Source organism: Diadema antillarum, unplaced genomic scaffold (assembly GCF_040938485.1).
Source record: "Diadema antillarum isolate AM-2024a unplaced genomic scaffold, OU_Dant_1.0 seq00001393_RagTag, whole genome shotgun sequence".
Classification (NCBI taxonomy): Eukaryota; Metazoa; Echinodermata; class Echinoidea; order Diadematoida; family Diadematidae; genus Diadema; species Diadema antillarum.
Window position 1 is genome coordinate 1,162 of NW_027272148.1, and position 144,179 is coordinate 145,340.

A 144,179-nucleotide genomic window follows, 5' to 3' on the forward strand; every position below is an offset into this window, starting at 1 on the left:
GCGAATAGATTATCGGGAGAAAAATAAAGAACCGTTGTAGCGTGTGCACCAGAAAATATCACAGCTAAAATAATTCATTAAATCGTCGCAATCCAACTGACCCAAGAGCAGGTTACGCAGCAAGTTTGTGTGCCGATGTTTAGAAAAAGTCACAAACGCATTTGATACAATCTGATTTTGTTTTGATTCTGTTCACAAACAAACATTCTATTTTTTCCTATCTTTTTTGTGCAATAAATAATGCAAGTTATGAAAAATATATTAATCTGTAAAATGTACATGGGTGGGGGGGGGGGTACGTCCATAAAAACCAAGAAAATAAGTTTGCAAGTCATTTAATGTTTTTTTAGGTTGTTGTTGTTGTTGACCGGTAAATTTTCTGTTCCGACCGGCAAAAAATGGTAAAACGGGGCATTTACCGGTCCGACAGAGACAGGTTGGACCGGCAGAAAAAATGGGTTAGTGTGCAGCCCTGCATTACACCATGGGGTTTTTCTGTGAGGCAGCAGAGTGTACTTCTGATGATGCTAAAAGGAAAAAACTGGACACATATCCGTGCTCCGAGCAGTAGAGGTGCACCACATGCACAGGCCGCGAATATTTTTTCCGTACATGGAAACGCTATGGGCCTACTCTCTGCGCGTGTACCTGCTCTCCACAGACTGCATTTTCTTCGAACCATGCTCGCCATGCAGCGGCGCCGGCTGCCCTGGCTGACAATCATGATGCACGATGAATAATGTCCCATAGCATTTCCATGTACAGAAAAAATGTTCGCCGGTAGCACATCGAGCTAGCTCGCACGCATGATACTGGAAGTTACTGTCCCAAGAATTAAAGGTAAAAAAATTAGAGCACCACACGCGTTCAGATTCTGAGAGGTATTTATGCGATAGGGAGAATTGATCTTCATTCGCTGCCCCCACCTAACCCCCCAAAATTAAAGAATATTTTAAAACCTTCTTCTCTAGAACCAGAAGTGGTAGAGCACAGTTAATTCTGTAAGTTGGTACATTGATGACTGCAGTTTCAAGTTTGTGTATGGCAGAGCAAGGGGTGCCCCTCTTGGTGCCTGGGAAGTGGGGGGGGGGGGGGGGAGGTCCAAATGGGGCCTAAAATGTTTATTTTCATCTTCTTCTTGAAAATCCCATGATGGATTTTCACCAAACTTGACAGGTAGCATTCGTAGGGGTAGAGGATCTTGGTTTATTCAAGTGGGCACCATGCTCCCCCAGGGGGCCCCAGGGGGTCCAACCCCCTTAAAGAATCTTTAAGAATCTTATTTTTTAGAACCAGAAATGATAGAGCTAAAATTAATACCATGAGTATAAAGTATACTGATGACCATACAGTTGTAGATTCAAATTTGTTTACGTCAGATCCAGGGTTGCCTCCCTTAAAATGGACCTTAATTGCACTTAATAGTAATTTTTATCTTTTTCTTGAGAATGCATGGTCAAATTTCACCAAGCTTGGCACTTATTATCACTTGGGTGATTAACATACACTGTGTTTGTACAACACAGACAAAACCCCCAAAATTAAAGTTCAGTCTGTTCAAATCTTTAATAAAATTTATTGTAAACTAAAAGCTTTGGTAGTGCTACAATGTATGTGTACTGTGTGGAAGGTGGACTTGTGATACTCAGGTGAGCGCGAGACCCCCAGGTCTCTTGTTTTGGGTTTTTTTTTTTTTTGTGGTGTGGTGTGGTGTGACACAGTATATCGTCAGTACACTGTGGTGTACAATATGTGTACATGGAAGGATGCTGTACAGTAAGTGTGAAGTCCTTTTAATACTTGTTTGCCCAGTGCAACCAAACAGCGCTCTCAGGCAACTATGGCTGCGTTCATGCGAAACTAGAATTGCGTTTCTAAACACGTTTAGTCGCTAAATGTGTTTAGTTGCGTTGCGTTCATGCGATTTTTCCATTTAAACGCGTTTCAAAACGCCGATCTGAAACGCGAAAAAAAGGGCGTTTTGAATCATGATTCTGCCAGAATCACGATCGCAGAAGCCGCATGAACGCAACCGTGATTTCAATCATGATTCTATGACGTCATTGTGCGCTGTGCGCATGCGTGTCTCATGGGGTATCCCACAGCTTCTCGTGTTCTGTTCGCGCTTGTGTACGTCTTCTGAATCGTGTGTTTCGGTACCATACTTGCATTTGTTGGTTTACGTCAACGCCATACACCGATTCTATGCTAGTATCTAGCTGTTTAATATAATAATACATGTGATTACTCTCCGATTGAGTTGATAATAGTAATGGTTGCAGCGCTGTGTCTACCAAGGGAAACAATTGGAGAGACGAAGAATTAAGATTTTTCAATCTGTGGGCAGAGCCTGAATGCCACAGCTTATTGGAAAGTATTCACCGAAATATAAACGTAAAGGCCTATGATAAACTGACTGATCAGTTGGCATAAGGTGATCTGGCTCGAGTTGCAGAGACAGGGTCAAACTGCGCAGTATGCTGCGCAATGGCAAAGAATGAGCAGAGCCAGAATCAGCGTTGCGAAAGCCCGCATGAATGCTCTTCCGCTGAGACCGTGATTTGAAACGCCATTTTGAATCATGGTTCATGTTTGTGATTCTGGCTACGAAATTCGCATGAACGCGGCCTATAATGAATGGATACCTGCCTGCTAAAAGTATGGAGGCCCTTGCTTTTGAATGACCATTTGGACAAGTGGGAATTATTTTTTTTTCTTGTAATGCCCTGAATGATATATTCCTTATATATGATGTCAGGCCAAATTGATTGTAGCCATCCATGGCTTTTGTGTACATGTCAATATCACTTACCCATTCAGCTGTGTTTAATTGCAAGGAATCAGAGCGTTAGTTGTAACATAATGCCAGGACTATAAATCACATGCTGGGGTAATTGTCATCAGCAGTATGGTTTCCAAATGAAACACAATACCTAAAAGTAGAACAGAAGCAAATTCATCAAACTTCTGCCCACCCCCTTCCTTAAAAAAAAAGAAGTAACAAAACATGTATAAGAACTATAACATCAAAGTAGGGGGAAAGAAAAAAACATTTACTGCAACAAATAAAGATCTACTGCTCTACATGTACATACAGCACAGAATATAAATACGTACTGGCATGTTTTGCAATAGTCTACCCAGTGAGAATTCTCTGTGTACAACATTTGTGTTGTATATTTAAATGTAGAACCAGAAAGTTTTGCTTGCATGAAACTTTCGTGAATTTCACAAGGAGCCAAGATTCGTGAAAGTAAAATGCAAGCAAAAGTTTCTTGTCTACACAATGCATTGAGCACCAGTGGCGATTAGAGAAATTTTCGCGCTGCCAAAAATGCCACTGGTTCCAATTTGCAAATGTTTCATGCAGAGAATGTTTCTGGATTTTAGGTGTAGTTCACAACAATACTCTGGTCACTCACTGCTTCAGAATTTGTGTCATGAGGTTTTGATTGATTTCTTTGTTGGACTGAAATGTCATCTAAATGTTTTCAGCTTGTGATAATTTTTGAATCATACTCATTTGTTGATGGTGCCTCTATAGTCATGTAACCCTAGTCACAAAAAACAGTGTGTGGACACCATGTGACAAATATCATGAGTTTCTTTCATGTTAGGTCTATGCATGTACTCAGCTAATTGCAGAAACCCTTCTTTTTTAATAGCAAAGTTAGAAAAATCACTTTCTAATGGGGGAATTTTCCTGGCTGTATTTGAGGCAGCTTGTGGCAATTTGCCCAGCAAGTTTCACCAAAATGTCAGTTATTTTGATGTCATAATTTTTCACTGTCAGCGTGAATTGCCCCCTATGTTTTTTTTTTTTTTTTTTTTTGGTTGTTTAAACCACAGCATACAAAAAAAAAAAGTCAACTCGAACATGGAAGTGAAATTTCTTGGTGTACAAAGATCTAAAGGCTGGCACATCTGCATACATTTTAGAAAGCAAGAGGAGTGATGTACACACAAAGATACATCATGGGCTCAGTATAATGCATTTTAAAGAATATCATCTGTTGCTTTGTACACGGCTGTTGCTTGACTGAGGGGGCTTTCTATAGGCATGGCTGGTTTATTGGGACAGAGGGTAGGGCGAAGGAAGTCTAGTGCTCCTCGCGACTGTCCCAGTGGGACGGGTAGTAAGGTTCAAGTGTGGATCAGGGGATTTCCGTTGGAGTCTATTTCAGAGTTTTGCCCCCTTGCAAATGCAACCTTAGGGCAGGGCTTGGCTGCTCCCAGCTGAGGGTCTGGGAGGGATTCAAACCTTTATGTCAGTGAGTGCAGTTGGCTCTGTAAGTGTAAATGCTGTATAGCTCTTGTAGCGTAAATCCTACTTTTTTGGTCTTTTGTTTGTCAAATTATAGACACAGACATTTTTGCAGTGATTTACACAGAACACTGCTGCATTGTACATGTATGTATTCCTGAAGTTCTTAATCCAATCACTATTTTCCTCAGGATATACAGTTTAACATGTACAGCTTTAAACAAATTCTTTGCATAATGTACCGGTAATAATAAAGAATTTATCGTGAACTCCCACAAAGTGTAAAACTCAACAAGATACACGTACACTTTGTAGTTCTTTGATACTGGAAATGATTATGGTCTGTTTCAGATTACTGTGATGGGATACATACACGTACACTGTAGGTGCTGTTCGTTACACATTGCATTCCTCTGTGCTGTTGCAGTGACCATTCATATTGCCCAAAGATTTTCCTGTTACATTTATAGTTGATAAGATAATGGCTTTATGGAATACTATGTACCGGTATTTAATAATGCAAAAATGGATGTGTATACAGTAGTTCAACGCTGTTATAGTCCTTGTTTGTGCAATAATAAATGGTAAGACATTCAGTGCTTCAACATACAATGTAACGTATCCTGTAGCTTGCATTGAGGTAGTAAAATGACAATGCATGTGCTGCTGTTGTGTACATTTCTTGGGAATGAAGAATGCAAATACAATGATATTATACATCTTACATACAGCTGTAGTTTTCATGATCCTGCTTGCATTGGGTACATGTACATTATGTACACTCTACGTTCAAATACAATGCAGGGCTGCTGTGTGGAGGTAGTGTACACATACTGTATACAGTACAGGACCATCATACGTTGTAAATGGAGTCGTGCGGTTGGCACTGTTTGGCACCCGATCAAGGTGACTTTATATGTCAATCTACAGTACATTTTCATGATGAGAAGCAACTGGCAGAAAAGATCTCCACGCTCCCATCATAGCGTGTTTGTGATCCCTCACCGCTGCCCGCACCCCCTTTTGGGCTGAAGGGCTCGGGGAGTGTGGTTTGGCTCCGATACAAGTACAATGTAGCGTGCATTAAGCGATCTTCTTGAGCATTTGGGAAAACAACAACACGTGGTACACAAGTCACCCCACAGCTTTGTTGCCACTGACAGGAAATGTGGAAAGTGGCTGCCAAAAATGGCAACTCTGAGAGGAGTGCAGCCACCCCCCCCCCCTCATATATTGAGCCCAAGTAAAATAATGGGTATTGCAAGCATAAAACTTTGATTGGGGAGGGTCTTTCACAGCCCTGCTGTAATAACAGAATACCTGGTAACTGGGTACATACATTGTATGATAGGCTTTATGGAGTTCTTCATTTTGGGCAAGGTGTAGTTCAAATTTTGTGTGTCTTTTTTAATAAAACAGTATTATCCGTGGAAGTTCTTAACCTGGGCTGGTTTTGCTACAACATGCATTCCCATAGACCCATGCCCAAGTATACTCGGGACTCATCCTCAACTGGTTAATCATGGGTGATACCAGTAATTACAAGTATGTTGAAGTGAGAGAGGAATTCTACTTTATATTTCAAGTTGAAGCATTATGAATGAAATGCAGTCAAATCACACAAACAGATCTCTGACTGGTTCATGACAATCAGACTTAAAATTCTATTAATCACATGCTTTGAAACAGCTTTTCTCAAAATCTATTTGTGCTGATCAGATTATTTTGGGCCTTCCGGAATATTTGGTGCTGTGCTTGCACATTATGTACATGCATTCTATTTAATGTAGAAAACGGATACAAGCTACAACTGTAGGCCTATATCTACCAAGGATTATCATATAGGCCTATAATACAAATGTAGTAATACTTTAATATCAAATACAATAATCGACTAACATTTACTGGTGGAGTAAATCTATAATGACGGAATAAATCAGCAAAATGTTCTGGATAGATAAATGATTCAAAATACATTATCTGTGAGAATTGTTCAGTGTGAATCCAATGTTATTAATTGTTCCTATACATTGTAGGCCTGTATTAACACCGGCAGTGGAAGTATACGAGAGAAGATATATTCCTGATTCTCCCTGCTACTGTGTGTACATGTTTGTTGAGCATATTTTGGCCTATCCACCACAAATACGTTTCAGCTAGATGAAGGGTATTAAATGTAATGAGCAATAATGCGATCAGCCCTCCCAGCTCTCCTAACTGTATGACGAAGATGATGCTCACATGCACAATGCTCTAGTGCGGAGTGATGAGAGTGGTGAGGTTCAGTCGTAGTCGTCGTGGGGGCCATAATGTGATCTGATTTCGGCAGCCCCGGCTGGGATTATCGTGCTATTTCGGTTCCGCGTGACTCATCTGGATACACTGCACTTGTGTGTGTGTGAAAGCATTGCTCTGCATATGGATGCAGGAGGGGATACAGAAGGAGAAATGTGCAGTTTTGAGAAGTGGTACACGTGGCCATCCATATTTTCCTTCCCTCTCTCACCTCCCCCATCCCCCCCCAACTCTTTCTTTCTTTTTCCAGTTTGTGATCAGCGAGAAATAACTGTCTGCGTCATGTTGGGTCTGGCTGTCATAAATATCACTTTGGATGTCTCTGGAGAGTTTAAAGGGAATCTGTAGTGTCTGTCCCTGACATCACGCAGTGTTGGGATTTCAGTTTGTTCTTGGAGTTTAAAGGGAATCTGTCGAGAGTCTGTCCCTGACATCGCCAAGTGTTGGGATCTCAGTTTGTTCTTGTAGCATTTACCGTCATTGGATTTGGCGATTGCAAGATTTAGCTTAATACCCAACAACAGATTTTCCTTTAAATGTTAGATTTTTAATTGTTTCTGTGGAAACAGATTTGTATTGCACTCTGCATTTCTGAAAGTACAACAAAAAAAGTACAAGATGACAAGCAGTAGCTGAGTTTGACTTTCAGACACAGTCCTAAGGATTGTGTGCATTATCATTTAGAATTACATGTACTTCGTATTTTGTGATTTATATTTTATTCCCCCAATGTCATTTTAATCAGTTCTGAAATACTTTCCTTGAATGAATCAATAAATGATATTAACTGATGTATTGAATGGATATCTATCATTCGAAATTTCCACAGTCTTATACACCTTTGAATCTTGAAAGTTGCAATGGATCCATTTGATTTCCTCAAAAGTTCAGCTGTCGACTTCACCAGGACACACTGCGTAGGTCGATTAAAGATAATATGTTATGGTCCCAGATATGCTACCTATTTGTTTATGTGTAAAACACTGAAGCTTTATAGAATAGGGTGCGGTATGTAGGCCACAGGAAGTGTGGTTTTAAGGCCCAGGATCTCTTTACATGCGATTTATTCTTTTCCTTCAAAGCCTCATAGTCCCATTTCAAAGCATCAATATTAATATTCGTCAGGAGGCAATGATGGTAAAATGATCGCACGCTGGTCTGTGATCAGCTGTGCTATCAGCTTTGATTCGGCTGTGAAAATACAGTCTGTCAACTTTTGTTTTCTTTGTCATTGTTTTTTCTTTAAACAAACCACATCACACAGTATAAGTTATGTACGTGTCAGTATGAACCCAACTCTAACAGACTCTTTAGTAGGCAATACTCATTTGCGTAATAAAAATGCTTTTTCTATACTTCCTCAGTTGACATTACTCAAAATTTTGCTGAGCAATCTTCATGCATTCTGTTTAAGTTACAAGTTAAGGGTACATCCAATAGAAGAGATGGCTGTTATGTTCATGTCTGCATTCTTTTGGTGCATGTCTTTCTTACATGGGTTGTCAGGCAAGAAGATGAGTCTATACTACTAGTGTACTGCATGTGATGCTGTGTGTAAAAGATGTGTAGGACCTATTGGCAGTGAAGCATAATAGTGTGTCACTCTCCACCACAGAAAAGAAGAGGAAACATAAAAAACAACAGCATGAAAGCCAAACCATGAAACAAAAACACACTTAATCATATTTTGAATTGTCATTCATTACTCAGTGTGAAATTCCTGTTATACAATTGTTTGCCTGAATTTTTTCCCCAATGTGCAGTGAATGAGACCCAGCCATATCATATAAATAGCCGCAAAAATGTGGCATGTGGTTGTCTAGTGCACATTGGGTAGAAGAGGTCACATGAAAGTCGCCTCATGGCTGGCTGGTTCCGGAAATGAACAGTTGATTTGTTTCATTGTCATGATCAACATACCCATTCAACATTGGTAGTGCACGGAAGCATTTAATTAAAACAAACAAACAAACGTACAATACAGTCTGAATTTTCTAGACTACTCTAGGCAGTGTTAGTTGACAGGAAACGAACTAGAGGATATCCTCCACAGGAAAACCACTGAAATTTCTCCCCCCCCCCCAAAAAAAAAAAGAAAGAAAGAAAGAAAAGAAAATTGTTCCCTAGCTGAAGCATCTCTAAAATGACCAGCTACGAAATCCCAGTATGTATGTATTGTCGACGAGCAATGTGTAAAGTTTCTACATTTTGTATTGGTAGAGTGCTATTGTACCATGTAAAACCCTCTTTCAATCCTTCATCAATCAGCTTTGAGAAATGGAGTAAAATCCAACAGGATGGTCAGGTTTAATTAGAATTTGACCTAAAATGAGAAATGTGTTATACAATATAGTAATGTTTCAATGCAACATCAAACAGTGATATTGTTAAAAAAAAGGGGGAAAAAGAAATTGAAAAGAAAAAAAGCAGTATTAGATAGATGAGGCGATGATGTCATGGCCTCGCAAGTGTCATTGACCGTGCATTCAAATTTTTCTTTTTGTTGGATGTGAAAAAACAACAAAGAAAATGCAAAATTTACCAAAATGGTGGCCCTTACCCTTGCATTGGTGCGCTGTTGTGATGCATGTTTTGAATGATGGGATAGAAAATTCTCAATCTCATTTCCTCCAGTGGTCACATACTCAGTGCTGTGCAAATTATCGTGCTATTTCTCCACCTATTGCAGTAGTTCGGAAACAATCACAAGATTTCTTGGAATTCGGATTGCGATGCTGATCATGCTATTATAGTGAGATTTTTATGTCCACACTGACAAAAATCTTAAGCTATAATAAAGGATCGTGATGTAAATCCTGAGATTTGTATCATGTCAATTCGCATCGGTGTGAACCCCCCTCGTATTAAACTTTTCCAATCACTCCTCGTGTGCATTCAGCCGAGGACTCTGTCTGTATGTTTACATTGCAGGCCCCTGACGAGTACTTTCGTAGTTCTGATATTTTTGTGACCGATTTGAGATTTGATGTCCGTACTCTCTGTATATTTTTGTCTTGCAGATTTGTCAAAGAACAAGCTCGCCGAGCTGCCTTGCGAAATCTGTGCGTACACCGCCCTCCAGAGGGTGAACTGTTACAATAATGTCATCCGCGTGGTTCCTCCCGAGATCATCAACCTCACCGCTCTGTCGTACCTAAACCTAAGGTGAGTGGACAGCCGCTGCATTCGTCTCCTGGTGCAGGTGGCAGGCGTGGCCATGATGAATGAGTGATTGAATGAATCAGTATTGTCTTTGTTTTTCAGATGCAACAAGACAAACAGCCTTCCATGTCAAGGACCGTATTGTGGCAAAGTTTACATATTATAGCATGATGGAAAGCACTGTGATAGAAATTGATTTAAAAACCATCTCCTTTCATTAAATCATCAATACTATTAAAAGATTTACAAGAGTTGCCTTTTCAGATTGTTTTGTACAATGTTACATATATATTCTTTAGATGACTTTGTATGTTTGGATTGCTGAAGCCCAAATCAGCATTGTACATGATAGTTTGAGATACATGTAGCTAATTAAAGAAAAATCCCAGCATGAAGCCAACATATTTTTTGATGAGTGTTTTTTTATGTGAGTAGTTTTTCCAGTCATGTGAGCCATGTTATTGATTATGCAGGAATGTGCAGTCCCCGCTACTTAATTACACCGCAGAATAGTTTTAGAATACATGTAGGACCTTAGTCCCTATTAAGCAAACAGTCCTGATTTTAATGAAGTCAGAAATCAAGTTGTCCATATTCTACACTTAGTTGCTAAAGCCTTAACATCTCTCCCTTGTTCATACACACAATAAATATCCCTGACAAGATCAGACTGCACAATGCGATGTGCCAGGATATGTATTCATTGAACAAAAAAAAATTCCTAAAATGTTTTGTTCCATTTATTGCATTCTCTCCCTTCAGTACTAAAAGACAAATTTTGTGCAGAGTCTCTATTTTCTACCAGATGAAAAGTGTATCTTGTGTAAGATTGATGTCTCTTAAAGCCTAAGTGGTAGACGGAAAATGCTTTGAAAAATTTTGCCATATTGTTCCATTTTATCAGAATCCCAAGTAAACAGTGCGGTGATGGTGTTGATCAGAACAAGGCCCTGCTTATCGAAAAGTTGCAATTGATTGATACTACTAGTTTGTTGATTGTGCTGGTGGCAATTCATATGTGTCAGCTCTGTAGAAAATGAGTCATTTTTGTTTCACGCTTAACAAGTGATTATTTGTATAAACCTGATTTGCTTGTCCAAGTACAAAGTTTAAAGATGTGACTGAACACATGGAGGAGATAGTGACTTTGTTCCCATTGGCTGGATGCAATAATGAACCCCATCTCCAAATACATCTTTGTATGATTCCTGGGGGATTGATCATTGACGTTATGAAAGAATGCAACCTTGAGGCCTATATGAAGTGTTTAAATGCAAGAACCGATCTATCTATTCTAATTAAAGGGTGTGTACAGTTCTGGTCGAGGTGAAGATTTAGCTTTTAACGTTTTGTGAGGTATTCAGAAACCACTCTATGAGATGTTAAAGAGCATGCAGTTCTAAGGGGTATCAAAAGTTTATTCGATGAAAATCGGATTTGAAATGGCTGAGATATCCAAAAACAAGATAAAACAAAGAGATACTAATAAAGTTGGGGCATGTCGCCTTTTATTATTAGCACTGTTTTGGATATCTCAGCCATTTGAAAACCAATTTTCATGAAATAAACATTGAATCCTTCTTAAAATTACATGCTCTTTCATATTTCATAAGAGGCTTTTCATTATCTCACTTAGGAATGTTCAAAACATGAATCCCTACCTCAACCAGTACTGTACAGTCCCTTTAACATGAGATATTCGAGACTGAAGCTGCTGAAAAAACAAGGAAAGTAATTATTAAAGACATGGTGAAGATTTTGATGACATCTTCAAATATATTTCATGTTGAGTGACGAGTGCAGTATCATCAAAAAGATACGTTTGTTTTCTATTTGATTATGACTTTACTAAAAAATATTGAAAATGATGTTTATTGTCTTTTTGCATTTGTACTTTGCAATATGGAACCAAAAATACAGATTTAGAATTATGCTGATAAACAGTGGTTGAAAGTATGAGCAAAAGTTGAAAGTTGTGAGGTATTGATCCGATTACGCTGCATTCTGTATGCATGGACTTGTGCTTCGCTCACATTACGCTCACTCTGACTCCAAACTGATATCTTATCGTGCAATTACGCCGCAAATGAAAGAAGTAAAGGAAATATTTCAAAGGAAATGTTTTCAGCACTGAGAACAAACCTAGAACTGGAAAAGGTATTGATGTCACTTTTTCAATGCGCAAGTCATCGGGTGGCATACCATACCGTTCCCCAAGCTGTAAGCCCGTCTTTATCCAGTCTGATGCCAGCTGCAAAAGAAATCCCAAAGGGAGATCCGTTGCGAGGAATTTGTGGTAGCAGTATCAGCCTGTTCAAACTTTGCTTGCAATTGAAACTAAAAACATGTTTTGGCGAAAGAGAAGCCGGGCGGAAGAAAATAGCGGAAGGCTAGGAGGACCCGACCTTATTTGGCTCAGTCGGCATGGCGACGGACTATTCAATAAATGGCATTCTTGTGACTTGCGGGGCCAGATATCATGTTTAGGAGAAGCTCAGAAGGATGACTTCATTCCAAGGAAGTTGAGAGAGAGACAGAGCGAGTTTCTTTCATACATTCAAGCATACTCGCTATGTGTGCATTGCTATTAAATCTGAAATGACTGCTTGTGACTTTTGCTAGTCTACCAAGGAGTGTCTGCAGACCCGCTCCACACATCCACTGATGCACTTCAGTTTAATTCGACAACTAATACACAGCTTGTTGAAAATAGACCAGTGTTCTCTTTGTGTCTGTATGTGACTGTAAAGGCCTGTAATATGAAGATTGCATTGTATGTGCAGCAAAGCGCACGAAAGCCACAAATTTAATGTCGAAAATATGTTAGAGAGTCAGCCTAGAGTCATGGAAGTCTGGCTTTTCTGTGAGGAGAGAGAACATTGTGAAAATAAAAATATGGGTAGAAACACACCTGGAACCAAAGACTATACGTTATCAAATTTCTGAAAGACATTTTGGTGTGATATTTTCTTTCCTTAGTGCTGATCAATACCCTCTTTTTATTTTTAATTTCAAAAACCAAGAAAAGAGAGAGAGAGAAAAAGAAAAAGAAACCCAAACTGCTATTAATAAAAGCTTCTTGCGATCTGTGTAGCAAGGGTCAAAGCTGAATTTTCCCATTATTCCTGCACCTGCCAATGAGTATTCTTGGCAGCTGACATTTCCAGTGGAATGAAATCCATAAATTATCATTCTACTTCACAGAGGGTTTCGAATCAGGAAAGATATGAAGATTTAAGAGAAATGTGTTCTCGAAAGTGTGCGCCCCTTGCCCAAATGACTGTCTGCGGTTAAGTAAGAGACATATTTTGTAAATTTGTATGTGTTGTGGCTTGATGAAAATGTGGTATTGTACAGCTGTACATATAATGTTTCGATAGCCTATTTTTGAATTGTGGTAGTGACATCTTTAATAATAAGTGTAGAATTCACTGGATAGGTATTTCATTCACGCTATTAAGGAGGAAATTGCAAAGTACAATGTACTGTAAAAGTGGAAATTTTCGCGGTGTTGAAATTTTCGTGCATTTCGTGCAACCAGAAACTAGCGCGAATATAAAAGCACGCAAATATTTCTGCTGGCCATATGTTCCCATACTTATTGTCTTGATTCCGTGGAATTAAAAACACGCGAAACTCTTCTTGCCGGGCCAAGCACGAAAAATTAGTCACACGAAAATATCCACTTTTACAGTATGTGTATTGCTAGTACAAAATGTACATTGGCAGTCTTGCACCATGTAAAGTATACATACAGTGTATGATGACCTTAATCTTGTGCATCGTATGTTTTTAATGCCCTCCTTGCGAGCATTCAGAACATGCAATATGATGCGATGTATGATATTTATGATGTGTAGAAATGCAGCTAGTTTCACTGCTCTATAAATGGTAATAATGCAAAGTACGAGGCTAATAGTACTGACATAAAATCTAATTGTGCTTTGAAGATCGAGTGTTTTAGGACTACATGGTACTTTCAGTCTTCCTTTTGAAACATGCAGGATGTATGAGACATGAGTGACTATGAGAAGTATACATGCTTTAGTCAGCAGTGCAGAAATCTACAGTACGCGCAATAGAAAACGCCCGACGAAAGTGCGTCCAAATTTCGTCCCAACGCTTTTTTCGTTGCTGATTTCGTCGGGGACGTTTTCAACGCTTTTTGCGTCCAGACTTCATGGACGGATTTTGGACGAATTCAACGAATTCAACGAAATCCCCGAACGCTTTTCCGAAGCTGTGGACGCATTCAACGCTTTCAGCGCTTTCAACGCTTTCAACCCTTTACACGCGATCACACACACACAGAAAAGTTAGCTCTAATCGCGAATTGCTAGCTCTTCTTTCGTCGAAGTTCTCTAGGTTTCCCGTCCATTTCTCTCATTTTCTCTCTTTTGCTTTCGTATCATTGTATCCCTTTCTTTTCAGAGTACAATCATACTTTAGAGAGTATTTTTTCTCATTTTTATTAAGTGATTACCGTGTTTGCCACAATTTGGGGTGAGTTTTTGTTCGAGTGTTTGTTGAGTTTTTCGATTGAACGATGTGTCGATTATCTTCGTGTGTGCGAGAATATCGTACCCACTCGTTTGTTTCCGTGTAAGTATTTTTACCGTAAAGTGTCTTCATCGTTCGTCTTCACGCATCGGGTTTTCACCCTAGTTTTCCTCATCGTAGTTTTCCACATCCATTTTTTTTTTCCGGTGCAAGATACTCTGTGTATTTTCTGCTACGGTAAAATGCCATCGTCGATATTTTTGTGTATTCATCGTAGTTTTCCACCTCCATTTCATTTTTGTGTGCAAGATGTGTAGCTAGGTCTGCGATGTCTGAATCGTTTACAGATGTGTTTTGTGAGAGTATTAACCACGATGATTTTGAGGATTTTGAGGGTTTCGCGGTGGATGAGATCGACTGGAATGATAGTGATAATGATAATGAATCTACACTATCTAGTGGTGTTGATATAAGAGCTCTTATGATGATGCAATTTATTTCGTGTGACCGACCATCATGACGTTGGCGATGACGAGTACGAAACGAGTAGCCTATACATGTACAATGTAGGCCTGTAATGATCTAAGACGAGAGTGACACTGACGACATGGCCTGGCCCTGGGGGCTGTTTTAGTGTTGCCTGCTGAGTAGGTGTTCCATTCTATCCTTTCAGTTATCTTTCTATCACTTTCTTCTTTTGACCCTGGATGGAAAAAAAAAACCCCTATCTTGCCATGTAAAGACAGAACACATACCATCATGAAATATCATGACATTACTAAAGTAATAAAAGAAATAAGTAAGCGATGAAAATTCTTGTTTGTAAAATCATAAATCAAAGGTGATTTCATATGAACCAGCTCTTTGAAACGTATTTAATTTGCCTATTGATACTTGCTTTGCAAGTATACATTTTCTCTCCCATGGACTTTGTGTCCCCCCCCCTTTTTTATGTGCTTTAATGATTATTCTAATTTGTTTTGTCAATATCATCATTATTGCTGTATTAATATTACCATACTTTGATATGGTTAATTGCATTTGTTGATTGACTCTAACTTTCATTTTGTTGCCTCCTCTTGGTACTTGTACAGATCCTTTCTAGGGCTTGCTGTTTGCTCACCCCCCCCCCCCTTTGCTGTTGCTATTTCACTCTTTACCTTTCTTTGTCTCTCTGTTGTTCCTTATCTTGTTTGATGTTGCCTCCATATTCATCCTTTTCCTTCAATGGTTGCCCCCTGGCCCTCACGACCATTACTAACCTTCCCCTGCCTTTTGTCTGTCCATCCTCCTGCTCTAATATAATCCCCCTCCCTTTACCTGTTGGGCTCCTTGCCCATGACATCCTACCCTCTCCTTTTGTTTTCTTTGTTCCTTGTCCCTTGCCTGTTCCTGACTGTTCTTGTTGTGTGAAGTCGCTTTACATGTGTGTGGTTGCTTTTTCTGCCTATTTGCCATTTTGCTTCTGACGAAGATTCTGCTATGATCGAAAACTTAGGTCCCTTTTGACTCGATCCTAAAAACATTCATGTACACTCCCAAAACTTGCTGGGCTAGTAATGAAAACTTCCATTATCTAGCAGGGGAGAGGGAATGCTTTCATTTTCTCAAGAGAGCTTTTGTGTGAGAGAATGCAAAACTTGATTGAGTGTTGCCAAGTTGTTTTCAAACTTCTTCATTTTATTTGATCTTAAGCATAATCACTTTCGTAAGTACATGTACAGTATTACGATTTCTTCTCCCCTGACTGTAATCGGAAAGTTTGCCATAAGGACGATCGCTAATGTGTTTGGATGTGCCGATATGCGAAACACGTGGTTCAAAAGAATGCACCATGTGCTACTTACAGTTGTACTGCCTTAAAGGTTACTGCAAGTTGAATGAATCGAATGCGCCATAGGCTTAGTTACGGTAAACAGTTTACGTTCGATGCGAATAATTATTACGTCTTTCAGGATCGAGGAATAATACACACAAAACATGCAAACAAACAAATCCACGAACGAGTGTTGATAACCAAAATTCATATGAAAAGTAATAGGCAGTTTTGATGAGCGTGAAATTTTATTGTCATGATTTTGCCGTTTAATCGGGTGGTGGCTGCATCACATAGGACATCTCAGTGAATTTGTCTAGGCATATGAGACTTTTCATATAAATCTGTGATTGCATTTTTGAGTGATTAATCAATTCCTTTTTACAGTTCGGGAACCAGAACATCAGAACATCTTTGCAATGATTCCTTTAACTCAACTCACCCGCGAGTTCTTCGATCGATATACTACACCAAATACGCGCATTCTTTCGTCTGGCACCTGGGGTGTGGCACGCACCTGGTTTTGTGGAAATTTCCACAAAGGGAGAGGGTGGGGTTTTTCCAATCCCAAGAGACCGCATTATACACAAGAAGACAATCTCGTCGCTTCTATCATTTTCCGTCACTCGTGTTTTCCCCTTATTCTTTGCTAATAATGAACATTTCGATTGAACTTAACGATGGTTGTTCACACGTGGTTCCTTTTGTTGTGAGGTGTAGGTATTTTCTTTTTTTATCATTCTTGGGAGGGGAAAGAAGAGTAAAAGAGGGAAAACTTATCTAAATAAACGAAGGGCACGTACGCTCAGCATCCACAGCAAGCCGTCTTTTACATCAGCATCGTTGATTATCATCACTTGCACTATCATCAGGCATCACTCGGATAATTTTGTCCTTTTTTTTATAAACATTTAGAAACACGATCACCATCACTCGAGATAAACACGTAACAGTGGCAGATCCAGAGGGGGCGCATGAGGCGCACGCCCCCTTTATTTATCGTGGAAAAAAAAGAATAGAAGTGAAACCCGGAAGTGGCACCAGAAATATTAGTTGCGCCCCTCCCCCCTCCTGTACAGAATTCCTGGATCCGCCCATGCCTGTACGAAAATAAATGTCAACAGACAAAGTATCAACAACCTCCCTGACAACCACATAAACATTACCACAGAGCACACCGAAGCGGCTGGCATCAAACACCCTTCGAAATACTGCAGCAAAGCGCGAAATCGCCGTTACGAAAATGCATGTATATATACACAGTGCAGGCAATTGAAAGATTACCTTTAAATATTTCAGAATATGAAAGGAACAAATAAAGTGATATGAAACGAAAGAAATCGTACACCAAATGAAAGGTATAACGACCTCCAATAGGCCCTTAGCCGCAGCATATCAATAAACATGACGTATAAGCACACGGAATATGCGTGTTTCGGATTCCTCCCTTCTATATTTCTTTCCTGAACTATTCCCAATGCCCGAATAAAATAATGACTAGTTTGTTACACTGATTTCTTCTTCTGAGGTAAGGAAATTCGTTCGTCCGAAAACAAAAGGATTGACACTCCGAAGGTTTGCTAATCGGGCAATGTCCCCCCCCCAAAAAAAAAACAAAAAAACAACAACAACAACAACAAAAAACAGCCCACAAAATGCTCGTTAATCAAAACATTGGTTAATAATGTTAAAGACGATAATAATAATAATAATAAAAATAATGATAATAATAATAATAATAATAATAATAATAATAATAATAATAATAATGATAATAATAATATAACAATAGACAGAAATAAAACAATATATGGCCCCCTATAGCAGTTACCCGCAGCATGATTACATTTTCGAATCAACAAACATGGATAGGCACAAGGAATATGCGTGTTTCGGATTCGAAATAACGCCGTAACCATCGGAATAGCGCACCCGTTTTCTTTTTTTCGGAATAATGAACACCACGGAAATGAATAAATGATTTCAAACTAAGAATCCATCGTAATTCTTGCCTTAAAGATTTTCCTCCCTTCTATATTTTATTCCTGAACTATTCCCAATGCCCGAATAAAATAATGACTAGTTTGTTACTCTGAAACATGGTGTTGTGAGTTAAGGAAGTTCGTTCATCCGAAAACGAAAGGATTGACACTCCGAAGGTTTGCTATACCCATCGAACAATGGGGGAAACAAAATAATAGTAATACATTTTATTTTCACACTAGGTACGAACATCTACAAGGTCTAGGGAATTTGCGTGTTACGGAACATTTTATCACTTTCGCATCAGCGAACTTTACGTGCATTCGGTACTACAAAAATGCCTCCCCCCCAAAAAAAAAAAAAAATGTATATATAATTACACCAACGCTTGAGCATAACAACAAACAAGCAATCAAACAAACAAATAAACAACTTAAGATTTAATCTCATAGCTGCTTTGAATATTTCACGTTCCGTCTGCATGACTGTATATATACTTCTTTTCAGAATTATCTCTCGCTTCCCGCTTCACAACTAGGAAATAAACGATGTCAAACTACAGGTATATAAGAATTAAACTTATTGTCTTACTCTGAATATAAAATTCATTATTTCAAAAGTTCGTTTATCCTTGAATACAACAGGCTCGATACTACAGTACTCCGAAGGTTTGCTAATCCGACAATAACGCACCTATCCAATCACAAACATTCGTGCATTTTCGAATTATGAATCATAATTTGACTATCACATTTACGAACATCTATTTTTCGTGTAGGGAAGTCGCGTGTATCTGAATGTTTCATTTTCGTCCTAATGAACCTTATGGGTGCATGGGTACAACGAACATGAACCTCAAACCCCCCCCCCCAAAAAAAAAAATAAAATAAAAAAAGAAAGAAAGAAAGAGCCAAGTCAAACTAAGAATCAGTCTGAATTAGTCGCTTTGAATTATCTCTCTGTCCAATAAAGAAATAAACGATATCAAACTAATTGTCTTGTTTTGAATATTATTAGGTGATCCGAGTATCCTTCGGATCACCTTCTGTATCTGTACGGATTCTTTCTTCTTCTTTCTTTCTTTATTTCTCCGCAAAAGTTGTGCAGAGGTTAGCTCAGAAAGTCCGCTGCCTATCAATTTCAAAATTATACCATGTATGCATCATGTCCCAAAGACGACAAATCTAATGTATCATTGTGATCAGTGGACCGTGACGTCACTATGACGTCATTATATGAAAACACATTCTCAATCATATCTCATTAATGGAATGAAATTTTTCAATGAAATTTACGTCACATATATTTCAAATTATGCGCATTCTACTCATGTTCTCAAAATTCATATTTTCTCTTAAAACGTGCGCGTACGCGCGCGTTGAAATATTTGTATGCTCCAATCGAGCTCAAAATTTTTTTGCACACGTTTCAGACCATTTGGAGCATTTTTTGAAAAATTGAAAAAATCGGACGGACGCGTACGCGCGCGCGCATATACGCACGCACAGCTCATGTGCAATTGAAATTTCCAGTTTTTTCACTTTGATCGGATGTCTGAAATGTTAAGGAATATTTATGCCAAGTTTCAAGTCAATCCGACTCAATATGACGTCATACGGGCCCGTCAAAGTTGAAATTCCGCGCGCGCGTCAATGGCGATATACAGTGCAACTATGCCAAAAAACTGCCAATTTTAAATCCGATTTTACTCGTCAGGATGGACGGTGACCCCCCATTTTCTGTACATATTTTGAAAGCTGATGAGTTGTACATGTCATTTCATGGGGTGGCAATGCTGACAAAATGATTAAAAGATATCAAATTTCTTAATAAAGTAAAAAAAGTAAATTTTCAAAATGACGTCATCAAATTTTAAGTTCATTCGAGCATATCTCACTAGTCCTTTGTCAATTTTCACCCAGATTTCAGTATGATGTAGCTTATTTCATGTTCTTTCAAACATAAAATTACAATATTTTGATTGGATAACGGTATCACCTCGTAAAAATGGATTGAAAGTAATCTTGTCAAATTTGACCAGTTTACGTGTTATCTCTATGGGAGTGCAGTTTTTCTGGAAATGAAAATTGACATGACTATCTTTATCGAGCACTAGCTCACTTAAGCTTCGGTAAATTTCTCCCAGATTTTAATATGTTGTAGCTGAGACTTTACGCTACCGTAAGTGTGCCCTTTGTTTTTTCATACGATGTCAGAATCACGTCAAAAAATTGGGTTGAAATTCAGGCTTATCTTCGATGTATTGAGATATTTCTTTCTTTCTGCAACTTTCTTTGCAATAACTCAAGAAAAACGGCCTCTATCACTTCTATATTTTGCACATGTTTAGTTCATGTCACGTGAATTATTTCATAAAAAAACAATTACTTGATCGGACACCATCTTGGGTATGTAAATTAGGGTCAAAGGTCATAAGTGTTTCACCCTGTATCTTAGTGAATACATGTCCTATCTTTCCCATATTTTGCATACGCAAAGACCATGTTACAAGAATCATTTCACAAAATAACCACTTTTTACTCAGATGCCATCTTGTCTGTACAAATTGAGGTCAAAGGTCATATGTACTTCTTTTTGTATCTTCGTTATGACGTGTTATCTCTATGGGAGGGAATTTTCTTTAATGTGAAAATTGACATGATTGTCTTTATCGAGCACTAGCTCACTTACCCTTCGGTGAATTTCTCCCAGATTTTAATATGTTGTAGCTGAGACTTTGCGCTATCGTTTAGTTTCCTTTGTTTTTTCATACGATGTCGGGATGACGATAAAAAATTGGTTGAAATTAAAGCTTATCTTCTATGTATTGAGATATTTCTTTCTTTCTGCAACTTTCTTTGCAATAACTCAAGAAAAACACGCCCTATCACCCCCATATTTTGCACATGTTTAGTTCATGTCTCGTACATTATTTCATAAAATAACAACTACTAGATCGGACATCTTGGGAATGTAAATTAGGGTCAAAGGTCATAAATGTTTCATCTTGTATCTTAGTGAATACCTGTCCTATCTTTCCCATATTTTTCACACGTATAGACGATGTCGCGAGAATCATTTCACAAAATAACCACTATTTCATCAGATGCAATCTTGGGAGTGCAAAGGTGGGTCAAAGGTCATATGTATTCATTGCTGTATCTTCGTTATTCAGTGTATACAGAATTTGGTACCAAAGATGGCAGATATGACTCCCTTTTCTAAATGAGAATGCAAACATCACACGGCCAATGTCTCTAAACAGAGATGGAACTTGTATGGTCATGCCTATTGCGATCAGGACTCGAATCATTGATAAAAAAAATCGGATCACCTTAATTTGTCAGTGATGACAAATTACAATCTCTAGTTTTTTTTTTTGCTTTTCTGGGGCCCGTTGCATAAAACTTACCATTGAATTTCAATAGTAACTACCGTCAGCATCAATGATTATAAAATTTACCGCTGATTTAAGACTTACCGCATAGAAAGGAGCGGTAAGTCCAGCGGTAAGGGTTTTATGCAACAGGGCCCTGATTCAATAAAAAAACGGGCAATGTAACGCGCAATTGCTGAAGAAAGAAAATATATTTAATGACCAAATAACGGCAAACAAATCCTTCTAATTTCTTTTTTCCTCTTTTTGGGGGTTAATTTTCTTTCTATACTCAAATGGATTTTACGTACACGCAATTTTAGTGAAACCATTTTCTTTTTGGTCGGCATTCTACGATAAGGTTCCTGTGGGTTCCTGTGGGTTCACCCTCGCCAAAATTGCGTGATTTCTCTTAAATACTATGAACCCGAATGATCTCTGATTGGTAATTTAGTCTATTTCATGATCAACAGTTGTTTATTTTCTGCTTGTAAAAAAAAACAACAACACGTGAACAATTAGTAGGCCTTATACTGGGTCTTGTCATGTATCGTACATCTCTGTTTCGTTCAGCCGAGCGAGCCATGCCATGGCAATTGCGACGCACATACGGCGCACTCGCCTTTCCCACACGTGCACATTCCCTGGTTACATGCAGCCCGCATACCAACATGTGATGTATCAGGTGACTTACAAATGCAGTGAATAATCTGCTAACGGTGCCGTACTTACAGCTAGGGTAAGGGAAACTAAAACTTTTACAAATTGCTTCAATGAAAACGGCATCGATGTATGTATACATGTTACCATTCTTAATAGTATTATGTGAATCAGGTGAATTCCACGCCTGTCTACTGTTCTCATTCCCGACCGCTGTGCTACTACTAGTACTTGTTGAGTCTAATCTTGCAGTGATTCTTGCCGGCTAGCGGCTGTGGATGTGGCCACTACACACACACGTGTGTACTGTATTCCATGTGCGCCTTGGATCACGGACGCTTTTAACGAAATTTGGACGAAACTGCCGAGCTCCGAACACGCATTTTCCGAACGAGCAACGCATTTGCCGAACGAAATTGAGCGGGCGGTCGTGCGTGAAATGCGTCCACAAAGCGTCAGAATCGTTGCTACTGGATCGATAACGAAATTTCGTCCAAATTTCGTCCAAATTTCGTTGCTACTCGATCGATAACGAACTTTCGTTGGAAAACGAAATTGACGGAGGCGTTTCTTATTGCGCGTACTGTATTTACAGGGCAATTATAACTCGTCATCTCAGGAAATGAACACAGAAAATTTGTATGACGTAGATCCTAGCTGTTTGGGGAGTGTTGACAGCATTGATTTGTGTGATCAATGCACTTTTTAAGAAAACATGTCTGGATTTATACTGTAAAACCAGACATTTTCATGTGCATAAAACTTATGCAAATTTTGGAAGGAACCAATATGTGAAAGTAATATGTGCACACATGAAAGTTTTTGTCTGCACAATGCATTAAACACCAGTCACCAATTCGTGAAAGTTTTATGCCACAAATGTTTCTATGGTTAAAAATACATGTACCTACAAGTAAGGTCATGTCATATGTTCAAGGTGTGTTCCATGTACAGTGTACATGTACATTTGTACATGTACGCAGCCAGGCGTATCAATTTCTTGATACAGCATGCAGTATTCGTACAGTAATGCGTGGGATCGTATAATTTTTCTATTGAGTTGGCATGGTTTGGAGGAAGTAGTGTTCACAAGCACAATAAAAGAGTCAATATCAACTCGTTGCCATGGTGTGATGATATGAATGTTGATGGAGAATTTGTGCCACATGCCTGTACACTATACTCCCTCTGTGGAAGTCTACCAGCCATTTTGTGATACGTTGAATTGGCTTTAGTAGTCGATATGAAGATGACAACAGGTTAGACCATTGCCAAATTACTGCTTCAGTGTGGCTAATGCAAGGCTTTTTTCTGCATTACCTGTACATGTAGTTCCTGTCATATAAGTAATACATAAAAAAAAAGCGAGGGAGTGAGCAGGAATTTGTCGCAGCTAGATTAATCTTGGCACTCCTCTTGACGACCTGAGAAATGTTAATGACTCTTGTGTAGGATCAGTGGACTTGGGTGATGGGGGGGGGGGGGAGGAAGCCAGTCATTTAATTGAATGCTTGCGCAATGGGCTTCAGCAGTGACAAATGCCAATTAGCTCCTTGCCTAGGTTTAAATAGTGCATTCTGAAGAGAATTCGCAGTTGAGTTTTGTGTGGGTTGTGCATGCGTGGTCGCTGTGAGAAGCTGTTGGGACAGAATGGGACAGAAAATGCGCCACATTCCAAATCTGATCATGGGGTCGTGACGTCAGGAATGACATGCACATCCTGCTGAGGCAGCCGTTGAATGTTGATGGAAAGAAGAGGAAATGCCAGTGTCTGGCAGCGTATAGCTGAATCATGTCTGTATCAAGCCTGTCCTTTATAGCAATGTTCAGTTCATCATCGTGTACATTATACAATATATTCAGCTCTGAAGTCAGAATGTTGAACGGGTTAAAGGCACAGTTTAACAGTGGTGGCTCACTTTCAAAAGTACATCAATGGTTAAACTCTGCTGATTTACATACACATACAATGTAGGCCTACATGTATGTCACTTTATGATAATGCTCGAAACGGATAAAACAAAAAATCAACAATTGAGCACACAAGTAGCCCTAAAGTGTCTTTCTTTTGAGTGAAAGACATGTTTACAGGATGATGCTTTCAGTCTTCGCAAATTATTGAACAGAGAAATCTAGATAATATAAAGTAGGTATGAAACTTCAAAGTTATGTTATACCTTGCAGTAATCCTTTTTATAATCTTGTTCACTATTTGAACCTTGGTTTTGGCGAGTCACAACTACATACATGTATGGATCGATCATAAAATCTGGTTTGTTGTATCAAAGCACTTTCTGCCTTGCTACCACCAAACCTGATGATTCCATTGGCAATATTTAATTGGCCTCTTCACTTTTGACTATTGGAGCAGGTGTCTTGAAAGACTTGTGTGCCGTTCCCTTTGTTTCCCTTTGTTGAGGAAGATCCTCAGGAGGCCCATTCACACAGCCTCTATTATTTGCATTGTGATTTGAATCACGATGCAAACCCAGTTTTTTCTTAAATGTGTGTCGACATAATTGATCTTGACTCTTAATGAGATTTAAATCACAATCCGCTCACCACTTAAGTGTGACATTTCCGAAATAGTCACACTTGCAGAGAAAAGTTGTGATTGTTTGTGGTGCGAAATGTGTGTAAACACTCTGTAAGTCGTATTAGTTTTTTACATTCCACAATTCAAGGTGCGCACTGGACAGTCAGGTCAGAGTCTGGTCAAAATCAGGTCAAACTCCAGAACTCATGCATGCACCATTTGGCCTCGCTCAAACTGGTGTGATTTGGGTCGCAATTTTTCCTTCCTTCGTTGACTGGTGCAATTTGGATTGCAATGTTTTTTGCCTGTGTACAATGTACATGTACATGTACAAATGTAGGTACAGCTGTACATGTATGAACAAGAGCGCAAAAAACGTAAGGCGTGATTTGAATCGTAGTTCCAAATGCGCTTTTCCAGGTTGTGTGTGAATGTGCCTCCTGCAGTGTCATTGAAGTTGCAAGCAGGTCTAGGCCAGCGGTGATGACCGATGACCACAAGGCAATGGAGGGGAAGGGGAAGAGGAAAGAAAACAAACCAGTGTTGTTGACTCCTGGAGTCAGAAATGGATGGTATAGAAGGACATTGTACGCATTGCAGGTCAAGTGGCATACTGTGGCTCCAACAAGACTCATCTGAAAATAAAATGTTTCAGACCAAAACCGTCTGTAGGAATTTAGATGGTTGGTGGTCACTGAAGATTTCCTGGTTCCTGGTGTGAGCCGATATGACACCACTGCACTACATTGTACGTGTAGTCCGTGCCACTACAAATAGCATAGCTCGACAATGACATTTTTCTCTGGTGACCTGTTCAGGCCACTTAAATCTTTGAATGTGAAATTTTGGTGGCCCAACAAAGAAATGTAGTGGCCCGAAGTAAAAGAGAAATATGAAATATGAAATGTCATTTTTGAATTTTACCAGCCCGATCAGGCCACTAAAAGACTTTAGAAAAAAGAAGAATTAGATGGCCTTGGGCCACACTGGTAATGTCCATACCTGGCTTGTCTTCTTGATTTTTGCCTCTTTGCCTCCAACGTGTAATGCATTGTTGACAAACATTCAGAATGTTTTTGCTACTTGTCAATGTTGTCCACAACAACAGCAGCAACAATCACATCGTCTTTGAGACCCATGAACTTGTGGAAGTTACTGATATTCTAGGCTGAGAATGACACATTCCAAGAGCTGTGTCTATAATCCAACTTCCTTCTGGTTTTGCACTTAAAGGTGATGCAGGTACCTTGGTTCGATTGACTGTCTTCCTTTCATTTCGCATATTCTGGTGTCTTCAACTAGTGAGGGTTTTTGGCCTTGTCATGGAAAAGTTTCACAGTTCTGATAGTTGAAGTTGTGTTTATTTTATTTCATATCTAGTGAGATGAACTTGTACAGAGTTGATGTCTGAATGGGTTAAAACAAAGTGGAAGAAAAAGCACATATTAGACTAATCTGTCATCCCTACTATCACCTTTGACCAACTGTTTGGTAGACAGTTTGTCACGCTTGAATCTTGCTTTGTAAGTTCCTGTTCCTTATTTTGCCATAATGAGCTAATTTCCCCTTTAAAAACTCCCATGTAGATTTGCATGCAAAGTTCTGCTCTGCCACAAGGTGGACGTGTCCCTTTAAGGCCCTCGGCCCAGACATGTTATGACTGATAAAAACATGCATGTAGGGCATGGATATGACACTCTTGGGTCCTCTGGTAGAGAACAGGCAGATTCCCACTGAGTGATTCACACGTCATGTACGTCTGCATTGGATGCTGTCCTCACCACTTGTGGATCACGCACAGGAGAAGAATCCTTGTAATGCATGCCTGAGATCTGCACAAGCTGATTGTGTGGAGTTCGGAAGCGCCGTTCTGTGTGATTTTACTGTTTGGTAGTGTACCATGTAGAATGGCAACGTGTTCAAGTTGCCTTTGATGAAGAGAGTAGAATCAAATGAATAGTATGGAAGAAGTTTGAGCGAAATTAGAGATGAAATTCGAAAGTGGAGAAAATTAAAAGTTTCTTGTGCATTCTGCAAATAATGGTATTCGTCACAACCACATATTGAACTTATTAATAGCCATGGGGATGAGATGTCATCAAATTATGCAAGTCTTTCGTTGATCTCTGCTAAAAACTATCATAGAAATGTCATATTTTAGGGCAATAAATTGAGAACTGGTGCAACCATTTTCCCTCCAAAAGCCATTACTGCCACACTGTTTACCACACAACTGAGATTTAATGTGAGCCAATATTTGTTTCTTTTGTATGTTATGTCAAAACAAGGAAATTTAGTAAAGATTTATGGGAATGTGGGGGTGGAAGACTTGTATGGCCATGACATCATCAACTCAACTAATTTTCATGATATTTAGGTCCTATGTGGTTGCTACTAATGTCACTAATTCCTGAAAATATGTGCAACATTAAGACTCATCTCGTTTTAGGTCCAATTTTGATGAAACCCCACCATTCTGTTACTCTGAGATTAAATGATTTGTTAGAGTTAAATTATACACTGAACTGACCATGCAGTCAGTCATAAGTCTCCCAGTCCCGTCGGCAGCATGCCTTAAATACAATGTCAGTAGGATTTTAGGATGTTGGCGCTGCGTGGGTTAAAGTGAGCATGGTAATCATGTGCACACAGACGGCGTGAGATGGATTGAGAGCGGCGGGGCTGACACGAGTCGGATCCCCTCGGAGCCCTGGCTGGAAGTGTGTCGTGCATCACGTGTAGCCCGATCAATGTGTGTGCGATGCTGTGGAGCATACATGTAGCTTGACTGTGCATGAGGTGCCTACACTGTCTGTACTGGTATGGCTTGGCATGCTGATCTGCCTGCAGTAAAAAAGAACAACATTCCTATAAAAGATTCCTGTAGTTGTATGCATTATAGTATCAACAATATGACCTTTGTACTTTCTGTCACAAAGATTGTAGTAAAGATGTTCTTAAATATGATATTTGATATGATGTAGGTCCTGACATATCCACATGTACATTGTAAAATATCAGAATATCATATACAGATGTATGTCACGTCATATCGTATTGAAATATAAACTGGATTTGTTGTCGGTACCATATCACACTGTGTCGGATCTTGCTAATATAGCACTGCATCTTGAAAGGAAAGCCTGAAGGATGAAAGGACCATTAATTACATACTTTGGCAGCAGGACCTTTGCATTGTGCCTATTTGAGCTTGCATTGAAAGCATTTATCTTGTCATTTCATACCAGTATCGCATCATCAACTGACATTAAAGTCAAGTGCAATTACTTTCGTGCCAAATTATTGTGCAAGCTGACTTCCTGAACAACATTCTTTCCATTTGAATGCCCATTGGGCAAGCAGTTCGTGTCTTATAGCTACCAGCAGTTGCCCAACATTGCATTGTAATTCCAAACAGCGAGTTTTGGTTGCCCCAAGAAAAGCAGGCACATGGGTGCATAGCACCTCACGTGGTATCCTCCAGATGAGCTCATTCTCAATGCAGACATGTAAGAGTCTGCATGAAAGTAAAGGTGCAATTTCAAGTTATTTTGATGATATGGTATGATATGAGTATTTATCATCTGTTCAATCATGAAAACAGAAATTTGTTTTTCACTACTTCACGATGAAAAATACATTATACAAATACATTTCCCTTTTTAGGTTCAATTTTGATCAAACCTCTTCCAAACATTTCGTTCATCTGAGTTTATCTCATTCATGTAAGCCAACTTTTCTGGTGTGGAAATAATGCACTTTGAGTCATACAATTTTTGTACATGACCTTTTACTTGATATCACAAGTTGAGTTTGTTTTGTGTCATCCTGGTGAGGAGGAGAGGCATTTCATTGAGTGTACACTATAATTGCCATTTACAAGTTATCTGTCACTACCAGTTGTAACAAGTCTGAATTTATACAACATCAGGGCATTGAGATAATGGGACTGTGGGGGTTAATTCTGTACTCTGCAATACCAGTGAGCAGGTGCATTGGTACCCCCCTCTGAGGTATCCGCATAATCACATCCTCATGTCCAATAACTTTTGATGCATAATGCTGTATGAGTATTTCTAATGCAGTGTGTGTGTGTGTGTGTTGGGGGGGGGGGTAATGTTTTATCTTGTGTATTTTTGTGTGTGCTTTGTCTTTTGACTCTTTATACCCCCGCCAAATGAAGTTTGAAGGGGGTATATAGGAATCAGCGGACGGTCGGTCGGGCGGTCGGTCGGGCGGTCGGTCCGTTGCAAATCTTGCGTCGCGAACTACTTCCTCAGTTTTCAACTGATTCCCATAAAACTTGGCACAGATGTGTGCCTTGGGTTGTAAATGTGCAAGACGTATTTTTTGACAGTACCCAAAAGTATGTTGCCATGGTAACGGCATATTATGGGCAAAAATGGGTACAAATCTTGCGTCGCGAACTCCTCCCACAGTTTTTGATCAATTTTTATGAAATTAGGTACAGATGTTCATCTGAATATGTTAATGTGCAAGACACATATTTCCGCAGTGGCAAAAAGTGCGTTGCCATGGTAACGGCATGTTATTGGTAAAATATAGGGCAAAATGCTTCATGGCAAAACTGCTTCATCAGTGTTCTTCCAATTCTCATGGAATTCATATTGAATGTTTGTCTTAGGATATAGGTCAGCATGACACATTTCTTGACAGTGACAAAGAGTATGTTGCCATGGTAACAGCTGACATATTATGAGCCAAAATGATGGAAAATTTTGTGTTGCAAACTACTTCCTCAGTTTTTGCCCAATTTTCATGAAATTTGGTACAGATGTGTGCCTTTGGTTGTAGATGTGCAAGACGCATTTTTCGACAGTACCCGAAAGTACGTTGCCATGGTAACGGCATATTAATGGCAGAAGATCAAGGAAAGATCTTGCGGATTTAACTACTTCCTCAGTTTTTTGACCAAAGCTTATGAAATGTTGTTTGGCGGGGGTATAACCAGTCGCTGTAGCGACATTTCTAGTTTTCAATATGTCAAGGCTCTCTATAGCTTGACTTGCTGAGTTTTTTATCTTTTATCAGCATTCAGGGATACATCCAAACCTGACCTTCTTGTAGTTGTAGGTTAGCAGGTTAGTTCTGTGTAGATTTCCCCCACCCCTCCTGAGTGTGTCACCAGACAAAATACACATAGTACTAGTAATTCAAATGAATGCAGGTAGTATCACGGGCATTTTTAATCATTGGTAATTATGGCAAGAAAAAAACAAGTGGTTTAAATGCCAGTTGTCAAACAAACAAATTGTAGTGTCCCCCCCTTTAAGTGAACAAACATATCATACCATACTTGAAAATATTTGGCAGAATAATCTCTCTTTTTTCAAAGATTAGGACACATTTTTTTTTTTTTATGATAATGTCTATTCTTTAAATGCATTTTTAGCTCACCTGAGCCAAAGGCTCAAGTGAGCTATTGCGATCGCCCTTCGTCCGGCGTCCGTCGTGCGTCGTGCATCGTGCGTCGTGCGTCGTGCGTCGTCCGTCGTCCATCGTGCGTCGTCCGTCGTCCGTCGTGCGTCGTGCGTAAACTTTTTACATTTTCATCTTCTTCTTGAAAACCCCACGACCGATTTTCATCAAACTTGGCAGGTAGCATCCCTAGGGGGTTAGGAACTCAATTTGTTAAAATGGGCACCATGCCCCACCCAGGGGGCCCCCAGGGGGGCCCAAACCCCCCAAAATTAAGGAATCTGTAAAAATCTTCTTCTCTAGAACCAGAAGTGATAGAGCTAAGTTAATACTATGAGTTAGTACATTGATGACTGTAGTTTCAAGTTTGTTCATGGCAAAATTAGGGGTGCCCCCCTTGGGACCCAGGGGAGGGGGTGGGGAGGGGTTCTAATGGGGCCTAAATTGTACATTTTCATCTTCTTCTTGAGAACCCCATTACCCATTTTCACCAAACTTGGCAGGTAGCATCCCTAGGGGGTTAGGAACTCAATTTGTTAAAATGGGCACCATGCCCCACCCAGGGGGCCCCCAGGGGGCCCAAATGCCCCAAACTTAAGGAATCTGTAAAAATCTTCTTCTCCAGAACCAGAAGTGATAGAGCTAAGTTAATACTATGAGTTTGTACATTGATAACTGTAGTTTCAAGTTTGTTCATGGCAGAATCAGGGGTGCCCCCCTTGGGACCCAGGGGAGGGGGGTGAGGAGGGGTCCTAATGGGGCCTAAATTGTACATTTTTATCTTCTTCTTGAGAACCCCATGACCCATTTTCACCAAACTTGGCAGGTAGCATCCCTAGGGAGTTAGGATTTCAATTTCTTAAAATGGGCACCATCCCCCACCCAGGGGGCCCCCAGGGGGGCCCCAAACCCCCAAAATGAAGGAATCTTTAAAAATCTTCTCTAGAATCAGAAGTTATAGAGGTAAGATAATACTATGAGTGAGTACATTAATGACTGTATTTTCAAGTTTGTTCATAGGAGATCAAGGGGTGCCCCTCTTGGGGGCAGGGGGGGGGGGGTTGGTTGGGAAGGTCCAAATGGGGACCTGAATTGTACATTTTCATCTTCTTCCTGAAAACCTCATGATGTATTTTCATCAAACTTGGCAGGTAGCATCCCTAGGGGGTCAGGATCTCAATTTATAAAAATGGGCACCATGCCCCACCCAGAGGGCCCCAGGGGGCCCCAATCCCCCCCCCCCAAATTAAGGAATCTTAAAAAATTTGGGCCCTTATTGTACAGTTTCATCTTCTACTTGAGAATGCCTGGTCAAATTTTGGTAGAGCTGTGAATAATTTAGATTAGTGACTGCGTGAAAGGTGAACTTGCGATACTCAGGTGAGCGCTAGACCCGCGGGTCTCTTGTTTACTGCTCATCATGGTCATGTTAACTTGGAAATGCTTTACAGTTCATCCTGCTTGTACATTGTATGGATATGATGCACCCATTTAATACACTATGCAGGGAGTTATGTTTGATGAGTATTTCATTTGCCCATTAAACTTATCGCTGACACGATGCATGCATTAAGTATATATTCTAGGGCTTTTTCTCACTCCATTGTGTAGAAGTGAGCGTGTATGGCTCAAATTCTCATTATGCCCGTGTTGACTTCGCCGGGGCCCGACTCGGTGAACCGTGCGGGCACATTTTGACCGACGAATGTCTCATTTCTGACTCAGCATGTGGCACGAATGTACACACTCCATTACTTATTAATCAGAAGGGAGCTTGCACACAATGCACCGTGACAAATGCAGCAAAGAAAGAGGGTAAAGAGAGAAAGATAGAGAGAAAGAGAGAGAGGGAGAGAGACAAGGGACCGTGCATTATGCAGAATATTTGTATGGGTAAGAAGACATAATGTGCCATCTCTCCTGTCCGTATGCTAGTGTACATAATGCAATGTATACAATTGTCTGTAAAGGTATTATTTGTCATTTGCGGATGGAACAAAAAGCCAGCTTTAGTGCTTCAAAATAGTTACAAAATATGAGTTAATAGAGATATTAAACATTGTATATGATATATCATGAAATACATATTATGTACTGTACAATATTGTATATATATATATATGTAATAGAAATAACCAATTATAAAGATTTGAATCATTATAATCAATGTTATGTATTGTAGATTTACACAATGTGAATAAAAGTAATGATAAAATTGCTTCAAGAATAAACCAACTACAGTTGGGTTTATTGAGAAAGATAGTGATATCCCTTGTGTTTTAGACTTCATTGTAAAATGTTTATATGGTAGGATGTTTTGTGATACATGTGATCTACACATATGCATCAAACATGATTAAAACTCAAACTTTAAAAAAAAAAATCACTGCTCCCATTGGTAAACAATACCTTTAATGGGAATTTTCCTGTTATATGAATAGATTGAAAGAGAGATCGAGAAATAGCAATCCACACTATGGTCTTGGCAATGCATATTGACGAGATAGATGGCTACATTTGTATGTGATAATAAAGATTAGGTGTGAGACATAAAGCTGATAGAGAAAACTGAAATATATCTCAATCATATCGTATCTATATTATAGGTACATAAGTGGGAGAGGGGGGAAAGAGAGGGTATGTAAACAGATTGATCAGTTGGCTGGAGAAGAATTTTAAAAAATATATGTAATAAACCAAAGTGCTCAGTGATATGGTTTCTGTGAATATGAAGAACTGATGAAAGTCAGTAAGAATTTGGACTTCAGGGCTCAAACTTAGATTTTTTCTTTGGTGGCCCTTTCGGGGCCCTAAAATCTTCGAATATGAAATTTTAGTGGCCTGAAAAAACAGACGGATTGGCCCCAAATAAAAGAAAACATAACTTAACATTTTGAATCGTAGTAGTCTGATCAGGCCACCAAAATATTAACCTTTTGTGGAAATTTGGTGGCCAGACATAAATTCTTAGTGGCCCCGGACCACTGAGCCACCACTGTTGTCGAGCCCTGGACTTGCACAATTGTACATTGCACCTGAAGGGATTCAAGGTGATCAATTTTTATATTGACAATAAACTGTGGTTAATGGCTGGTGAGTGGTAAGGGTAGGATTTTTACCTATGAACGCACAAGCAGAGGTTACACAGAGGCGAGACAGTCGAACAAAGAGATGAATAAGGCATGCAGCGAATGTTTGCGTTCTATGGATCCATCAGCAACCCTCTTTATAAACCCATCCACCTGCAAAATTTGAACTTCGTTTACACTGGGCCGATTATCCTTCAAGTACTTCATCCTTAACGCCAGCTTTTAATATACACGTCTACAGATAGAATTAGAAAAATGGCTTCGTGATTTATTTGTCATAAATGCTCATCCCTCACCCCACCACTATCTCCCCCCCCCCCCAAAGAGTAACCTGACCCGGATTAGGGTGCTTTGATTTGGAACCTTCCCTGTTCCTTCCAAGTGATGTGTTCTCCAGATGACATTCTGGGCGCCCGCCCAGGACTTTGGGGCAAGGGACTCCCTTTCCCTCATATGGGCCCAACTCTTTGGAATGCTAGAACAAAAGGACAAATATGGGTGGAATGTTGATGGTTAAATGCTTATGGGATGTAAATATGTTTTTTTACCTTTTAAAGGGGGTCAATTGTATGTCAGTCCAGGCTGTGCGAGACGAAGCTGTGCATTCAACCTAAAATTGGAAAGAAATTTGATAGATTGCCAGTATAGTACCCTTTTTATGCCTCCGCCACGAAGTGGTGCCGGAGGCATTATGTTTTCGGGTTGTCCGTCCGTCCGTACGTACGTCCGTCCGCTTTCGTTTACGCGATAACTTGGGTAATATTTACTGGAATTTTACCAAACTTGGTCCAAGTATAAAGTATGATGGGGCAATTATTTGATTAGATTTTGGGTGAAATTGGCTAAAGGTCAAAGGTCAAAGGTCAAGGTCAAATCATGAAATTGTATCCGTTTACGCGATAACTCAAGACTGGATTGAGCAAATTTCACCAAACTTTGTTGGAGGATGATGTATGATGGGACAATTACTTGATTAGTTTTTCAGTGAAACCGGACGGAGGTCAAAGGTCAAAGATCAAGGTCAAATCCTAAAATTTATCTGTTTACGTGATAACTCAAAACTGGATGAAGCAGCTTACACCAAACTTGGTCCAAGGATGATGTATGATGGGACAATTAGTTGAGTAGATTTTAGTGACATTGGCAAGAGGTCAAAGGTCAAAAGGTCAAGGTCAAATGCTACAAATGTTGCAATTTCCCCCATATCTATGCAATGCCCAAAAGGTATTTTATTGAAACTTGGTGTGGACATGTACTACTGCGTAAAGATTCTCCAGAGAGAGTTTCATGTCATAAGGTCAAAAGGTCAAAGGTGAGGTGAAAATGTTGCAATATCACTTTTCTCGCAAGTGGTTCGATGTATCTTTGTGGAACTTGGTACATACGCATGTACTGACTGGCAGGGATTATCTAGGGAATTTAGGGGTCATGGATCAATAGTCAGGGGTCAAAGGTCAAGGTCAACTCCTCAAAATTTTACTATTTCCCTCATATACTAGTATATGCAATGCTTGCATTATTAGTTTCAAAACTTAATACATGCATTACCTAATGGAGATTCTCCGGGAAATTTCCAGCCAGAAGGTCAAAGGTCAGAGGTTAAGGGTCAAAGGCCAGGTTTCAATGCCCCCCCCCAAAAAAAAAAAAAAAAAAAAATCTATTTTGTACCATCATTACACTCTTTCTTCATACCTTGGAAATTACTCCATGCATAAACTTATAAAAAGGTCCGTCAGAATTCAAGTAAAAATTCTCAATTCCCCAAATATGTGTACCTGCACTCTAAGAAAATTATAGCAAACCCAGTTCAAGACATTCTGACAGACCTGTCATTTCAATATTTTGCCAGTTATGTGAAACTGTCATGGATCACACATTGTGAAGACATTGTACTATACGCCTATTGGGAGAATCATGCATTATGGCGGAGGCATCAGTTGCCATAGCGACATTTCTAGTTTATATGTGCAGTGCAACGGAAAATGTTCAATCAAATCAATGCTGCAAGCACAAGATATCTGTGGCGATATTTGTGAGTGTGTGTCTGTGAATAGGATCACATGATCTTGTGAGTGGATCTCATGGTTCTGCGCTAGTTTGTGGAATCAGAGACTGTCTCCTGGCTGTGTTGATGGTCACCAAAATAGAATATTATTTGTCTCCCACATACTTGTACATTGTGTGCTAACAGTCGACAGCATACATGTACACTGTACATGTAGGTGTCCACCACATACAATGTGTGCCAACAGTCGACAGATTTCCATGCAAAATTGCCTCGGCATTCAACTCTCCTTGAACTTGTATAAAAAATTGCTATTTTAGTAAAATTTCATTTGAATGAATGAATGAATGAATGAATGAATGAATGAATGGGTGAATGAATGATCACTGGGTTACTGATCTTGTAATCAGATGCAAGGTTTCTTGATGTTTGAATATTTGGAAAATCGGCCTTCATGTATTGCTGAGTCTGTGAATCATTTGCAGAATTCAAAATCAAAGTCTACTTTGAGTGAAAACACTAATAATTCTTGAGAGACTGAGATTTGTTTGTCCAAGTTGAGTGAATGCAAATCTATGTCCATGTCAGTGTCACAGAGATTAGGCCTATATGAAAAAAACAGGACTTTTGTTATGAATTGACACTATGAGAGCAGCCCCAGTTTCCAATGAGCCATGTTATATACCAATAAGCCATGTTATATACCAACGAGCCATGTTTTATGATGGCCGGCAAAGGGCCTATTTCTGGTGGTCAAAGCCTCCACATTGGTCATACATTTATCGGTCACTTCTTGACTGGTCAGCGTAGTGAGGAAGTGACCTTAAATGACCCCAAACATGTGCAGCCTGCTACAGCACAAGGCATCTGCACCCCTCATGATTGAGTGTAGAAGCTGCTGGTATCTGGTGTGTAGTGAGTGACATGTACTGTCATTGTTGGGTTGGTGCAGCTTGACTGTATGAAAAAGACACTGTTATGATATACAGTGTAATTGTGACTCAGTTTCAGAATGTGTCAAACATGGCTAACTGACCTTGTATGACAATGTTTTATACTGGCATAAAAAGAAACAAAAAAAAAATAATCCAGCATGCAAGAGCTTTGTAAGATTATGCTGTCACTATCAAAAGATCTCTGAACAAATGATACAATCTTATCACCAAGCAAATACAATTACTGTAATGTGTGTGTGTGTGTGTTTTGAGAACAGCTGTCTGTAGGAAATATTGAATATGGTATTAAATCTCATCATTCACAGACTTTTCACTTTATCGAAGCATTCCATTATTTTTGTGGTAATTTTAAACATGTAATCACTGCTTCATATTTACACAATATCAGAGAATATGGTAGCATGAAGACCATGCAAATGAGATTTCTCAAACTGAAAGCACTGCTTAACAGTCCCTTTTGATGTAAAAAAGTGATTTGATACTGACATCCAGTAAGATGAGGTTTGCCAGTTAGCCTTCAGCAAGTTACTCTTGTCTTTTACTAAAAGTGAATTTTCAAATGCCATAATTGTTTAAGACAATTTGTTTCTTCTTGTTTGTTTTCATGTCTGAAGCTGAAACATGCATGTACAGCATTCTGCCATAAATTTCCTTGTAATTTTTCTGCTCAAATGTATTTTAAGCCTTTTTATGGGGTTTATCTCTAATCAAACTCAATTATCACATTTATGCATTTACTACTTTATTTCCAGCAGTCATTTTCTGTAGTCATATCAATCTAAATTGTGCTTGGAATTCTGATACAGTATTCATCAAATCTAGTGTCAGGTGACCTACTGATTTTCTCTTCATACAGTGTAGATCAGAAAAGCCAGCATTCTGCTGCATTCATCTTTACTGCTCATAAAATTTTGTTTGTCTTCTTTCCATTAAAAAAAAAAGTAAAATGCTGGTATTTCTCTGCTGGTATTGCACAGCATTCTCTTAAAAAAAAAAAAAATGTTTTTTTTTTCAGTTTGAAATTACATCGATTGACTCAAAGTTAGGTTAATACTTTCTGCTCTTTGCTTTCAGTTGTTGTTTTTTTCTATTTGTGGTACATTATACAGGCAAGAGTGACTCCATATGTAGCAGAAACATTGTGTGTCTGATTTCCAGTGTGATTCCTAGTGACATATAGGGAATTGCATCGTGGCAGTTTCCAGTCACATTTCAACCATTTGCCCATGATTCTTGTCTGTGTTTGTTTAAAAATGTAAAGGTGACTTGTACGATGTGCACTTTATGCGATACATTCTGTGTCGATAAATCACAATTTATGGCGATCATGTGAACGAGCCAAGCTTTGAAATGTTCAGTTTTCTGAAAATTTCTATCATGTGATGTGCTGCACAGGCAGGCTCTATTTTTTTTTTTTTTCAGTATTATCTCTTGCCTGTGGGAGTCTATTTTTGTGGTCTGGTTTGAAACGGATTTCACCAGATACAAATCCAAATATGATGCTGCTATGCATGTGAAGTGTAAGTGATGGTGGCACCCGTTCAGGCATCCATGGGGAAGATGGATGCACTCCATCACCGTAGCAACCAAGCTTTCTTGCAGGTCTACCTATTCCCTGATTCCCTGCAGTACCCATACAACAACAATATCAGCTAAAAAACAATAGCACACAAAATGTTAAGAGTTGAGTACCTGGATACCAGAATTGCCAGCGAGTGCCATGGTATGTTTTTATGACATTTTGTGAGTTTTTCCTTCGTCGCATGCAAGAAAATACATTTTGAAAACATTTTTTTTTCTGTACTTTAATATAACATACTACAATGTAACTACACCTGTGTGCAGTTAGCCCATTTGTGTGTGTGTGTTTTTTTTTATGACAAGGAGATGATTGATTGTATGCATTCACAATATTAGCTTTACCATGCATCAGTATGTTTTTTTTAAGTTGGCAACCCTGCAGATGCAAATATTCCCTGCAGTGCTATGTAACTTCCATATGTGCATGATAAAATGTTTTAAAAAAATTCAATCAGTTTTAATCTGTGAGGAGTCAGATGATATTGACTTTCTTAATTGGAGAGGTATAAGTTTGATATTCAACCATTTTGGTGCTGCAGTTGCAAATGCCTGATCTCCTCTCATGATATCTTTGTATCATTTCATTTTTATAGGGTTTTTCAGTACTTTGCTAGATTATCTTGGGGAGCATGACAGTTTGGGATATGCTTTGGGGAATTTGGTATAAGAGTAGTTCAGTAATGTATGCATGTAACTTCGGTCTCTCCTTGGCTGTGCCTTGTGTGTGATAAATGTATAAAGAAAGTAAGTGAAATTAAATGATTTGATTTATTTTTTGATAATTTATTCATTCATGTTTTTCTTTCCTCTTTTCCATGTGTTCTCTTTTCACAGTCGAAACCAGCTAAGTGTCTTACCTATGCAAATATGTGACCTGTTCCTCGAAGTCCTCATTCTCAGTAACAACAAACTTGTATCATTACCTCCGGAAATTGGGAAACTTAGAACGTTAATGTTATTGGTGAGTATGCTCTAGACTGATGGATTATATGTACAATGTAGTGCAATATCTGTAAACAAACTGTAAGTCCACGCTAGGTCATTTAAAGTCCCAGCCTACATTTTCAAGCTTAAACTGAGCATTGTTGATGTTGGTTTTGATGTTATTTTTTAACCCTATTTTTTAAACCCTATTTTTCTAACCCTATATCTGCTCTCATGACATGAAGTGATGTCCTTTCTTTAATATAGTTTTGAATATTGAATGAAATTTTGTCTCATTTTCTTATTGTCTCAAAAAGTATATTCTGTTTTCATTAACCTGTTAGCAGTAAAACTTCTCACTGATGTGAATTATTCATTTTTTAAAAGTTTCAGTGTATTTATGAAGTATTTTCTAGTTTTGCTTGTGCCTAACCTTCAGGACCTGGTCCTGCAGATGGTTTTAAAAGAAGTATCGCAAAGAGGATGGTTTGTTGTAAATGTTCATGTACTCTGTACTTTGGAGAACCATGGAAAGTGATGCCTAAATTATGTCAAATATTTGTGTACGCTAAGAACTCCACCATATAGGTGTAAGATAACTTTCGAGGCAAACTGTGATTAGTTGTGCTGGAATGTGGTAAGGCCGAATGAATCTTCTAGGAATGCATCGATATGATGATGTCAAGCCCAGGGGGTGGCGGGGTGACTTTAATCCAGGTGGCTAAATTACACAGTGACTTCATCATCGTAACGAGTCCGTTCAAGTTGCCTTGCCGAGAGAGAAAGAGAGACAGAGAGAGAGAGATAGAGAGAGCCCTCATCTTTGAGCCAGGTTTTTAATCTATGCCGCATCCTTCTTCATTTAACCCACAGGATGCCAGTTGCAATGAATTGGATAACTTGCCAATGGAGATAGGAGATATGGAGGCACTGAAGGAATTAAACATCAGAAGAAATCACCTTGTCACATTACCAGAAGGTATTAAAGTCTTCTCTCATGATTATGTAAAACCAGAAATTTTTGTGTGCATGTGAAAACTTCACGCATTTCGCCAGGAACCAAGATTCGTGAAAGTTTAAAGATGCACGAGAAAGTTTTCGTCTACACAAAGCATTGAATGCCAGTTGCCAGTTCGCATAAGTTTCATGATGCGAAAAAGGCTGTCAGCTCCAATTCCTAAAAGTTTTCATGGCGCGATTGTTTCTTGTGTACTTGTTGTTATTATTTTGACTTTAACAGTAATTTTCCAAGTGACCTTGACACGAGGTAGTGTGGTTCAATCTTCATAAGTCCAAACGTGATGTCATACAAATTATACTCAAAATCCACTCCTCCACCCTTCTTCTTTTTTTTTTTTTTTTTAACATGGTGATGTCAGTGCTTGCCATCAATTGTTGAGCACCATGGCCTCTCCTCAAGGCTCTTTAAGTATATAGCAGAGGAAGAGTAATAGCTTGGGAGACATAGACCAGCTGCACCTGGACATTACCTGTATGTTAGACTAGTCTTCATTCAGACTGTGCCTAATTGAGACAGAATGCAAGCACAGACAGATAGACACACAGATAGACACACAGATAGACAGACAGACAGACAATCTGGGGAAAAAAAAACTAATACAAAAAAAAATCCCCTAAACCTCTCAAACCACAACACCATCAATAACAACTAAACACACAAAGCAAACTAGCAATCCAACTTTACTTACTTTGGATTACTTTGGAACAACTTGTTCAACTGGAATGACAAAGTCATTTCAAACCCACAGCAAAAACAGCAAGAAGTCCCCAGTGAAATATTATAAGTTAGCGATAGGCCTACATATTAAATGGCAACATACCAACACTTCATACATGGATTGCATTCTTATGATTTTTTTTTCCCTTCCTAACTACATGTACCTTGACTTCAACAAGAAATGGCTGATTTTGTTCAAAGCCTAAACTTTTTACTTTATTGACATAGTATTTTTGTTCATTCTTGCAGCTCTGCATCTCCGTATCATGTCATTTTCTCACTGGCGTAATTTATTGGCTGATATCGTTTGAAAGATCAGAAGTTTGGATCTGTATCAATTTCATGTATTGCTTGAATTGCTTGTTCAATTTGAAGAATCAGGGAAACCTGTCTTTTATCAACTTCATCTCCAACTTGATTTGCTCATGCAATTTGAAAGATGAGTATTATTGGACTTTATCAAAATCCACCTACATGTACTGTCTTGATATGAAAAGTGTATCTTGTGAATGACAGCCTGGTTTCAGCTTTGCTATCTATAACCCTCTTTAAAAGTGAAACCTATTTTGACTTTGTGTGTCATGGAACATGAGCGTGCACGATGCTCGCCAGAATATGTGATTGCAGAAAGGTCGGCGACTGATGTACAAGGTCTCTTGCCTCCTCGGATTGAATCATGTTGGTGAAATGTTGATAAATGGCAGCTCAGCCAGAGCTATTAAACTTGAGCTCTGTCATCTTCAAGACATTTCACTTGTTATTCATCCGCACAATCCCACTTTCTATCGATGGCGTGTGCCCGCAGAGAAAAGCGCAAGCCTTTTGCTTTAAATCCATAACTCTGAACATGCTAGGGCCTACTGTTTAAGCTGCCTGGATGCATTTAGTACCAATCTTGCTCTTATACCAGGGTGTCTTTGAATGAAGGGCCTGTTTAAATGAATTAAACTCTTTTTTTTTTCATGTTGATGAAATGTACCTCAGTAATTAGACAGTGATGGAAACTGTGACTTTCTATGACACATTTTTGTCATGAGTTCACTAAATCTTAAAGGAAGATTCATAAATTTGCCACTTAGTATAAAGATGGTGCTTAGGCTTAGTTTTTGCTATAGAAAAATATTCAAATTTTTGTCAAAAGTCACTCAGTGTCTTGTCTTTAAGAGGTGTGCAACTTCTTCAAAAGCTGCAAGTGATAAGACTGGGGTATGTTTTTATTCCTGTGCAGTTTTAGTTCTCGTATGTGAAACTAATTCAAAGATACATGTAACACAAGCATATAGGTACATACTTTTGTAGCCAGTTGCCGAAAGCATGGAGAAATGTAGGCTAGGCATTACATATATAATGCAGAAGAATGGCTACATGTACTCTTCCTGGTTGGCTAGCTGTTCAATTTGTATGACTTTGTATCTCAAAAAAAAAAAGAAGAAATGTTAAAAATTGTCTGATTCTGGCATTTCTTTATCTCACTAAATCACCTTGTCTTCTCCCTAAATTTGATGTAAATTTTTACAGCAGTGCATGCTCAGTGTGTAGTTTAAATGATATTCCTTACATTGGAAAACTTTGACTTATTTAATAGGGCCTACACTTTTGACAGGCCAGTTTTGTTTCAATATGCCACTAGTATTTTTTTTTCTTTTAACTTCTGAATATAATAGTGGTATGAGTATGCAAAGTACACTGTATGACAAGGAAGTTTAGTGGTATATGTACTGTGTAACCTTGTCATATGATACTGCACACTTTTTTTCAATGACATTGAGAGTAATAAAATGTTTGAGTATTGACTAGTCTCTATTACAGACTGCTTCTGTAAATGTGGGATATTTTATGGTATAAATTATGTACTCAATGGAGCTATTACAAATGTGATCATTTGCAAATATTGCTGGAAATATTAGATTTTATACCAAAACTACAACAATATGTCCACGAATCATGAGAAAGTTGTATTGACAAAACACAAAAAATATCTTAAAAATTGAATCATTCAAATATAATAAAAACAATGCAGAGATATACAATGTAATCTTAATTCTCTAGACTGTGATCTTTCTACAAGACTTGCAAGATATTTTCATTGATTAACATGTCTGCAAGCTGAACAGGAAATGCACATTGATTGGTATGCTTTTTCAAAATTTTGTGTGATGTAGAGATATGAAGAAAATACTATAATGTCAGCTTTGAAGTCAGAATAGAAGTTGACCCAATTCAGGGTGTGTGGTAAGTTGAGAAAATATTCAGTATCTGATGCAGTAGACCCTAGTAATGCTGGTCTACCCATGCCCATAAGGAATTTCTCTGAGGTATACAGATGGACTTGACATGTCCCAAATTTTGAACTGATGCTTGATCCTTGAACCCCTTTCTGTCCCCATAGGGTGATTTTTCCATCAAGGTTTCTCTCAGGACTGCCAGGGGATGGAAGACATTAACTTTTATGTTCTAAGCCTCGACTTTTATCACCCTGTGTTGATATGAAGAGAAGCCAGTAGTCTGCTTCAAGGCGTTATCATTTTTTTTTTTTCAATTTCTAAACATAGATGTGAGTGTACTTGCTAGTCTTCTTCCAAGATCTCTTCATTTATTTGTTTGTTTTTGCAATATTAGGAAATGCAGAAAGAAAAAGGCAAACCTCTGAAAATTCCTTAGATGAAGAGATGTATGAATGTGATTTATATCTCTCTGTGCATCTGTGGTTATTAACCCGTTGAAGACGGTTTGATTTTGCTACAACACACATTTCCCATGGACACCTGCCCGAGTATACTCAGGACTCATCCTCAACGGGTTAAAGTACAACCAATGAAGCAAAACACTGGAGTAGTAGGGTCCTACTAGCATAACAATCTTTGATAGGTATACGTAGGCCTAGGGCCTATATGTTTATTTGGGGAAAAGAAGTTCATGTTTTGTTGTGTCTATCCTTTATCTCACATGAGAATTTATGAGTGATTTCATTGATATTCTACCCACAAAAAGTGCATTCTTTATATCTCGGGCCAAGAGAATAAAGTTGATGTACTGCAGTGTTAACCTGCCCTGTCCTGTATGAAAGAGGGTTTTATCGGGCTCATGATTTCATGAGCAAGTTGTATGGGTAAGAAGGGGATGGAGGTAAGGAGTAGCATCGGGGGTAAGGAATAGCATATTGGATAAGGAGTAGATAGGGATTAAGGAGTGGGTAGGGGGTGGGTGAGATGGGAGATGATCCAAGCAAACTTTTCACCCTCCACAAGAGGATTTCCCCCATCTTACCTTTTTTTTTCTTTGCTCAAAGTGGATTTGGAAATTTACGTAGTTCTCAGAAATGACATCATAGCAGATTTCCAAGGATTTTATTTACCCTTGGCACTACTCCCTCAGCTCTATGCTCAGAAATTAACGGTAGATACTTTATGAAATTAATATACGCCGTATGAAATGACCTCCATCAATGGCATTCAAGCAAGGCTGATACCTGCTGATCTACAGGGGTGAGTGTGCAGATTTCAAGCTGTGCTGCTTATGTATATAGTGAACCATATGAAATTCTATTCCTGTGAATATTGCATTGTGTGTATTATTAGTATCTAGTATAGGTAAAGGTAATTATGACAATAATGATAGTGGTGCTGATGATATTGATAATGATGGTGATAAGCATGTAAGGTTCACATACCATCATCAGTGGTAAGATTTATATGGCTCTGTGCACTCTAAACCACTGATGATAAAACAAGTAGTTTGGTACTTGCTAGCACACAAATATAACTAAACACGCGAGTACATGTCTAGGTAACCATTTAAAGAATCAAAAGGTAATATTACTCAATTGTAATGATCTTCAAATTCATGAAATTCTTCCGTCGAGATGTTTTCATTGAAACTGATTGACAAATTGCCCTACATCGACGTAAGTAAGCACTGAATTGATTAGTGTTTTAGTAGTAGCCATGATAAAAAATCATGGGCGTACATATACTCGAGCAGGATTCGAACCTACGTAGGTTCGAATCCTGCTCAGTAGTAATGATCTTGTTCTACAGTTTGTATGTTTCATGCACTAAAAGGCATTGCAGCACCATAGCATTATAGCTGTTTGATGGCTTGACAGAAACTTCAAGCAGCTTACTCAGCTGAGCTCAAAAGAGGATTCTGTCATTGTTCGATTAGGCCTAAATGGTACTCAACATGATGCGAGAAAATTCCTCTTCATGACGTGATGAAGATTCACTCCCACATTCCACAACAAGACATTCCAGAAAGATGTTTGGGGATTTCACAGTCTTAACAACTGTGTGTAAAATGTTGTACGGACTCGTGCACATGTAACAGTGCATCGGTAGTTACTTTCACACGGTGCAAAGTTTTAAACGATGATTAGCTTGTAGTTTTAAACTATGATGGGCGTCCACACAATGCCTAATCTTAAAGACTGAATTTTCAAGCGAGAGTCCCACTCGATGTTTAATCCAGGGTGGGCTCCAATACACCTCTCTGATTGAACCGCAGAACCGGAAGAAATACATACAGTGTAGGGGGCCTACACGCAGTGCTAGTGATAACAGGGAGGTGGGTCACCTCCCTGGTGATAATGTGCAATGATACAGTTATTAGTGTACATGTACTGGAAGTTGACCTGGAAGCAGAGGGGGAATATGGTTCACGGAGAGGTCATGCCAACTTTCGAGTTCTTTGATTATTGTGTCCACATGATGCGAAACAAGGAGTGGAGTATCCCCTACCCCCCCCCCCCCCCCATGCCTCGTGGATAGAGCATAAACCCTATAAAAGATGTCTTATGGTTCTAATCTTCGACTACTAAATCTTAAGATAACTAACTTTTGAGTGAGTCCATACTGGGCCATAAAACTTTGAGCTTATCATCAAAAATTGAAACTCCGAGCTAATCTTTCAGTTTAAGAACGTTGTGTGAACACAACTATAGTATACTTTAAAAAATTGGACAGGCTGCGATATCTCCCAGGGAGTTTGACCAGGGATATTTTACAGCCAACAAAAGCCGAGTTGTGTGAACACAACTATAGTGTACATAAGAAACTTGGACAGGCTGCGATTTCTCCCAGGGAATTTGACCAGGGATATTTTACAGCCAACAAAAGCCGATTTTGTTTCCTGTTAGCCGGTCCAAGGGGATCGTCCGACTTCCCTGTCCAGCTGTTATCGTTGGCTTGGCATCCAGAAAGGACTGGCTTGTTCTATGCTCACTCAGGGGTCAAAAGTCGCAGGCTATAAAAACTGGGGAAAGGTCCAGAGGTTTATAAATAGGGGATTTGATTCCACATTCCGTCATCACCACTGACAACTTTTCTGTTCAAAAGTTTGTAATATTTCCAAAGAAAAAGAATTCCAGTTTAAGTTTGTATTTTAAACTCAAAGTAATGAATTAAAGCTAAGCAACGAGAAGAGGTTAAGTTTTGTTTGAGTTGGCAAGCAATGACAAAGTATGTTATAAGAGGAGGAAAGGATAGTATTATTGTAATACCATAGCCAGAATCTAAAATCCAGATCTGTAACTGACTCAATTAACTGTTGGATGAAAGGGCTTGAAACTTACTAATCACAAGAGGAGAGGACTTTTGTGGGTTTTTTTTTTGCCTAATTTTATTGAACTTTTGCTGTTTTCCAAGTATTTTAAGCCATTTTGAATATGGAGTGGTAAGCTTGTCCTGCAACGAAAATGAAAGATACTTGTACCTTTACATGTATGAGTGAGTGAAGAGAACGATGCCCATCAATTGCATTTACCAGCTTATTTTGTGTGTTTGTGTGTGTTGTGCTTGTAATTGTTCATGTATGTTTGTATAAGTGTCCACATGTTCATGATGTTGTGTTTGTTTTAATGCATGTGATGAAAACTTTGACAGGGCTTGTACAAAGTAGGCCCCATAGTATTTCAGAATCTCGCAGGATGTGGGTTGATTGTGCAATAGATGCAGACAACTCAGCTGAACATACTGTATATGCCATGTATTTAGCGAGTCTAAATTTTCCGTGAATTGGAACTTCTCGACGATTTTGCGAGTGGTTAAATTCGCGATCATGGAGTCTGCACAGAATGGAGAATACGCATTCGTCACATTCATAGCTTGATCAGAGTCAATATTTTCGCATGTCTTTAATTTCGAGAATAACACCTGACTCGCGAAATTTGCAAAAATAAAAACTTCGCAAAATATTCGCCGTATACAGTATTCTAGCTGAATTAGAGGGTGGTCATCATTTCTTTTTTATTTGAGGAATTCATATGAATTAGTTGTATATCCACTATGAATCCATTTTGTGGAGGAGGAAGTGATATATTCACATTTAGCATGATTTTGCTTTCCTGTGAGGAAGAATTGCTAATTTAAATCTAAACGTTCAATGTACAAGATACTACTGAGTGTGTAGGCCTGCATGTACAACGTCAGATGTATGTCATGCAATTTACCTCAAGATTTTTATTTCACGGTTTGGTCCATTTGATGTTTGTACTTCATGACAAGTACGCTAGTAATATTCACAATAGATGGGTTGTGTATCTCCTAATGGCTGTTTTTCTAACCACTTACGTTGATTAAATTTGATTCACATCATATGTAGGCCTACATGAGCTGGGTAGCAAAACTGGTACATATGTACTGTACTGTAGGCTGCATGGCATTTGTATACCTGTGTGCATAAATTTTCATTTTCAAAATAAGTTCTTGCATTTATACATGTATCTGAATGGTGTTTTACAATTTTGTGTTGAAATGCAAGCTTGTGCTTTTTGGCTGTGAAAGTCATGGCATTCGTTAGAGAACGGTAAATTTCTCGTGGAAAGTGTCTGTCTCATCTGGCGTTTTGAACAGTGCCAGTTTACATGGGTAGGGCCTGCATGTAAGTTTGTACATCAAATGCCAGAAGAATTTACATACAGTGAATGTACCAATAGTACCAATGACAGAGGTCACAATTGCAAGCACCTCCTTTTCTGTGATCAGTTGAAGTCATTTTCAAAACTGCTGTAAAACCAGAAATGTATTTAATTTTGTGAAACTTTGCCTGATCCAAGAATCACGAAATCGAAATGCATGCAAAAGTTCTTGTCTACACTATAATGCATTCATTGGATGCCAGCAACAATTCACGAAAAATTTCATGCCACAGAAAAGGCCTTCAGCTCCAATTCATGAAATGTTCATGTGATAAATATTTCTTGCTTTACAGCACTGTACCACCATTTAATTTGCTTAGTGTTAAATAATACCAGCACCTCTCATCAATAAAGATGAGGCATTTTAAAGCTCTAGTTTGTTTAGATGTTGTGGAAGGTAAAACACTTTACAGAAACTGATGAGAAGGAGAGAGTAATAATAGCACCTGTTTGCTGTGAAGGACACAACCTTCATTCACAAATCATTTGAGGAGGTCACTAAAGGAATATTGTCTTAGGTTTTGGCAGGTGGCCGTTTGCAGGTTGCAAAGAAATAGTTTGCCAACAATAAAAACAGACTGCTATACACACATACAATTGTTCACTTATCTTAGATGTTTCGGGAGGCTTGGGGTACTGTAAAACACGATATATTCGCGGCATGAAAATTTCGCGAATTGAGAGCCGACGGTCTTTCTTGCAGCATGAAATTTTCGCGACTTACCACTGACATCCAGTGCACATTGTGTAGGCAAGAACTTTCGTGTGCATTTTGATTTCGCGAATGTTGCCGCTCCTGAAATGCGCAAAATTAAAATGCTCGCGAACATTCCTCGTTTTACAGTATTCCGCACTCCCTTTTCTAGTATGGACTAGGGCGAAATTGGAAAGAACTTCTTTTTCCCCTCATAATACTTTGTATTAATGTAATATATGCACATATTTGGAAAGAAAATAGCTGGAATTTGTTTGGTTACCAAACTTTGTGTCTGGCAGTCAAATTGAGGTAGAAGGTACAAAAGTTTTCAAAAGAGGAAGGGTTCCATTGCCTTTGGATAACACCTTTACATTGGTCTAGTAGATACATGTATGCTTGCTATTACATGTAGGCCTATGTACATACACATTTAGATGTCAACATTATATAGATGATGACTGGCGGGGGAGGGAACATACCGAATGTTCCACCGGAAGGGTTTGAAATGCTATTGAGGGACTTATAGCCTCCTCAAATAGCATTTCAAACCCTGAGGATGGAACGTTTGGTACATGTTCCCGACAACAAAAGTCATCATCTGTTTATGATATGGGTTAGTCAAATACGTCAATGTCAACCACCAAAGATCGTAGAGATTCACTGTACGTATAGCGTAGCATAGCCCGACCAGACGCTGTTAATACGCAGTGTGCTACACACCGCGTATATATCATAGCGTGTACTAGTACAGTTACAGTGTACGATCTTTGCAACCACCAGCATGCATGCAGCACAACGTACTCGCTCGCTCACTCGCGCAGAGCCAAATTCACTGTGCGCGCGTGGGTGGCCGGTCTTAGGCCTTCTGTCATTTGTTACGTGAAAATGTTCTCCCATGGGAGAACATTACCAACAATGTTCGCCCATGGGCGAACATAACGAATGTACCTCCATCACGTGACTCTGTTTAGCCAATCACTAACCGGTATTTGACTAACCCATTTAATATTACTAGTTAATGCCCTTTGAACTATAGCCTCACTAATGTCATAAAAGTCCTGCCCTTAGCTTAGGATAGTGGTAGATGAGTCTGTACAAAGTGAAGTTCTTGCAACCAACAAAAATTGGGAAAATTATGATGCAATTACAAGTGAAAGACTTGAAAAACCCCGAAAAACAAACACAGCTGATGATAACAGTTGGCCTACTATTGTAATACATGACAGAGATAATGACGCACTCATGATACACAAGCATACATGAGCAATAGGGCCTATACGTAAATACTAACGGAGGAAAAGCCCCCCTCAAAAAACAAATCCAGATAGATATGTGGTAAATCAGCTTACTAATAGTCTTTTATCCAAGCATTCTCTTTCCATAGAAATAATCACATGATGTCATCTATTATGGGACAAGTTTTTCTGTGTTTGTGTGTGCATTTTAGCAATCAGTTTTAAAAACATGTAGATGATTGTACAATTTGTGGGAGAAGGTCAGAAGGGAAAGCTGGGAATGGACACACTCTGAGACTGAATCCAAGACTACTCTGGCTGCTGTGACTACTGCTGCATTATTCAGGACATCTTAGCTGGGATAATCTTGATTAGTTCAGAGCTGTAATCTGCCATCTTGATTCCAGGTGATAGAATAGAGGAATCTAGGTCTGTCATGATAGTCTAGTTCCACTGACTTGAAAAACATTTTGTCCGTTTTTCATTTCTTTTACCATTTCACACAAAGAGTTAACCCCATGGCAGAGATCACAACATGGATCTCTATGAGAGCACACCTGTTTGCAGTATAATCCGTGGTCACATTTGATCCCTTCAGGCCCCCAGGAAAACCCAGTGCTACAAGGCTATCAGATACATCCTGCTAATCCTTCGTAGGGACAGCTTCAGAATTGCTAGGTCCTGTTAGGCCAACTAAAGTGTTTCCAGCAGGTCTGGTTGCATCCGTTGACGAGATGCCAAATGTTTACCAAAGTGTCTTCCACCAAACATCATTTTTGTAAAAGTTCTGTTTTTGACTTTTGGCACACGACAACTGTAAAAATGTTGATATTTTTACTATGTGGATAGTTGGCGTTGAGGAAAAGTTCCTGAAATGTTCTCTCACTTTACAAACATTCATCAAATTCGCTTCATGTTCCAGTTACCCACTGGTGATAATATGAAGTATTAGTACTAATAGTCTATGCATTTCACTCTAGGTGGACCATCATTTGCCACATTTTCTAAACTTTATAATTTCACTGCTGTATATATTCAGTATAACCTGCTGCTTTGTTGTCTAAAGGGTAAAGAATTTGCCAGTTTGTTTAAATATTCTTAAGTTCCTCCCTCCCTCCAAGAAAAAAATACTGATCTGATGATAAAACCGTAGGTACTGTTTTGTTGTCTGGGGCAAAGAATTTGCCAATCTCTATCTTTATTTTGTTGTGTTTCGTTTAGGTTTTTTTTTTCATTCTGAAGAGTACTGGTTTGATATTTGCGCATATTATGAGCAAATTGTTAGAGCTTTAGTATAAAGGTCACCTCTTGATGAGGCTGAACGTAGTTGGGTCAAAGTCGTGCGTGCATTAATTTCTGATGGATGATGCCTGCACACGTATGATTGATTAGGATGGAATTCAAGCGCACAAAGCCATTACTCCTGGTCTACTCAACATTTCAGTGCACCTCAACTATTTTTTGCGACTCAATTGGCCCCCTTCATTAATAAGCATTAGCCTCACTCCAAGACTTGGGCAATTTTGGGTTGTCAAATTTGGTATTCAATCATCTATGGGATGATTCCTTTGGTATTGGTACTATTTTTAAATACCTGTACAAAGCCTTATCTATAGCCTAAAGCTCCCACCGCATTATCTGTGCACTTATGACAGAGAATTGGGCAGACAGAGTTGAACTGTGTGCCAGACAGCTCACAGGGCAATGTGCTTTATATTGCTTCCTCCATAGTTCTTGAAAATGAAATATATGTATAGCTGTAGGTCCTACTTTAAAGCATTGAAACACACTCACATATACTGTATGAGCTGTTATTTTTAGGAGGGTTTAATTTTCGTGAATTTGCGAATCACTGGTGGACCGCAAATGTAACAACAGGAAAAAATGTTGGCATGCGCTAGGGTAATAGTGCACTTACGATAGCCTCGGTGTCAATTCGTCAATTCGTGAAAACAACATCTCACGAAAATGTCCTTGATCTCCTCTTACGCAAAAAATATCTGTATGTGAAAATAACAGCTTTCACAGTACACAAACACAATTTCTTTATGGGTTTTTTGTGGTTTTTTTTTTCTTCTTTGAATTGAAGGAATGAGGTTTTGTTTCAAATGCCAAAAAGAGAGTTACTTTGTGTCACATGAATGATCAGAGTTGACAAAAGCTCCTGTTATAGATAAAATTCAAAAAACATCCAGGACCTCAAGCTAGCCATGATATCAACAAACTATTATTGTGTCTCAGCAGTTACCATAGCAACCCATACAACAGTGATTTTAGCCTTTCATTGGCAGCTGTCGTTTTCTTGGCTTCAGCGAGTGTTTAGTTCCCGTCATGGGAAAACTTTATGACACAGGGCATTGATCCAAAAATTACAGAATCATATTTTTTTAGAGACCAAGGCTACATACAGGGCATTCAGACGCAAAAAATTTATACTAGAACGGTATAGCTATACCAAAACGGTATAGCTATACGATGAATTTATACGTCTGAACGCTAACTAACGAAACAACGTATAACGAAACGTCATATAGCGAAACGACGGTCAGAGCATCGTTTCGAACAAAAACTCGATAACGAATCAGCATTCCGTGTGCGTCTGAACGTATGGTGACCATAGAACGGTATAACTGGGCGGGGCTTAATGTGAGCGCGCACGAAAGACGACCCCACAGCTGTCACTCATTACTATAACAGCACGCGCAGTGGGAAACTGCACATCTATACAACGTTTCCCAGAACGGTTGAAATTAGTGTCTTAACGGTCTGTCGGCTATACGATCTTTATACGTCATTTCATTATCGAGTTTTGGTGTAAAATGGCATGCGTCTGAATAGGGGGATACTGTGGTATGTAGTGGATCCTATCTCTGGGGACAATTACAGTTTGTGTGCTCTTTCTGTAGCTTTGACACTCGTTCCAATTTGTGACTCCAATTGTAGAGTTTACATGCTTTTGGTTATGTAGGTCTTTGGGGATAGTATTGATGTTACTATGTATCAACTACTCCTCCTCCTCCTACTCCTCATACTGCCCCTTGTTCAGACACAAGCCAGTTTATACCAAATCTCGATTAAAGAAATGACGTACAAAGAATCATCGTATAGCCGACAGACCGTCCAGACGCTAATCTCGACAGTTTTGGAAAACTTCGTATAGATGTGCAGTTTCCCACTGCGCATGCTCTTACGGTCATGAGTGACAGCTATGGGGTCACCTTTTGTGCGCGCTTCCATTAAGCCCCGTCCAGTTATATTGTTCTATGGTCTCCATACGTTCAGACGCACAATAGACACGATGGAATGCTGATTCGTTATCAAGTTCTAGTTCGAAACGACGTTCTGACTGTCGTTTCATTATACATGTATGTCGTTTCATTATACATCGTTTCGTTATACTTCATTTCGTTAGTCAGCGTTTAGACGTATAAATTCATTGTATAGATATACCATTTTGGTTTTTTACGTGTGAACACCCTGCTGCTATACTACCCTGCGTCATTTGATTATAAATGTAGTGTAAAGAGTAAGTGTAACAGTATGTGAGATTGCAGTGTCATATTTAATAGCAAAACTGCCATATTGTGTATTGTCTAAACTGCCATATTGTGTATTGTCTACACAACACTGCAGAAATGTATCAAAGTTTGAATACTTTCTACTTTTTTTCATATTTGCCTCATTTTGCTCAAACTGTCCACTAATATATGAAGCATTTTTGTTTTCCTGGAAAATGTATATTTATATGTCCATCTGTAAGTTGTGATTTCCTTTTTTAAAGGAATTCCTCATATTGATTTGGAAGTCGTTTCATGGCCAGTACATGAAAATACAATTTCCTGCTTACAGTATATATGTAAAGCTGTGCAATTCGAAAGTTGTTATTACGGAAACTGGACTAAATATGCAGGAAAAAAAACAGGAAGTTCCATATCATGGTATACTGATCACATGTCCTCTAGATTACACTCTAGTAATATGATAGTTTGTTTCACATTTTTTATGCCATCTTTAAAGCAATTTTATATTTTTTAGTACAGGATACAAGTGTGTATTTCAAGCAACATTGATTATGTTTATCTAATATACATGTACAGTATAATAAAAGATATACATCATTTTTCTCACATATTATTTTTGTTCAGCCACTTAGCAGGAGAGTATCATCAAAATGTTTTCCATCCCTGTATGATGCTACCATCTCAAGTATGTTTTACTAATTTAAATTCTCAAATTTATGGCTGCCTTTCTGATAGAACTATTAGAAGCTAAAATTCAGTGCTTCCAAACAGTGATTCAAATTCATGAATAGCTGCGTTCACACGCAGTTGCCAAACTTGAAGTTTATCTAGATCGAAAACTGTACTGTTGATGATTAGCTCCACTCGTGAATTCATGACGCGGGTTCACACGCGTACCTAAGCTTTAAGATACAACTTACGAGCGAATCGTGCTTGATATTATATTGGAAGTGCAGAGTCTTCGCTATGACCTTATGCCCATACAAAATGGCACAGCTGGAGGTCGGCTTGGAAGCCAAGGAGAAGTGAGGTTCATGCCAACTCATAAGCTTGTTGATTATTGTGTCCACCCGGAGCGAAACTACGAGTGAGTAAACCCGAAGATATCTTGTGGTTGTAATCATCGACTAAACTTCAAGATTGCTAACTTTTGAGTGCGTCCACATGGCGCTAAGCTACAAGCTAATCGTCGAAAGTTAAGTTTTTGACCTAAAATTAAAATTTAGGAACAGCGTGTGAACGTAACTAATGTGTGTGTTGGTACACCAGGGTCAATTGCATATGATACTGAGTTCATCCTTGGGGTCACACAAGTGTTAACAGATATTCCACTCTATGCATGTGATGAATAAAACACAAAACAATACAAGAGTAAAACAAAGACAGCAAAACAAAAATAAGTGAAGAGCGTAACAAATGATGGCTTTTTAGTATGTAAATTGGTTGAATTTCATTCGCTACTTGTAATCACAAGAATAAGCATTATGTTTTAAAAGCTGTTCAGAAATTATTTATCAGGATGTATTTGTGACATGCACTCTCTCAAGAAACCCGCCGATGAATACCTCAGAATGTTTCCCAGCATACATCATATACTGTAGTGTTAGTAAGAGTGTAGACAATATATGATTTATAGTTGACTCCATTAAAACAGCACAGTGCATTGTATGAACGTGAGTATGCTTTTGTTCTTACCAGAGGTACGTACTTTGAGTTGCAATTTTCACTTTACGATAGGGCAGTATTGTAGCCAGTGATTTAGTATCGTCAGACATGGAGAAGGTCTTGATTAGAAGTTTGCAAAAGTTTCCGTTTCATGATTGCCTGAACTTCTATGCTGTTGCTATGAGCTGTACCTATTTTGATGATTTCCTGAAACTATGATCTTGCTTGAAGCAGTACTTTCGTTGTATTCATTTTCGGCGAGGTGTTCCTCATGCATATATTCAGTTTCAGTCTGTGACGTTATTGCCCCATAATTGGCAATCAGTACCTGGTTTATATTTAGGTTGGAATCTATTTGTGGCATCGGTGGATGGGGAAATTATTTGATGGGTGCAGTGGAGAGTAGACTAACATTTACTTTAAGCCGACGTGCAAATGTTTCAATTTGAATCACAAACCCGTGCGATTTTCCGCTAGTAGGCGAGATAATTGGTTAATGTATTCACCCCATGGCATGCCAAGGCAACGTCCAACATCTTTTCTGGCACTGGCAGTTCTCCACGGTAGTTTGGTTTGGAACCAAGTTGGAAAGAACCTTTATTAATGTGTTTGTAGGCAGGAAATGTTTTTGAATATGTTTGAAATTGGCGGACTGCCCATGTAGTGGGCAGTTATGAGTAAACGCCAAAAATACTCTTTATACATTTATGTGAAGGAGCATCTCATTTCCGGCAGAAAGACTCATCATATACTTACGCCTTTAAAGTGAACTCTTGGTCCCAATCCCTATGTATGACTACATAGTCTTCTCCAGCGTTAACGGCACTGAAAATTTAGATATTCATAACGTTTTAATTGACTGTCCGATTTTTCTCAAACTTTGCTGATGTGTTTTTCTAATATTTGTTGCTTTCACTTGACCACATTTGTATTTGGGTTTAGGTTTCCTTTAACTTTAGGGAAAATTAACTCCAAACTATGTGTATGTGATGACCTGCTGTCTTGCTGAGTCTGTGCGAGGCGTTTTGGAATGAAATGAAACAGATCAAGTGTCATTGGAGAGGGGGAATTCCACAATTCCCAAAATCAATGTTTCGCAACTTTGATCGGCCCTTGTGGGGTATGAATCATGTGCTGTCTAACATACTGTCCTTATGGCAGTCACAGTCATGCAAATATGAGCCCTCTTGTGTAGAACTACTTGTTCAACCTTGACCCCAACTGACCTCATTGAGTTCATATTAGCAAAAAATGGAACATTTTCTGCAGTGGTTTTCTCTTTGGACTTAATGTAAAACACAAAGGTGGGAAAAAAAATCTCCCTCTTGCACCCAGTTTTTCTGGTAATGTTTCAGGTGGCTTTTAGCACAGTTGCCTAGCAACTTTATCTTTCTGACATCTAATCCTTCACTATCAATGTAAATGACCTTTTTGTGAAAACTATTGATAGGACCCAATGAGCGATGACATTTTATTATTGTCATTTTTTTTTTGGGGGGGGGAGGGAATCATGCAAAGTAGAATTAATTAGTTTCTATTTTTCATTTGGTCATGACTAGCAGCATACATGTAGGTACATAAAATTGTATTAGTACGTCCTGTAGAATTGAGTTAATGATCACAAATTTTTGAGCTTATAGAATATAGGCACAGTAGCCAATCAAAATAAAGGATGTTTTTCTTTTGCATGCCCTGCCCCCTTGTTAAGTCTGTTAATAACCATCTCATTACTGGCAGCATGTTTGTGTACAATGTGAATTTCATACTGAGATCATGGGGCGGAGAGGGTTTAATGTGTACATTTGTGTGCAGTCATTTTGATCCTCACGGGTTAATAACAGCTCCCTTGATGTCTTTCATTCACACATTTCTCTTCTTTCATCGTATAGTTATGTACATTGTACCTCAGGAGCACTTGTCATCCCTTCCTACTCCACATCACTCCTCAAAGTCCGGTGTAATCCAGGTCATCGATTACACCCATACCATCTTTGGCTCATCACCAATACTGACATGATCCTAGCATCAGAACATTTTCAACAAACTAATGCCATCACCGAATGTCAGTGACACCTCACCATGTTATACTCATACATACTATTATGCATCAGGAACAGGGTACATGATGTTGAAGGCACTTTGAATTGGATCGGATTGAATTGAATTTCCATATAAAACTCATGTAAAGCACTATACATGTATATAATCAGATCAAGGACATCAGTGATATCGAATGGTGGAGCCATTGAATACTTACCTTGTAAGAGGCTTTAGTATCGGACTTTATTGGATTATTAAAAGCACAATCAATGCCTAATTAGCCCAGGGACATTGTTACTTCACATTTCCTTTGCTTTCAATATGATTGATTCGCCCCAAATATAATCATTATGTACAACGTATGTGGAGTGCATATAAGTGTATGATTATATTCTTGACTATCAAAACAATGACAGCGCTTGTACCATATTACATGTGTACTGATATCAGAATAATGGTGTGACCAACTACAAATCTTCATACAGTGATGAGAAGGAACTGTTAGTCTGCACCAATACGAGCAATCACAAATCCTGTAGAAACAGTGTTTGCCATCATACAGCATACTCTGAATCATGCACTTGCTATTTGCCCATTCACACGCATGACTGCAAATTTGAAGTGCATGCTACACACTATGCAGGGTACATCACACTTTTTCTCAGTTGTTTTGCTTTGTTTTTCGTTTTTTTCTCTTTAAAGCTACCATCAATGCAGACCGAAATTTGTGAGCATATGGCACACCACTCTGTGGTTGCCTGGCAGTAGAGCACTGAGTGTGGAGATTGAAAACTAATCTGATTTTAGGCTGTCTTTTTGAGAGAGCGAGGCAAGAGCGTTTGGTTGTAAACCTCCACCCATTTCGATCAAAGTACAGATGTTGTCTTAAAGGAAGAATCCTAGTTTGGGGTTGAAGTATTAAAAGTACACAACTGTACCTGGCAAATATTTTGGTATTCTTGTTTATGTATGTGTATGTTTGTATTGATGACGATGAATGTTTCCCTTTGGTGTTTTTTGAACGATGCAAATATATTCTTATTATGTATTTTATTTATTACAGTCCCCACAGATGAACTCAGTTAAATTAATTGGTATTATTTATATTCATACTTGACAGTTAACCTTGTTTGCAAATAGGAATAATCATGGATTTATTTTTTCTTCAAAAATTCCTCATAAGCATTTTACATTGCATAATGTGCTTCGAGGGATTTATATTGGAGAAAAATAAAATTTGTCAGGTCATTTTGTTTTTAATGTGTATCTTGCCTTTCCTTTGTGTTTGTGTTTTAAACTGTTTTGCACACACACACATGGTGTTTCTAAAACTTGTGTGTACAGTTTCTTAGAGGCTAAAGTATTAATACGTAATATTTAGGCAAAGTATCTCATTTAGAGAGATTAAAGGCTTTTAATAGATATTTGAGTTCAAGGTGCACTGTCAGATAGTTCAAATAGATGGTTTGTGCACAGGTGATAACCTGGAAATAATGTGCTGCTACTTGATCTGTGCATTTCTGCAGTAAGATATATTTACATTGCAATCGGAAGAAGGTTACATGACACACAAAAGGATGAAAAGATAAAACACCCCATTGTCAAAACGAGTAGCCCTATGTCAACAATCTTTGTCTATAATGCCATAACCACAACATGAAGACACAATTGCTCTTTATCTCACAAAACCCACCAATGGATATGGATGAACGTATTCGCTTTAAGGCTTCGTATCATCCATTATACTTAATCCATCAGGGTCAAAGCGCAACACTGGTCGGCACTGATACATAAAAATGTGGTTGTAAACTTGTCTAGGGCCTGATGAATTCCATGACCACTCCTGCTTGTAGTACAGGTAGTGTGTGTGTCACTGTCCAAATCACTTTCACATGATATCAGGAGTGCTGATGACAACGCTATATCTTATACAGTAGGATTCCATAGCTTTCTACCCACCTTCGTTATTCCAACAGCGACAGTGATTATGACGGTGATACTTCTAGTAATACTTCTTCTATTACTACTTCTACTACTACTACTACAAATTGTACATCTACTACTATATACTACTACTACTACTACTACTACTACTACTACTACCACTACTACTGCCACTACTACTGCCACTACTACTACCACTACTACTACTGAGCACTATATGACTACTAATGATAATATTATGATAATAATACTGGTATGGTAATGTCGATGATGATGATGAAGATAATGGTTACCAGTGTAATAATAACAAGAATAATGATGATGATAAAATTGATGGATTTCTGTGCTTGTTTTTTTTTTCCACTGTCTTCTGAACTACACGAAGAAGCAGTCTACTAGTACTTCATACATGAACAATACATATTTGACGATGCTGAAATTTCGTCAGATTTATTGTTTTATAACTAATGAATACTGAAATATAAGAATATGTGTACCAATGTTCAAGCTGTGTTTTCACTGCTGTTTTGAAGTAATTATGCAGTACAGATTACAGCATGGATTGAGTACAGTGTGTATGTGTGTTGTCTCAGTTGCTTCCATTTAACGTTATGATATGGTGTGCGAGTGCATACAGTATATATGTCAGCAGTTAATGAAGGACCATACTACAAAGCAAATACACACACACACACACACACACACACACACACACACACACACACAATAAAGTGTACTGATCTTTGAAGTCAGACACATATGAAGTGTACGTTAGTGTAGTATAAGGTAAGATAATGGAGCTTTGTTTTGAATCTCAACCGAGTCACACCCTTGTGTCAAAATCTGTCTGTGCAAACCCAGCTTGTTTAGGGTGTACTCTGTCCTCATGCAGAGCTCCAGCTAGCCTCGTCATTAGGCTGGCTCATTTATTATTTTTTTCTTTCATATATAGTCATTAACCCACACAGAACCATCACCTCAAATTACCATAAATAGTGTGGACAACCACATAACCACTGGTAGTGAAGAGTTAAACTGGAAGCAATTTCTAATTCATGTCTGAATGCCAGGAAGGATGCTTCTGTTTCTAGCATCAAATTTCAGTCGGACTCGGTGAGATGAAAAATGATGGCGCACGTGCTCGAGCAGTTATTGAGTGTTATCGCAGCGACTTCCTAAGTTTGCTTTTACCTGTCATGTTGAAAAAATGAATTATATATTCCCTTAGCCTGGAAGAAAGGTAAGGCTGCAAGTGGAGTGGCGGAACGTAATATATGCACAGTTGGAATGCTGCTAGCTGCTGATAACGTGATTTGATAGGTGATAGATGATAAGGTTTATTGACATTGGGGCTCATTAAAGCCATGTCCTTGCAAGAGACTATTATAAACAACGTGTTGTCTCTATCGTGGCAACTGTGGAATTGTTGATTATTATTTGCTGCAGTGTGGGCAATTTGACGGCAACAACTTCCTCTTCCTGTCACAAGGTCGTGACCTCTAACTTTAACGATGTATCGAGCAGGAATTTGTTTATACTGTATGTCTTATGTTGAAAGAACCACCTAGTCTAATGCTTCCTTCTGTCTTAAATCATCATTTTGAATGATGTTTTTAACACATAGATTTTATTGGCATTGGCATTTCTTAACCCATTCAGTCTATTAGAAGCCACCCACTGTAAAACCAGAAATGTGTGCGTGCATTTTAATTTCACAAATTTCGCGAGAGCCAAGATTCGCAAAATTAAAGTGCACGCGAACGTTTTTGTCTACGCTATATGCATGGAATGCCAGTGACAATTCGTGAAAATTCCATGATGAAAAAAAGGTTGTCCGCTCCAATTTGCAAAAATGTCATGCTGCAAACATTTCTTGCTTTACAGTATCTATGGTTTGGTCTTTGTATTGTGACACAACTGTTCTACATTGTTAGTGTTTTAAAAGGTGTGGTAAAAATATTTTCTCATTTAAGCTTAATTGTTTTTTGTGGTTGTGGAATTTTCAAATGCTTTAAATGTGGTACATCTATTTTTGAATCTGAAATTGACAACATGTCTTACAAATTAAAGTTCTTATTTTCTGTTGTCTCAAAGTTTCAAAACTTCCGTAAAATATGTCTTTCTGATTCTGTAAAGATTTAAGGAAATGAATCAGTTCTAGAATTAATAGAAGTTGCCCAATGTAAGAGATGCTGATAATTCTGAGTTGCCAATTTGATAATGACAAGTCGATATTTTCTGTAGCATAATTCTCCTAGGATTTAATAGGCCAAGAGTGTCATCACAAAAGTACACTCTAGGTAGTTTTGGAATGCCTTGTAGATAATCCATCCAAACCTTCATTGATAAAGTCTGCATCTCCTTAAAAAAGAAAAAAAAAATAATAATAATCTCCTGAAGTTGAATGATCTAGGCCCATGATTCAGAGCCACCAAAATGAATTTCATTCACTTCATGAACTTTGCCAAAGGGCAGTCATAATTATCTTGTCAAATTTTGCTTGGCTTCCTTTTGTAAAATAAACCTGGGTTACCGCACATTTCTTTTGTCGACCCATAAATCACCAGCCAGGATACAGTAAGCATCTGATAATGAATTTCTCTTTCTACCATAGATATGAAAATTGTGCTTCAAACATGCACTGTTGTGTACTTTGGCATGGATGGTGCCTTTGTTGCATCGAGCAATATTTAATTTCTCAGACCCCCTTTTTGAAGATAACACCCAAGTTCATATTCTGGTATGTCTCTGTCCTACTGCTTCTTCTGTTATGCTTGTTTTGTTATTTCCTTTTGCAACTCTAAGCCAAATTCCAGTACTGTCCCTCAGTGCTTTTGAGGTGTGCACAACGGCATAAAAATGTAGATGTAAAAAATGGCACAGTTTTTCAAAGATAGCAACTTGTCTTGAATGTAAGGCACAGTAAGAGATATCAATCATATGCCGGGATGGATTGAAAAGAACAGAATGATTTTTATCATTTTCTGTGTCTGTTTCATTGGGATCACAGTGTAATAAACTTGATGCTCTATCAGGGTCTCTGGAACGTATTTTACCAAATCAATACATCTATTTCTTTTTATATGTTTGTATCTCTATTTTTGTGTGTGTGTGTCACTGGGAAAGTTGTTTGTCATTGATCTGTCTGACTTGTAATAACTGGAGAGAGATAATTCAGAAACTTTGAAAGATGTAGGTGAACGATGAAGTTTCATTATAGTAGTGGAGATAGGGGAAAGAAAGGGGAATTACGGAGGAAGCAATTTTTTTTTGAGGTGGATTATTGGGCTATGAGAACTCATAGCAAAATGTGTGAATACGTTCCCATTGAAATTATGAAAGGTTGACAATTTGGAACTTGTTCAAACAAAATTAAACCATTATGTCATAGAAGAAATATAATAGCATTGACCTAGATCTGTGTTGACGAGGTATTGATATGCCAGTGCTAAGTGCTACCAGCTGTAAAATTAGGCAATCATTTCATAAAAGAAAAATGGCATCAGCGTAAATATGTGTCAACAATCTTTGCGTGCCACGACTATAATTATGTTATTCATTGAAGTAGAAGCTGAACCATTGGTGGGGAGATATACCAGCTGCGCAACAGACGGTGCATAGTAATGTTACCTGGGGTATGACTTTGGGTGCACTTACATGTACCTAGAAAATTGAGGCATGATCACCATTCCAAGTGTGTGTGAGGCATGTTCCTGCAATGCATAAACACAATTGTATGTGCATTCGTGGTTAGAAATGTCAATTTGAAATTCTATACTAATAAAAGGGCGATTTGAAATGTGTTTGAGCCACAAACCCCTTTTTTGAGAAGTAAATAGATGCACAACCATTTCCAACCATGAATGTTTGTTGTGCACCTTTGTTGACTACTTCCTAGGTCAAAGGGCACAAAGCAGCTATGTAGTAATGACTCCTGAGTCGTGACTACTGTATACGCTATATATTTTGCGGGGATTTTATTTTCGCGAATTTCGCGAGTCGGGAGCTATTCGCGAAATTAACAACACGCGAAAATATTACCTTCCAAAATGAATCCCTTGCCTTGATGATACGAACATTTCAGTACTAGTATACCATGTCACGGCTTACCGAACAGACCATACTGGCTAAGCTTGTTTACACACGTCCACGTCTACATACGAATACTGTAGAGAGCCAATCCATTATCGCAAGGAAAAACTCGTCAGAAATCTAGCGCGATGGACTTAACCACTTCAAAAATGTTGAATTCTAACTTACTAGTTCACAGAGTTTGGCAAGTCTTTTTCATGCAGTGTATGATTAGTATCATTCTTATTTGCTAGTAAGTTGAAAATTCACACTTTCTTTGCCACTTCATATTTTCTCTGGTCCCCCAATCGCGAATTTAACCACTCGCGAAAATGTGTGACAGTGACAATTCGCAAAAATTTATGTACGCGAAAATTGTAGCGTATACAGTATATGATTCTTGATAGATAACGCGGCATCCCTGGAAACCTGTTTCAAACCAGGCTCATACATGTGTAAACATGCACCTTTCAAAACACATTTTGAAATATGAATCGTCTATCTTTGAAGTTAGATATGTGCAGCCTTGGACTTGATTGCTGCTGACTGAGCATGGGGGTGGGGTGGGGGGGGGGGGGGGTGGAGAGGGTTCTGGGCAGGAGGGGAGGGATGTTGGGTACTGTAAAGCCTGAGTTTTTGAGGAGCTAAGATTTTTGAAATTAGAATGCATGCAGAAGTTTTTGTGTACACTATAATGCATTGAATACCAGTGGCATTTCACAAATATTTCTTGCCGTGAAGAAGGCTGTCGGCTCCAATATGCGAAAATTTTATGCCGCCAATATCTCTGTTTTTGGGGTATTACTTGTTTGGAGAGAAGTGTTACAGGCATTTCCTCTCTCCAGAGAAGCTTCTTCCGGTATATCCTAGAACCCTAACAGTGTCGATATGCTTCTGTTAAAGGGATGGTGCAGTTTTGGTTGAGATGGGGCTCTAGGTTTCCAACATCTTTTGTTGGATGATTTTTGAGATAATGAGAAACCTCTTATGAAATGTTAGAGAGCATGTACTATTAAAGAGGAATCCAAAGTTAATATGATGAAAATTGGTTTTGAAATGGCTGATGAGATATCCAAAACAAAACACTCCTAATAAAATGTGGGATCCATTTTTTATTAGGATCACTTTGTGTTACTTTGTTTTTGGATAGGCTATGTCAGCTATTTCAAAAATGATTTTCATCAAATAAACTTTGAATTCCTCTCAGAATTGTATGCTCTTTAACATTTCATATACTGATTTCTAAGTATCTTGCAAAAGGTCAGAAGCTGAATACTCACCTCAACCAAAACTATACCATCCCTTTTAATAAAGGGAGAGTTTCTACTTCTTTTATTTTTTCCTTTTTCAAACAAGGTTCACACATGGGGAAAGAATACAAATTCAGTTGAACTGCCTGTTTGTGCATGAGCAATTAAGTATCCAAGAGCAAAACTTTCAATGTTCAAGTTTCTTATGGTGGGAACATAGTAGGGATTTCATCAAGCTCCCAAAAGAAGCAAGAAAGTGACATGCTAATTAGCTATTCCTGTAACCCTTGTACTGTGTGCTTGCACGAAAAGGTCTTGAAAGTCATGTGATTAAAAAACAAAATTGTTACCGTGAGGTGTAGATTGTAACATGATGTTAGGAAGAAAATTCTATTTTACAGTGTAAAAAGAGCCATAATCTATTCGAGCAAGTGATGTACAAATCATGGCTGTTACATGTAGGACATCTTCCATTGTCATCAGGACATTGCTAAAGAAATTTGACCCACTTGAATTTGTATATGGGCAAGGGTCCTCCCCTTCTATACAGGAAATGGCCCATTCATTTTCCTTGCCAAACAGTGAGTTTTAGTTGCCATTGGCAAGTGGTCAATTGGTTTGTAGTGCCCTGTTGTCAGGACGACACCTTGTGAATTTTCACATTAATTTTGTTTCATCATGACCCATATTTGAATTTGACATTACTTTTATACGCTGTGCAGGGAATGATTTTCCTGGTATCGCATCACAATTTGCTATGCATTTTGACACCACTGCTACACAAACTAACTTTTGTATAGCAGTTTTCTTACACAGAAGTGTACAGGATATCATTGGAGATATTTTTCACCAGCTGAAATTGCTAATCAAATTTGAAAATTGTTCCCTGCTGTGAGCCGTCTTCTTTTGTCCTTCTGCCCCTGACACTCTCAGCATTCATTTTCTCTTCTTCTTCCTACTTTCTTCCAGAAATATGCAAGTTAAAACTGGTGAAGCTGGACATCTCATGTAACAAGATCCAGAACATCCCGCCCTGCTACCGGACGATGGACTCGCTAGATGTCTTCGAGGTCGACCACAATCCACTGTCAAATCCTCCAGCTCAGGTGTGTAGAATGTTCTCGCCTCTTCTCATCCTCATCCTTTCTCCCGTGGGGAGGGAGAGGGGGTGAGGGGGGATGAAAGGGGAAGAGGGGGACATCCAACAGTCTTGGTTATCCCTTTGGGTCCGCTCAGGGAGGTGCTCACCTCCCTGGTCCGCTCAAACAGTGATGGACTCGGTAGTGATTGGTGGAGTTTGTTGTTTGTAGTTTTTTCAACCTTCTCTGTGTATGGATGTCTGTCTGTCTGTCTGTCTGTCTGTCTGTCTCTGTATTACACTCTATCTGTCTACAATGTATCTGTCTATTATTATATAGATGATGACTGGCGGGGGAGGGAACATACCGAATGTTCCACCCGAAGGGTTTGAAATGCTATTGAGGGAGGTTACTTCTTAGTCTCCCGAAATAGCATTTCAAACCCTGAGGGTGGAACGTTTGGTACATGTACATGTTCCCGACAACAAAAGTCATCATCTGTTATATTATATGGGTTAGTCAAATACGTCAAATACGTCAACGTCAACCACCAGCACAACACACTCGATCGCTCGTACGCGTATTGCAGAGCCAAATTCACTGTGCGCGCGCGGTCCTAGGCCTTCTGTCATTTGTTACGTGAAAATGTTTTCCCATGGGAGAACATTACAAGAATGTTCGCCCATGGGCGAACATAACGAATGTACTTCCATCACGTGACTGTGTCTAGCCAATCACTAACCGGTATTTGACTAACCCATTTAATATTAAATATTGTTGTCCCTTTGTTCTTTCATGGTAGAGCAAAATATCTTTACTGTCACATGTTAATGTTTATTTTCCCCCAGGTGAACAAAACAAAATGATGACTTCCATGTGATCATGTTTATTCACTCCCTGACTGAAATATGACTATTAAACTCATAATGGTATGACACAATGTTGACACACGAAAATTAGGCATGGTCTCCTTTCATTTTCTTATATCTTTTTGTCATATCCCGAAGTGTAACCTGTCCCATTGGAGTTGTGATAGCTGATGTAATTCCTCTATCTAGATTCTAATTTGCTATTAAGGTGACCGTCAGGAAGTGGTTAGCATGTACCTCTGATAAGAGCTCAAAAATAACTTTTTGTGTGTCATTCCAAGAAATGCAGGTCCAGTTTGGGATTTGGTCAAATACATTGAAAAAGAAAGATGAAACATAATTCAGCAAAGTTTTGATTCCATGCTACTCTTTCGGCAAAGTTTTGTATTCAGGGACAATGTCTAGAAAGTAGAATGCAACAAACAAAGGTTATGCTGCCAGTAAAAAATGAGGCAGTTGATATAAGAAGACCTTTCAGGGACAAAAATCTTTCATTAAAGTGTTTTTAAAGGAAGTCCATCCATCTGAGGTTGCATTGCATTTAAATTGCATATATCACAGCATGAATTGCACATCAGAATTTGTCATGGTCTTTTGACATTTCTGGCCTGAATGAAATATTTGGTAGTTACAGTTACATCAAGACTTGTTTAAAATTCTCTCTATACATTTGTCTACTGTATATGCCATAGATTTAGCTAGTTCAGTTTTTTTTTTTTTACTTTATGTACTTCTCATATATCTGTCTGTCTGTCTATTCTATACCGTCTATCTACCTGTATTGTATATTTCTATGCAAAAACATAGTACAGGTAGATTGCATAGAATGGACTGACATACACACAGACAGACAGACAGACTCAGGAAAAAATTGTGGATTTATCTGTGACTACTTTAAATGGATTTGCCCAGGTGTATTCATGTACATATTGGCTCACAAGAGACTTTAGTGTTGTATGTCTTTTTGTTGATAACCTCGGTGTCTGCAGGTGTGTACGAGAGGGAGAGTACATATATTCAAGTACCTAGCAACGGAGGCGGTGAAGGCAGACAAGAGGAGAGGGATGATAGAGCAACACATAGAGTGGAACTCAAGCAGGAATCCTTACAGCACAAAGTATGTATATTATATATATCTCTCTCTCTACTCTGTCTCTCTCACTTCATCTCTCTGTCTGTCTATGTCTCCTTTCTTGGACATCTATTCCTTTCCCGATCACACAAAGTATGTGTATGCCTCTCTCTTCTCCCTCTTATATCTCTATCAATTTGTCTATCTTTCTAATATTTATCTCTTCCAGATGACACAAAGTATGTATTGTAAATATATCTCTTCTCTGACTCTTCTTCCTTTCTCTCTTTATATGTCTCCCACTCCAATATCTGTCTCTTCACAGTGATGTAAATTATGTATATATATCTCTCTCTTCTGTCTCTCTTCTTCCTTCTGTCTTTATATCTATCTCTCTAATATCTGTCTTTTCCCAATGACTAGATATCTCTCTCTTCTGTCTCTCTCTCCCTCCATCTACTAGTATTAGTCTATCTCTCCTATATCTATCTCTTCCATGATAACGTGAAGTGTGTAGGCCTATATATATATCTCTCTCTTGTCTCTCTCTTTTTTCTCTCTCTCTATCCCTCTTCCTCTTCTGTCTTTAATATGTCTATCTCTCTAAGTATATCTATCTCTTCCCTAACAACTCAAAATATACACCATGTATGTCTCTCGTTGTGAAATATGTACACGTGTTCATCATTTTCCTTCTTGTTATCTTGTGTATTTCTTTTTCTGTTGATCTCACACTATTCTGTGCATACTGTGATCTCTATACTTTCATCTTCTTGTCCCCTTTCTTGCAGAGAGTGTAAAACTTTTCCTCAGTGATATTATCTATTTTGACTTCTATCCATTCCTTACCAGGTCTCCAATCTGCTTTATTCTGTTCATTGACACATTATGGTAGTCTTCCTGGACTGTCGTAATTGAGATAAAAGAAAAAGAAAAAGAAAAAGAAAAAGGAGGATGAGTAAGATTTGGAAAGAGTAATAGCAAACACGAGAAGACTCATAATACGAAAACAAGAACTTGGCATGTCTGAACCAAAACAGACAGACTTGTTTCCCCTGTAGGGAAGGATATCATAGAATCTTTGTTGATATCCTCAAAACCTGTTTACGTATAATATCACATTCATGCCCTGGGATCTAGTCACCATGTGTTTACCACAATGCCATCAAAAATAACCTGCTGGCCTCTGTGATCTTATTTTCAAAACACACCATATTTTGTGTCACAGCTGCCTCTGTGATGACTAGGAACAGGTTCTGCTGATACACACTCCACCTCTACACTTCCAGTCCCTTGCAAAGCTACTGTTACAAAAATTGTACCTAATGCATTGTTCCATTTGATCCAATCAGTGGTTGACACTGAAAATGCGACATACTGCCATCCAGTTCATCATTGTTTGGTATAAAATGAGTCAACAATAATCCTGTCAAGGTCTATAGGTAGCATGATGAATATATGTGACTTATATGAAACAAAACATATATTAAGAATAGCACTGAAAGCAAGAGGTTTGCTATGATGTTAATACAGAAGGAAGTTCACATCAAATACTAGTAAAAGTGTCAGTGTCTTTTTTGGCCTACCAAAGGTCTCTTAGTACTCTTTTATGATAATGATTTATATACCTGTCTCTATCAATTTCCTATCAGCCACCATTTTCCAGTCCACTCTTAGAAATAAAGCTTCAGTTACATAAACCTATAAAGTCCTAGGATAATGTTGCTACAGACATGATCTGCAGGCCCTCATTAAGTTGGCAACCCTGAATTTTTAATAGTAGGTATCCTGCAGCAGAGAAAGATAACGATGGAATTGGATGAGGTCATTAAATCTGCACAAAATAAGAAAGCAGGATTAAGAAGTTGCCAATTTAAGACAGAAGCTTTGATGTTTATCTTCTGATATGTGTTGCCAATTGAAGGATCACCTGCAAATTAGCAATTTTAGATGCTTTTTGATAATTCTACAACCATAGTAAATTATGGTGTATGATCCAAATGGGGCTCAAAAATGAAAGTTTTTTTTTTCTTCATATTCTACCTAATGATATGCTCACAATGAATTATGAAAATTATGATGCACAGATTCAGCACCAAACCACAAAAAATTATGTTGCTGGGTCGTGGTGGCTGAATTTGTGCAATATACGTATGTGTTTGTATGCATGCCTCGGGGCACACAGGACTGACTAATTGCAAGGCTTATGCCCTTAGCATGTTCTAATTAAGCCAAATCTGCTCCTGCTCATGAAGATAATCTTTCTGACCATGGGATTAGGCGAACTGATTGTGGCATCATACGATTATAATGCACAGGGGGTGGTTGTGATTTAATTCTCCGCCACAGAGTTAGCGTGTGATCCCATCACGTAGGGTTACTGAGAGGTCTGTAGCAAGCCATCTTTATAATGTATTCAAATTCATTCAGATAATATTCCCCCTAAGGATATGGTCAGAAGCGGTTCAATTCCTCTGTTCATCTGGAATGCATTTTAATAACTGGAATCCTAATTTGCATTCCTGTTATCTGTTGCTACATCAGGCAAGCCGTGGGCCAATCTTTCATGATGCAACAAGCAATCTTTGTCAATGCAATAAACAAAATATGTACACATGTTCAAAAACACTCTACTGATCATTGACTAGAGTACATGTAACTGTTGGTGGGGGGGGGGTGGGGGTGGGGAGAGAAGGGGGTGGGGGAGGCACAATGAGCAGACAATGTGATTTTACACATACAGGTATAATAGTGCCAGGCATATTAATGCATGCAAAGGTAAGGAACTATCATAAACATCCTCTTAAATTTTGCTTTGCTCGCAAATCTGCACAAGGGTCAGTGAAAACAAAACAAAGAGAACTGAAATTGGCCATAATATGAGATGTGAGGAACATATTCTTAGAATGTAGTACACTCAAGACACTGTTTAAACAAAGAAGCAGAGTTAACATAGAGATGATGAAGTATGTTTAAAGTGATGAGTCAGACATTGGAATGCCCCACTGTGTTATCTTGACTCCTCATCTTTGTGCAGCATCATTGATTATTAATGCATCAGACCCTTTTGTTTATCGAAGTGATTGCCTTTTGAAAAATACATACAATCATGCTATACCCCCATGACTACTGTATGCGTTTTGTTCTCATCGCTACATGAATAACTTTATTGATGGAATGACAGTGTATATATGTATATCTGTTGCCTTATTTCTCTTTTCTAATTTGTTCTGAAGTGTGATTTGATTGCCACAGGCTATGTATTACCTCTTTCTCCCTTTCAGGCATTTTGGTTGCGGGCGTGGCTTGAAGTTTGCTCACGATAGAAACCATACTTGATTATAAAGTTTTTGTAAACTTTGTCAGATACCTCCTTTGCCATGCCTTGTAGAATACACACTACCCTTTTCCTTTTTCTGCTTTTAAAAATTCCAACCTGGAAAGATTTATACCTGGATTTGCAATGCAGTTGAGATTGTTGTGGCTTGCTTTTTGTGTACTGCATATTTGTTGTTGTTTTTTTGTCATTCTATCAGCTTAGAATCAACCATTCTTTATTAGGAAGTAAACCAGTCTCTTAAATTTGAAACCCAGTAGTTTACCTTATATTGCTTTACTCTGAGAGTGTATATTTGAATACTCTGTAATGTTTTGTAGTTCAGGAGGCATCTTTGATTTTTTTTCAGTTGTTTCTGTACTTGTATGAGAAAATGCTATTTTTGACTCACAGAACTGGGAGAAAAAAGTGTTTTAACCCCTTTCCGGCTTTTCTTTTTTTGCTTTCGTCTCACCCCCGTGCAATCTCCTGCTCGGCCAGATATCGATGGTTTACTGCCAAGAACACATCAACTCTGTCCCTGCAAGAAAGCAGCAGTCTAAGCATGAATGCCACTCCCCCCTGCCCCTCCTCCCCGACCCCCGCCTCCGCCTCCCCGCGGATCCCCCTCACCTCCTCCGCCCCCTTCTCCGCTTCCACCTCCGACCTTAACCCTCTGTCCACAGATCTGGCATTCAAAGAGAGTGACTTTAGGTATACTTCTTCCCCTTCAATTGGCACTTGTGATTTTATTTATTTTTTTCTTCAATTTTTTCTTTTTGTTTTCTGGGTGTAGTTTATACATCACCAATCTTGTGTTGTTCCACCATCATGTAATCGTTGGCACTGGCTGCGCTTGCTGTGACTTTCACTTTTCATTTATGTTTCTTGGTTTCATACTTTTAATGTTTGAGTTTGCATGAGTTTCCAATATCATTATTGTTATCACTATTGTATTAACTTTTTGCCATTTTATCCACATGTTCTTTTTTCCCAATCCCCAAAGACTTAGCCGCCCCCTCTGTGAGCCTATCTCGTGTCATACATTTGAACACACGTTCACCCCATACAACTATCAAAGACTCATCGCTTAGGCATATACAGCATCAGCACATTAGGTCCATCACAGTTGCTACAAGTCACATGTGATTCATTCATCAAGATTTTCATCATACCTGTCTTACCTATCCCTCTCAAAATTTGTTATGGTTGCAAAATGGTTTAGAAGGGTCTTCTGCCCCCTTGGATTGGTAGCAAACAGTAATTCTTGGCCCTGTTGCATATAAGTACATATTTGTTATATGGTACCTTTAAAATTCATAATAACTCTTCAAACCATCGGTGATACCTTGGTTTTGATTGGCTATGGAATAGTGTTGCCGTGGTAATTACTATTGATTGCAGGTACCATCAATTGTAAAGTTGCAATAGTTTTCTGTAGTAGGGCCCAGATGTTGTAGTGCAATTATAAGTTTTCATTTTGTGTACCCATTGTATCATCACATAAGTGAGTCCTCATCCACCCCCCCCCCCCCCTTCAATTTAAACAAGAAAAAGGTTCTGGCCTATAAATTAGTAGAATAAAGATAATAATGCCATCCTTTTTACCCAGGGAAGCATCATCAATGTCATCACAGCTTTTCCTACAGTTCCTGCTGTTCTCATTACCCCGTCATTACCCTAGTCTTGGCTAGAGCAACAATATTTACAGCTTGGTTGAGGGGGGAAATAACGGGTGAAAAATATCTTGTCTGAGAGTATTCATATAGGGTTGTAGAATTTAACTCGAGTGGCTTACCTTGAGAATCATACTATTGTTATGATGATGGTGATGATGATGATGATGATGGTGATGGTAGTGGTGATAGTGATAATGATTACTATCATTATCATTATTGCCATTATTATTATCGTTATCATTCAATTTTATCAATATTTCATTTGAGATTATCTTTAAGCTCTTATGGTTACATTGATTTGGTTTCTCCCTAAATCTCTCTGATCTTTTCTAAATGATCTGCCAGAAATGCAATAGATAAGGGCTGTTGTGTTTTAATATGTGTGATAATAGTTATGCCTGCCTTGTGGTACACGTTGTAGTTGTATAATGACTGAGCTGTGTTTTGTTGTAGACTAAGCATGTAACCTCTTTGTGAATTTCTTTCTCTTGCTCACATTTGTTTGTTTGTTTGCCTTTAGTGACACCCTTAAGACTATATTTTATGCATTTTGCTGTATAACTGTAAAATATTCCCTTTTCTCAGTGTAAACAGCACTAATGAATGGATTCTCCTTTGCAGAAAGTTCTAGCAAGATGGAACATAAGTGATTGTTGAAGTAAAAATGGTCCCTCAACAAACTGCCCAACAGCTATTCTGAAAAGTTATCAGAACTACTTCCCTGTTGTATAAAGTCCACTATAACTCCAAGACAACTTAAACTTACGTGGTCTGAAACAAAGACTGCATATAGAGGGAAGCAGCAAACTAAAAAATGGTTATATGGGACTAAGTATAGGTGTAACTTTGTTTTTTGTCACAAATGATATTCCTGTTTGTAAGTCCACTTAAAGAAATTTTGAGTTAAAGGAATTTTCGTGATGTAATCTAAGAACGATCCTCATTTTATGCAATGTCTTCTTTCTGGCTTGTGCATGGCTTTTAGATAAACGCAGCGCTTGGCTATTCTTTCTTGTGTATTTCTGCAGTCTAGTGGTTACCCTACACTGATCTGAACGTGGGTTGTTACAAAATCCATTCTCAGTGCTGATTAATGTTGTTTTGGCAAACCATATCCGTTCATTAGTCATGTGATGTTTTTCTGATCATGGTCCAACTTTCTCGTAGTCGATGCAGAAATACACGACTAAAGTTGACTCCCTGACTATGACCCCCCCCCCTCCATCATTGTTTTTCAATTACGTCGTGGTAATGTTTTTGTTGGTAATTTATTTATTCCAGGGGCACATTGCAGCAGGCATCTGTACCTCTTTACTTCCAGATGATCTAACTAAAGTTTCACTTTCCATTATACCATCAAGTGCTCTGAATCAGGAACTTACACATATAATAGGAAATGAGACATCTTCTGCAATGCTTCAGCAAACATATTATGAATAATCATTTTGCCATCTAAGTTGGCATCATGTTGTTGTTGTTTTTTTCAGTGAACTAGCAACAACCCTGTAGCCCAAATTCCACATGAAGTTAATAAAGCTATATATTGTTATCTGACAACTTGATATTTTCAGTCCCAGAGACTCCAGAATACTGTAAAAGCAAGATATTTTTGCAGCATGAAATTTTTGCAAATTGGAGCCTATGGCCTTTTTTGTGGCATGGAATTTTTGCGAATTGCCACTGGCATTCAACACTGATAGTGTAGACGAGAACTTTGATGTGCATTTTAATTTTGCAAATCTTGGCTCTTGAGAAATTCGCAAAATTAAAATGCACAAAATTAAAATGCACAAAATTAAAATGCACACGAACGTTTCTGGTTTTACAGGAAACCATCTTTACTCATTCACTTCTTCTGGACTGAGAAATGCTTGTATACCTGCCTTAAACTCAATTGTACAAGCAATATATATATATATTTTTTTTTTTTCCTGAGATATTTTCATCTTTATACATGTATGAAAATTTTTCTTTTTTTTTTTTTTTTTCAAAACAGTCCGTTTTGCTCATTTCTTTTACTTTATTTCAAAGTAATTATGTTACATCTAGATACCTTGATTGAATTGTACTTGTTTTGGACAGAAAAGTACTTTTTGAAAGTTCCCTCAGTAGCACATTTTACCTCAGCATCCATATATCATGAATTTTATATTGCAATATTCTTGTTTGTCAAACAAACTCTCTTTCTGCTCTCTCTCTCTTCATCTATCCTTCCTTGTTTTTTCGTATTTTCATATTCTGATGTATTTAGGCATCTGTTGTCTGTTATCGTCAATCTCTCCCACTCTGTCGCTGTGTCTGTACCTGTCTGTCCGTCTGTTTGTCTGTTCGTCTGTCTCTGCGTTGGTAGCTGTCTGTCTTGTGTCTGTGATTGCTGTCTGTCTTTTGGTCTGTCTGTCTGTCTCTCTATGCCTCTCCCTTTGTGTTGCTCTACTTCTCTCTATTGAACGCTTTCTCCGGTTTTCTCTGATACATCTGTGTGCGCTGAGAATACAGATGGCCTTTAAACCAAGTCAGACTAGAGGGAAGTCCCATTTATGGAGTTGTGGTTTGGTTGCTATGGTTACTCCATTATCTGAATTACAAGTGTTCCATGCAAAGATGAATATAGCCTTTCAGATGCAATGTAATCCTGCCATAGTACTTGATTCAGTATTTGAGGAATGCGTGTAATTTTTAGACAACTTTTCACATTGATGGGAGGTTAATAATGATGGGGTTGTTTCACTTTCTAACTCTAAATTTGATCAGTGAGATTTCTATTGACACATTACTTCAACTCTGAAATCAATGTTACCAGATTTATACTTAAAATTATTAAACTTTGTGTAAATATGACAGAATTGACATTGCAAGCATAATTTTCAAATGTTTTTGCAAGATAGAGTCTATAATTTCACACAAAATGACTAGCTTGTAGTTTATCAGAAAGGACATTTTTTAACACCTTGATCGGAAAATACATGGTCACCTCATTCCAACCTCAAGTGTAAAAGGTATTATAAGCTCATGTAGCCTTGAGGTTAGACTAGAGACTGGTTAATGTATTGGGGACAACTCAATGGATTTTGAGGGGGTCTTATCCAGTCAGAATGGATTAGTCTAATGTGCACATCAGTCCCATCTGGGGGAGTGTTTAGAAACCTGTCTCCCAAACTCGCCACAGAGGCATTTTACACTAAAAAATAAAGAAGTTGTTTCTAATCATGTTTCTAAAAATGTGTTTACGGCACAGAATGTTCAGGCATCGAAAGTGAGTTTTCATTGACTGCTCACTGTATAAAATGACATTGCATACAATAGCTACATTTGTACATGTATGTTGCAAACTTCTTGGCCTATAAATCAGACTTGCAACTCCCAATTCTAAGGTATGTCTATTAAATACAAGAGCACAGCCACATATGTTCAAACCATTACTGCCCTTTAACAAAAGTGAATACAAAATTGAACTTAGCTTCATCTCTTAAACTTATCTAAAGGTTGAAACATTTAAACTGCAAATTGCACAACCAGAATGGAACAAACTTGACTGGAAAACAGCCCAGGACCAAGACTAGCCAAAAGTGATGAGAAAATCATGTTTCGAATTGAATTGAATTGAATTGAAGTGATTTATTGATAAAGAAAAAAAACCCAGACACAGTAAAACATAGCAGCCAGCAGGCTGAATTGCTATTAATGCTTTACAGTTATTTAGAATTACACCGAATAACACACTGAAAATTCCGAGGTATGAATATAAAACGATTGGTAATATATGGACTTAAGCGTATATACAACTACGAGCTAAAATTGATGACATATGCTGGGTTTGCGGTTCACCATGTGTGAGTCCTGAAAAGGACTGTTGGAATGAGGAGAGATATGAGATGATAGGAGAGGAAGAAGTGAGAAAGGAGAGTGAGCGAGAGTATTCTTTCTAGAGAGTGTGGTAGTCCTAAAAAGGACTGTGAACCAGAGAAGAGTATGGAGCAAGGAGAAAGGACTCAACGTTTCGGACAGTTGACTGTCCGTCCTCAGGACCTCCTGACACAACACAAATAACCTCCATTGGCATGAACTTGAAGGATTGTCAAGACGCCTTCCCAAACAAGTTTTTCTAACAGTCTGAAACCCCCTCAGTCTCTTACCCTTCCTGCCAACCCATCTAGTTCACTTCCAGCATGGAAAACCATCAGAGCCTCGGGATTAGTCTCTGCACTGGAGACTCACTAACACTTCCTTCAGCCAATGCATTAAATTCTCTCACACCTGACATCCCTGCAATGCCCTTGACATTCTATGGACATATGATATCTGCAGTTAAGACAGAATTTGATTGACAACTTCTTGTTTTATTAGCATATTATTTGTTCCTCAAAATTACTTGTAGGAAGCAGATTAACAATTTTATTGATATGAATTTGTATGCTTTGTTTAGGATTTGGGATAAATTCAAAACAAGATATAAAAGTACAATCATTAGGAAATAGAGACCATGAAGAAAGGGGTAGGAATATTTATTGTCAGTGTTGTGCTATGGCTCAGATGACAAACAGTATGTATGTTTTATGTTCCTACCTTTGTCTCTCGAACAAACCAACCAACAAAGAAACCAATGCTGATGAAAACATAACCTCCTCCCTTGAGGGAGGTAATAATGATAGTGATATTAATAATAATAATAATAATGGTATTAAATATTAAATGATGATGATGATAATAATAATAATAATGGTAATAATGATGATGATGATTATAATAATAATAATAATAATAATATTAATAATGGTAATAATGATGATGATTATAATAATAACAATAATAATAATGATAATATTAACAATCTAATTACATTGATGTTGATAACAGGAATAAGTACAACAATATTCATGATAGAGTTGACACAAAAGTGCCCTTGCCACCATCACGACAATAATCCATAAGTGATTTGATGATGAAAAGAAGTTAGCTATGAGACAATTCCAACAGCATCTAAAGATCCCTCCTTAATGAAAATAATAACCTGAACCACCCCCCTGCCTTTAGTCTGCGACACCATAGCGCTAATCGCTTATGGTTGGCTCGTCATGCTCGCCGTGAAACCCATCTGCCCCGATGTTTTCTCAGACGAGACAGCGAGAGAGAGCGTCGTCAACGGCGATGGACTCACAATGTGCAATAATTCAACGAGGCGCAGCGCGGCTCGGCGCGGAGACGTTTTACCACATGCTTCTGATGCATAGCCATTGTCTCAAGCTGTGTGTTAAAGGGGAAGGTTACCTTAACATGATATGTATGGATAATGTTAGAATGCGGGATTGTATAGTACTTTATGAAATACTCTGTTAAAACATGAGGGAAGTCAGAGAATTCATGCAAAGTTGGGAATGAACATATTAATAAACAAAAGTTTTGTTAATTAAATGAGTGTTCCAGTCTTCTGGGAGGGGGGGGGGGGGGGGGGGGGAGGGGGAGACTTCATGCGGCAATTTGTGATATAACAGCAGAGGAACAATTTGAAGAAAATGATAGGGCTTACACAAACTTCCCCTTTAACCCTTTGTATCTCACATCCTCGCTGTGCAGGGATAACATTGTACAAATGTGCAAATTTACATTCATATGGCGATGAAAGGAGTTAGCTCCCACCCATATGTAGGGCCTACCTGCGCTGCACTTTGCTCAGTTTTGGCTGCTAACATGTTGTTATGAAATACATCGTAAGTGGGTGTGACTCCCTGTGGCTGGATATAGAGTTGTGATAAGCTATGTAGTAATAAAAATATGATTTATGAACTTCCGCTAAGCTCATGCTGTACTGTCAGGAACCCTTTCAGAAGAGAAACTTAAAGACATATGTGAGATTGATGATATTCATACCACCAGGAACCCTTTCAGAAGAGAAACTTAAACTTTAAAGACATATGTGAGATTGATGATATTCATACCACCAGGAATCCTTTCAGAAGAGAAACTTAAAGACATATGTAAGATTGATGATATTCATACCACCAGGATCGTGTGAGTGTGGTACATCATTCCACAAGGCACAAAGGATTTAAGCTGTGTTTTGATATCTACCTTGCTACTAGCATTGTACCAAGCTTGTAATACTACAAATTATGAAACAGAAGGATCCATTGTATAAAATAGCCTTTTCTGGTCCTCATCTCCCCCCCCCCCCCCAAACGCTGTAGATACCACGCTGTAGAACATGTAGATCTTGGCTTTAATACATAATGTAGACCAGTTCACAATGCAGATGCTCATGTTTACAATTGTGCAATTGATACGAGTCTGGTTTGTGTAGACTATGCAGGCTGAGGCAGGGTTAGAAAGAGTTATGCTGGCGTATGACCCCCAATCAGGGCTGGAATAATTCGACAGAATTTGGATTTAATTGATGCTCATTTTACCTCCTGGGGGATGGCCCACATGTAAAAAGAAAAAAAAAAAAAAAAAAGAAGTTCGGCAGCACGGGGCTCCCCTAAGTCAGACCAAGAAATTGAAATTGAAAACCTGCTGTGTCAAAACGCAAAGCCCGTGTAAATTTGCAAAGCAGTACAACTAATTACTTCATTTTGCGGATTTGTGCCCCATCATGTTTACACTGATTTATTAAATAGCCCCTGGAGAAACATTCTCGTCTCTTATCTGGCAGAAGCATTTGACATTCGATTCAGTGTCGCTCACATGTTATGTTTACCGCTGGTTATGTTGTCTTGACCTCAGTATCTGTAGAAATAACTCTCCCCCTTTTTAAACCAGTTTTTAATGTTAATTTCCAGTCATGAAGGAATACTTGCCAATTTAGATGCTGCTCATTGGAATGTTTGTTTTATAATTTAATATTCTTACAGGATGGCAAACATTTTTCAATGGTTTATTATCCATTAGAGTTGCAGTGGTTGAAATTTCATGCTACACAGAACATTGCACATGTATCACATGCTTGTTGGCCCTGTCTGTATTTATAGCAGAAAGTGGCAAACTTTTGAGTTATTTTATCATATATCAAAGTTAAAGTCCCTCAATTTCATTCATTACACAAGATGCACATCAACCTGCCTACCTTACCCCGTGCCTTCTCTTTATTTTGTTCACTAAATGAGGTTTGTGGAATTGCATGTATCTAAAAACTGTTGTTACTATAGCAGTTATTGTGTTATAGTAGCTATTGCCTGCGTAATTCAGATGTGTGAAGTAGGGAAAAAAAAATGTACAGGAGTGCCTCGGTGTATGGGTTGCTATGCTAGTTTACTGCGAGGACATCGCGGACGTATGAGGTGGAAAATGTTCAATGCATGCTTTGGTATGTGGGTTCTTCTGACATACTGCGGGCAGCTCGTCTATCGTATTGCACATTATGTTTTGCTCTTCAAAGACGCCGTACAAGCAATTATCCTGCACTCATGCTGGGCTGTAATTAGCATGGCCGAAAAAAGAGAGTCGGCGCAATTCATCTGGAATGTCTCGAGATTGGTATTTGCTCTTGACTGATTGATATTTTACTTGGCACTATCACCCTGGGAAAACTACCCACCCCCCTCCCCCCCCCCCCAAAAAAAAAAAAAAAACATGATGAAAGCCTCTCTCATACGCATTTGAGTCTTAGAGTCCTCTTACAGATGTCTGTCGCATGTTTGTAATCCAAACTTGTGCTCTTAAGTAATAACCTTCTCAGCATTTTAACATGCAATTTCACGCCCTGCTCAAGTCGGCATTGAAAATGGAATAAGATCAAACAAATGATGTGAAAGAGGTATCATCAGACTTGGAATATGAAAGTGAAGGCATTTTGAAAGTTTCTCACAGTTTTACAAAAGAGTGGGTATTAATAGTAACCATGTATTTAAATAAGATATAGGTAGTGATACCATGGCTTTGCAAGTTGCCCATCGAGAGACTTTTAAACCAGGACCCTGTTTTATGAAGAGTGAAGACTGATTATATAATTGGTTTCAACTGTTAGTCTATGGCAGCCTGTGTGGTAAGGAAATTTAAAATTGATTTTATCTTTTGATAAAACGGGGCCCAGAACTAATAACACTACCCTTAACATGATATGTCAGAAACAAGTCAAAGAAATGTGTACCACAAAAAGAAAGAAAAAAAATGTGGAATTGCCTTTACATTTTCATATTGTTATGGTAATATGCAGTGACATCACAAACTATTGAAGTCTTCTCATTCAGCATTGACAGCACCAAAACTTTAAAATTTCATAACTTTTGAACAAATTGTCCCATTTTCCTTTATGCTTCAGTAATGTGTTCTGTTAATATTGCTGCATTCATGTATATTTTGGGGAACTTTCCCCTGAAAACTCAACTTGCACAGGATTTAGTATTCCCACCTGTACCATCTTTGGAATTTGAGTCATCTTTGATAATGCATCTCCAAGCATTGCTCAATGCCATGCATGAGATACCAGTGTTCAAAATTCTTCTCCTTTTACAGTCTAACATACATCGATTCACATATAACTGACATGAAAAAAATGAAGATCATCAAATTTATCTGTGCCAAAATCTTTGATGTTGATTTTAGAACATCATTAGATCACATCATGTAGTAACATGAATTGAAGTACATTGTATACTTTATCTTTTTGACATTTATGATTCATACATTGCACCTGTACATTATAATATCTTCACCCTCATTACAAATCAACAGATCCAATATCATATATTATTCTTTTAAAGTGCAAGTTACTTGCCATTTGGTCTTTAACTTTTTTCCTCCATTTTTTGTTTTGTTTTGTTTTCTGAATGATATAACCCAACTGGTAGTTATCGCTTGAAGATCAAGATTGAGACTTGGAGTAGAGGTTAAAGGGCTTGGACAAAGCTTTCGACCTTTTGATTTGGATTTGGGTATTTGTCTTGTTTTTGGGAAGAGATTATGGAGCCAAAGTATATAAAACTAGGCAGGGAAGAGAATAAACCTTATATAAAACCAAATGGCATATAACTGCTATGAGAATATTTTGATAGACTTATTGAGAGTGTACACTTACATTGAACTAGTGTGAAAACACAGCTACACAGTAGATTCACAAACCAAACACCTTCATAGAATGCCCATAATAAATCGCCCACAAACATATGCATACATTGTAATATCATTTAGTATATTTGACTGATGATCATAACTGAATCAATCATATCTATAGAAGATTTCTGTGTGACCTTATAGTTAAAAACTTGATTTTATGTCAACCTCTGGTGAGGTTTTTTTCATTTTATTTTGTTCATTTATTTTTTTACTTAACTTTCTAAGATTGTATAAAAGAAATAACTTAACAATGTTTATTTGTTTATCTTTTTTTTTTTCTGCCAAAGCCAGCAAAAAGTTTATTTGGTCCTTGTTCGATCTTTGCATTGGTAATGGTTCTATATCGTGCATGCAGCTGATATTGTTAATTCTATTTCAGGAATATGTTGGAAATGGAATTCAAAGAGATTTTACTGTGGCATGTTGGTGTTTTATGATTGGTCTAAATCCAAGTGTGTTGTTATGTACACCTAAAGCACATACTGTGAATTTGTTAACAATAAAATCAGTGACTGTTTTGTGATATGCGTTGCTATATTTTGCTTGCTTTGATAAAGCCTAGACTTGATATTCTGTGTTTCTTTAGCATTAGTGGTATTTGAATTTAACAGTACTGGCTTTTGTACTAGCTGATGATTTGATGCTTTTGTTACTGTAAATTTGAGCTACACATACACCTCCCACATTATTATTATTGTATACGAGTAGTTAAAGGCATAAACCTAACAAGACCCAGATCAAATGCTTACTTTTGTAAAGAATTATTATTATTATTATTATTATTATTTTGGTTATTCTTATCCTGAATGAAGTCATCCCTTTTATTCCCCAAATGTATTGATTTCTCTCTGAATAACAGTTCATTTTTTGTTCTCAAATGTCAGTTTGGAAAATATTGATATTTAAGGTTTCTTGTCACTGCGTCTGATTAGTATGTATTTTATGTGGTTCTTTCTTCACCAGCATGGCGGATGAAATCTCACTGTTCAACCACAAGATACGGGAGCTGGGCACTGGAATCAAAATGGCCGACTCAGGCTACCTGGAAGGGGACAAAAGATGGTCGTCATCAGAGGTAGAGTTGTCGACGAAAAGGGGAGGGGGGAAAAGTTCATGGAGAAACTGACAGAAGAAAGGAAGATAAATTGCATTGTCGTTGTTTATGTACATAAGGCATTTAAAAGTGGTGCATTAAAGGGTGTGTACAGTTCTGGTCGAGGTGAGGATTTAGCTTTTAACGTTTTGCGAGATATTCAGAAACCACTCTATGAGATGTCAAAGAGCATGCAATTCTAAGGGGTATCAAAAGTTTATGTGATGAAAATTGGTTTTGAAATGGCTGAGATATCCAAAAACAACGTGAAACAAAGAGATCCTAATAAAAGGCGTGGCCTGTCGCCTTTTATTTTTTTCACTTTTTTTGATATCCCAGCCATTTGAAAACCAATTTTCATCAAATAAACGTTGAATCCTTAAAATTACATGCTCTTTCATATTTCGTAAGAGGTTTCTCATTATCTCACTTAGGAATGTTCAAAACATGAATCCCCACCTCAACCAGTACTGTACAGTCCCTTTAAAATGCATATTTTTGTCCGCTTTATTTTTATGTGCAATATAAGAGCATATTCGATGAAGCACATAGGCTAATGTGTAACTTCCCATAGGCTACTGTTTTTATGTGGTTGTGCGATGGTACACCATATTTTGTTGTATCTGTTGTGTGAACATATACTGAGGGCATGAATGCTTACTAAGTGTAGGAACTCTTGCTATACATGTGTAGTATAAGTCACTCTTTTTTTCTTTTTCTTTCTAGTCCAGTCTGCTTCAAATTTGAATTACCAGTACTACTTTTTACAGTTTACACCTTTTGTAGATAATAATTATAGGTTGCAACCCCCAAAATTAGATTCCTTTCATATTGAGCTGGTATATTATAGAGGTATAAGTAGTTGAGACCTATCCTCAGAGTGATAAAGCTGGAAACATCTTTACAATGGAGAGAGAAACATAAATATTGATTTCCAGTGAATTCACCTGAAGTAGACCTTGAAAAAATTCCAACACACAATGTACCATAGCAACGCTCCATGACTCTTCTCACCTCGCAGACCTGTAGGCTGTCCTCAGAGTAATAAAGCTGGAAACTTCTTCACGATGGAGGGGGAAACAGTACTATTGATTTTCAGTGAATTCATTTAGATAGGACCCTGAAAAAAGTCTGATATTCACTTGTTACCATAGCAACTCTCCATAACTCTCCTCCCCTTGCAGCCGAGCACGGAGGACGAGGAGGCGAAGTATCTGGCTGAGAGGGCGTCGCAACAGAAGGAGAAGCGGCAGCAGAAGTTCGTCAACGACACGGCGCGGACCTTCAAGCCCAACGACAACCACATCGACTTCATCGACGCCGGCGACGAGGAGGAGGAAGAGGAGGAGGACGGGGTGACGCCCACGCAGAGCCCCATCCAGACGCCGACGCTGGTCGACGTCGACCCGTTTACTAAGGTGACTGATCATGTATGTATCGGTGAACCAATTTTCCTTCTCTCTTTGGCATGGAATGCTGAGCAATTTGTGCAGCTGCAGAGAGAAATGGCAAAAAAAATAATAATCCTGCGAGCATTGCGGTGGATGACAGAAAGCACATTGATAAAGCACTCCTTGAAGCATCTTCAGATTTCTGCGCATCATGTTTTTTTTTTCTGTTATGATGGATGCATTTTGTGTAGTGGTAAACATTGAGCAACACTTCAAATATATGAGCCAAAATTCAAATAAATTCTCAACCAACAGTAATCCGAAATGGAAGGGTTGCCCCACCCACACAATAATTTGATATCCCAGGTGTGAGATAGCAAGATCCATACACTTGAAATCTTACTTGATATTTGACCCCATTTTGTCTGTAGATTCACTTTGAGTGATAAGCAGTAAATTGCAGGGTGTCTCAAACCACTCAAACTGTGCCAGTCATACGAATCGTAAAAGAGAAAAGAGGAAAGCTAATATGAACCTGTACTGTTACTGCTCCCCTGCTTCAAAACAGCCAACTTGCCATCACTAATATTTCAGTTATCTCACTAGACATAGAATAAAAAAACAGAATTATGCTGAAAAGTATTTTCCATCGGCAAGCTGAAGTTCCTTAACAGAGAAAAATCTTTACTTTTTGATTGGTGACCCCAAATTTAAGAGTACACGCTCCTGTCCCAATGCAAAGTACCCTTAATAGTTTTGAAAGGGATAATCCTTGTCTCCCAACTTCACCCGATGTGTGTACCTCCCCTCACCCAACATCATTTGGCTAAGTCATTACTAGCAGAGCCACCTGTCCGAGCCTCATGCCATTTCGTCACGCCCACCCTCATTAATTTCAGATCCTTCACTCAGACATATTCATAAACCAGGGCTCGACACTAAGTGCTTTCTATTGTGGCCCGTTTGGGCTACTGAAATCTATGAATATGAAGGTGTGGTGGCCTGAAATAAAAGAAAACAGAGGAATTAATTTGGAAATTTAGTTGCCTGGTTGGGCCATCAAAGGATGGCCTTTTTTGAAATCTGGTGGCCCACCATCAATTATTTTATGGCCCTGGGCCATCGAGCCTCTGCTAATGTCGAGCCCTGCATACATGTGTGAACACACTTTCAGCTTTATGATTACGCTGCAGAATACCATGGCAACAGGTAGAAATTCAGAAGCTTGCTGTGGCTTGCATAGGCAGTTGCCGTGTTAGTATTAAAGTCACTATGAGGGGAAGATTTTGTCAGAGGCAACCAGGCCAGCTTTGCTCCTCAAAGTGTCCCCGCCCTGCCCCTCTCTGCCGCCCTCCCCACCCTTCTTTGCCCCCCCCCTTTACTCTCATCCATCACCACATTACACATCCAGTACATCCAGTGATCTTAACCCATTGAGGACGGACTGATTTTGATACAACACGCATTTCCCATAGACACTTGCCCGAGTATACTCGGGACTCGTCCTCAACGGGTTAATTGTGCCATGTGCAGCTGATAACAACAAGCATCGATAAAACATTGCAATCGCAGACATCCCAACCATTCTGAATTTGGAAGAAAGAATCTGAATTCTGACCATTGCCAACTCTTTGTTTCGATAGGAGTTTCCTATTTTTCCTTGATTGTTTTACTACACACTTCTATGGGATCTGCTCTTTCTTTCCTGTTTTTGAGCCAAATCAATCCCTATATTTTCAGTCAGAAAGGTTGGGAGGTCTGCAATCGGCTCATTCTTGCTCAACTTCTCCCGCCCCGGGAATTCCCACCAACTGCAGCTCCATGCAGCTCTCTTATGCTCTGCGTAGGGCTACACAATAAAGATCCTTTTCTCGAGATGGCTATTTGGGCAAGCGGATGATGGAACTGGTTACCCAGATCGAAAAGTTGCGTCCACACCGGAAGCAAAGAATGACATAGACTTTGATGATTGCCATATGTTTTTCTAGCTGCTTTCTTTCCCTCCTTTTCTTGCTCATTCTGTCTCATTCCTCTCCCTCTACATTTTCTGAAGATGAACACGTGCGTTTGCTTCATTTTGCGGTGTGAGCGATCCTTCTTCATTTTTCCCCCCCAGGCAAATGCAGAGTGTATTGATTAAGATAAGAGTTGCCCAACCACCACCAAAACGATTCACAATGTACTTGCCCAACCATCAACTTTAGTTGCCTGTTAATAGGCAGTCATTTTGGATCGCAGCAAGCGGAATAGTAGTTACCTGTTGTACCTTTACAGGTACATACTAGTATGCAGTGTTCACTTTTCATGAAGGGAAACTACTATTCATTTCGACATTTCATACAGCACACCTTTAAGAAGAAATCTTCTCTGTTGCTTGTTAGTTGTGGTGACTCCTAGAATCTGGTGTACAAATGTTGACTTTACACCAGGTGTAACAACAATGCATGTCAGTGTAGAAATCCGTCCCAACACATAGTCAATTATACAGTGTATGTGTATTGATAGTGAATGTGTTAATCTAGTCAATTATACGGTGTATGTGTATTGGTAATGAATGTGTTAATCTCACCACAATGCATGAATGTGTAAGCACAGTGTCTTGTGTGCACAGTGTCTTGTGTACAGCACTTAGTAGAATTTAACCTCCTTGTTCTTACCTGATGTTTACAAAACATCTGTTTTTGAAAAAGCAAATATTTACATATTTGACAATTTCATCCAGAAATGACACAGTGTTTTTTCTTTACAAATAGTGTGTGTATGCCATTTATTCTAAAAGTACATGTACTACTTTTTGGCCAAGTTGAACTTCTGTAATGTTTAATGAATCAATTTTCAATGGAAACCTTATGATAAAAGTTCATAATTCATATTCAGAAGGCCATTTATATTCAACAGGACAACAAATTGCTCTAGAAGTGATATCATTATACTATTAAATGTCTTTTTCATAAAGAAAGTGAATGTGAGCATGATATTACAAGGATGTGGAATCCAATGATGGCATAGCATGGACTGTTGTGAATTTGTCAGTATTTACCATGAAAAAAAAAGCAAATTTTGAAATGACTTGATTGTGATTATTCTGTCATAGGATGACGAACTTATATTCTTCGAGATTCAAAATCCAAACTTCTTCAAGGTATACATCTTCATATTAAAGATTCTTTATTATAATGCAATCCAAAGTAATATATGAAGTAAATGCACCACTAAAGTAACTAACAGGATAACCTGTATTATAAGTTGGAATGACTCTTTATGATGATATATTATATAACAAATTTGACTTTTGTTATACTTGATATTTTCTTAATTTTGATGAATTATGTTATATCCTCTATTTTTTTTCTTTAAAAAAAAATGCCTGATGCACTACTCTAGATGATTTCAATATGAGTTTGCATGTATGCACCTTGACTTAACATATACATGTATATGTACAGTATTTATCCTGTATTCACATTAAAAAGATTACACCTATTAACAAACTTTAAAAAGATTCATATGATTAGGCAAATTAGTCTTTATTGTCTGCATTCAGCCTTTGATATAATGGCTAGTTACCCAATATATTTTGCAGACTCTGTTTAAGCAGACTGATCAGAGGGGCAGATCATGAATAGATTATTGTTTTGTCTGATATTTTTATCTGACAAATTGTTCTAAGCTACTGAAATCCTTGCATCTGATTGGCTGAGAGCAAATTTGTCCGACAAATTTGTTGGACAAAACACTTCAGGAAATGCCCTTCAGGGCTCCATCTTTTCAAGAGTTATGACTGATTCAAATCAACCATAAGTCCCCAAATCAATTGTAACTTTACGATTGATTGCAAATCCACCTCATAAGGAAGTTATGATTGAATTAATCATAACTTACGATTACTTTCAACTTTCAGGAGGATGGAAATTGATTTCCACCGCAAGTTTTATAAGATGGGGCCCAGGCTATCTACAGTTTTTCACTCAGTACAAAGAGGAGAGAGCAGAGGCTGACATTTAGGGATTTGGACTAGAATAAGTCATTTTTTCTCTCTCCGTCTATTAGAAATTTTCTCAGCAACGTCTCGTCTAATTCGATTGAACAGACATGATTTTGTTATCTGCGGAAGCACCCTGCCACATTCAATGGACTCTCCAAGACTGTTGAAAGACGTCATGCAAAATGATATGGGAGGGTAGAAATGAGGAAAGAGAGAACAAATTTGCAATTCATTTGGGGACAAAATAAGATTCTTATTTTGTTTTCATCTAAAATTCTCCTCCATCACATGGAATTCAATTTAAAAAAAAATGACTCTAAATTGCAAATTCAATTCTGTATGCCCGCCACCCATATGTCACCAAAATTGGTTGTGTACATCCTCTTTCTTGAATATTTGTGGGGGTGACTGGATAGTATAGTTGAAATATTTTCTTTTATTTACATAAAAAGTGCATGACTGACCACCAAAGATATGCTCATTATTGGAACAGTTGCGTGTGTGTGTGGTGGTGGTGGTGGGGGGGGGGGGGGGGGGGGGTGTGAAGTCTTTATTTAGTGCATATGCACATTTTTTGTAAAATAATTTTTCTGAGTTTGCCAGGTGTGATAAGACATTACTGCACATCTTCGTTGGGTACAGTGCTATGCACTGACCAAAAAATGGAGAGTTACATTTTTCATCTGATTATCAAATGATTGCGTTGTCCTTATTTTGCTTTTCTACTGGTGATGTGTATAATTGTGTCACTACTGTCTATCAACAATTTTATTTTCATTTTACTATATTCCATTAAACTTTTCATAAGATAATGCAATGCATGACATGCAGTTGCTATCAATAAGGTGATGGGGGGGGGGGGAGGGGACAACAAAACCTTAATGTGTGGAGGAACACTTTTAATTCTTATAATTAAAGATTCAAATTGGATTTGGGATTTTCTCCCCTGGTTCTGTTGACATTTACAGTTAAAATCTAATGTGGACACACTTTGTACCTTTTGCACATAGTCACCTAAAAAACTTTTCATGGGGGTTTTAGTTCCATAATGATTACTTCCTGATTATATGTCTATTGAACAATTTAAACAGAAAATGACAGTATGAAAGGTAAGTACAAAAAAAGTATGATGCAATAAGGGTACCACCGCCATATTTCTAAAATTTTCCAACAAGAAAAGATGTGAATAGTACGTTGTATGTGCGTCACAATGACTGATCAACACCAACCACAACATCCAGTGAAAATTAGTGAAAGCAGTGAAAAGTACTACAGACCCTGTGACATTATCAATTATGGTGTGAAAGAAAATCCTGTAAGTTGCTACACACTGTAGTCACATGGTGGATAGTGTTGCTAATGTACCGTGTATGCCCAGGGGAAGGTACAGTTTTGTTTTCCCAGGGCTTTTTTATCGTGCTTGCAAAATGTTGCTCGGTGCTTGTTACAGGGCTATGTATGGTCTAGGAGTCCTAAAGACAAATCAACAAGAAATTAGATGTAAGGATGTTCTATTGAAAAACTTTTGTTTTTGTGTGGGTCTGTATATTTCAGTGGATGTATAGAGGAAAACAAGGTTAGGTGAAGCATGCTAATTTCCTACAAGCCTTCTCAGGCCCTATAGTCAACATGAGAACCCCCATTGTATGATATTATTCGGTTCTTAACCCGTTGAGGACGGGCTACAAAATGCATTTCCCATAGACCCCTGCCCGAGTATGTACTCGAGACTCGTCCTCAACGGGTTAAAGTTTTAACATTAGTTTTGTGACTACTTGTTTCCCATTCCTTTACTACTGTTTTTCTTTTCTCTTGTCGTTATTTTATTTGATTTCCCTGAATAATCAACTCTTTTTCCGTGTGGGGGATTGTAATTAGGTGTATGGCTGCTGTTGCTGAGAGAGCACTGTGATGATTTTGTTGTGACAACAACTTCCTTCCCTCGGTTTGTTGTTACAGAAAGCAACGATGAATAAGTTAATGAATGAATAAATATTAATATTAACAAATATGATAATAAGTAAATAGATCAATAAATACATAAATGAATGAAGAAATAAATACATACATTTATAAATGAATGAATGAATAGATAAAAGATTAAATGATTAAATCAAATTGAAATTTCATTTAAAATCACATATTAATTTCCAAGATCACATGTTTCTTTTCAATACAATTACAAAACAACAACAACGAAAATGTGATATAACAATATATGAAAGTATATGTTTGGAACTATTAGTGAATATCTGAAGAAAGTGAATAAAGAAATAAACAAATGAAGAATTATGTAAAAGCCGTGGAGGAATATTAAATGAAAGTCATATGTAGAACCATGAATAGTGAAGATAGTGTATGCAAGTGGATTGCTTTGGAGTGTTTAAAAAAAAGAGGAAGACAAAAACTAAATAGTAGTACTAGTTAATGCGCCATTAATATGCTGCTGGTATAAATGTCATCATGAAGGTGTCACAACAGATGAAATTCCCTACTTTGCCCTTCAGTACATCAAATACATAATTAGAAAAGAAAACAGAGAAATATTTCTTCCTTTTTGCAGCTTAATATGTGCACGTACTTGTGATCCCCCATGGAGTCACTATACTATATTTGCTGTATACTCATAGACCTTGTTGACACAGATCACACATTATCATTTCGTTTCTTTCTCTTATGAGCAGGTAAATGCTGATATACAGTGTACGCACATGTTGCATAATATTGACATTTGCAGAGCAGAGCATCAAACCGCATGCATACTAACATGTTGCTTTGATTTGGCAGTATGGATTTATGATAATGATTGATACGATGATTTGTGGGATGATATCTGTATTTCTGGTAGAAGTTTCTATGCCCTCTAAATCTAACAGAGTGTTGGTAATGAAGTTATTAGCTGGAATTCACACAGGTAGTTTGAACTTAGTCCACGGATTATGCAAATTTTATTGTTCTAAATGTGCATGAAACATTGTACGTTGTATATGCCAGTGCACATCCGATAATGATTGCAGGCTTATTTGGATGGGTGCAAGGTATGCTTATTTAAAATTGAAACCGAGGATTTTATTCAAACTATCTCTGTGAATTCAAAACATTGGGTTTAAAGCCTCGACAAAGATTTGAGATTTAAAATGGATCTTTTTAACACATGATTAGTATGTCTTCAAAAGAAATAAGAAAGGTAATAGATTGCTAGCACAAAATAGAAAGGGCTGCCCACTAACCGTTTTCTACTGGTCCAGCCTATCCCTGTCAGACCAGTAGATATCCAGTTTTCTATTTTATACTGGTCTGAACGTAAAGTTTAAAATCATGAAATTCTTGTGTTGAGTTGATGAACACTGATAAACTTGGTGCTTATTAACGTCGATGTAGGGCAATTTGTCAATCACTGGCAATAAACAATATATTGGTCCTGATCTTTTTTATAACTGGCCTGGACAATGTTATTGTTTTTACTGGTCCGACAATGATTGTTACTGGTCTGAGACCTTTGACCAGAGCCAGTGTTAAGCGTTGTAATAGGCGTTGTAATAGGCCCATTTTCAATTTTAGAAGCAGTTTAGTTATCTGGGGATTAGATATTACTTCCATCGATAGTACAGTAACCTACGAAGGGCTGTTCAAATCAATGCTGTCTATGTTCTATGTGACTTCAATTATGTGCTGACTTCTTTACAACGTCTACACATCTTTGACCTGTCCAAAGATGTGACAATTCCATTTTTGTACTATTTGTCATTCTGGCTGACTTCCTTACACTCTGATTGTTTGTATGTCATTGGACACTTCACACTCCTTCATATTATTTAGGAGCTGGAGAGGCAGAAGGCGATGTATGAGGAGAAGAAGAGGCAGGCGAGAGAAGAACGACTAAGGATGGAGGTGGAGGAGCAGAAGAAGAAGGAGGATCCTGTGCACCCCGGCAACGACGTACACTCGCCCGTCGCCAAGGAAACCGGCGGGGTGCGGAGGCTGAGCAGCGAGAGCCGGATACAGAAACCCACCGTCATCATCGGCGGCAGCGGCGGCGTCGACGAGAGGCGGATAGGTGGGCCCAAGCTGGCCAACGGGTCGTCGGGGGCAACCACGAACGGCAACAGGTGAGTTGGCATGGCAAAGGCCTTTCCCAGAGGGATACCGATCCCTCATCCGGGGCAGGAAAGTGCATGCTTTAGTTTATGAATTACTACTAACCCGTGCATAATGGCAAGCCACGTCTTCTGAAAGATCCAGGTCTTGTTGAGTTGTGCTCGCCAATCTGCCTGCAGACTTGAGTTGCTCCATTGTTACGGTCAGTTTGCAAACTTGGCAGTAGAATGGAAGTGATTGGCAGGTCCATAAAGTAGGAAAGACATGTACATTATTTATGTGTAGATCATGATCTCATAGATCATACACAAAATTGTGAGTAAAAGAAACAATATCTCTTTCTAAATCCTTACCTTCAAATATTGCCAGTCAGTGCTATAACACTTTTATTTTTCCTGTAGATGATACAGCTCGTTCTGCAGCAATGCAATTGAATCAAATACACGGCAATTTTATCCTATATTTTAAGCTTAAGAAATAAGTTAAGTGGATTTTAGTGAACTGTAGCTGTTGTTGAAAGGCCTTGAGCATACCCTACAGTCATAACAGTAATCGCATAAAAGCAAAACTTTCCCCGTTATGTAATAATTTGCCAAATCATGTTTAGGGATGTACTAGTATTAGTGAGTATTGCTATTTAAACGTTTTGCTTCAACTGTCTGATATACTATTGACATTGTTCATATGTTGCTGACTGGAGTAAAAGACTAAAAGGTCATTGCCATCATTTGCTGAGTATATCTGTGATTAACATAATTATCATCTCAATCCAAAGGTTAATTGGAAGGTGTATTTTGCCATACTCGTATTGAATCCTTATCAATAGAGTTGAGAATATCGACTGCAACTTTAGGACCATCATTTACTATAGATTATAAACATGAACATCTGAATTAGCACACATGCCCCTCTCTTACCGACATCCACAATAACAGTTACTTGTAGTGTGTGTCTCCATCTTGTGGATGGTGAATATTCATGACATTTTATAAATTCCATCTGTTGTTTAGGCTGTAAATGTTCATTCATAAATACAGTGTATTTCTAAATCCCATAGCGGTCAGGTATAACATACAACTTCATAAATTCATGTTTAGCAATTAGATATGGACACAAATTGCAATAGTGCACATTTACTCTATTCCTAGTTTTTGATCACCAAAATTGACACCACCTGTTCGGTGACATGGTATACTCTACCACATTTCATCTTTGAGTTTACAATGCACAAAAGATATAAATGCATGTCTTCATCATTGCAATTTCATGATTCTAACGCCTTTGGTTGTTTGTTTGGCTTCTATGGATATTTACTTCCTTGCAATCTTCTACTAATTTTCTTATTTAAAGAATAAATGCTTTTTTGCCACATTTGATATTGAAGATATACATATATTTATGAGCCAAAAAATCAATTCAGTCATCTTTTCAGTCAGTCCGGTTTTGATTGTAGGTGGCAGTTGCGGGCTTGACGTGACTGGATGAGGCGTCGTTTTATTTTTGATTGCCTTTTATTTATGCGTTTTAAGTTGAACTATGCTTGCATTTAGTTTGCCTCTGAATTACTCTTACCTGCATGCTTCGATGCTTGGATGCTTTTGATGCGGGTTATTTACGGACGTCGTCTTCGTCATCATCCACACTCTATATCCCCCCATCATCCTCTTACTCGACATCGTATTCATGTAGTAGAAGAACCTTGTCATCGGCCAGTTCGACGTCGACGAGCATTGGGAGACCCAAGTCTCTGTATGTGTAAGTAGTCACGGAAATACTGTGGATCCTCGTCGTGTCAAACAGTTACATCAAGTGTACATGTACAAGTGTGTCGTGTTGAAGTGAGCAGCGGGTTATAGGGGAACTCAGTCCCCATCTCTGGGTAGTCACATTTATCAACCTATCGTGATAAAAAGGGACACGTGTGCGTATTATACCTATATTAAAAGTATTAAAATCCTTTTTTCCCTGGAGACCTCGTCCAAGCTAGTGGTCACCTGTTCTTGCCGCTTACAAATCACTACTTGGGTAAATCTCCTTTTCTGTTGTGGAATTGGTGTTGCTCTGTTGGGCAAGCCTTGGACGAGTCTCTGGTTGTAAGCTGAGCAAATGTCTCAGAAGGCTTTGTATAGGATTCAGAAATGTTTGTGGATAAAATACAAATGTAGGTCTGTGTCACAGGAAACACAGTTAGCTATATCTCGTGGAGATTCCTGAAATGAGAGTCCACTATCAGCCATTCGATATACTGGGCAATACTATTTCTTGCAGCTTTACGTGAATTACATAAAAGTGGAGATGCATTTTATATGTAACCCCTCTCATTGAGAGCCCGTTTAGTCTCCCTATTATTGACTTTCTTACTTTTGCAGTTGTACTTTTTCAGTGATGTCCATATTTTTTTTTTTTTACCTTTAAAAAAGACAAAGAAATCCCACAGAGATTTATTTATTTTGTTGTTGTTTTTTCAAACAAATATCAAAATTCTTATTTTCCCACCAAAATATCTTGTGGCAATTTCTTTCCTCTGCTTTACTGTTTGGGACTTAACCGAATAATCATGCTAATGGGTCACATGGTGTACTCACCTCAAAATACATGAAAGCTACAATGTCTGTATAAAGAGGGATCCTGATTGCTTTCTAAGCATGATTTCAGTAAACATTTTCTACTCTCTCTTTTTCTCTAGCAAATTTGCAGTGAACAGTAGGAGTGAGGTCAGCGTTTCACTGTCACTTGTTCACTTCTATCTACTACATCTCTTTTGAAACGTTTTGTGTTGTTCTGCAAATTAGTGGTTGATTTTTTTCACAAATGGTGACAGTTTACGGTGACTGGGCAGCATTAGAATGCTGGTTTGTGTTTCTCTCACACCTTCTGGAAAAGTACAGAGTGAAGCACTGAACTCTAAGTGCTCTCATGTTAGTATACTGTCCATGGTTTGACATCAAAAGAAAATTGAACACATGTTGAGGGAGGGTATCAGAAACCCTTTAGTCCCCCCCCCCCCCTCTCGATTATCAGTTATAGATAGAGCACAAACCTTAATGTTCAGTCTTAAAATGTTACATGCTTTATTTCTAGTTTACTTTTATTCCTTTGATAATTTTGAAAGTGTCCAGGCTCAGGACTACATGGTTAGCACACACACTCACACACACACTGCCTTTGGTTCTTCTCTTGGTAATTTACTGGCCATTTCCTCATTTTGATTACAGATCATATACACGTGTATATTTCAAAAGCGGGCATCATTTCATGATAGATGATATCCTTAAGTTGGTGCAGTGGCCGTAGCGTTATTCATATGAAACCAACATTGATTGATGTATTATGTGGCATAACTGTCATATCTCTGGCTGAAGTTCCTCCCCACTTTCCCCTTCCCCCCCCCCCCCCGTCCTCCTTTTATACTTCATCCTGCTATTTTCCTCGTGGTAGCTATTGAGAGGAATCTTTCGTAGAGATCTAGTAGAAGTAGTGGTCCCCATGTACATTATCCATTATTCCCATGATGTCATAAACAACTGGTATATTAAAGTGAGACAAAGGTGAAACATGTTCACACCCTTGTGCTCATTTCTCACCTACACTTAGAGCTTCACGAGCAGAATTTGTAACCGATCAGTTCCCTTGGTGGAAGACTCATTATTAGAACTACGTAGACATCATCATTGATGTTATCCAATTTTATATGGTTCTGTGGGGAAATACATCATAGGGTGTGGTTAGGAAATGATCCAGCCTTTGTTTCTTCACCTTTTAGTGATAAGAAGGTTCCGCGGCGGGCAACGGTCGGAGGTTCGGCAGACAGCAAGAGGGCGTCGACGGGAGATAAGTATGGGTAAGATGGACCATTAAACTCCTCCCTAACAACGTCTGTGATGTTTAATGACCCTTCTACAGCGACATCATCCACTTAATGACACCTGGGTAACAGTGTCCATGACTCAACGGAACACGTTTAATAATAACATCAATATCTTGATTGCACTTGTACTATAACACCAACGATATAATGGCCCTTTATTTAACGACATCAATGACTAACAGCACTTGTATATCATCAGTAATATCGCAACACCTGTATAACATCATCAGTAATATTATGACACCTGTATATTAACAGCATTTATAATTCAGAAGCAGCTGTATAGCAATGTCATTGATTCAAAAGCAGCAGTATAACAAAAGCAATGATTTAACAGCTCACGCGTAACAGCATCAGTTCTATGATTTTATAAACAACATCACTGGTTTAATAGCACATGCATAACAAGATCATAACTACATTGTATTTATGGCATGTACAGTGTATATCATATTGCATTAATGATTTAATGGTTTATGTAGCCCTATTTCATTCTGTTTGATAAGTTGTAATGTGTTTTAGATATCAAAGCTTCCAGAGGCCCAGCTACCAAAGTTATGAATTTCACAGAGAATTATTGATGTTGTAACAATGCAAGAATCATACCCATACAATACAGATAACAACACAAACATTGTTGTATTATCAAACCTATGTATACCTTCATTTGGTGATTTCAAGTTCAGTGCTAGTGCAGGTGGTAGTGCTATCTCCCAAACAACTGCCTTGAATCAAGCTCTAATAAACACTGACAGTCAAATTAAATGCAAGTGGTACTGATCACAATTATCAATCCCAACACCCCAAAAAATACATCAGAATTTTGAGGTCAACCTACTAAAACGAACTGATTTCAAGGTCGGTGTTATCCCCAGTGCTATTGTTGAGATACGTAGTACTAACATTAGCTCTAGCACCAACATTAAATTACCCAATGTGTAAAGTTGCATTGCTCTTGATGCCTATTAAACCTGTGCGTTGTAATGAAAAGTGTAATACTTAATCAATTATTTTAAGTCATTGAATACAGATAATTTCTTAGATTTGAATGTCCACTGGCAATTCTGCTCAAATCTATTAAACCATAGACTCGGGGCAATATCTAGCAGGCATGCATCCTAATGCACTTGTAGGTGTTACTGTTTTGGTTGGCATGGTAACCCTGAGGGAGTTTGAACTACAGCATCGTGTGTTTTTGCTGTGGATTTGTTTGTGTTATATTACTAACATTGACCAAGTTTGTGCGCTACTCTTTTGCACTCTCTTCTGATTAACATAAATCATAGCACTTTGTAAAAAGCAACATGTTTTGTATTAACACCTGGCAGAATATTCTTGTTGTTGAGAAGCTTAATATTAAAATGTCCATGAAAGTAGGTTTTACAATATGTCTAAGTATGTGATAAAATGAAATGTGGGATAATGATTAATTTTTCCTGATTTAGCACAATATGATATCACATGTAATGGAATATAATATAATATAATGTAATATAATATAATATAATTCAATATAATATGATATAATACAATATGATATGATATGATATGATATAATATAATGTAATATAATATGATATGATATGATATGATATGATATGATATGATATAATAAGATAAGATAAGATAAAATATAATATAATAAAATATAATATATAATATGATATAATAGAATAGAATAGAATAGAATATGAAATGATATAATGTGATATTTGGTATATTAGGTACATTTAGGTGTTATGACATATACTAAAGCATAGTGTTGTATTCTGTAAATACAGTGTGAGGTTAAGGTGTTTGAGAACTTGATTTGTAACATTTATGCTGTGAAAATATAAAAAGATTGATAATCCTTCCTCGCAGTTATGCTGTTGGTACCAGCGTTCATTGTCTCTATTTTCCAATAAATATCTGTTAGAGATTCAATTTTATCCTATCATTCTTTCCTCTTCTTTATAGCAACATCAACCACTCACTGCCGATGTCCAACGGAAAGGTCAAGAGAGCATCAGACTCGGATGCTGGCCTGGTCGGGGGTGGTCAGATCTCGCCCGAGAGGCACAAGGCCCAGGTGACCAAGAGGACGGAACTGGAGGAGAAGAATCGGACAAAGCAGGCCCAGAGGGACGCAGTACTCAACTTCTACAAGGTACTGCTGACCCATCGACCATAAAGCATCATCTTTTCAGTTAAAGGGGAATTCCAGACCACTATAAAAATTACTTTATATGGCATATATTTTGCTAGGTTTTCAATTTCACCACCTTTGTGAGTCGGGTACTATTCGCAGATTTAACGATGTGCAAATTTACTAAACTCTGATCTCAAAATGAATGCCACGTGCACACATACATGTACATTTCTTTTGGTCATGGCTGTTCTCTATGACTGAGAATTTAGCCTTCTGTAAAATTGTCAGGGATTCATGAGTGGCAAAGAAAATAGACTCGCTATTATGTAGCATATGGAGTAGTCTGAAAAGAAAGAGTAAAATTTTGCAAGCACAACAGTGAACATTTGATCAAAGTAGGATAGAATAGAGATGATGGAAGTTAATTGGGCAATGTGAAATGTCAAATGAAAAGAGATAGGCTTCAATGTGAATACCTTGTATACAGATTTACTATGCTTTGTGGGAACATAATGAATATAGATTATCTTTAATTTTTGTGATATGATGTAAGCATCTCTTCCCTCCTTATCAACAAAGTATTCTTTTTTTATCATCTATTTTCAACATTTACCTCTTTGATGCCTTTGCAGACCCGGACGTCCATGTCACCGACGGGGAAGAAAGAAGACACCGCATCAAATAATTCCAAAAACTCACCCGGGTCAGCTTTTAGCAGTATAAAACCTAGATCAGGTAAGAATCAGTGATTAAAGGGGCATTCCAGACGATTGTCATAATTTCATATCATGTAGTACATTAATTGACAAGTTCAGATTTGTGGAATTTATTGTGGTCCTTATTCATCATCCCAATCATTATAGATTCTGAAACTCTGTACCCAGCATAACCAATTTATATTTGTTCAAATGTAAAAGTCTGAAAATCATCCGAAGGTCTCCTTTAATGATGACAAGCCAAAGTGAAATTACATTCTGTGTGTGAGCAGATAAAGGTCAAATGAGGAGAGCAACATAATGAGACACATAGTCATAACGAGCAATGTCATGGGCAGCACCTGAACGATTTTGTTACGTTGCAGTAAAAGAGCATTCTTTTACATTCAAGGGAGCTTGTTAATATACAAGCAAGTTGAATTACATAACTTTTATGAGAGTTTCACAAAGTGATATGATAATTCATAATATCTGTTCATGATGAGATGAATAACTTCACAACTTACATGTAGCATACCCATCAACCTTCCTTTGGTATTGCAGATTGCTGTCTTTGAGACACTTTGTGTTTTTAGTTTAACTGGGTAATTTAGCTGAAATCTGTAAAATAATAACTTTTTAAAGTAGTAAAAAAGGAGATGCAATTAAGGATTTTCTGTGTTAACATTGTCGTTGGTATAGATGACAGTTTCTTAGATTACAAGATACAAATCTGGACTAATGTTCAAATTGTTGCAGATTTCACTAATCGGTTAACATTGTGCTTTTGTAGAATGAGAACAGAGTATTGGAAAATCTCTTCCTAAATTTTTACCTGGATTTTTCCTTTATTTATTTATTTTTTTTAAAAGATGAAATTGTAAAGTCAAATATCAAGAGACTCACACAGCATGTCAAGTTTTCTTTTGTTTTCTTTTGTCTTTTCTTGGTTGTGTCCATGTCTGGTATGATCAGAAAATTGTGAGTCATCATCCCTCTTGTTAAGCAGAAGTGTTTTGTGTCAAATTGTTAGTGACAGTTTTTTTTTTAAAGCGAGGCGAGTAAGCTGAATCCGGATGGATGTATAACCCCATGGTGTCATGGACGTCCTTTGCTCTTTTTTCTTCCAGCCTTCAATATAGGAGGGGGCAAAGGGGTCGGTGAGGGCCTACAGACAAACTTCACCGCCAAGAGGGAGAGAACGAAGTGGGCGGAAGAGCTGGAGAGAATCGAGCAGCTACGGAAGGTGAGAGGGGCATTGGAAGCGCAGAACAATTTGAGGTTTTATTTCAAATGTGTGTGTGTGTACACGTGTGTGAGTGAATGCTCACTTAGACTTTCGGCCACATAATGTACTCAGCCAAAGTTTGACACTTTTCATTTTCTGATATTGTGCTGTGAATGTGAATGAAAAGCTAGCTTTGAAAAGTGCGAGAAAGTTTGGTCGTGCAGAAAATTTGAACAGTATGTTATTTTTGGTATAATATTTGAGCATTTGACATGTGTTCAACACTGCTCATTTCGGAGGAAGGTTTTTGCTGGTGTAGAAATGAAACCAAGAATGGGAAGAGAAGGTTGGAAATGTGGGATTTTATGCATATTAAAAGTAGTTTTGTTTTAATGGTGATATTCTGGTATTTGACATCTTATAGCCAAATTTTGATGGGATCTAGTTTGGAAGATCTAAAGTGCGTACAAGTACGCTAGGAAAGGTGAGCAAAATTTGAAAATGCCAACTATGTGGATATAACAGTCCTTCTCTCAAACAAATTCATTACAAGTAATCTATAGATAAATATTAAACAAAATTTTGGAAAATTTCAACAAATTCTTGTGTTTCTCAAATTTTACAGTATACTGTACGTGTAGATAAATTTTTTACCTATCTGCTCAATTGTTAAGGATCTAGAAATAAAGTAATGTGGCACAAACTTTATAATACGCAAAAGCATGCACAAAGTTTTTTTTTTTGCTAGATTATCCAGGCTTTTTTTTTTGTAGTCCTTTTGTGAGTGTGAAGTAATAGAAGCACTGAAATTTAATCAATGGGGACATCATATGAAGTCCACTAAGTCCCTGGTAAACTATGATAGTATTTTACTGCTGTTTGCTACAGTCTTCAATGACTGGAAATGAACAGGAAAATTTAGATAATGATAATTCACTTGGCTCACAATCTTGCTCTTATCAGCCATCATGTTGAATTTGGGCATTGCTAGAAAATCAAAATGGCAGTTAATTTTACGCTATACTTTTGTTTCCCAGATGAACAAACTTCTTGCAATGAAATAGCGAAAGTTCTACTCATTTATCATTATAAGTTTTGCTTCATTTACATATTTTTTTTCTTTTCTTTATGACATTCTAATCATGTCATACAAATTGTAGGAACTCAGTTCTTTCAGCTTATTTCAATTATGGCATTCGATAATGTAATGCAAATCTCGCTTCCGTACTACTTATAAAATTGGAAAAGAAAGCGTATTGCTTGACACATTTCAGCCAAAGTAACATCACTTGGTTGCCTGTTAAAGTGAAGGGGAAAGACATGACGTGTTTCTCGAGTTGCGTTTTGTTGTGATCGTTTTGTTCGTTGATTAAAGCCTGCGATTAATGTGTGTGTGTTGAAGGAGAGAAAAAAAAACCAAACAGCTCCATTATTGCTCTTTCTGTGGTGTATTCCAGAATAAGTGTGTATAACCTTCCCCAACTGTCTCACAAAAATTAAGAAGAAAAAAAAGGGATAGCGTTTGTAACAAATAGAAGCTAATACTGTGTCCAGCACCTTACTGTGTTTCAGCACTTGAGTACTGGTGCTTTATTTTTTGTTTGTCGTGTTTGTTTCTTTGTTTGTTTTTGTCTGGAAAGGGAGATAAACGGTATGGTTGTATCTTAATTGTCAATGGCATTTATATTTCACTGCACTGTCTCAGTGTGCACAGCCGTGGATGAGTTCCATTCACACTCTCAGTGAATACAATAATGTGGTGGATATGCAGAAGGTGAGTGAAATGTGTTACCAGTCTTCTGATTTTTTTTTTTCCTGTGTTGTACCTTGCGATGCCATGCCTGTCCCTAAGCCAGAGAGGCAAAAAACAAAACAAAACAAAACAAAACAAAACAAAACATGTGCTTGTTTCAAGATGCTTTGAAAACTAAAGAAATAATACAATACACAACTGCAATGATAGTACCATGCAGTTGTTACTGATAAAACTCAAAGCAATGCAATGTGCATCAGATGATGACATTTGTCATTGAGATTATACAAAATATTCTTTCCTTGGGCTTTGAAATGTTATTTTGGAGTGGCTGTGAGACCTTCATTAGTATTCTGAATGTTCTTCACCTGCTGGTCACCACCTGTATGTGTGGAATGTTTTGGCAACATTGATTTGCAGTTTGATTTTGTATTCATATTACCTCATAGTTTACTTTTGTGACATATATTTTCAAAATTTGGAATATTAGCTATCCAAGCACAAAAATCATTTTGCAGGACTGCAATGAGTTCTCAATGCTTTAAGAGGAATTCACTTTGGGAATATTTCTTTCGTATTTTCTCCCAGAACTGAGCCTAAATTAAACAAAGTATGTTTTTCATGTTACGTAGATACTATGAAATATACTTGACTTCTACAGATTTTTGCCTCTCTGGTTTGGAAAGGAACAAATTGGAGTATTTTTTTAAGTCATGTAGGAATTAGATTGAGCTGTGACGTTTGGCTTTTTTGTTTCGTTTTAATGCAGGTGTCTGCATGGTCATGCCAACTTTTATTTTGAGTTTGTTCTCTGTTGATTGTCACCTGTGATGAATTTCACATTGTTCAGAGTGCAGCACTGCATCCGTAGAATAAAACGTGTGTTAGTCGAGTTCATCCTGTGCCCCAACAGATCCACTTTAAAAATTGTCTTACATAAGATTTGAAATGGTTGAGATATATGTCAAAGGTCATTGAATAGTCTACTTTTCAGGCCACTTAAAAGAAAGTGATTTATGCCTCCTGGAAAAAAAGAAGAAGTAAAACAAAACAAATAACACCAAACGATGATAATTGGGAGAGGTTCAGACTGGTATCTTTGTTCTTGTGCAAGAGTTCAACCACTTTGACAAGTCAGCTGCAGGAATTGTTATACACTAACCAGAAACTGAATGCACAGTAAGAACAAGGGGTGAACCTCCTGTGTGCCCATTCACTTTGTCTATATTTTAGAGCTTCTTCATCAGCAGTCAGTGGTCCGTCCAAGTTTGATCCAGTTGTAAAGTTAGCAAGCCCACTTTTAATAGTGAAGAACTGTGCCTCAGTCCAACAGGAAGGCCATGGCGACACAGTCTGGATTAGGGGGATTAGGTAATCTTTATCCGTTGACAGTCTGTTTTCAGCCCTCCAGTGTGCTTGCCAATCTTTGAGCAAAGCATGTTAGGTTACTGAGACAAACTTTAAATCTTAGAATGAAGGGTGAATGATTAGATAAGTTGTAACCGTGAACTTTGAACTTAAATTATATCGTAAACCTCTAGTAATGCATATCAGCCATATGTTAACCATTGATATCTTTACAGCCCTGTAATGATAATAATTACATAGCACATTAGACATACGTTGTAACACAGTTTACATGTACAGTATACACGTACGTGTATGTCCCCATGTGCTCAAGAAAAGGAAAGACTATAATAGAATATACATACGATAGCAACAGTACCAAATGTCATAATTGCTGTAACTGTTAAAAGATGCATTTTCAAAAGAGATAGCATCTATTCAAACTGAAAACCCTTCAAAACAATCCTATGAAGTGTCAGACCTGTCTCTCAAAAAATCTGATGCATAAAGACAACGATAGTGCCACTACGTCATGATTCTACGCTGAAGCTGACCATGATAGGCTAATATGCAAATGTAAAAAAAATCATTACTAGAAACTTGAGCAAACCATATTTTATGCAGTGTTGTGAAGTTAATTCTTGAGAATCATGCATCAGTATTGCCGTGATAGTTCCACATAATTTTATCACGCAATTCTCGGTCGAGAATATATGAGAGCCTGTTTGCGCATGCGCAGTCAATGACTTCGTAGCCATTTTGTGTCTCGACACCACTTTTTTTTTTTTTGCGCGCGGAAAAATATCTTCAGTTTCATCGTATATCATCACGGTTTTGGACTGACTTTTCATCAGAAAATTTGCGAACAGTCGTTTTAGTTCGGCAGTTGATCTTACTCACCCACACAAAACCCGCAGAGGGCAAGCGGGATCACACTTTCTGTCTTCACTTGTGCACTTCTGGAATGTGAAGTTATTGTGCAGCAGGCACAGGCAGAGGGTATATGTGGCTATTTCGTCTAATTTTTCCCCTTCTCACCATGACTAAAAACATTGTCACTTCACAATAGAAATGCATTTTCAGAGCTTAGAACTTGATATTACTTTTCCCCAACACATAACAAGTGCTTAGAAAATCCTCAAAACTATGGTAATTTTGAGATAGAGAAATGGTCCATGTTTTTCCTTTACAATCAAATAGAGTTAAGGCTGTGCACCCTCACAGCGTTGTCGATGCGTTGTTATTGCAATTAAAAAGCGCCACCACAGTTTCAGTTTTTACAGTTAGATGTGATAGGGAGGATTATTTATTGAATTTGAATATTGTTGGAAGGTGTAGGGAACAATAAGGAGCTGCTTTCAATATACATTATTTTCTTCATCTTCAAATATGATTTGCAGACCAAAGACTTTGCTAAAAAATGGTATTATATGTTGACATTCCAGTTTGGCTTGAGAGTACACAATAACTTTGGCTAAATGTTGCCCTGTTGTATGAAGAACTTTTGTTCTCGCAGCGTTATGGTTTATAATGGCTACTTTATGGATGCTTTATCTATATCATTCCATGCATTTGTAGCTACTGCATGTACCAGAGGAGACTTTAGATTTCTCTGATTTAAATATTGAATCATAATCACATCAGCTCATATATTTTCCCATTCAAACAATATTCTAGCCAGATCAAGATACATCCAGTGCATATTAGCAAGGGCCATTACTTGTATATTTTATTTTGGAATGATTCAATTAAATGACAATATCCTTCATTTACAACACCTGGGTAGAGCGTATAATGCAAGTAATGACTCCATGTAACTTTTCATGTAGTTTAGAATAAAATGCCTGTTATGAATTTTCTCTTTTTTATTCTTTTTTTTTTAAATCTCTTATAGTTTCCACATTATTTTATTTCTCTCTATGTATGCACATAAAAGTCCAGGTACATGGAATTTGTCACTGAGTTCAAGAATGTAGCTCAGCTTTTACTGTAAAACGAGGAATTTTCGCGTGCATTTTAATTTCGCGAATTTCGCGAGTGCCAAGATTCGCGAAATTAAAATGCACGTTAAAGTTCTTGTCTACACTATATGCATTGAATGCCAGTGGCAGTTCGCAAAAATTTCATGCCGCAAAAAAGGCCGTCGGCTCCAATTCGCGAAAAATTCATGCCGCGAATATATCATGTTTTACAGTACTCAGCCAACTGATAAAAGAACTAAGTTTGTCTGTGGATATATATTCTACAGTGCTATGTATAAGAAACCATTGTTTGAAGGAAAGATATTATTCAGAGGGATGAAGGTTCGGGTGTGTGTTTCTTCACTTTGTCTCCCTCTACCAATTAAATTTGTTTAAGATCGCAACTGCTGATCAAGTCCCACTGGTTCCTTTTTTTTCCGACATGTTTGTTAATTTACAGATCAGCAGTAGCAATCTTAACAAATTTAATTTGTAGAGGGAGACAAATTGAAGAAATTCACACCTCAACCATTGTTTGTATATTCGTTGTTTTTTGAAAGCTAAAGGGAAGACAGAAGTTTGAAATTTAGTCATGTTTTGGCTCTAAATGACCCAAACAGGAATGGAGAGGATTTGATGGAACATGATGTGCCTGCAGAATGTGTTTATAGCACAATTTTATATCGGAGAAAACCTCTATTTTGATGTGCCTGAGGTCAGGGATCAAAGGTCAAGGTGTACCCATGTACCAATTCTTGGTTCTTTTCTGCATTAAATTATTTAAATTAAGTAGCCCATAGATTATTATTATTATTTTTTTTTGGGGGGGGGGGGATGAGGTAGGGTATGAATGAAGTTTCAAATTGAATAAGTCCATCAGGTAATACAAATTATTTGATTGTGCCGTGCAAGTGATTTTTCTACTGTTTTCAGAATTAAAAACATACAAATTAACCAAAATACAAAAACAAACCCGACTTTTAGGAAGACTAGCTGATAGGTGTTTTATTGTAAGTGATGCGAGAGTATGGATGTCTGTAAGAACTTGCTTTTTGTGTAATATCAGAATGATTCAAAATGAGAGATAGGCTGTTCTTAAAGCCCCTTCCTCTCTCTGTTGCAATGAAATTTGTGAAAGTTTTGACAATTTCAAATGTGGCATGCTTCATTTTCTATGGTCAATAACATCGCAGACACTGTTAGTTGTTTCTTTGAAGTATGTGTGCCTAACTGTTAGAGTAGTCACAGCAAGTGCATGATGTTTGGTGTGTATTTGAGACTAGATTCTTGATTGTCTGCCTTAAAGGGGATGGCTAGTAACTGATCAGGGGAATCAGTGGGATTGCTGAGGGATGATTGTTCCAATCCTTGTGGGATTCATTTAAGAGTACATTATATATCTATTCTTGTGTGAAAACTATTTGCTTCAGAATGGTCTCAAATTCAAGTAATGTGCAGTTTAATGTTTCCAGGTAAGCGTCCCTGGTCAGTGACGGGACATTAATCTGCACATTACTTGAATATGAGACCGTTCTGAAGCAAATAATTTTCACACAACAGTAGCTATATAATGAACTCTTAAATGAATCCCACGAGGATTGGAACAATCATCCCTCAGCATTCCCACTGATTCCCACTGATCGGTTACTAGCCATCCCCTTTAAAGGACAAGTCCACTTTCATATACATAAGGATTGAGAGAATGCAGCAATATTAGTAGAACACATCAGTGAAAGTTTGAGGAAAATTGGACAATCCGTTCAAAAGTTACAAATATTTTAAGTATCTGCGCAGTCACTGCTGGAAGAGAAGACTACTACAGTGTATGATGTCACATGCGTACAACTATATAAGGAAAATAAAAAGAGAATTTCACAAAACTTTACTTTTTGAATAAAGTGCACATTTCTTCGACTTGCTACTGACGTATGTTAAGGGTAATATTATTCCCCCTGCCTTCTGAAAGAGTGTTCTTTTGTTATGCGAGAAAAATGGAAATATGTTGAATTTTCTTTATTCTTTCTTTATATCGTTGTACTCATGTGACATCACAAGCTATAGTAGTCTTTTCATCCAGCCGTGACTGAGCAGAAACTTCAAAAATTCATTACTTTTTAATGAATTGTCCGATTTTGCTCAAACTCTCACTGATGTGTTCTACTAATATTGCTGCATTCACTCAACCCACATGTCTATGAAGGTGAACTTGTCCTTTAACGGAAATGAAACCCAAAAATGTGTGTGCATTGAGTGAATGTAGTAGTTACTAGTACTAGAATACATCAGCGACTTTGATGAAAATCAGAAAATTCATTGAAAAGTAATGAATTTTTAAAGCAACTCTGCACCCATGGATGAGAAGACTGCTACAGTTTGTGACTACACACATGGAAGACAAAATAAAGAAAATATATGCAGAATTCCACAAAATTTGATTCTTGATAAAAAGTGCATATTCTCTTGACTTGTTACTGATGTATTATTAAGGGTAATATTATTTCCCCTTCTTTAAATGAAAGAGGAAAGTCAAGTGCTTTTTCATTGTAGTAGAAAAGTGAAATATATTGAATATTCTTCTCTATATTTTGTTCATATTGTATTTCATGTGTGATGTCACGACATGCTGTAGTGTTCTCATCCAATGATGGTGTCACCTGAACTTTAAAATTCATAACTTTTGATCAAATTGTCCAATATTCCTCAAACTTAGCAGAGGTGTTCTACTAATATTGCAGCATTCATTCAATCCACATATATCAGAATTTGGGTTTCATTTCCTTTGATGTTCACTGTTGCTTTGAGCTGCCTTGTCTCCGTGGTTCTACAAGAAGTTCCCTGAAAAATTGAAAATTGAAATTGAAAATTGACATTTTTTTTTTTTTTCATTTCTTGACTGAATTAGTCAATAGTATCCTAGACTTGGGAATCATGATCACCTACTAAAGATACAATATGCAACACACAAGCTTCTCAGTGGTGGCTCTGTGGAGGGATCTAGGGCAATTACCCCCTGGGCAATTACCCCAAACCCTTCCCCTGGCCCTAATCCTAATCCTAATCCTTTTTGATGTAAGAATGTTGGCAGCCCTGGGTACCTAGACGCTTTGTTTGAAATCAGATGTGCCAATATTAAACAAACATTGTGATGGTTTGAGAGTCCTGGGTTGTGGGATGTTTTGTTTCACTGTAAAGTTTTTAGTTGTTCGAGACTCTACCCTGCATGCACTGTGTGCGAATTGTGGTGTTGATGGAAATGCACTGGTGAGGGATTGTGAGTTGAAAAGGCATAGGTCTAGTGGATTTGATTATGGAGGTCTTCCCACTTCCCCAATGAGTCCAAAATGTGTTGGATTAATTGTCTGTGTCTGACCAGTGGTTCACCATCTTCCTTTCAATGATGGTTTCTGCGTTCTGCAATTAAACTGAACTAGTTCTGCTCTATATGTCTATAAGTGGTTATCAAGGTTAAATATCTTTAGTCCCACATAGTCTTAAGCATGTTTGTTTGTTTGTTTTTTTCCTGTTCCAATGGTTTTTCTGTATAGTGTGAGCAATAGTTAGGAAGTGCTCAAAGCCATGTGATGTACATTCAGGTACATCGGTTCCCCCATGTCTGTTAAGTCATAAGGATATGAGCCACACTGTATTTGTATGGTCATGGTTTAATTACAGGTTTGTATTCTTACTTTGGTCTACTCTAGTAAACAGGTTTGACGATTATGCACTGATTGCAAACACATGTACAGTTTTCTTTATATCCACTCTTGCCACAACATTTGCACACCCACACACAACTCAAACTAGGAAATTTGTGTGTTCAGAATAAAAGTGTGCGGGCAATTCTAAAGTGACACACTTAAAATGCACCTACAGATCCATTCACAGTAAGCTTTGTTGTAAATTTTTTTTCTTTTGAAAGTAGCTTCCATCATTCAGACTCACAATTTAGGGACAATTCTAAAGTGCAATCAGCCAATAAATATTCACCCAGCTTTGATTTGAGCGTCAGGGATAGGCATAAATCACAATAAAGACTGTCACAATCTACTTGTGTAGCACCACAGTGGAAAGTTAAATGTTGTAAAGCATGTCTTTTTCAAGCCAATTTGTGTTGTATTGCAGACTCTTTGTAACAAATATAGGTAAAAACAGATAGATGGAGAGCAGATATTTGTTCAATGCGCAGCTAGACACTGTTACAAATTGTATGTAGGATTGATACCTATCCATTCATGTCAACTGATGTATGTGGAGTTCTAGAAATGAACTGTCTACATAGAATTGTAATTAAGGTATTTGCTTGTTCAACCCTCAGTTTTCTGTTATGTGAGTTTTTGTGCCAAATACTGTTTGTCATTGTTTGATACATTGTATGTTGTGCTGAAGTAGTCAACTTTGTCTGCCCAAGCGACAGATGCTCAGAGCAGTGGTGGATCCAGTTGTGTAGCTTTAATAATGTGCTTGCATAAAATCTGGCTCTTGACACGTTACTAACATTTGCCGCCTTCTTTGTCGCACTTATCCTGCAGAGCATAGAGTCAAGGCTGAAGGTCTCATTACCGGAAGATCTGGCAGAAGCACTAATGGATGGAGTGGTTCTATGTCACCTATCAAATAACATCAAACCCCACGCTATCTCCAGCATCCATATCCCATCTGCAGCAGCGGTAAGATGATGATGATGATGAAGATGATGAAAGAAAAAAATGGAAAAGATGATGATGATGTTAAAAAACAATAAAGATGATGACGAAGATTAAGATGATGATGATGATGATGTTGAAGATGATGATGATGAAGATGATGATGATGATGGCGATGAGGATAATGATGATGATGATGGAGATAATGATGAAGATGATGATGAAGATGATGATGATGATGATGATGAAGATGATGAGGATGAAGATGGTGATGATGAAGATGAAGATGATTATGTTGATGAAGATGATGACAATTATGATGATTGTGATGATGATGATGGTGAAGATGACAATAATGATGATGAAGATGATGAAGATAAAGATGATGATGATGATGACAGTTATGATGATGAAGATGATGAAGATGAAGATGATGATGATGAAAATGATGACAATTATGATGATGATGATGGTGATGAAGATGTTTTTTAGTGCTATTATTTCATTCAGTGTTTAAAACAAAATGATGAACAAAATGTCTCCATGCATGTGATATCAAATAACAGAATGGTGGTAGAGTTTTATCAAATTTGAAACTTACAGAATTTCCAAATTTTACTAATTTTCTAAGAGTAGTGATATCAGTATCAACCACATAAGGAGATAAAATGAATTAGAATGTTACATCCTCATACATCTCCAACTGATGTACGCAAAAAATTCCATTTTTATCAAGAAATCAAAAAGGCAAATGTTCATCCTTTGCATCAAATGTTTGTTGTGTTGCAATAACATGTCACAATTACACTTTTAGGGAAAGGTTTCTGTATATGAAATAAAGAGATTGGAAAGCGTGGTTTTGCTGATATTTTTGTGTGCAAACCTATGGTAAAGTTGTGTGTTCGTGATATCATCACATCAGGTAACATGCAAATGTTGTAGCAAACAATTAAGTTATTAATATTCGGTGAAATCATACAAAAATTTTAAAATTCTGCAACTTTGCCATTTGATGTCTGTATAAAACGAGATTTCTACCACCCTGTTTGTCTGATTGTATGCAATTTCTGAAAATCAATGTGAATGTGGTTTGGAATTGAATGCGAAGAGTACATCATCATGATGGATTAACAGAATCTCTGTCCCCTTTCATACCCCAACAGCCAAAGCTTAGTGCAGCCAAGAGCAGGAGAAATGTGGACAGTTTCCTTAAAGTGTGTGTAAACGCAGGCGTGCCGGCTGTAAGTACCAAACCCATTATAGGATAACCTTGGCCTTCCACATACACTGTACTTGTGTCTCCTAGCTGTGGATAATCCAAGAGAGCTTTGATTTTAAGCGGCTGCTTCTCGTTGTTTCTCTGCTATAGAGCAATCCGACCTTGCGGCAAATTTACAATTACTGCAGAGTCCCCTGTGGCGCACGCTCAAATGTGAATGCATGATATATATTGCGACTGGTTCATGCCAGATGCAATATACATTTGCATTCTGCACATGTGTTCATGCTTTGGATACCGCAATAATGGCGGATTTTCTGCCAGGTTGGATTCGTCTTACGTGTCTTATGAATATGCCCCACTCCCTCTCTCTTTTGTCTCTATCTGTTAACTCTGTGTCTCAAAGTCTTTTGTCCTATTTATGTTTGTACAATGCATGATTTAATACCACTGTGCCCTCTATGGCGTGTTGTTGTATTCGTAAGTTCTGTCCTCACTTGTCGCAGCCGTGACAATTGCTACGTACACACACATACACACAGCTCCTCTATTAGATGTGATCAAATTTGTGCTGTCATTTATGACAGATTAATAACCTGGAATCAATGTTACTTTCCATTCGTGTAGATGGTGTGCATTCACTGAACCTGTGTAATGGTCTTTAGTGGCATACACCATAGTTCGAGGCTGCGTTCGAGCACTCAAAAGTGAACTGAACCGATCCAAACTAATGCGTACTGTTCCATACCATGCCAGATTGGGAGCATTCAAGCACTCTGTTGAGAAAGAATGCCCTATGAGTTATTTTTGGACACTAGTCAGAGGGTTCACACTTTTGTAGCAACAGGGTCATACACCCAACATGCTTACACTACGTACAGGTGTTCCAAACAAAAAGAATCAACTGTTGAAATTATGACCTAGTGTGTGTTATAATGCACATTCTTCGCATGCAAACTTGTGTTACAGTTCTGGTATGCTTTTTTAGGATATCGGGAAGTGGTCCATTTTTAACTCGGTATGGTACAGTATGGCATGTTTTAGGAGAGTGCTCGAATGCATCCTGAGATTCTTTTGTAGTCTATAATGTGTGTGAAAAAGTAATTCCGTCTTTATCGATTCAACATGTTCTGTATTCAATGTTCACAGGGGTGACTGTAGTATCATAAATCTCACGGTGTTGCTAATGTACTGGGATTTTTGTTGTCGTTGGTTTTGTTTTGTGTTTCCTGTGTCTCAATATGTAGTCTTGTTTGCAGCTCCTTTTTGTTACCTGCCGTAGAATGGTCCTGCGCCTCTCTCTAAGTTTAATCCCCGTAGTACACTGTAGATGAGAACTTTATGAAGAAACCTACAGCAGGTCTCTTGCAAGCTAGTAGTATTTCAGCTGTACAAAAAGACATCATTCACACTCTTTGTTTTGTTGTACGTTAATTACTACATATTCTGTCAATGTGCCTATAAAGATGTTAGTTAATTGGAGTTGATAAAATCAATTACTCCCGGTATGCTGACCACACATGCGTATTAAGCTCATTGTGATCTTAACCCGTTGAGGACCGTTTGATTTTGCTACAACACGCATTTCCCATAGATGCTTGCCCTATTATACTCTGAACTCGTCCTCAATGGGTTAACAATCTTTTGTAGGACTGAAAAAAAGGGCTATGTTGCAAAACAGACCATGTCCATCTGAGCTGTGGAATTGCAAAGAAGAAGAGCTGATGCTTTGCATGTTTAACATGTGTACAGTTCATTGCAAGAAATCAGAAGTGATGATGTTTGTGATAAAGCAGCATGATCTTTTATATTTTTTGAGCATTTTTTTTCTGCACACTGCATGACCCTGCCCTTTCATTTGACCTTTGACCTGTGTATTGGTGCATGAAGTATTTGGTGGCTTTGTTCAGTTCTGTTCTGTGTGGTACCTTGTTAAATTTGTTGCTGCTGCTAATTGCACATAATAATTGTTTATTGTATCATATCCCCCACAAGATATTATATAATGTGCTTTAAGAGATGGTTGGTTTGCTTCCTACCTTGCAGTATAGCCATTCCCTCTCCCCTGTTCAACAAATCTATTCTAACAAAGCAACTACCTTGTTCCCCTCTAAGTACAAAAAAAGGACTTGTGTTTGTTGAAATTAAAAGAGCCTTCTTGTTTCACATGCAGTTACACAAAGTAAAAGAACAAAAATGCAGGATGCAGTGAAAGAGGTAATCCTTATTGAAGCTCACTGTCAAAGAGAGGATTGACAAGAAATATGTCGCCCTACCAAAATATTCTGATTATCAACTACTTATCTACACATCTACCTCTCTATTTGCTTGTCTAAGTGGGCATGCAACTGCTCTGTGACATCATAATACCTACTGTTATTCCTCTGAGATTAAAAAAAAAGACAATAATAACACTCCTAAAAGGCAAACAACAATTTGGTCTTGGATCAAATGTCATATTGATGAAGATTTCGTTTTTTCTGTAAGGTAAGAATAGGTGAGTTTGCTATTGGTGGCTCCTACCTTTGACCTTTTTATCTGTATCTCTTTCTGTAACCCCAAGGAGAAAATGTGTACGCCATCGGACGTACTAGAAGGAAAGGGTCTTCCGAAGGTGGCTGCCACGGTCAAGGCGCTTCTCTCGCATACCGCCGTCCAGACCAAGCAGTGGGCGGTATGAACCCAGGACACCTAGTGCAATCAGCGGACAGAGATGACCGGGATGATGGAACACTGCGACTGCCTGCCTGCCTGCCTTGTGGAGGAACCACCTGACAGTTGGTAGAGATCATGTGACCACTTGATGAAACCACCTGACTGATTAATGGGCACCACCTCTATAAAGTTCCCATGGTGGACATTGCCAGCGTCCATGTTGACCCACCACCAGACCTTGTGGTAGGGCAGCCATTCTGTCATGTGGTTTCTCATAATGTGTACCTTGGGGGCGGACAGCTCTCTTGCTTGAACCCTATGGACTCAGTGGTTTCATCTCGCTTCTCGTTGGACCACCCAGTGGCGTGATCGTTCCATCTCACTGGAAATCAAAACTGTCTTTACTCTCCGGTGGAACCACATGACTTCAAATGGGACCACCTGATTCTGTGTTGGACCACCTGATACTTGTGTTGGACCACCTGATTCTTGTGTTGGACCACCTGACTCTGTGTTGGACCACCTGAGCAATAACTCCAAATGGAGTGCCTTTGTTTCTCCTTGTTCAAGTTCCTGTCGGGATTCCACCAAGCCTTTGTGTGCTCCAAGTGGTCCACTGAGAGTGGCCACGTTGCCGTGTGTGTGTGGGCCACAGACTCCTCAGCCTCAAAAAGTCCACTTAGCGTTCGGTGCACAGCTGTGTTGCAAGGATTTGTCTAGCCAAGAGCTGTAGAATGAGAAGCTCTCCTCAGTGAAAAACCTTGTCCTTCATGCCTCTCTCTCTTTTCTACAGATGCTCCTGTCTGACAGGTCAGAACTAGGAAAGAGACTACTGGATGCATGTGATTTCCAGGTGTGTCTCGAAAAAGCAAAGAATTTTTAGGACAAAGGTGTGACTTTGAAAGCATCACCAACCCAAAGCATAGTGGTCCTCTTGTGGACAAGCCTCTTGTCTGCCATCTTGTTACCTGACGGAACAGAGCAGGGCAGCTTTATCTTGTCTCACCATAAGTATGCATCAACTCTCTGTGACAAGTCTCTTGTCCGCCATCTTGTGACCTGACGAACAGAGCAGGGCAGCTTCGATTCGTCTCACCAAAGTATGCATGATCTACTCCCTGTGACAGGTCTTTTGTCCGCCATCTTGTTACCTGATGAACAGAGCCAGGCAGCGTCATCCTGTGTTAGCAAAGTACACGTCGACTCCCTGTGACAGGTCTCTTGTCCGCCATCTTGTTACCTGATGAACAGAGCAAGGCAGCTTCATTTTGTCTCACCAAAGTATGCATCGACTATCTGTGATGAGTCTCTGGTCCACCATCTTGTCACCTGACGAACAGAGCAGGGCAGCTTTTCCTTGTCTCACCATAGTATGCATTGACTCTTTGTGACAAGTGGCTACGTGCTTGATGAACTGGAGAAAGATGACCTCATGTCCCGTCGACTCAAAGTGAGAAGTGGAAGGGTGATCTACAGCTGAGGGGCTGAATCTGCAAGAGAAATTCTAGAAGCTTTGCCTGTGAGCTGGCAGTCCTATTGTCATATCGACCTTGTTTCGTTTCACTCTGCCAAACCGTTATCGTGTGATGGAACTGTGTTCCAAAAGAGTGGGTGTCAAAATATTCACGGTAAATTAGCTATGCATTTAGTATTCTAAGAGTCATTATTTTGATTTACATAATCCTTATCATTTCCCTGTTATCTTTTCTAAATTGTCACAACATACAATCGTATTACAGTTGCTCTGTGCTAATAAGATTATCTATATCAGTGTATGGTTGGATTCACTATAAGCATAATTTAATGTTGTGTTACATTTTGTACATCAGCGGTTGGATACTGTTAGCCAAAGTGAGATATATTTGTTACCACAGCCCCAATGAAGCTTATTCTACCTATGACACTGCTTAATGGCCAAAGACAACCGTTACAAATCTCTGCATTCTCTTGCATAGCTAAAACAAAGTCATTTCCCAATTTCAGTTGATTATGATTTGATAAACATCAAAAAGAATTTGCGAGAAGAATGGACTCGATGTAAATGTGGAAATATTTGCAGTACATTATTTTTTACATATAATTTCGTGCAAATTTTGGTTGGCGCCAATTCTGTAACCCACAAAAATATCTTCACGGTTTTCTCTGCACATTTTGAACGGGATGAATCATGCACCTCCTCAGTAATGCCTCCCAGGTATGAGTGTGTTTGTGTGTGTGTGTGCCCTAGTACTATTAGTAGTACGTCGAGTGCATGTGTCAGGGGCGGATCCAGGAATTCTGTAAAGGGGGGGGGGGTGTGACTAATATTTCTGATGCCACTTCCGGGTTTCATTTCAATTGTTTTCTTTTTATTTCTTTTGTTTTTAATGAAAAATAAAGGGGGGCGTGCGCCAGTTGCGCCCCCCTCTGGATCCGCCACTGTGTGTGTTTGCAGTATGTTCTGTGCAGAGGCCGTACACTCGGCAGCCCATCAATTTTCATGCAGGGAAACGTCGAATCAAATTATTCTCTGTGAATTGGATTAAGACATACCAGTATGGAAGCAATGGTGCACCACAAATTTAAGAACCCGCAAGTAGGAATAATTCATGTTTTTGAGCCCTCCGTGGGAAAAATTAAACTCGCAAAAATATTGAAGTTTGCAGTACGTTTGAAACTAATTTACGACAGTGTCTGTGTGCATGAGAAGCCTGTGGTGGTCTTTTTCTTTTTCCCAAAGCAATGCCTGATACATCACAGTCAGTTTGGAGTATTGGAAAGTTTGAAAACGCTATGAAAGTCAATTTGGCATCTCTGTTTCATTGCTACATAGAAAGTGTGTTGCCTCGAACCCGTCACACATCGGATGAAATTGATCATGAATTACTCTCCGCATTACATTTCCATATGCACCAGAATCTATATACCAATTATTATATCTCATCATACGACAGGGGATAGTTATTAATTTATCTAAAATTGTACAGTGCACTCCTAGTACACAATCTCCTCTACCTCCTTCTCTCCTGTTGAAGTATATAGTGATAGAGAATTATCACAATTAATAATATCACCGTAGGAGAGGTGCAATTACTTGAAGTGAAATTGGAGTGAAATATGTTTTACGCGAGTTGCAACAAATATCTCTACAAAAAAATCTCTCTTTGGTCGCTGAAGTACACCGAGAAATATATTGCGTGTGAGCCCATGTTATTCCAAAGTTATTAAGAGGAACGTATAGAAAATAGATCATATATTATTTTACCGACTGAATGATTATTGCAATGCAAGTATAGTCAACCATCCTTGTTAATACTATATAGAAGCCCTGTGGTGGATGTTAATGATCTGGCTGCGATGATTGTTCTGCATAAAGCAGGGAAAAAGAATTGTTTCTCTCTGTTTGTACACTTCACCAGATAGCTAATGTAGGATGTCAAGTATGTACTTGTGTTCCGTGAATTGAATTTCCCAATTAATGTTAAACTTTGACTAAAAAAAAAAGGGAACAGACATGGCCCAAGAGTGTATATCCACTTCTATGCACTGTGAGCAGGTAGTGAAGAAATGAAGTGCAGACTGAAAGGGATAGTATAGTTTTGCTTGAGACATAGAATTGAGAGTTTAACTTTTTTGCGCAATAATTGGAAACCACCTATGAAATTTGAACATGTTGATGAAAGAGCATACATTTCTAAGAGGAATCAAAAGTTGTTTTGATGAAAATCAGTTTTGAAATGACTGAGGTATCAAAACACAAGGTAAAACACAGTGGTCCTAATAAAAGGTGGGTTCCCACCTTGTATTAGAAGCTCTTTGTTCTTGGACATCTCAGCCATTTTATAACCAAATTTCATCAAATACGTTTTGAATTCTTCTTAGAATTGTATGCTCTTTATGTTTCATAAGAGGTTTCTTACTATCTCATGAAAAAGTTAGAAACACATAATCCCATCTCTGCCAAAACTATGCCATCCCCTTTAGTTTTCTTACAATGATTTTCCTAGGCATGTCAAATCACAGATGGCACATTGAAAAGTCGTTTTGCCAAAGCTCAGTGGTTGTCTTGAATGTGCACCTTGAATGAAATGAATGTTGTAAACTGTTGTGGAGAAAACATACAGTAGCAGTATGTCAGGATAAAAGTAATTTTTAGAGAGATGTGCATGTGTCATAAGTACATGTAACCTGTCATGTGAGGAAACCTGGATTTCAGCTGGAAAAAAAAACCAAAGAAGTCCTTGATTGGTGTTGGATTATCATGTACAAGTTCAGTCAAACCTGCCTTTAACAGCAACCACCTGTCTATAATGGTCACTCTTTTTGTCTCCCTTGGGTGGCCACTATAGACAGGTTTGACTATAATACATCACTTTCAGAGGGGGAAATAACATGGCATGTTCTTTGGAAATTTGACCACTGTGACATCATCCCAGTCATGTGACCACTCGAACCTTGAACTCCCTTTCCAACACCCCTTCACTATTATGCTATAACTAATTAAAACTAATCATAACTCCATCAAATTTTCATGCAGTTAGACTTGATTGGGAGTTGCATGTCCTCATGCTTGACAATTTCAAATAATCATGTTTCTTTTTTTCTATTATAAATGTCAGTAAACAGAATACCACTACCATCGAGGAGCATGCACAAATTACCACCAGGATAAAATTCAGGATGAATTCCCAAACCTCCTCTCGTACTTGTAAAAGTGTCAAGATATGACGAGTCTGAGACTGCAAATAAATATGTACAAACCCATGAACTAAAACTCTTAAATATCACACTTATTATACCTCTACTCATGAATATCAGAGTTGTTATTGTTTGCCATGCGATGTATATTTTTCGATTCTTGTATGATTCAGGGTTTAGATTGTGAATGAAACCAAAGAAAAGACAATCCAAAACACTCCAGAACAGCATGAGCAACAAAAACCAAGGCATTCGGCGTGGCATCATTTTCTTCTCTCTTTTGTTATCATCTCTTTTCCAGACTGTGTGCAAAGTAACACATGTATATGAATCCTTCAAAGGCTTTCGTGTAATGACATGTGCAGTAACACCATATTGTGGTCATTATGTGCATTCTCCGTTATGTAACCTTGCAAAGGATGTGTGTACAACCTGAACCCCAGCTTCATAAGAAACAGCCACTTTCACAGTTTTGTCATTGTTTTTGGCCTTAGTGTAACATCAGTCTTCTTTTTTGTTGATTATTATTATTATTATTTGAATAATAATAATAATAATGATGATGATTATGATTATGATTATGATTATGATTATGATTATGATTATGATTATGATTATTATTATTATTATTTTTTTTTTTAACCGTATGGCCCCTTCATGTCTTTTTGAAAGTCATGCATCGATGCTTGAGCTCATTTGGTATGTACGTACGCTCGGACCAGACAACTAGCACAATACTCTTATTCCTTTCTGCTTCCGCAGTTGTGTGGGAGACTGGCTGTGTTGCGTTAAACTCTCACCATTATAATGTATTTGCCTTGACTGTGTATATTATACAAATGTATGACTTGCCTTAAACACTGTTCCAGTTTCATGTACCAATGCCTACGACACACTGTGTATGAGATATCAATGTGGTCTGTATTTTAAGAGAAATGTCTTACTTTATTTTCTTTACACATACCCTTGTCTTTTGCTGGTAATGTTTCTCAGAATACTGTCAACTTCATGATTTAATTTTAAAAAAAATGAATATTTCCACATGCTGGTATGAAGTGCTAGCATTCTTAAATGTAGGAATATTAATTCAAGGCAACCCTTATTTCTTTGAAGACTTAGAAGTAGATGGACTGTTGAACAACATGGAATTGTACCTCCATATTGCGAGATAAGCCTGTCTTCAAACCATTTCCCCGGTCACTGAATGGAAGTTAAAAAACAGCACTATTCTTTTTCTCCTCTCAGAATATTTCAGCTGTCTTCAGCTAGTGTGCAGATGAGAGCATCAACTTTCTGGGCTGATAAATGAACTACAATTATTTTTTTTTCTTGTCACCTAATACTGTCGTGGATGGAATGAAGTGAAAATCTTGGCATCGGTTTCTTGATCTGAGAATCATGCTGCAAGGGTTCCATCAGCAGCGATGCATAATCTCTGCTTTGAATTTGTGCGAGATATAGAAAAAAGACTTTCATGGTATTGAAGGTGAACATCTCTTCCGATCCGTCTTGGAAGAGCTGCTCACCGCTTGTGCTAGACATGTTTTATACTTGAATACGTGTGGTATCTTACATTTCAGAAAGGCCTGTTATACTGGTCGTGATCTCAAACATTGTGTTATTTCAAGGTTATGAAAGAGACATCAAATTTGCAGCAGGGCTGCTTATAATACAGAAAAAAGGACCAATGCCCTTGGGCTGAGAACACTACTCATTTTATATGCATCATTTCTCAAAAAATGAGCGGCCTTGCACCAACCAGCATGGCTTCTTCATCATTATATTTGACCTTGATGCCACTGTAGCTTCTTTTTTTTCTTTTTTTCATTTAATAAAGCTGTCTGCGATATGCCAAGTTTCAATATGTGCTGCTGTTAAAGGCAAAGATGCCGTGATTGCATTTGCCATATACCATTCTCCTTGGATGTTTTCATTGGTTTTAATAGCCTTGTGGCAGTTATCTATCACAACCTTAAAAGGGATGATTTAGTTTTGGTTGAGACTTGGCTTCGGGCTTCTAATTTTTTTTCTTTTCTTTTTTTTCGCGAGATGATGAAAAACCTCCTATGAAATATGAAAGAGCTTGTGATTCCAAGAGGAATTCAAAGTTTATTTGATGAAAATTGGTTTTGAAATGGCCGAGATATCCAAAGCAAAGCAATCCTAATAAAAGATAGGACCAACCTTTCATTAGGATTACTTCATTTACTTTTTTTTCATCAAATAATCTTTAAATTCCTCTTAGAATGATATGCTCTGTAACATTTCATAAGAGGTTTCTTAGCATCTTACAAAAAGTTTAAAGCTCAATCCTCATCTCAACTAATACTATCCCTTTAAGCTTTGGTATAGTGTTGTCCTTGTTGGTTTGCATCAGAGAGCAGCTTTGAATTGCATCTTCCTGAAAGAGTTTGGGGGGTGGGGAGGAGGGAGGGGGAAAGACTTCACTTACAGCTGTAAAGATTCTGGTAATATCCAAAAAAAGCATGATTTAGGTCACATTGCAATGTGAGGGACGGCATCTTTGGCTGATTATGAATGAATGACTTTGATTGTCGGATGGAACTTTTTTAGAATTATCGTTGATGCCAACAATTATGCCAAATAGTCATCAAGATGCAGACCCTATGAGAAGTGAAGAATGATGATATTTATATATTGACGGACATATTCCCATTTAAATGCTCAATATTTCTAGAAAGATAGCATTTTAATGTGAAAATACAAGTGATATTTATTGATTTTGTAGTGTAGATTATTCTCGTTGATAGTGTATAACTCTATTCCTCATAGTCTTGAGATAAATTATACTGGAAACAAACCTGTGTGTGTAAAGGGAGAAATCCAACATTGTGTGTCACAAGCCATGTGTGTATGTATGTATGTATGTACGATAACAATCAGCATGTAGTATATTGGGCCATTTTTTTGCATGAAGTGTATATATACTGATGTAAAAAGTATTTTGTAAAGGTCAGACTGAGAAATGGCAGGTGCTCTGGGAAGTGTTTGCCAATGTGGAGTATTTAAGTTGAGACGTTCGTGTAGAGTCAACTTCATTTAATTTATTCTTTGACTCCCTTTCCCCCTGCCACTCACCTGTGCACCTGTGATTACCTGAGAATTGTTTTGGTTTTGGCACGAATCTGTCCCCAAAGATGGTTTGTGCATTACAATGAGCCCTTGTGATCTGTTTATCGCCCTTGAACGTTGGGTGTGTGCAGTGCTGTCATGCCAGCATCCAAAAATATTTTCAACTAGCACTTGGTTATTATTGAAGGTAATAAAACAGTGCCATCTACAAATTGAAGAATGACATTCCAAGTCTGTTGTATATTTTGGCGTCGTTTGAAGTGTCATAATTGTATATTTAATTACATGCATGAAAATTATATATTATGTGTATGTATGTATGTACTTATATACATATATATATATATATATATATATATATATATATATATATATATGTATATATGTCTTAAGATATTACCTTGGGGAGATGGAGATACTAAATGTGATGTTAAGGAAACACTAGACCGTACTAGAAAAATTGTGTCTCAACGTTTTCAGCTGTATTTTAATTCATTTAATCCATGTTTTACTGCTGACAATGCATAGTACACAGTTACCATAATTGTTATACACTCTCTAGTGTTTTATCTATAAAACTATATGTATATACTGTATATATAATATAAAAAATATTATTTGAAAGATAGCATGTGCAGAATGGAAATTAGAATAAAAAATATATAGATGAAAATATATATTTATATATTATATACAAATGATTAATATACATATATATATATATATATAATATTATATACATATTACTCAGTAATAGTACATGTACAGGGATTGCTGGATTATGTGAGAAAATTATTCAAAACTGGCTTTATACATTGTATGATATACACATAAACACAATTCTTTCAGTTGACGATAAATTTGTTAACAGAAGAAAGAAGAAAATTCAAGTGATACAGGGAGAGTAAGATGGAGATGGAGAGACAGAGAGAGAGAGATGGGTAGAAAGAAGACGGGAGGAGGAGAAGAAGGTGAGGGGAAGAAGAAAAAGAAGACACAAAAGGAAAGAAGAAATGTTAAGATATAAGACAGGAAGACAGGAAATGAGCGGGGAGAGAACGCTAGGTAAAAAAAAAGTACAGGACATGTCATTCGGACATGATGTAGACTGCGCTAATAATTGCACTTGTCGTGAGTACACTATTCCATTATGTTACTGTTGTTAACTTGTTAAACATACACTGTATTATGTAAACACAGTCGTGCCCCATTTGCCAGTTAGTGCTCGGCGTTTTCAGACACACAGGGTATTCACAAGAGGCAAGCGTGTGATGACCTCTCTTGTTTGAGACAATAAGTTGAGATCGAATTGGCTACTATTAAACCTGTCTATCGTAGCCGTCAACTGGGTGTTTTATATATCTTTTTCTATAAATAAATAAATAAATAAATAAATGAATAAATAAATAAATAAATAATATATATATATATATATATATATATATATATATATATATATATATATATATATATACATATACATATATATATATATATACAGATACATATATTACATATATATATATATATATAGAGAGAGAGAGAGAGAGAGAGAGAGAGAGAGAGGAAGAGATTTCGTAACACACCAACACCATCCAACAAAACCATGATCTTCAAATAATAACGGAGACCTTCAATTACAACGTGCTATGGGTAGGAAAGAAAAGCAGTGAATAATGAAATAGATTATCAAATCATTAAACAATCAACGACAGTGATACGCTTGTGAAAATTGGCAGACAGGCGATAAAGGACTTCAAACACAATGTACAGGAATATTGTAAGTAAGTTCGCTAAATCTAACATATCAAATAATACATAAATATTGAGGGATAAACACAGTTTTTTCTTCATGACACCACATAGTACAGTGAAACCTCATTATGACGAGGTCTGTGGGACGGCCGATATCATCTCGTTATAACCGGTTCCTCGTTGTAACCGTACGCACTAAAAACAAAGAAAAACATAAGCATGGGGTCTTTGCGTTGTTTTACACAGGTACATGGATCATTATCACTGAGAAAAAAATAAAGAAAAATCATATGTGAGTTGATACGAATAAGAAGAGAGAAAAAGAAAGAAGAAGGGTTTCAAAACGTGTTTTCGTTTTTCTTTCGAAAATATATTCCCATGTGTTGTACATGCGTTCTTGAAAAGTGCAGGGCAGGATCGAATTCGTGATTCTTTCTATACCTATATCTCTTCCTCGTGTATGAACCAGTCAGAAGAATGAACATTTCCGTTTTATGAAATACAGTATAAAATGTTAACAAACAGAATCAGATTGTATCAAATGCGGTTTTTTTCTCAACATGGGCGCAAGTATAGTAACATGCATTATTTAAGTCATTCTGCGCTGTTGACGCCCAGCGGGATCGTGATGATTTCATGAATCATTGATGATTGTTTATGAATAATTTGACTGTAAACTTTCATGACGTTTGCGCCAGGAGAGGTTGAAGATGTGTTCTTTATTTTTAATCAGAAAAAAAATCTCTTCGCATTCTGTACATGCGTTCATGAAAGGTACACGACAGGGTTGAATTCCTGATCCTTTTTACACCTATCTCTTCCTCATCGTGTTGGACCATTCTGAAGAAAGTAATATATTTATTTGTAAACTACAATGTAAAATGATAATGGACAAAATCAAATCCCATCAAACACTTTTTTTTGCTACGTTTTGAACATCGGCACAAGTAATGTGTCATGTATTATGCAACTCAACTCATTTTACGCTTTGGCTCCAGCGGGATCGCGATGATTAACCATTAATTATTTCGGTTGTAATCTTTTACGTAGTGCGTCGGTAGGCCTACACCCCAATGTTTACTAACCAGCAAAACAACTGGAAGTCAGAACTTCAATTGAAAGGATGTGATGAGCTGCATTTGCATACCAAAAACATATTCTTCCATGTTCTGCCGCTAGTTCGTTTCATTGGACTACTGAATGAGTTTTTTTTTTTCACGTTACTACCACGACTACTGGTTTGAGCCAATATAAAGCAGGCCTACGTGTATCTCCCGCCCCCCCCCCAAAAAAAAATTATTATGTTCAAAGACTGAAGAACATCGTACGGTATTCGTGTGCCTTATCGCGTGGTTTATAAGAAAACACAGAACGGTTCTCGGTGATTCGTTACTGATAATGGAAGATAAAGAAATTGAATATGATGTTTATATATATATATATATATATATATATATATATATATATATATATATATATATATATTATATGTATATATATATATATATATATATATATATATATATGCATATATATAAAGGCAGGACGACAGAACCAAGCACGTTTGCTTCCTCTTCCCGCTTCTCATGGTTTATAAATGCACTGTGCCATCATTATTATCATGATTACAAATGATTACAAAATGTCATTTGTTATGTTATTGTTATTATCTTTGCATCAATTACTATGGGTAATCATGTGCATGTATGTATGCGAATATGTACAGTTCGACCTCGATTATCCGGCCTCCTTTTACCCGGAAATCTCTATTATCCGGACGCGTGACGCAGTGAAGGACTTTATTTTTTCATCCAAGAATTGAGAAAAAACAGTGACTTTAACATCTTTTCATGGATCTATTTCACTAATTTCATAAGATGTGCATGATAGGTTTCTCAATATCTAATGAGGTAAAACATGTATGATTTTCACATATAGATCTTATTATACTTTATTTTTGTGAAGAAGGGACTACAATTTTGCGCAGGCTAGCATAGATTACAACACCGTTGCGGGGTACGCTACCTGCCTAGCTGCCAGTGCACTGGGACGGCAGCTTGGACGGCGGCTATATACATTGTGTCTCCCATATCCGGCCAATTCGCTTATCTGGATGAGCGCCGGTCCCGACGTGGCCGGATAATCGAGGTCGAACTGTATGTAATTATAATGACGAGTTCAACAAGGGGTCTAACATGATCGTGGATTAAGGGTTACAGGGAAAGAGACATATTACAATCAAGCTTTGCGCTTATTCTTGACAGTCGTTCTGTATGCAAATTAACATGTAACCCATGTATTTATAGTACAGAGGTATTGTATTAATGATGAAAATGATGATAATCTCTGAAAATTTTCATGTTACTGTTATTTTGTACAATGTTAACGAAATTGCAGCAAATTTATGTGCTTGTTAAAGAAAAAAAGGCATACAGATAATAAATCCAATCCCATCCAATCCAATCAATTAGATATCTCTTATACCATTGTTAGAAAGGCACTTGGTGTCGTTACTATCATTATCATTAAAGTTATCATCACTACTGAAACTCCCACTACACATCTAGCTGTTATCAAGAGTGCTACTGCATGTTCAAACTACTGAGTGATCGGTCATTCATAATGCAGGCTAATGGAATGCAAGGTGATGAACCTTTGTCATTAGAAGCTGCACAATTTATTATTCGCTCGACGCTATACAATCAGTGTGTTACAGGCCTACGTGGTTGATGGTTGCAGTAACGCCATTGAGTATCTCAAGGCATGGTGACTGTACACCTATATATGTGCCCTTGCATCGCAATACCAACAAAGTGTCCCCAGATATGTGGAATAATCTACCTGAATGTATAAAAGCAAACTGACTCAACAGAAAAATTCAAATCAATGTTAAAAACTTATTTGTTTATTGAAAAGTCTCATGCGTGAGCATGTGTATAGCTGGTAATTGTTGTTACATTATGTTTGCTTAGAAAGACCAATATGAAGCGCCGTATAAATTCAATTATTATTGTTATTGTTATCATTTGAACATTCTGAACACGTACCTTCTTCATTCATTTTTCTCTTTTTTCTCAGCGCTTAGGGACATTTTAATGTGAAAAGTAAATACTGTGAATTATCATTATTGTCATTGTTACGAAACTGGCTCACTGCAAACAAGTTAAAACTATATAGGAAGACTGAACTTTTCATCGCTGTATAACCAAACAATCACGAAAAACAAATTACCACATTTGACACTTTCAGTTGGAAAAGATACTATTATATCCATCACGATCAATGCTGGATCGGGGAACATTCTGCAGGGACGCTTACATGACTATAACAATATGTCATGTTTGAGGAACACAATTATCTATATAGGATCCGTACATTTAGTGAACAAAGACAGCCATCAATCTGTACGGTCACTCATTTTTGTTGTTGTCCAGACTGGACGAAAGAACTTTGTTCATCTGTTTTTAAGTCTCATGCAAATCGTCTACAGAGGCTGCAGTTGGGTAAGGTAAGGAAAAGAAGTTCCCCCTCAGCCACGCAGCTTCCACTTCATTTCCTTCATGGGATACTTATTCAATAGCGTGTTATCTTTAATCTGCTTTTCTTGTCTACAAAATTACAGATCTCTCAACAACCTACCCCAAAGGTAGGCCTACATAACTGATGCGACTATGCTTGACAGGGGAATGAAACACAGGTGGATTGAATGAATGCAGCAATATTAGTAGTACACATCATTGAAGATTGAGGAAAACTAGACAGTCCGTTCGAAAGTTATGAATTTTTAGGATTTTGGTACACTGTATAGCCATCGCCATTGATCGCTGGATGAGAAGGCTACTGCAATTCTTGACGTCACATAAAAAGAACAAGATAAAGAAAATATTAAAAAAAAATCAACTAAATTTCATTTTTTATGAAATGTAGAAATTCCCTCGGCTTGTTACCGTATTCTTATGTTAAAGGGATCGTATAGTTTTGGTTGAGACATAATTTCAGATTTCAAACATTTTTTGGTGAGATAATGAGAAACCTCTTATAGAATATGAAACAGCATGTAATTCCATGAGGAATTCAACGTTTATTTAACGAAAATTGGTTTTGAAATGGCCGAGATATCCAAAACAGAGCGATTTTAATTAAGGTGTGGGACCCACCCTTTATTACGATCGCTTTGTTTTATTTTGTTTTTGGATGTTTCAGTTATTCCAAACCCAATTTTCATCAAATAAACTTTGAATTCCTCGTAAAATGGTATGCTCTGTACTATTTCATAAATGTTTTCTTTGTATCTTGCAATAAGTTAAAACCCAATTCTCATCTCCACCGATACTGTACCATCCCTTTAAGGGTAATTATTATTCCCTCTGCTTTCCGAAAGAAGTAACCCAAGTGCTCTTTCATCATTTTGGAAGAGTGAAAATATGTTGAATTTTCACTATATTTTCTCTGTTTATAATATGTATGTATAAAAACGACACATGGTACATTTTCTATATCTTTTGTCGGATCAAAGTTTTGGAATAGTTTGCCCAAAAATGTTCGAGAGGAAAGAACAAGATCTTCATTTCGAAGAAACCTAAAAAATCACTTGTTAAAAGAAGTTTAGTGATGAAAAGAAATTTCAGTGTTTAGTTTAATGTACTTCTATAGTACAGTTACTTTAAAAGAGTAGACCTTGCAATAAGCAGCTTTAATATACATGTAGCTATAATGGGAGAACCATTCCCGACTAGCACTTGTGCTAACTTTTGGTTCCCCCTTTAACAACATTATCTTCTGTTTTTCTATTATTTTTTTCGATTATTTTTTTCAGAACCTCTGTCTATGCATATATGTCTACATTACATACTTATTCATTCTCTTTGCCTTTTCAGTGATAAATGTATCACAACGAAACTAAATCTATTATAACACATGTATTCTTATGTAAGGTAGATATAAGTATGTAAAATATATGCTTGCAAAGCTGTAAGAACCTTGTACAAAATCATTGTATTCTCACAAAGATTTCATGTTATTGTATCTTACACTGTGGAATTTCATGTTATCATGTTATCATATTCACATGTATGTTGTTAATAAACTCAACTCAACTCATATGTATATGTATATATATATATATATATATATATATATATATATATATATATATATATATATATATATTATTTATTACACTGTTTATTGTATATGGCTCCTCGACAATGATTACGTCGAAAGGAAAACCAATTGTTTATTTCCTTCTATCAATGCACATTTCCCTCTAATTTCAGTTCACTGTACTCCCTCTCATTTCAGTAAGGCACACGTTGAGTCAGTCCGTAGCTATGCCTTAGCAACTCCCAGCATTAGGCACTTATGACATTAAACAATTAAAGCAATTAGTACAATAATGACCATTCTATTACGTAACGTTACGCGACAGACCTCTCTTTCCCCTTACACTGAGTACTTTCTCTTTTTTTTCGTCAGCTGACACAAGAAATTAACATTATCATCACTATACTGAGATGAAGGAAATGTGTTTCATTTTTGTTTTTCCTCAGATGTTCAGTAGCGTTCTCACGATTTGCAATCTTAAATGATAATTCCCCCTTCAGAATGATTTTTTTAAAATCAGTATATTTGTTCTGTTGTTATGCGTCAGTCTGTTTGACTTGCGGTGGTTGGCATCTCTAATAATGCCGCAGTGAACTAAGCATTTATTTTCCCCCGGAGATTTCATACTGAATACTGTGATAGAGAAATGATAAACACTCATAAACACACTAACAACGATAGAGAAAATGACATTGTAATAATGAAGTAACAACAATAGTGACAGTAAAAAAGAAAAAAGAAAAAGTGCAGGCGTGGTTTGAAAGAGAAAAGAAACAGAAGACTGGTGAATCTCTTAACACTACAAAAGGAGGGGGGGGGGGAGAAAAAAAATCATGATATTTCTAGCAGCACCACAAATTTCTTTACGCAATGCTGACGTTTCGTGGGGTGTGGCGAAGTTAAAGAGGATATCACAACAACGGAAAGCGTTCGCGGCAGCGGAGAGAGTCTTTTCATTTCACGCTCGACTCCGAAACTGGAAGGTGACGTGCAGAAGCGAGGGCTTGGCTGCACTTTAGTTGAAAAGTTATTTGTAAAAGGTTTTATACTATCGGTAAAATACAATAGTATTTGAAGTTTAATGTATTTGTAGTTTGAAGTATTTGAAGACTGAAGTACTGGCTGAATGGATTGGGCTGACATTTATGATCCATGCAAGCGGCAACAATACACTATAGGCGAAAATATGAACAACTTTCTCCCATAGATATACCGTTTCTCCGTACGATTCGAACAATTAACTTTCTATACATGTATTATGTATTTATATAGTGACCTTTCACCTTTGGAGAAGAATTTGGAATGATGAACTATAAAGAAACTACAAATAAACACACACAGTAGACAGTACACACACGCTCGCACACATACACACGCACTTACAAAAACAATATTAGAGAGCTGTATTTTGAATAACGCGCTTATTGATTTGAGTCTATCTCTTACAATAGAGAGCATCAATCAAATTCTTCTAGTAGATAGAGAACAACGTCCAGTATAAACATTTCGAACGATTTCGAACGAAAATAATCGATTAAAGGGCATTGTCATTTCAACGAAGAACACTGATTACTTAGGTTTTGTTAATACATGATGAGGATGTAAGATTCTTAGTTCATGTACTTTCATTAATGTTCGTCCCAAAATGATATCAAATCACCGCGGGGTACTGAATCAAACAAACTAAATATTAATAGATGAAAAATAGGGGGAGAGCAAGGCATTTGTTAATATATGTGTCTAGTGTGCAAAAGGTAGATTAACAGGAAGGAAAGCTTGCCTCCGCCTAGCTCGTGTGAAGAGTGGAAAAGCGCATCCAAAAAAACCCAACAACAACAACGCCTTTGAAACGATCATTTTTTTTGAGGGGGGGGGGGGGGAGTGCGTATATATATATATATATATATATATATAGATATAGATATAATTATATATATATATTACAATAGTCGCTTTCAATATGTCCTCGATTTTCCCGCTGCGAAAATGAAATTTGGAAGAAGCCTGCCTATAATTGCAGTCCATTAGTATTACCATCTGCCCAGAATGCAACTCAATCATTTAGGGCCTCCAGTTATCCTGTTGTTGGATGCGATGATATCGGCCATTATGCTCCTAACCAATCAGATTCGACTGTCTTTTTCTCCCGTGTGGACATAGAGAAGATTCCGCGATATCCATTAGTACGTACAAAGTTTCCCGACCAACTTCCCGCCACAAGTCTTGTCTGTGTCTCGATTGACGCAAGCGACCATTATTCATGCCTAGCTTGGTAGACGACGTACCCACTTTCATTGGTGCAGTTTCATCACAGCTATAGTCCACTGAGATTTTTAGGTACGAGTCAGTTGACACTGATGAGAACTTATATCCAAACTATTGAAAGAGCGTAATCGAGAAAAAGTACGAAACCTATGTTGTTTTTTTTAATGAAATTCCCTTGGAGAACGACTGCTTGTGAACACTGGCGTCGGATTCGCTTTTTCTTCGAGGAAAGCATCCCTTGAAACAAGTTGAACTTACTTAACGCTTCAGTGCTAGCGGATTTTAAAACCACATCACTTGGAATAGGCAGCTGAATTTACTTTCCCCCAAGAGACAAAAAAGTGCCTTCACCGTCAACAAGGGTCATGTTTACTGGAAGACGCAGAATACTAACGGCGTAAATAATGGTTTTAATTATTCTACCCGAACGATCCTGTCAGCTACAAGGGACAAGTTGCCAGGTTTTTTTTTACTTTGTTTTGGCTTGGTTCTATAGCCTTTACTGCTTTTCTGCACCCTCGCTAAAGTGCTTTGGACTGTGGCTTCGATAACTTAAATACCTCAATGTATTGCACTGCGGTTCATTTGCATGTATTAGATTTCTGTCCCTGTATTCCCTGCAAATGGCGTTGGTCCAGACCATGAAGACTGCGAGCGGCATCACCGCCAATCGTGAAATGCACGACGCCAGCGATTCGGCTGAAACCATCATGACGACTCCGCCGGCGATCGTCCCTACAACGGGCACCCTGGTCGTATCGGCTTTCCAGCTGCTGTTCGGGATGCTAGGTTTGGTAGGAAACATGGCCTGCTTCATGTCAATGACCAAACGGTCCAGGAACGACCACACCAGCTGGTTACTTGCCAACCAGTTCGCGATTGATCTGCTAACATCTGCCTTCCTGATCGCCAACACTGTTCATCTAACGTGGTTTGGTGGGCCGCCAATTAAGTCGACCGTTGCAGGAGAATTATACTGTCGTCTTTGGACCTCAGGACTCGTTTACTTCATCGGTTTTGCTATCTCAAGCTTCAATCTAGCCGCTCTTTCGATTGAGCGCTTTGTCGCGGTTGTCCATCCGCTGTGGTACAGCGCCTACTTCAAGCAGAAGACCAAATACGTTTTAGCAATGATTTCGTGGTTTGCGGCACCGGCCATGGAAGTGGTCCTGATCGTAACTTTTCACAAGTACACACATGGGGAGTGCATCTTGACTGGGGCTGATATTAGACCGATCGTAGGGACCCTGGTCTTCGTCTGGGAGTTCCTAGTTCCCATGGCTATCATGACTTACTCATTTTCACGCATTGCCCTCAAGTTCCGCCATATCAACCGTGTCACCGCCGTATTTCCTGCAGGTCCAACCTCGGTACACGAGACATGCGATCAGCCGTCGCAGTGCGAGCAAAAAGGAGATCGCCTGGACGCTCCGGGAACGGCTGCTGCTTTCCCGGGACCATCATCGTCTAGTAGGCCCGCGGCCGCCAATGCTCCCGCTCCTACGGGGGGCTACATCCGCCGTCGGAACATCACCTTCACTCTATTCATTTTCTTCTTCAGCTACGTGATATGCTGGATTCCAAATCAAACGATGTATCTCCTCATAAACTTTGGATTCGCCCCGAATTACTACGGTAGTGTCTCCCACAGTTTGACCGTTGTGCTAGCCACGCTGAATATCTGCATTAACCCCCTGGTGTACCTATTGCGGTACTTGACGTCTCGAAAAGGCCGACGCCTTCTACGCATGCTGTGTTCCTCTGCCATTTAGAATTGAAAGCAAAACGTCAATCTGTGTTTGATCCCACTTTGGCAAAAAAAAATGAAGTTAAAAGAACGGCGTACTATGAATAAAAGATTGATTAAAATCGAATAATTCAATAAATGAGACATTAATTAAACTCCATACTGTTTCACGCCAGAACGGTAGAAATTTCTGTCATCATTAAATTTTCAAAAACAACTAAAAGAGGTGATAATGTCTTCGCTTCATACATGTCACATTTGATTGTACGTGGTAAGGTCACTAGAAATAAAGTTTGGGATCATAATATAAAAAGCTACAGCTCCCATTGAATAATGCGTCATTAATCAAATATTCTACAGAACTGAATAGATCTAAACAATTCCATGTGAATGACGTAAACTTGTAATATTGTTGAATTCACTGAAAACAAAATCTGCAAGTCAACTGGAAAGTTGCGGAGGCGATCACATCATATTACCTGCTTTTAGCGATTGATAATAATTACTGAAACAACCATTCAGACCGACTGCCAGTTTCATTTTAGCATGTGAAAGTTTGAAACAGAGAAACCTTTTACTTTCGCCTGACTCTCATGAAACTTTCACATTTTCCTTTGGTCGAACCAACTGGATTCAAACTGAAGAGCGAAGTTTGACTTCACCATAATATCTAGAGGATAAATGATGAGCAAAAATAGGCACATAATTCATTGGTATGTCTGACTTGTTTCCTTCACTAAACCCAGTATTCATCCATCCATATATGTATTTTGACGGCAACTCCCGAAATGGTACTAGCGGAAACACATCTGGGCCCTGTTGCATAAAACCCTTACCGCTGGACTTACCGCTCCTTTCTAGCGGTAAGTCTTCAAATCAGCGGTAAATTTTATAATCCTTGATGCTGATTGGCTGTGATGCCTAATTTTGACGGTAGTTACCATTGAAATTCAATGGTAAGTTTTATGCAAAGGGCCCCTGATATACTGCTGAGTATTGTATTTAGTATTAGAGAATAAAGAGCCTTGTGCTTCACTTTGTCTGTTTGTTTTCTGGTAGTCAACCAAGAATGGTTCCTCTTACTTCTTTCAGAATACATTATAATTGCAATACCTAGTGCCTGACTTTGTTGCGGCACTTACTGTGGCACTGCAAATTTCACAGTCATTCATTAACCCTGTCACACCTTCGGTCAAGCCTTGCGTGCGACTTGCGAAGAACAATTTTTACTACCCAGTACCTAACACGCATCTCACCTGTAGTCGCCCGGAGGTTCGCACGCAAATCTTTTCACCAGCAACAATATTTTGGCCCTGTCACACCTTTCCGGGCAAGCTACGCGGGCTCGTTGCGTGAAGGGATTGTACAGCATGCCGGACAATTTCTGAGGGCGGACAAGGATTTGAGCGAGTCAGTGCATGTGGCCTACTTGCTGGACGCGTCCTACTTAAGTTCTACTTGCGGGTATGCTGTGTGACCTGTGTGCCAAGCGCGCGGGGGCTGACAACTCAGTGACGGAATTCCTCTGAAGGAATGACAAATGTTCCGCAGAATGTCATTATCTTGGCTGCATACGGGGACTGCGAAGTACCTGCGTGGGAGTTACCTGCGAGGTGCTGTCGCTAAGGGCCTCCTACTGACCTTCTGCGTGGACCTCTCCGGGCATCCCCGCGACTCACCCGGAAAAAGTTTTGGTCATGCTCAAAACTTGGTTGCGGTTAAATCGGACTTGCATGCGCACCTCCGGGCAACTACAGGCGAGACTGTCAGGTGCGACCAACTGCGGAGAGCTCCGGGTTGCAAATTTGTTTCCCACAAGTCCAGCCGCAAAACTTCCCCAGATACGGTATGACAAGGCCTTGAGCTTACTAAAAACTTGTTCCGAGTGAGTCGTGGGGGTTCGCTCGCAGAGGTACACGTAGAACACCAGTAGGAGACCCTTACCGGCAGCATCTCGCAGGCAACTCCAACGCAGATACTTCTCAGTACCCGTAAGTCTCTCGTAAGAGAAAACGAATCTGTTTCAAATCTCTCACACAGGTCACACGGAATACACGCAAGTATAGAAGGTAAGTAGCACGCGTTTAGCAGGTAAGAAACAAGTGCGAAAATTCTTCTGCGTGCTAGAAAATCCCTCCTCGCAACAAGCCAGCGTAGCTTACCCGGAAAGGTGTGACACGGTCTTTAAAGATTATAGCTTTCATCTATTCATCATTTGGACAGAACAAAATTACATTGTTTATTCTCCTGCAAAGTGAAGATTTTGCGAATATCGAAAGAAAGTGAATAGGAAAAAGAAGATGTAATAAGCCTACACTGGATACATCGTACACTTTATGTCAATACTTACCGTTAATGTAAGCTTTGCGTTTCTAAAACTTTGTATGAAGTTTATATATAAATGCCCCAAATTTGGTATTCACAACAGTATCACAAATCGCTTCTTTAGATTTGTTATTCTAAAGAAAATGTTTAGTTCGTATCTTTGAAATTGCCTTTATCGTGAATTCCTGAATTTGTCTCTGCTAATATTCTTTCTTTTGTTTCGTGCTGAAATACACAAAACTGAACTGAGAAGATGAGTATTATGTGATCATGATCTTTACTTTCTAAAAATTCATCGAGAGTACTTTAATCGAGTTCATTGCCGTGTGCCCCTCGTTTGGCAAAACACTATCGAGTCTGTATCAAAATTAGCTGTTGTCTCAGCCATTATCCTCAACATGACAATTTATCCTAGATGTGTGTACTTACACTCTGTGACGTGTCAAACATGAAAATAGTCCATGAAAACAAATGGGAATTTCAAAGGAACAATATTTTGCTATCTAGATATAAGGATATAATTATTATTAACATAAGCGATTTCGATGTCAATATTATGCAAGCATAGCCTGCAAAGAAGCATAGGATATCTTGAAATACAAGACCTACATTCTGGAAGAAATATTCATTGATCTGGTCCATGACGTGTTTTAAGAGATAGAGACTGACGTAGGTAGATATACATAAATTATATCAACTCTTAAGGTAATATTTGAATGTTTTTAAACAGAAAATATGGCGCCATACAAATTCTGTGCATCATCATCCTCACATCATGTTATTTTGATTCTCATAACTTCGTTTTGGATGTTAAAAAGCATGAAACTTTCAATTTGTAATAGGAATTCACAAGAAAAAAAAATAGCTAAGTGATATATTCGTCAATTGATCATAGCACTGTACCCACCATCCTACGATTGAAACAGACCGATGAATATTTGATAAGATTGACCGTCCCAGTGAGAAGCAGCTTCAGGAGCGAGAATAGAGAGAGAAAGAGATCAATGTAAGGGAGAGAGCTACATCTCCGAAAGATGACATCGTATAATGTATACTGCGAATGTCATGAGGATCGCATCCGCTGTCGGTACCTCAGAAGCAATTGCTAATGTCATTATCGTGATGACTTTCTCTTCATAAAAAAAAATGATAATCATCTTTGCTAATTGAAAATGTTGTAGTGTTTACAAGGATTATTATCAGGGTTTCATTCTACACACACTCTGGCTAATTACTTTTCAAGACTTCGGCGCTAATATTCAATGTCCATTACCCTGATATGCTTTTCAGGTTTCAAGGATTTATTTCGTCTTCCTTCCGAAAGACTTGTGTCATGGAGCCGCTGTACGAAACCTGCCCGATCCATTTATGTAGAATTTGGAGTGTTAAGCATAGGGGTTTTCATTTATGTTAATACATTCTGTTACATCGCGCGTGTGTGTTCTTAATACACTGCATTTAAGAGATAACACGTATGCATTGTGCAGTTCGTGATCTGCAATGTATTCTGCAATTCATCCGTGAAGGTAACCCTAACGTAATTAATTTCTGTCCTGTGTAGTAGAATGATGCTCTTGCTAATTACTATGCCACTAGGAGGTTCAAAGTAACGTGCACATGGTGTATCACGTGAGGTACAACGGAGATATAATGAATATCGGTAGGCCCATTATAAAAAAGTCAGCTGTTATTTATCAGACACTAATTGGATATTGGATAAAATCTGTTACATCGTAAATCACGGAATTCTCGCTTTTTTAAATCGTTGTTCTCGGTAAAACTGAGAAGGTACTAGGCGAGAATATATGGCTCTCCTTCTTTGTAATACGCCGAGCGCCTGAAGAATCTGCAGCGTGAAAGCTAAAACGTCGTTCTCACAAAGGCTCAAAATTCATCTTCCACCATTCGGAATTTGCTTACAATGCGTCGAAAGGGTCTACCCAGAAAGTGGTACCTGGCTGACGAGATTTACCAGGGTGATTATAGTCGTTTGACGTAAATATCTCATTTAAACACTGACAAATACAACCTTTTGTGCTTTAGCACAAATGAATTAAAATCTGAACGAAGAATGCAAACCCTTTATTTATATTGAAAATGAAAGTGAAGCATATTAAAGGAAAGGGCCAAAAAAGACAAAAAAGGAAGAAAAGAAAAGAAAGACTAATTGATGTATGAAGGCTACATAAAGACGATGTCATTTAAAGTTGTAATAACATGACTGTGATGATTGTAAGTGTGAACAGAGCATACCATCGACATAGGGGTTTATGTAAACTGGTCCATATTTACAGTGCATTTTTTTTCATCGTGTATCGCTCCAAAATGAATGTTACTTTTCCATTTTCTTTTGTCCCGAAATATGATAATTTACAGGTGTAATTGGCCGGAATTGTTGTATGTAGAGCAATCGTTTCGTGTATATTGACTTACGTGACTCGAGTATGGACTCGTTTGCTTCTATGTGAACGCGGTATTTTTGTCGCATTGAAAAACATCTAATGTTATCAAAAACACTACTAACAGGACTACTCTGTGTAGTGAAGAACTATTTTGTAATTCTTGTCGTTATATCTACTTCAGGGATTGTGATGATTTTGACTTAAAAAAAAAGACAAATTTTGTTCATTTACCTTATTAGAAGCATAAGAATTGAATGCAAGTTTTGAATATCATGGTGGATGGTATATTATTGGAACAAAAAGAAAGTGTCAAATTTCCTGGAATATGAAATAGAATATTGCAATACATCCCTGATAAATTGTCTCGTAACGTTCTTATGCTCCATAAACTTAAATATCATGCCCCAGGGAATATTTTGTTTATGCTTTATAATTCATTGATAACATTATCGTACATCTCACATTATTGTAGCATTTTGGGGCAACTTCAAAAAGTCACATTGACAGTATATTGCTTCTACAAAAGAAAGCTATAGGCTGACGTATATGCACCAACTCAGATATCGGGACCATTCATATCCTGTATTTGCAGAATTAAAAACACTTAAGGTAAAAGACTTTTTTTTGGGGGGGGGGGCAAAAATTACTCTTTGTGTATCGCTTACATAACGATCAGTTGCCATTTTTATCATTTCAGTTAAACAAGGACATACATTCTTATCCCACTAGACAATCTGATGAATTTCATTTATATAATCCTAAAGGTGATGGCTTCGAAATCTGTCAGACACACCGGACCTGATATTTGGAACTCTCTTCCCTCTGAAATTCGAACTTTAAGGTCCGTCATGTACTCTTTTAAGAAATCTGTGAAAACAGTGTTGCTCTCTGGATATCAGTGATCTCATTATTTCATTGTATGTGTATTATACATGAAATTCCTTTGTGGAAATATCGCCGTTCTTAATCGATTACGTAATCGAGTAACCGACCACGACCTGTAACTGTTCACCTGTACCTCGGTGAGAAAGTATTTTGTGTGACATGTTTTGCTGTACGTTGTAAAGGCAATGAAGAAAAATGACTTTGTTAACAACTAATGCTAATGTGCTATGTCACCAACAACTATATACATAATACATGTATCTGCATGTACGATGATAATGCAGTATCAAATAAATCGAATTGAATAAAAAAAATCAATTCAGAAATGAATTACTATAAAGACATTCTATTAGAATATATCAGTCCTCCTGCTACGTCTCCACTTCTCTCTCTTTCCATCTCTTTTTTCTCCTTATATTTCAACTTGTCTCGTGGTTTTCCCTTTATCTTTTATTCTCTCTTCACTTCATGCACTTTTTCAAAAGCGGAGCTCCAGCATCCATTTGTTTTTCTTTACTTTAACATTATGCGGCACATGCTTTGTCACACGTTAAATCTTCGGAGGTCTATGCATAGTACAAGCTGTGCTTTTAATTTAGGTTCCAGTACTTTTGTTCTAATTTCTATTTTGCATTACCATTATTTTGTTGCTAAAAATACGTTTTGACCATCCTTTTTTCGACACGAAAAACAAAATGTTATTCTATTGTATTATCACTGTGATTCAGTTATTTTGTTTCTTTGTTTTTGTGAACCCAAAATGGAAATAAATTCATAACCGATCATTCAAAAATTTGAACCCACGGCAGACTTCTACCGTGTCTACGATTGGTGAAATCGCCAATGATATCGAGGGTGCGATTGCAAGAACGGCATACAATATTCGTCAGGGCCGGCGGAACCGTACCCGTACATAGTAATGAATAGGGTGTCATAAATAGGGTGTCACCACCTTTGCCCCCCCCCCCCCCCTTATTCTTAAACCCCGGAAGTGACACTAGGAAAAAAAGAAATAGGCTGAAACCTTTCAGCGCAGTAAGGCCTTTGTTTTCGCGGTAAAGAACCCCCGCTCCCCCCCTTTTTTTTGTTAGGTCATGAATCCGGAAGTGGGCCCCACTTTTGAAAATGTGCCAGGCATGTTTGTAACATGATCGTGGAATCGTGTTATAGTGGCTTCCGATTCGAGGAGGCCAAGAAGTCCTGGCCCAAATCACAAGAGAGAGCGTCAGAGGGCGCTGCTAGTAAACTGGCGCCCAAACAAACAAACACACAAGTATAGCTAGGTCACAGATTTTGGCTGTACTCCGGGCCTTTACTTTACCATAAAAAGCTTGAAGCGTTTTCAAGCGTGCTGAACAATGACTGCTTTTTAACAAATCTTTGGGAGTTAACCAAAACATCGACAGTCTTTTGCGCATACTGTACCCCGTACAACTGTCAAGATGTAATAATGGTGTGGGCTGCACTCTGTACATTCTGTACCTTGCAGTAGAGTGTTACAGAGTGTTGTCAATGACATGATAGAGAATAGTGTCACCTTCAGATGTCGCCACAACCAGTCGTCAGATGCAAACATTGTACAGTACATGCAATCTCGATTTCATACGTGTGTTGTGTTTCTTTTTTTTCTTTTGATCGTGTCTTGCTAATAATCGAAGATGGCATAATCTCAGGTGGGTTTGATAATTATGGTTGGATCAAATCAAGCAGTCAAGCGTGTGCTATGCCACGTGCTTTAGAGATTCTGATCACATGCGCATGGCATGATCTGTGACGGAATACAGAGACTATAGCATTTGAATGCTGCAGAACCTTTTTCTGTAAATAATGCGATACACGAATATCCATTTTAATCAACCCACCTGCAAAGCGATCGTGCTTCCAGTTCAGTATTACATTCTCTGAAATCTTTACTATGGCTCTTCTAATTCTTCTATTTTTCTTTTCAGGTGCATAGAACATCTCGGATATTGACTTGCTATATATGGATACAGACTGACGCCTCCATCAGTTCTCAATAATGATGATAATCAGAAGAAGAAGAAGAAGAAGAAGAAGAAAGAGTAAGAAGCGTTGTCTGGGTAGAAGAAGAGTGGTATCATGGCTGTCCTTCAGAAAGACGTTTTTGTGTATAAAATTGAGAACTCCTTTGTGACAATGCAAGGACACCGCATGGGACACAAATCACCGCCTGCCCGTATTTACAGATAAACTTCGAGTCAGGCAACATGATCAGAGTCTATTGAATGGTCTTGACTCTGTCATCAAAGGTTGAAAGGGAACTTATGAGTGAGCCTGGCGCGTTTTGACGGTTTGAAGTGGCTAACAGTCTGACAATGGAACATGTGACAAATCGTAATCAGTTTCAAGTTTTCACGTGATGTTCAGTTCTTATATCACAAATATACCAAAGGGAAGATTATTACATCTGTTTTGCTATATTTCTACCGATTAAACTAATTTATATTGATTTTTCACAAGGACAAGTGATAACTAACCGCTATACCGATATGCCTATAGCGTTGTTCCTATAGGCCTGTAGCAGTTGACATGTTGACTGTTTGGACATGCATATATTCACAATGAAAGTGTGATATCTCTTGATGAAGCAGCGATTTTAGGACACTTGATGTTATGGATTCACCATAATTTTCATGACCAGAAGTATCGTGTTGAGATGACCGCCGGTGTATGGAACGCTATGCGTTAAAATTGCAATATTCAAGCAACATAGCTCTGATTATGTTTTTATTTTTCATTTTGGTTTGTTTCTTTTTTTTCACTCTGCGCGAGCGATAGAAAAAAAAAAGTGATCAAGGGGTTCTAGCTGGGAACAAACAGCCCAAAAGTATTGGTTAGAGAATTTCACTTTACTCGAGCAGAATTTTGCGCATTCACATCTTTCTCATTAACTGTCACTCGTTTGTTCTTGCTTTGTATAGTTTACAGCTTGAAGTTTACAGTTAGTCAGAAAAAAAGGTGACTTATATTCTCAGCAGAGCAATGACAATTTGATGAAAATCATATGAAAATTGAGGAAGTTATGAAATTTGGAACTTCGGCTAACTTTCATGAAACTTTTTGTGAACATTGATTTCAATAGGAATACACAGATAGTAAATTAAAATGATGTCATCCACTCAGAAGCTCTCATGCAGTTTGAATTTATGTACATAAAATTTTGGAATTCCAGTTTTCTGTTCAAACGAAATTATACCCCCTATTAACTGCTATCTGACTGATCATTATTTTCAACTTTCAACCTATTCTTGATTTCCATTAAATAAACAGGGAAAATTATATACAATGCATTAACAGAACATATTTGTAATAATTTCAAAAACGTAACTTAACAAAATACATACAAACAACATAAAACCATTTTTAAAGGAATATACATATGCATAATACAGTACAAGGATTGGAATGGAAATGGAGGGTCCCACTAAAAAGCAAAGCTTGTACGGTATTGGACCCTCAGTTTGAAGTTATCAACAAAGAATAACATGATTTTTAAACATTTTTACAGCAGAAAAGATGACTTTTTGTCATCTCTTTTGGCACACGCTCATTGGAAAACTATGTGGTAATGATGTTACTATCATCAACTCATTCAATAATGCATATATTCATATCAGTTGTTTGAGAACTGCTGTGTAAAAACTAAAGAATCTGTGAAATTTCATAACTGTCTTATAAGTCCAATTTTGATAAAAGATTCACTCTTGTGCTTGCCATTTCATTTCATGTCAGACTAACTTTTAAGTGGTCTGGAATTACCCTTTAATAACATACTCCTCTCTTTTCCTACATCTCTCTATGTGTCCATATCAACTACGTTCACGGTCCTAGTATAGATCCTGTCCGTTTCTCTCTCCCGTGCTTTTCCTACAGAGATATAATGCACAGTGTGAGCATTTTGATAGCTGAAGATTATGTGAGTTTTATCGTGACAGAACCTCCGATATTGCATTTTAGTATACGTGAGGTAACTGAAATGGCACATGAAAATCATGATAATTATGTCAGTCTAAAATATCTATTATGTACACATTCATTTCTAAGCAAACCACCGTCTGATATGCATTTATGTGTTGATTTTAAACCGAATTAAAAACGTGCAAAAAGTTTGCAGGGACACAAAGGAGTCTGCAGCTGAAGACTACGTCTACAGAAAATTGACTGGAAGATAACTGTTTGGAAAGATCCTGTGTGCCCATTTTTTATGTCGTCAGGGATGGCGGACGGAGTTGTGCTGTTTGCTGTTTCTTGAAGATGCATGAGTACGTCACATGTGTAGAATTTAAACACCACCGATTACACTTGCGCTGTGCATGCAAATATAAAAATCATGATCAGAGTTGTTTTTTCTTGATCGTAGTTAAAGGTCGTATATCATCCCTTTTGCAAACGTCAGGAAATTTTGCACGGTTGAGGAATAATGTCTCCCAAAGTCATGTGTGATATCTTACATTTAAAATACCTGAGTTTTTGTGAATGAAAATGAATGAAAGTCCATGTTGCTCAAGATTACACTCCCCTTTTGTACCGATAACAACGACTGCAATCTTTCGGGGTCTGAATAAATTAATTGGAAAGTATTGTTTTCCCCTTCATTGCAAAGAAGTTTCCAATTTGATTATCCTGAGGAAAGGAATCTAACAAAGGGACATACGAACTGGAAGGTATTACTGATTAGGGGTTTTTCAATGCGCATGCATTCTGCTGCGTGCAATTTTCAAAGTACTGATCTGGAGGTTTACGCGCTGTATTTACACTGCAGAAATCCGTTGTGATCAGAATGTTTCTACTCTTCTCGTGCAAAGTGAAAACATAATTTTATGATCGGTTGTTTCCGGGCTCTGTGTGAAAGGTCAAAACCCCGATTAAGTAGCTATCTGCTGCTGCGGCAGTGTATCAACTCCTTATCGGGGGTTTTCGAATTTTGCAACACACGGCGTTCCATACTGTTCTCTCCAACTTTACGTGGACAGGTGCTGGGAGGTACTGTCAATCGGAAATCATCAGAGGGGAGAAAAATACATCATGCCATACGCTTTTATTCTCGTCCTCAACTGCAGAACATGTTTGCTAAGACCATGCACGTACGATTTGTTATTTGCCCTAGTTACCAGAGTTACGAGAAAGTAAGGGGGACACAAAGACGTAACTAGACGGGGGTTCATGAAAGAGAGGGGAGAAAGTTAAGGAGAATAAAAATGTTGAAAAAGAAGAAATACTGCAGAGAGGGAAATGAAGAAGTAGAAATGGGGAGAGAGAAACAGGTTGGGAGGGGTAGAGGGGGAATATTAATTGAAAATGAGTCTTTACAATCTCAACCAATCACCACTGACTATTTCGAGCCATTGTTCGAGTAAAGTCTAAAAGGGCAAACCAAGGAACGAGACTCGATCTCCGCTTTCGCTTGTCAATAGACTTTATCTGACAGCTCTCATATTTGTGAATTATACACAGCAAACTCCGTCTCTCTCACGCACACACGCATGCAGCAAATATAGAAATAGTGAGAGATACAATATTATATATGTATGGGTATAAAACATTCATACATATAAATGTATTTCTACAAGCGTGAAAGAGGAAGAGCTTCCTGTGGTTATACATAATTATATATGTATATATATATATATTTAATATATATATATATATATATATATATATACATATAATATGTATATAAGCATATATCGACAGACGAACTTACGCTGTTTGAATTCACAAGCTGCTACAAATGGACTCTTGTATAGCTACAACAACGAACCATGTTTGTGAAAAGTTCCGGTTTAGCGATTAGGCCGCGATCAGCCAACTTTAATCGCCAGTTTGCGGGAAAGTTATTATAATTTTCGTTGTGGCAATGTGGAGGACAATAATGTGGCATGGACGTGAACCACTGAAGACGTCTCAACAAGATCGGGGATTATCGTGTCGTGATAAAAATCATTTCGATGGTGGAGTCATTATGGATAATACACTTGAGGATATACAAAATTATATTATTTGAAAGATAGGAATTCGATGGGTTGCTCACTTTTAGAAGATGGTACATAGTCCACTTGCGACTGCTGAAATAGAACTGCGTTTGCTGAAAGGACGAATAGATTGCAGCTAAACAGCAGAGTCTAATATACAACACCGGCGACATGTCTGTCTTGGATGGGCATTCAATGTTATTTCTACACTCATAAAGACACTGTTGAATTCTCTGCTTATTCAAACGAGAAAAACATGATGAATCCAAACGAACCAGAAATGACAACCTTACAATTCTTTCCAAGCACAGACAGCAACGTGTCACTTCCTGGAAAGGACGTGATAGTTGTTTCAGCTATCAAACTTCTCTTCGGCTTTCTAGGTCTTGTGGGAAATATTGCCTGTTTTATAGCGACCAGACAACGCACGAAGACGAATCACACCAACTGGTTGCTCGCTTTTCAGTTTGTGATAGATTTCATAACGTCTGTGCTCCTTATCGCTAACACTATTCACCTAACCTGGTTCAAGCCAGACACTTTACTAATGACATCGAATTTAGCCGGGGAAATGTACTGTAGGCTGTGGGCGAACGGAGCGATTTACTTTATGGGGTTCGCTATTTCGAGTTTCAATCTAACCGCTATTTCTCTGGAGAGATACGCTGCGGTAGTTCACCCCGTGTGGTACATGGCTAGCTTTAAGCGCAACGCCAGGTATTTCCTCGTAGGAATAACGCTGTTAACCGCACCCGTCTTCGAAATCTCCGTGGGACTTGTGTTCTATAGGTACGCTCAAGGCGAATGCGCCGCGGTCGATTCTGCGGTTAAGCCGTCGTTAGGCGTCATGCTGTTTACGTGGGACTTCTTAATCCCAGTCGCTGTCATGAGTTACTCTTTCCTTCATGTCGCTATAAAGCTTCACAGTCTTAGCCGAGTCACTGCCGAAAATGTTGAACAACCCACAGGTTTTAACACAACGGATGACACACGTGATCCGAACCGGGATGTTGAACCGAACACGGGTGAGGACGGACTGGATGGACCTGCTCTTGGACGCGGTAAACGGCAGGTGAAAGCTAGGCGCAACAATGCCGCGGTTCCTGCAGCTGGTTTTATTCGTCGCCGGAAAACCACGGTTACCCTC

The 144,179-nt window shown here is 38.1% G+C and overlaps 3 protein-coding genes across 3 annotated transcripts in view; all 3 read left to right on the plus strand.

Moving 5' to 3' along the window:
* Positions 1-9,579: 9,579 nt before the first annotated feature.
* On the plus strand, positions 9,580-114,530 carry LOC139708979 (uncharacterized; the record flags this gene model as incomplete). Its single annotated transcript, XM_071620947.1, has 17 exons — positions 9,580-9,724; positions 38,497-38,623; positions 39,460-39,565; positions 64,630-64,766; positions 66,598-66,725; positions 70,498-70,710; positions 81,684-81,795; positions 82,998-83,243; positions 91,009-91,298; positions 92,968-93,042; positions 95,051-95,128; positions 97,115-97,304; positions 97,919-98,021; positions 99,112-99,227; positions 108,800-108,937; positions 110,077-110,154; positions 112,696-114,530. Coding segments are annotated over 17 exons (2,399 nt in total), but the record flags the coding sequence as incomplete, so codon positions are not given.
* Positions 114,531-130,303: 15,773 nt separating this feature from the next.
* Positions 130,304-131,452, plus strand: LOC139708981 (neuropeptide FF receptor 1-like). Its single transcript, XM_071620948.1, has one exon. The coding sequence runs from the start codon at positions 130,304-130,306 to the stop codon at positions 131,450-131,452; it is 1,149 nt and encodes a 382-aa protein (XP_071477049.1).
* Positions 131,453-143,642: 12,190 nt separating this feature from the next.
* The window catches only part of LOC139708982 (annetocin receptor-like), a 762-nt gene continuing 225 nt past the window's right edge, over positions 143,643-144,179 (plus strand). Inside the window, exon 1 of the mRNA XM_071620949.1 lies at positions 143,643-144,179. This exon is cut by the window's right edge and continues 225 nt beyond it. Coding sequence (XP_071477050.1) covers positions 143,643-144,179 — 537 coding nt within the window.

Bases quoted from the DNA above. Each gene is read 5' to 3' on its own strand.
- LOC139708981 (XM_071620948.1), top strand. From the start codon at position 130,304: ATGGCGTTGGTCCAGACCATGAAGACTGCGAGCGGCATCACCGCCAAT.